This window comes from Pseudorca crassidens, chromosome 1 (genome assembly GCF_039906515.1).
Source record: "Pseudorca crassidens isolate mPseCra1 chromosome 1, mPseCra1.hap1, whole genome shotgun sequence".
Lineage (NCBI taxonomy): Eukaryota > Metazoa > Chordata > Mammalia > Artiodactyla > Delphinidae > Pseudorca > Pseudorca crassidens.
The window spans coordinates 48017132-48138643 of NC_090296.1; the positions used below are offsets into that span (position 1 = coordinate 48017132).

At 37.5% G+C, this 121512-nt stretch overlaps 1 protein-coding gene and 1 long non-coding RNA gene across 14 annotated transcripts; both read left to right on the plus strand.

Annotated features, from left to right (window-relative positions):
• Nucleotides 1–882: 882 nt before the first annotated feature.
• Nucleotides 883–92559, plus strand: DDHD1 (DDHD domain containing 1). 13 transcript variants are annotated; one of them, XM_067735391.1, is made up of 16 exons: nucleotides 887–1950; nucleotides 40132–40305; nucleotides 40944–40964; nucleotides 47893–47994; nucleotides 49861–49989; nucleotides 51070–51217; nucleotides 59870–59976; nucleotides 65679–65785; nucleotides 72744–73006; nucleotides 74844–74919; nucleotides 78125–78274; nucleotides 80656–80908; nucleotides 81910–82101; nucleotides 84713–84796; nucleotides 88220–88264; nucleotides 89711–92559. In XM_067735391.1, the coding sequence occupies exons 1-16, from the start codon at nucleotides 1098–1100 to the stop codon at nucleotides 89890–89892; spliced, it is 2886 nt and encodes a 961-aa protein (XP_067591492.1). In that variant the 5' UTR covers nucleotides 887–1097; the 3' UTR covers nucleotides 89893–92559. The 13 variants fall into 13 exon arrangements, 12 of the variants coding, with proteins under 12 accessions (XP_067591596.1, XP_067591586.1, XP_067591492.1 ...); XR_010942912.1 differs by lacking the exon at nucleotides 80656–80908 and having other exon boundaries at nucleotides 883–1950; nucleotides 89711–89785; XM_067735409.1 differs by lacking the exon at nucleotides 88220–88264 and having other exon boundaries at nucleotides 888–1950.
• A 2005-nt stretch (nucleotides 92560–94564) lies between these two features.
• LOC137223549 (uncharacterized) lies at nucleotides 94565–106621 on the plus strand. The gene is made up of 3 exons (XR_010942913.1): nucleotides 94565–100078; nucleotides 102557–102647; nucleotides 106484–106621. It is a non-coding gene; the product is annotated as an uncharacterized lncRNA (long non-coding RNA).
• Nucleotides 106622–121512: the final 14891 nt, after the last annotated feature.

Consider the following 121512-nt stretch of genomic DNA (forward strand, 5'->3'; position numbering starts at 1 on the left):
CATGTGCTGCAACTAAGACCTGGCGCAGCCAAATAAATAAATATTAATTTTTTACAAAAAGGTTACAGAATTCCATTGCTATGAGACTTTAAGAGAGCATCTAGTCCAATAATCATTTAATTTTACAGATGAGGAAACCAAACAGATGGAGATTAAGTGACCAGCCTGTGGTTAGTTATCAAAACTAAGTCTAGAACCTGGTTTTCTGGTTTTCAATCCAGTAATCTATCACAACTGGCTGTGCTTGACACCATTATAATCAACATTGACGGTGCATCCACTGTGTGGGAGAGATTGAGACATATAGACTTGGTCTCCAACAGGGGCATTACAATGAGGTTGAGAAAACAGGAAATAAGTATTGCAAGACTAGCAGTAATATGAGATGGCATATGAAGGGAGATTTAGACTTGGGTTTGAGTGGGAGTGGTGGCACAACGTAAGCAATCAGTTGGCAAGTGGTGGAGTGCCCTCGCGTAGGCCGACAATTCTGGAGGGACCAGAACCAGGTGATTGATAAGGTCCAGCTGGGGCTGCAGGCAGGCCTAAGGTCACAAATCCAGTGTCAGGAGAATCCAATTTCCCAGGGCCCTCTCGACGGGTAGCTTAAGCCTTTGGGCTCGAGACCCGCATTGCAAGGATGAGTCGGCTAAAGCTTCTCCACACCTGGACTCTGACCCTCAGAAGGGCGGGGTCCGAAGCAGCAGCACGGCAGGGAGAAGGGAGAGGAGGTGAAGGGAATTAAGGAATCATGAGCTGACCCCTCTCCCGCGGCGGGAAGAGCAAGAGGCGCGGATCCCGCACTGCTTGGGCTGAGTAGGGACTTCCGGGACTGCACACGCTGCCGGCGGGGCGGGGCTCCGGGCCAAGCGCCACCTACGTCGAGCTGCGTGACAATGGGGCGGGCGGCGGAACACGACTGCGGCGGCCGGGGGCCTCGGTGGGGGCGGAGCCGCCGCCGCTGCCGCCGCAGCCCCGGTCAGGATTTGAAAGATTAAAAACTCCTGGTGGAGAGGGCGGCGGCGTTGAATGTGTGGCGGAAGCGCTGTGGGCCACGGCTCGGCGCCGGGCCGGGCAGCCGGCTGCATCTCCACAGCATGAATTACCCGGGCCACGGGCCTCCCCGAAACCCCGAGCATAACGGCCGGGGCGGCGGCGGCGGTGCCACTGCTTGGGAGCTGGGCGCGGATGCGCAGCCGGCGTTCGGCGGCAGCGTCTGCTGCTTCGACCACCTGCCCGCCGGGGACCCGGGCGACGACGAGGTGCCCCTGGCCCTGCTGCGCGGGGAGCCCGGACTGCATTTGGCGTCGGGAGCGGAGGACCACAACCACCACCTGACGCTGGACCCCTGCCTCAGTGACGAGAACTATGACTTCAGCTCGGCCGAGTCGGGCTCCTCGCTGCGCTACTACAGCGAGGGCGAGAGTGGTGGCGGCGGCAGCTCCTCGTCGTTGCACCCGCCGCAGCAGTCGCCGCTGGTCCCGACGAACTCGGGGGGCGGCGGGACGGCCGGAGGGGGGCCCGGGGAGAGGAAGCGTACCCGGCTTGGTGGCGCGGCCGCCCGGCACCGCTACGAGGTCGTGACGGAGCTGGGCCCGGAGGAGGTGCGCTGGTTCTACAAGGAGGACAAGAAGACCTGGAAGCCCTTCATCGGCTACGACTCGTTCCGCATCGAGCTCGCCTTCCGAACCCTGCCGCAGGCCACCGGGGCCCGGGCCCGGGCGCAGGACCCGGACGGCGACCATGTGGGCGGCCCGGCCTCCCCCGCGGGGCCGGCGTCCAGCTCCGCGGAGGACGACGCCGAGGACCGCGTCTGCGGCTTCTGTCCGCGCATTGCCGGGCACGGGCGCGAGATGGAGGAGCTGGTGAACATCGAGCGGGTGTGTGTGCGGGGCGGCCTCTACGAGGTGGATGTGACCCAAGGAGAATGCTACCCGGTGTATTGGAACCGTGAGTAGCCGGCCGGGGGAGGGAGCGGGACGGGCTGCCTCTACGGGGGCCGACACGCACCCGGGTGGCTTTGGAACTTGACCGCGGGGAGAGCGAGGCGCGTGAGGCCTGGCGTTTGGTTCGAGTAGGGTGGAGACCGTGCAGGCAGCACCGGCAGGTGAAGGGTAAAGCGAGCAGATGGCAAAACCCCAGCCGCCTGGGGGATACTGCCGGGGTAGCGCCTCCTGGGTCAGCTGGGTGCTGCTGCCATCCCCTGGAGGTGATCCAGGAACGGATGGCCAGCGCCAAAGCTTTAATTTCGTGATCCTACCTGAGCTTCGTCCACCCCGGGATCTGATTCGGTCTCATTTACCCTGAACTGCCTATGATTTAAATACCAGTCTGCCCTCTGGGTTGGGAACGTTTGAGAGAATCTGAATCAGTTATGGACTTGGGAAAAGAATCTGAATCAGTTATGGACTTGGGAAAAGAAAATTAATCCCTGGCGGGAAGGGAAGGGAGATAGGTTGTTCCCAGTGGTGCGTTTGGGAGAGGTGGAAAGCTCTGGTCGAAGCATTTGTGGCAGGTGGAGTCCGCTCACTCTCTCTATGTGGAATACTCGTTTTTCTCTCTCAGGTCCTTGTTTACATCTTTTCATTTTTGCCTCTTAACCTTGAAAAGGTACAAGGTTTATGCCTTGGTTTTCTCCTCTGTAAAATAGGGATTACTGTATCTACTTCGTAGGGTTGTTGTGGAGATTAAATGAGGCAATATACCTAAGGGCCTTGGAACTGTGCTTGGTACGCACGTGTGATGTAGGTGTTAACAGTAAGTCCTTATTCATTACACAACAACACAGTTAGGTTTGTAATTAGGTTAAGGAGGAAGGCCGTCAGAAATATCCACCATTGCATGTAGCAAATGCTTTATATATATACATGTATATAATATTCTATAATAGCAGAAGCTATTGGCCCCCAGTAATTTGTGATATATAGCTATAATTTTTATGGTCCCAGTGGCCTAGCTCAGATGTCTTCCGTACATCTTACAACATTCTGCCTTGTATTAATTATATGTATTGATGACTTAGCTTCCTTTCTGTATGTTTAGCATCTTCTGGGCAAAGTCCATCACCTTTGTCTTCATATTCTCATAGGGCCTAGTGCAGAAAATATTTTTTAAAATAGGTATTGAATTGCATAAGCGATTCTATAATGTTAAAACATTCACGTTAAGCATGAGTCACTAAGATAGCAATTACAAGATGTATCAAATCACCAAACAAAATAAGCATAGCAGGAAATTCAGTTTCTTACTACACTTTAAGATGACATTGAAGGCATTTGTTACCACTTTCACAAGGCCAGATTCGTATGGGACTTGTCACATCATTCACTCCTTTTGATTATAAGCTCACTAAGGACAGGATATGCTTGTATTCACTCACTCATTCATCTTTTTCCTTTTTACCAGTATTTGTACATCACACAGTACTCTTGTGAAGGCAATAGGAAAGGTGAAAAAAAAAAAGGACAATCCTTACCCTTGAGGAGCTTCCCACTAAGTCTTTTCTTCAGATGACCTAGACATCATGATAGATTTTTTTTTTCCTTTGAAGATAGAAGCACAAGGACTTAATTGGAGTCATAAAGTTGGATAAAATGCAGGGCATCCTTGGAGAGGCCTGGAAACCAAGAGATGAATCTTACCTTTAGATCAACTGAAGTATATTCACCTAGAATACTGTGTGTTCTTTTGGTTTATGATAAGATTGTTAATGCTTACACCGTGCTTGACTGTCTACAAAGTGATTTTTTCACATTCATTATTTCATAGTGATAGCAGCAAATGAATGCTAATGTTCTTTATATGAAGAAGCGGACTCAGTGAAATTAATGAACTTGTCCAAGGTCACTCACCTAGAAAGTGGTAAAACAGTTCATAGTCTAGTGGGGGAATACAGCCCAGTGTCCAAAGAGCATCTGACCCACCTAGGGATGAGGATGTCAGAAAAACTTCTCAGATTATGTGAGACTGAGTCTTCAGGGATGAATTTAATCAGACAGAAGAACCAGGGAGATGGAGAGAAAGGCATACCAGCCAGATGGAGTAACATATGCAAGGATACAGAAGCATTAAACCTCATAGCACTTTGAGGAAATTAGGGCTATACCTGCAGGGGTCAAACCACACAGCTTAGGTTTGAGATTTGACCACCACAGAGACAGACATGTTTGATTAGGGACATGAGGTGATTGTGAAGGAAGCATCTGCCTGTGAATGGTGCATTTGGGAGAGTAGCTAGAAAAGGAAGAGGGTAGCATGCAGTGCTAAGGAGTTTGGACTTTACCCTGTATCAGGGAACCAAACACTTGAAGGTTCTCTATTACTTAGATGATTAGTGACAACACAAAGGTTGAATTGGACAGTTGGAGAATATCATTAGAATGCTAGTGTCATAAATCGAGGAACAGTTAGGACCTACAAAAATTAACCGGAAAGGAAAAGCTTAGTCTTCTCAAATCTTCTTTCCTAAATCAGATCACCAATAGACCAACTATAGCTTATAAATTAATTTTTGTTTACTGGCATAACAGCAACACCTATTTTTGACTCCATTTTAGCATTTTCTAGATAGTTTTCTGCAAGATACAATCCTGTGGGTGTCCCAGGCCTCCATATGAGTTGAAAGGAAAATAGTGCTTTTTGTCCATAATTTACTACTTCTCAAAAAATCCCATGTAACTTTGTTCTAGTTGGCTCTTCAGGTCTTTGTGTATTATGTAAGTTTTCACACCGTCTCAGGAGGGTTCAGTCCCAGTATGGACTCTTCAGCCTTTCTTCAAATTGAAGGACTCTTATGAACTTTGCAGCTTTTCACCTTCCTCCTTTTTACTTTTCTTTTTAAACCTTTCTGGAAAATTTCCAGATAGTGGTAATGAAAGGTTAAAAAAGAGTCCAATATGTTCCTACATATAATGGTGGTAGGATTCTAGTGACTTTTGTGACCTAAGTACACTTTATCTGGGTATTGAAGCCAATACGTTAGCTATCTATGCCTAGTCTAAAAGAAAGGTGTTAATTTAATTTATATTTACTTTTCCTTTTGAATTCTTACTGACAGATAAAATTTGAACCAATTTGGGGTACATGAATTGGAAGGGGAACAAAAGTTTTGTCTACCATAGCTAGGAAGCCAATATTATTACATGTGAAAACTTTAATTATAGGAAACTTATTTTTGTTTATTGACTGTTCAGATATTTTTCTCAATGCATGTGGACATTTTAGATAAAAACTGATCATTGCTGATAATGGCTAAGTGAACTCCCTGCTCCCTGTGTTTTAACGAAGCTGCTTGTAGCCACCTTATAGGCTTGTTTTGAGAATTATTATTATAACATGCTTAGAACAATAGTAGACACAAAGTACTAGGTGTTAACTATATCTGTGTGGATCTCAGAAAACTTTATACCTTACTTGTAGAAACTCACATGAAGGTTAATAAGACTGGGTATTCAAACTGTTGAGTACCCAGGGTTTGGTGTCACTGGCCTTTACCTGATCACAGGTGAAATGTTTGTCAAGAATAATAACAAGAAATGGCCGAAGCATTTAGTAGTAGGCTATGGGAAGGCATTTGGAACATTATAGAGATATTTGATGAGTTAAGAATAGTTTTAGGACTTCCCTGGTGGCGCAGTGGTTAAGAATCCGCCTGCCAATGCAGGGGACACGGGTTCAAACCCTGGTCCGGGAAGGTCCCACATGCCATGGAGCACGAAGACCCAATGAAGCCAAAAATTAAAAAAAAAACAAAAACAAACAAAACAAAAAAAGAATAGTTTTAAAGCAATTCTGATAGCAGTGATGTGTGCAGTGTGCACTAGGCAATATGTAATATCCATTCATTGACTAAATTAGTTATTTTTTTAACTTTATTTTATTTTTATTTTGGCTGTGATGGGTCTTCATTGCTGCATGCAAGCTTTCCCTAGTTGCGGTGAGTGGGGACTGCCCTTCGTTGCGGTGCGCAGGCTTCTCATTGCAGTGGCTTCTCTTGTTGCAGAGCACGGGCTGTAGTCACACGGGCTTCAGTAGCCATGGCACGTGGCATCAGTAGTTGTGGCACACGGGCTTAGTTGCTTTGCGGCATGTGGGATCTTCCCAGACCAGGGATCGAAGCCGTGTCCCCTGCATTGGCAGGCAGATTCTTAACCACTGCGCCACCAGAGAAGTCCTGAATTAGTTATTTAATTGACCAAATAGTTATATGAATGTGTAGTTTCCAGAAGCAGTCATTAACTATAAGCCACAGCTTCCCTCACCCCTGCCCTTCCCCCATTTTGTGTACTATCAGGCCTATGTACATTATTATAATTCTAAGCCATTTGCAGTTTCAAACACTTCAGAAATTAATCAGTCTTCATGATATGTTGAAGAGAAAATATTATTATCCCAATAAAATATTGGAAAGTATTATCCCAATAAAAAGGCAGAAAAATTAGGGCTTTTTCTGCAAGTACCCAAATTATATGATTTTTATTAACTTGGCGTAGCTGTAACCATCTCTTAGGTCTTTTTCATTCAAGGGTTAATAACCTTAATAAGTAATAATCCTTTATGAAGCACAAGGCATCAGGGGAAAGTAATAGAGTCCAAGCTGGTAGAAGGTACTCTTTCTTGATCAGTTTCTGCCTTCAGTAAAGCAGAGCTATAGGGACTAGAGATGCCTGACTCTAAAAAATTTGGGAGACTTTTATCTTTTACTCTTTTTAACTGCATTATCTCCCACTAGCTCAGCCTGGAAAGCAGCCTTGGGCTGCACTGGAATTCTGACTGTTCAGGTTTTAGAACCCTGGCGGAAATCTTCTGAGAGCTCCGTTCCAGATCAAGCCTGCTTTAGACTTTGTTTCAGAGACCTACTGAAATAGCACAAAGATATGAATGACTAATGGGTGACTTGTATGGAGGGTAGGACTTGGCACTACCTGACCAAAGCATTCAGGACTTTTCTTTCCCTTTGCATTGTACCATTAGTTTAAAAACTGATTTAATATCAGTTATTGATCCACCTTGTTTGTGTATGGCTCAAATGTGATAATGCATGTTGTGCAAGTTACTTTATATAAATGTTCAGACTAATTAGTATGCTTTTCTTTCCTCCATCTGTCATCAGGCTCTTGTTTCCTCCTTTACTATTTTGCCGTAAAAAAAGACTTTTTCTACTCTTCCCTCTTCCAAATTTTATTTCCTGGGTCTTTTATCTTCACATTACACCCTGTAATTTCTGCTTTGCTAAGATCTTTGCTGTCTGAAACCCTACGGCTGATTCTTTTCTGTAGAGAGCAAGGAAAAGCTGGCTATGCTGTGCTGGTCATGGAATCCTCTGAGAATTATCCTCACTGGGTGAGGAGAGTAGGGGGGTAAAAAGGAGAGAGGGAAGTATGGCATGTGTTCACAGGAAGCCTAAGATGAAGATTCCTGGCAGAAGAGATGGGGAGGTAGGCAGTCCTAGAATCCCTGATTGTTGGGCAGTCTGATTCAAGACCTTTATCTTTTCATGAGTCTGATGAAATTTAACCTGTGCACTTTATCAAGAAGAACTTCAACACTGATGAAGGTTATAGATATAGTCTCTTCTTTTTTTTTGCCACAGTACATTCCTAGAAGCTCAGTTAAAAAGTAAAACAAGGAAAAACATTTTTATAGCCACTATATTTAACCTACAATTCTACTGTTTTGAGCTTGCCTTGGTGAAGGGAAATTGTGCCTATAAAAGATGTTGAGGGCTTCCCTGGTGGTGCAGTGGTTGAGAGCCCGCCTGCCGATGCAGGGGACACGGGTTCGTGCCCCGGTCCGGGAAGATCCCACATGCCGCAGCGTGGCTGGGCCCGTGAGCCATGGCCGCTGAGCCTGCGCGTCCGAAGTGCTTCGCAACGGGAGAGGCCACAATAGTGAGAGACTCGCGTACCGCCAAAAAAAAAAAAAAAAAAGAGAGATGTTGAACCACTGACACAAGAGTGGATTAATGGGATGAAAAGCGTAATACAGATACTTTTTTGATATCCCTGGATTAGGGGACACGTGGAATTCAAAGTGGTGAAAAATAGAAATCGCCTGTGCTAGAGAACTAAGGGAAAATGGTAGAAATATTGATATGATCATATAAAAGTAATTCTATGTTATTCTAATTTTGCCAGATTACCATACAATAAGAATAAACTATACAATCATTAATATTTGTTCTAATATCTTGTTACATTTAACTATATCTACATAATCTTTATAATCATTACACTTGTGTGTTCAAATAAACTCTCTTCACTGACTGTTGGGGGCAAGGCCAGTCTTTGGAAATTACAATGTTATTAATATTTCTGTACCCAAGGACCTCAGATATCTGGAATCTTTGAGAAATATAAATTCCATCTGAATGAATGGTTTTTCCAAATAGTTGAGAGTTAAGCTTTTATTTGCTATTGTAGAATTTTAACCATATGAATGGAAAACTCTCTAATATTACTATTCTCCCTTTGGCTACTTCTCAGTGAACCATCATTCTGAACATCGATGCAGGTAGTTCTTGGGACACATGATATAGGACAAAGAACTGGATGAACTATGCTAAAACATAAGACTCTAAATCACATGCTGTGGAAGGAGCTGCAAAAATAACTGTAGGTGAAGCACAAGGAGCAGAGTTGGAATTACTTCTGAGCCTTGATATACGTAGTTAAATGCAATCCCACCTTGTATGTTACTACTTACTACAGATAATCAACTTTCAGTTAATATTTTATCGACTGAATACATTATTTGCTTCTCATTCTATAGAATCGCTTATAAGTAGGCCCAGGGTATCCCGTTTCTGCCTGATTCACCCACGTAGATCTTCAGGAAAACTTGTATTTTAACAGCTGATATAAATGTTAATGTTAAGTACCACCCACGTTTGTTTATGGTTTGGAAAATGAAATCTTTGCTGTGAATCCAAAGATACTGCAAGGAGAGTCTACTTCAAAGAGACTGTCGAGGACCACTCAGCCTGAGGAAAGCACAGTACACTGCTCAAGCACTTTCAATGGCATTCCCTCTTCCATGCTGGCTCTCCACTACTGAAATGAACCCGTATATATGTCTGGCACTAAATGAGACAGGTGTACGTGTCTGTAATGTTTGTGAATAGATTCTTGCCTTTGCTCGACATTTTCATCGTGTAGCCACTGTGCTTGCTCTTCTTGTTTAAGACTAGCACCCTACCCATGGTTCTGCTCTTTGCCTTTCACTAGAAAAAAATTGGGACCTTTATATTTTAGAATATCTTTGAATATAGTTGCAGTTTATTCTTTAACCTGCTTACTATTTAGCCTCATATTATTTTGTGTAAACTACATTATTTGTTACACATTTTTGGTGGGGGAGAAGGGTGTAACTGTTTCTCATACATAGTGAATGTCCCTAATCCTAGAATACTGTATTGAATTTTTTAGAATTATGCTAGCCTGCCAGGATTCTGTCTTTTATGGACAGACCTAGAACCCATCAAAGTGTATGGTAGATCACAACATAAAGGGTGGACCTGATTCACAGCATTTGTTTTCAGATCAACTCTTATCCTACCTCAGCTCATCAGTTTCATCTCTGCCACCTCTGTTTCAGTTCATACCAGTTTTTCTAGAGAGGCAGTGTTGTATAGTGATTATGAATGTAAATAACCACGGAGGCAAACTAGGTCCAAATCGCAGCTTTTCTATGTACTGTCTGTGTCACTTTGGGCAACTTAAATGCTCCATGTTTCTTCTTCTGTAAAATGTAGATAAGAGTACCTACCTTTTTTGGGCTTCCGTGGTGGCGCAGTGGTTGAGAGTCCGCCTGCCGATGCAGGGGACATGGGTTTGTGCCCTGGTCCGGGAAGATCCCACATGCCGCGGAGCGGCTAGGCCCGTGAGCCATGGCCGCTGAGCCTGCGCGTCCGGAGCCTGTGCTCCGCAACGGGAGGGCCACAACAGTGAGAGGCCCGTGTACTGCAAAAAAAAAAAAAAAAAGAGTACCTACCTTTCAGAATTGTTGTAATAAGTTAAAATATTTGAAGATCTTGAAACATCCGTGACAAATAGTAAGTCATATATAACAGCTGTTTTTATTTCATTTTCCTGCCTCTTCTATCCTTTCAAATTTACAACTCACTTGACATTCTTGGCTTTCAACTCTCCTGTTCCAGTTTGTAGTCTCTTTCCTGACGTAGCAATTTCTTGGCCTCCTATCTTGATAATCAACTCTGAGGTACAGCCCTAGAACTTCTATAACTGTTGCCTTCTTTTGTGAGAAACTGTGACTGATATTTGCCTAGTCTTTCAGACCCCTGAAAGAGCTGTACTATCTTAAGTCTTCCTGGCTTGGACCCCAGAGAAGTGCACCAGTCATTCTCTTAGAAAGCTACTGACTGTGGAAAAGGAAGAATTCTTTCGCATAAAAGCATTCTAAATTCTTAAGCATCTACTATTTTTTTTTTTTTTTTTTTTGCGGTACGCGGGCCTATCACTGTTGTGGCCTCTCCCGTTGCGGAGCACAGGCTCCGGACGCACAGGCTCCGGACGCGCAGGCTCAGCGGCCATGGCTCACGGGCCCAGCCGCTCCGCGGCATGTGGGATCTTCCCAGACCGGGGCACGAGCCCGTGTCCCCTGCATCGGCAGGCGGACTCTCAACCACTGCGCCACCAGGGAAGCCCCGCATCTACTATTTTTTAGTATGCAGATCTTATCACCAGATGTAGGGAGTGCTGAGTCCACCCCAAAAGCTCATTTAAAGCATCTACCAGCTATCAGGATTTTTGATACACTAGAGAACTTTACAGCTTTCTTAAAGACGGCTCAGTTTTCAGTCAAGGCAGAGCTAGTAGTGTTCTGGATTTTCTGCCACATTGACATAAAAGAAGTGGCCCATAATTCGTTACAGTGCAGACCTCAGCTTGAAAACTTTGAGGAATTTCTCTTAATTGACCTGCAGTTGAACCAGGAGTGGTAGGGATGGCAGCTAGATTCTGGCACCTCGTACAAGGTCTAGCTTCAAATATGAATCTGCCCTTACTCCAGGGGTCTGAAGTGGCCATTCCTTATCCAGCATTAACAGTAAAAGCCAAGTGGGCTCAGAGAAAAGATCTTGTTGTCAAATTCCCTTAGTATGAATCTTTGATTTACCATAACTGTATGACTTTGGGCAAGTTATAATTGCTGTGTGGCCCAGCTTCTTTGTAAATGGGGATAATAATTCCTGCTTCACAGGGATATTTGAAGATTCTGTTGAAATACACATGTAGAGCACCTAGCACAGAACCTGGTTCTAATACGTGTTAACTGTTGTATTTAAGTCAGGCTGGTATACTGGCTCTTGAACTAGAAGCCAAGCCTAGCTTCTGGAAATTAAAAAGTGTGTGGTTGACCTGTTGTATTTTTGAAAAACAAGAGTAGGAGGCTATGGTTCTACCAAAATTACTTTAGCCTAAATTCGATGACCATATACGCACATGACACGTACATACACACATATTCCTCCCCCTCCCACTCCCCCCAGCCCCCCACCCCCCTCTGTGTATACATCTATGTGCTCATCTTAAACCAGCTTTATCACCCCTGAGAGTTCAGGGAATCACAATGAAGTATCACACTGCAGAAACCTTAATTCCTTCTGTAGACTCTGAGGTTGAACAATATGAATACCTTTCCAGGTGATCGAAGGACAGAGGAATACTCTTCAGCCTCTGAATCACCTCTGCTGGATTCCCTTGCCGGTGGAATGGCATCCTGTCTTAGACTAGTAGTTTGCAGATTTCATTGAGCCTAACAGTCACTGGGAGAATTGTTAAAAATGTAGATTCTCAGATCTCATCCTTGGAAATTAGAGTTGTCTTCACATACACTCAGAAAATTACCAGTTCAGCCACTCCAAAGTTGCATTTGAAAGGGTTCTAGAGGAAGTAGCCTTCAACCCACATTTTATTTTTATTTCATCTGTTTTTCTTTTACCTACTTATTTTTGCTGTCCTTCCAATTTAAAACTTCTGTGTCCTCACTGATTTTTCTATCTACTCATTCTATAAATTATTGAGACAGAGGATGAAGTCCCCACCTGGAATTGTCGATTTATTTATTCATTTTAGTTATATTGGGTTTTGTTTCATGTCTTCTGTGGGTTTAAAAAAATTTATTTTTATTGAGGTGTAGTTGATTTACAATATTATGTTAGTTTCAGGTGTACAACATAGTGATTCAACATTTCTCTAGATTATACTCCATTTAAAGGTACTATAAAATAATGGCTATATTCCTTGCACTGTACAATATATCCCTGTACCTTATTTATTTTATAAGTAGTAGTTTGTACATCTTAATCCCCTACCCCTATCTTGCCCCTTCCCACTGCCCTCTCCCCACTGGTAACCACTAGTTTGCTCTCTATATCTGGGAATCTGTTTCTGTTTCGTTATATATGTTTGATTTTTAGATTCCACATGTAAGTGATAACAGTATTTACCTTTCTCTGTCTGACTTACTTCAATAAACATAATACTCTCAAGGTCCATCGATGTTGTTGCAAATGGCAACACTTCATTGTTTTTTATGGCTGAGTAGTATTCCATCATGTATATGTGTGTGCATGTTATTACTACATCTTCTTTATCCATTCATCTGTTGATGGACATTTAGGTTGCTTCTGTGTATGTCTTGGCTACTGTAAATAATGCTGCTGTGAACATTGGGGTGCATGTACTTTTCAAATTAGTGTTTTTATTTCCTTTGGCTATATACCCAGGAGGGGAGTTGCTGGATCATATGGTAGTTCTATTTTTAGTTTTTTAGGAACCTCCATACTGTTTTCCACAATGGCTGCAACAATTTACATTCCCACAAAATGGCTTCCTTTTCTCACATTTGCAGTAAAGTTTGTTATTTATGATCTTTTTGTTTTGTTTTGTTTTTTGCGGTACGCGGGCCTCTCACTGTTGTGGCCTCTCCCGTTGCGGAGCACAGGCTCCAGACGCGCAGGCTTAGCGGCCATGGCTCATGGCCCCAGCTGCTCCGCGGCATGTGGGATCTTCCCGGACCGGGGCATGAACCCGTGTCCCCTGCATCGGCAGGCGGACTCTCAACCACTGCGCCACCAGGGAAGCCCCTATTTATGATCTTTTTGATGATTGCCACTCTGACAGGCATGAGGTGCTATCTCATTGGTTTTGATTTGCATTTCCCTGTTGATTAGCAGTGTTGAGCATCTTTTCATGTGCCTGTTGGCCATCTCTGTGTCTTGTGCAGAAAAATGCCTGTTGAGGTCTTATGCCCATTTTTTAATTGGGTCTTTTTTTTTTTTGACATTGAGTTGTATGAGCTGTTTATATATTTTGGATATTAACCCTTTATTGAGCATATCGTTTACAAATATTTTCTCCTGTTCAGTAGGCCATTTTTCATTTGTTGATGGCTTTCTTTCCTGTGCAAAAGCGTTTAAATTTGATTAGCTCTCATTTGTTTATTTTTGTCTTAGGAGACAGATCTAAAAAAATATTGCTACAGTTTATGTCAGAGTGTTTTCCCTATGTTCTCTTCTAGGAGTTTTATGGTTTCAGGTCTTACACTTAGGTCTTTAATCCATTTTGAGTTTATTTGTACATGATGTGAGAAAACATCCTGATTTCATTCTTTTACACGTAGCTTTCCATTTTTCCCAGCACCACTTATTGGAGAGACTCTCTTTTCCCCATTGGATAGTCTTGCCTCCTTTGTTGTAGATTAATAGACCATGTGTGCATGGGCTTACATCTGGGCATTCTTTTCTGTTCCATTGATATATGTGTTGGTTTTTGTGCCAGTAACATACTGTTTTGATGACCATAGCTTTGTACTATAGCCTGAAGTCAGGGAGCATGATTCCTCCAGCTCTGTTCTTCTTTCAGCTATTTGGGGTCTGTTGTGTTTCCATACAAATTTTTTTTTTTTTTTTTTTGCAGTACGCGGGCCTCTCACTGTTGTGGCCTCTCCCGTTGCGGAGCATAGGCTCCAGATGTGCAGGCTCAATGGCCATGGCTCACGGGCCCAGCCACTCCACGGCATGTGGGATCTTCCCGGACCAGGGCACGAACCTGTGTCCCCTGCATCGGCAGGTGGACTCTCAACCACTGCGCCACCAGGGAAGCCCGCATACACATTTTTAAATTATTTGTTCTAGTTCTGTGAAAAATGCCTTTGGTATTTGGATAGGTGATTGCATTGAATCTGTAGATTGCCTTGGATAGTATAGTCATTTTGACAATATTGACTCTTCCAATCTAAGAACATGGTATATCTTTCCATCTGTTTGTGTCATCATCTTTTTCTTTCATCACCGTCTTATGGTTTTTGGAGTACAGGTCTTTTACCTCCTTAGATAGGTTTATTCCTAGGTATTTTTTTCTTGTTGATACAATGGTAAATGGAATTGTCTCTTTAACTTCTCTTCTGATCTTTCATTGTTAGTATATAGAAATGCAGCAGATTTCTGTGTATTAATTTTGTATCTTGCAACTTTACCAAATTCATTGATGAGCTCTAGTAGTTTTCTGATGGCATCTCTAGGATTTTCTGTGTGTAGTATGTCATATGCAAACAGTGACAGTTTTACTTCTTCCTTTCCAATGTGGATTCCTTTTATTTCTTTTTCTTGTCTAATTGCTGTGGCTAGGATTTCCAATACTATGTTGAATAAAAGTGATGAGAGTGGACATCTTGTCTTCTTCCTGATCTTAGAGGAAATGCTTTCAGTTTTTCACCATTGAGTATGACATTAGCTAGGGACTTGTCATATATGGCCTTCACTATGTTTAGGTATGTTACCTCTGTACCCACTTTCTGGAGCATTTTTATCGTAAATAAGTGTTGAATTTTGTCAGAAACGTTTTCTGCATCTATTGAGATGATCATATGGTTTTTATTCTTCAGTTTGTTAATGTGGTGTATCATATTGATTGATTTGCCAGTGTTGAACCATCCTTGCATTCCTGGGGAAATTCCACTTAGTCATGTATTGTTCAATTCAGTTTGTTAATATTTTGTTAAGAATTTTTCTATGTTCATCAGTGATGCTGGCCTGTTATTTTCTTTTTTTGTGTGATATCGTTGTCTGGTTTTGGTATCAGAGTGATGGTGACCTAATGGAAGGCGTTTGGAAGTGTCCATTGCTCTGCAATTTTTTGTTTGTTTCTGTTTTATGGAGACCTTTATAAGTCTCAATTCACCTGATCTAATTTTCAAGGCTTTTTTTTGGTGATTATTTTTTAAATTTTTATTTTATATTAGAGTATAGTTTCTTGGTTTTCTTTCTTTTTTTTGTCTATTTGTTTGGCTGCACTGTGTGGCATGTGGGATCTTAGTTCCCCGACCAGGGGTCGAACCCGTTCCCTCTGCAGTGAAAGTGTGGAGTCTTAACCACGGACCACCAGGGCAGTCCCTGTATTGGAGTATAGGTGATTTACAATGTTGTGTTAGTTTCAGGTGTACAGCAAAGTGATTTAGTTATACATATAGATTCTTTTCCCATATAGGTTATTACAGAGCATTGAGTAGAGTTGCCTATGCTATACAGCAGGTCCTTGCTAATTATCTGTTTTATGTATAGTAGTGTGTATATGTTAATTCCAACTTCCTAATTTATCCCTCCCCCTCAACCTTTCCCCACTGGTAACCATAAGTTTGTTTTCTAAGTCTGTTTCTGTTTTGTAAATATGTTCATTTGTACCATTCTTTTAGATTCCACATATAAAGTGATACCATATGATATTTGTCTTTCTCCGTGACTTCACTCAGTATGACACTCTCTAGGTCCATCCATTTCAATGCAAATGGCATTATTTTGTTCTTTTTTATGGCTGAGTAATATTCTGTTGTATATATGTACCACATCTTCTTTATCCATTCTTCCATTGATGGACATTTAGGTTACTTCCATGTCCTGGCTATTGTAAATAGTGCTGCAGTAAACATTGGGGTGCGTGTATCCTTTCAAATTATGGTTTTCCATAGGCAGAACACTCTATGACATAAATCACAGCAAGATCCTTTTTGACCCACCTCCTAGAGTAATGGAAATAAAAACAAAAATAAACAAATGGGACCTAATGAAATTTAAAAGTTTTTGCACAGCAAAGGAAACCAAAAACAAGATGAAAAGACAGCCCTCAGAATGGGAGAAAATATTTGCAAACAAAGCATCGGACAAAGGATTAATCTCCAAACTATACAAGCAGCTCATGCAGCTCAATATCAAAAAAACAAACAACCCAATCCAAAAATGGGCAGAAGACCTAAACAGACATTTCTCCAAAGAAGATATACAGATTGCCAACAAACATGTGAAAAGATGTTCAACATCACTAATCATTCGAGAAATGCAAATCAAAACTACAATGAGGTATCACCTTACACTGGTCAGAATGGCCATCATCAAAAAATCTACAAACAATAAATGCTGAAGAGGGTGTGGAGAAAAGGGAACCCTCTTGCACTGTTGGTAGGAATGTAAATTGATACAACCACTATGGAGAACAGTATGGAGGTTCCTTAAAAAACTAAAAATAGAACTAACAAATGACCCAGCAATCCCACTACTAGGCATATACACTAAGAAAACCATAATTCAAAAAGAGTCATGTATCACAATGTTCATTACAGCACCACTTACAATAGCCAGGACATGGAAGCAACCTAAGTGTCCATCGACAGATGAATGGATAAAGAAGATGTGGCACATATATACAATGGAATATTATTCAGCCATAAAAAGAAACGAAATTGAGTTTTTTGTAGTGAGGTGGATAGACCTAGAGTCTGTCACACTGAGTGAAGTAAGTCAGAAAGAGAAAAACAAAGACCGTATGCGAACACATATATATGGAATCTAAAAAAAAAAGAAAGAAAAATGGTTCTGGCGAACCTAGGGGCAGGACAGAAATAAAGACACAGGTGTAGAGAATGGACTTGAGGACACGGGGAGGGGGAAGGGTAAGCTGGGACGAAGTGAGAGAGTAGCACTGACATATATACACTGCCAAATGTAAAATAGATAGCTAGTGGGAAACAGCTGCATAGCACAGGGAGATCAGCTGGGTGCTTTGTGACCACCTAGAGGGGTGGGATAGGGAGACGCAAGAGGGAGGGGATATGGGGATATATGTATCCATATAGCTGATTCATTTGTTATACATCAGAAACTAACACAACATTGTAAAGCAATTATACTGTAATAAAGATGTTAAAAAAATATTATGGTTCTCTCCAGATATATGCCCAGGAGTGGGATTGCTGGATCATATGGTAGCTCTTTTTTTTTTTTTAGGTAATCTCCATAATGTTCTCCATAGTGGCTGTACCAATTTATATTCTCACCAACAGTGTAGGAGGGTTCCCTCTAATCCACACCATCTCCAGCATTTATTGTTTGAAGATTGTTTTGATGATGGCCATTCTGACCAGTGTGAGGTGATACCTCATTGTAGTTTTGTTTGCATTTCTCTAATCATTAGTGATGTTGAGCATCTGTTCATGTGCCTCTTGGTCATCTGTATGTCTTCTTTTGAAAAATGTCTATTTGGATCTTCTGCCCATTTTTGGATTGGGTTTTTTGTTTTTTTGATACAGAGCTGCATGAGCTGTTTGTATATTTTGGAGATTGTTTGTCAGTCGCTTCATTTGCAAACATTTTCTCCCATTCTGTGTGTTGTCTTTTTGTTTATTGTTTCCTTTGCTGTGCAGAAACTTTAATTAGGTTCCATTTGTTTATTTTTGTTTTTATTTTCATTACTCTAGCAGGTGGATCAGAGAAGATATTGCTGCCATTTATGTCAGAGAGTGTTCTGCCTATGTTTTCCTCTAAGAGCTTTAGAGGAATCCAGTCTTACATTTAGGTCTTTAATCCATTTTGAGTTTATTTTTGTGTATGGTGTTAGAGAATGTTCTAATTTAATCTTTTACGTATAGCTGTCCAGTTTTCCCAGCACCACTTATTGAAGAGACTATCTTTTCTACATTGTATATTCTTGCCGCCTTTGTCATAGATTGGGAGACCATGGGTGCATGGGTTTATCTCTGGGCTTTCTATCCTGTTCCGTTGATCTGTATTTCTGTTTTTGTGCCAGTACCATACTGTTTTGATTGGATGCATATATATTTACAATTGCTAAATCTTCTTGTTGGCTTGATCCTTTGACCATTATGTAATGTCCTTTGTCTCTTGTAAAAGTCTTTGTTTTAAAGTCTGTTTTTTCTGGTGTAAGTATTGCTATCCCAGCTTTCTTTTGATTTCTATTTGCATAGAATACCTTTTTTCATCCCCTCACTTTCAGTCTGTGTGTGTCTTTAGATCTGAAGCAAGTCACTTATAGGTAACATATATATGGAATCCATTCAGCCACTTTATGTCTTTTGTTTGGAACATTTAGTTCATTTAGATTTAAAATAATTATTAAAGGTGTGTACTTACTGCTGTTTTGTTAATTGTTTTGGGGCTGTTTTTGTAGTTCTTTTTTTTTGTTGTTCCTTCTTTTGTTCTCTTGTGATTCAATGACTATCTTTATCGTTATGTTTGTATTTCTTTCCCTTTTTTGTATGTGTATGTATTATAGATTTTTGGTTTGTGATTACCATGAGGTTTATATATAGCTATATATATATAGAGAGAGAGTGTGTGTGTGTGTGTGTGTGTGTGTGTGTGTGTGACTATTTTAAGTTGCTGATCTCTCGATTTCAAATGCATTTTAACAACCCTCCATTTTTACTCCCCTCCCCTCACAGTTACTGTTTTTGACATATTTTCATCTATTTGTTTTGTGTACCCCTTAACTGCTAATTGTGAGTATAGGTGTTTTACTACCTTTGTCTTGTAATCTTCCTGCTAACTTTGAATTTGATTGGTTTACTAACTTTATATTTGCCTTTATAGATGAACTTTTTCCATTCATAATTTTCATGTTTCTATTTGTGGCCTTCTTTTTCAGCTAGAGAAGTCCCTTTAACATTTTTTGCAAAGCTGGTTTGGTCGTGTTGAACTCTTTTAGCTTTTGCTTGTCTATTATATTTTTGATATCTCCAAATTTGAATGAAAGTCTTCCTGGGTAGAGTATTCTTTGTTGTAGGCTTTTGCTTTTCATAACTCTATGTACTCCCTTATGGCCTGCAGAATTTCTTCTGGGAAATCAGTTGATGGCCTTATGAGAGTTCCCTTGTACATAACTTATTGCTTTTCTCTTGCTGCTTTTAATATTCTCTCTTTATCTTTAATTTTTGGCATTTTAATTACAACGTATTTTGGTGTGGTCATCTTTGGTTTGATCCTGTTTGGGACTTTCTGTGTCTCCTAGTCTTGGATCTGTTTGCTTTCCAGGTTAGGAAGGTTTTCAACTATTATGTCTTCAAATATGTTCTCTGCCCCTTTCTCTGTCTCTTCTCCTTCTGGGACTTCTATAATGCAAATGTCAGTACACTTGATGTTGTCCCACATGTCTCTTAAACTGTGTTTATTTCTTCTTATTTTTTCTGTTTAGCATCAGTGATTTCCACTACTCTGTCTTCCAGCTCGCTAATCCTTTCTCCTGTATCATTTAATCTACTGCTGATTCCGTCTGGTGTATTTTTCTTTTCAGTTGTTGTATTTTTCATCTCTGTTTGGCTCTTCTTTGTATTTTTTAAATCTTTGTTAAAAATTTTTAACTTCTTCCTCTGTTCATCCATTCTTCTTCTGAGTTCTTTGATCATTTTTACAATCATTACATACATCCCAGTTACATACATCCCAGTTACATACAATCCCATTACATACATCCCAGTTTTGGGAACTACTTTGTTTCATGTATTTTGAAGCTCTGTTATTAGGTGCATACACATTTAGGATTGTTACATCCTTTTGATGGAATAATGCCTTTATCATTTTGAAGCATGTCCTTTTATCTCTGGTTTATTTTTTGTAGTGTAGTCTACTTTGATACTTACTTTGTCTCTCCTGACTTTCTTTTGATTAGTACTTGCATGTTATATCTATTCCTGTTCTTTTACTTTTAAATTTGCAAGTGTCTTAATATACCTATTGGATGTTGCTTTTTAAAATCCATTCTGACAATCCCTGCCTTTTATTTGGTGTCTTAGGCCTTTTGTATTGAATGTGATTAATGCCACATTTGAGTGTAAATTTACCATCTTCCTAGTTTTCTGTTTGTCCCATTTATCTTTGTTCCTTTTTCTCCTCTTTTGCTGCCTTCTTTTGGATTGAGTTATGATTCTTTTTTATCTTCATTATTAACTTCTGGGGATACCTTTTTCATAGTTATCCTGGTTTGTGTTTTCTGAGCTATTTGTGTCCTAATTTCACATGTATTAGATCTTATGATACTGCTCCCCAGCTCCTGGATGCTCTATCCTGTTTTTTAATTTTTCCACCACTCTGTGTGTGTGTGTGTGTGTGTGTGTGTGTGTGTGTGTTTCAGTTTGGGTAACTTCTTTTGATTTACTTTAAGTTAACTGATTCTTTTCCTGTGCTGTGTTGAGTCTACTGATGAACCCATCAAAAGTATTCTTTATCTCTCACTGTGTTTTTTAATTTCTAACATTTTTTATTTTTGTAGTTTCCATCTCTGCTGAAATTATCCACTTGATCATGCATGTTGCCCACCTTTTCCACTAGAGCCTTTAGCATATTAATCATAGTTATTTTAAATTCTCTAATATTTCCAACATCTGGGACATCTCTGGTCTAGTTCTGTTGATTGTTTTGTCTGTTGATGGTCTGCTTTTTTTCTTTTTTCTTCCTCTTCTTTGTATGTCTCAATTATTTGCTGAAAGCTGGACATTTCATGTTGGACAGTAGAGTATTTATGCCTAGAATTAGGCACACCTGGTCTTTTGTTAGGCCTTTAGCTGGGGAGGTTGATCAATCTAATTGGGGATTGAACTGGGTTTGGATCTTATTACTACAATAGTTAAAATCAATGCACTACAGGCATAAAATTGCCTTCTTTACCTTGTGTTTAGATTGGTGGCTGGTTTACCAAAGGGTTTTTTTCCATGCGCTTACCCTTCCCCAGGAGTAGATTGAATGTTTGCTGTATTGGTGATAATGGTGGGAGTGGAGAAAGGGCCATTCTCTGTTGTTCTGATGCATTTTCATTCTTAGGGGCAATATGTTTGAGTCTTAAGAGTGAGGTCTTCTCAGTGGTTTTACCCCTGCCCCAGCTGTAGGGTCTAGACCCAGGACAGCATCCTGCCCCTACACCAGGGGTAGTTTGTTTTTTGTTTTGTTTTTGTTTTGTTTGTTCGTTTCTGTTGCCTTTTCCCAACTGATATGAGTCTTCATCTGTACCCTAAACACAACAGAATTTGCTGCCCTTCTAGCAGCAGCTTAACATCTTTGCTCTATAGGTGAGAGAGGAAGGCTCCAGGCAAGGCTTCATATCTTTCCCACAGCTACTGGTATCCCTCTCCCCTAGGCTTGCACCATGAAAGGATACTTCTTCAGGTTTCTCACCCCTCCCCCAGTCTTTCTTAATGAGCTCCTCATGAAATTTTTGGAGAAGGGGGTGGGTGCAAAGGGTGCAGTTTCCCTTTGTGTCCCTTCAGATACAGTTTCCTTTTGTGTCTTCCAGGGGTTCTGTTTTCCTGATGTAACCCACACTTGAACTTTTGCAATTTGTTAAAAATTTTAGCTGAAATTTTTTTACTGGCTTGTATGGCATCTGGTGTAAGTAAGTAAGTGCTCACATTTTGTTTCTCCCTATTTTCCCTTGCATATTGTATTAGTTAGTTGCCCTGTGTCCTTAGGTCTCTGAAGGGTGTAAGAAGACATAATTTTACAAATTAAATATGGGTTTTTTTTGTTTTCAGGGTAGGAGCAACAGTCTTTCAGCTTTCTACATCCCAAACAAAGGCTGAAATTCAGTTGTACTTCTTTGTATATGTGGTTGCTCTAGGATTTACACTGAACATCTTTAATTTGTCACAGTCTAACTTCAAAAGTTATATTTCATTTCATGTAGAGTACAAGAAAAACCATATTATTGTTCTTCCATTTATTCCCTCATAGCCTTTTTGCTATTGTTTTATACATTTTACTATTACATATGTTATAAAATATTTTTGCTTTAAGCAATTTTTAAAAGAGATTTCTTTAAACGAAAGGAAAAGTCTTATATTTACCAAAATTATCATTTCTATTATTTTTCATTCCTTTATGTAGCTTCAAATTTTCATCTAGTTCTTCTGCTTAAAGAACTTTTTTTTGGGTTTCTCATACTGTGAATCTGCTGGTGATAAATTCTTTTAGCTTTTATCTAAAAAGTCTTTATTTCTCCCTCATTTTTGAAAGATAATTTTGCTGGATATAGAATCCTAGGTTGACATTTTTCCTTCAGAACTTTAAACATGTCACTCCACTACCTTTCACTTGTGTGGTATTTGAGAAGTATGCTGCTACTTTTATCTTTCTTCTAGATGTCATTTTCTTTTTCTGGCAGCTTCCCCCACTCCACCTTTTCCCACTTTATTGACGATTTTCTGCAGTTTGATTATGATGTGTCTTGGTGTGTTTTTTTTTTTTTTTTTCCTGCATTGGGTCTTTGTTGCTGTGCATAGGCTTTCTCTAGGTGCAGCGAGCAGGGGCTACTCTTCATTGTGGTGCATGGGCTTCTCATTGTGGTGGCTTCTCTTGTGGAGCATGGGCTCTAGGCGCATGGGCTTCAGTAGTTGTGGCACGCAGCCTCAGTAGTTGTGGCTTGCAGGCTCTAGAGCGCAGGCTCAGTTGTTGTGGTGCACAGGCTTAGTTGCTCTGCGGCATGTGGGATCTTCCTGGATCACGGCTCAAACCTGTGTCCCCTGCATTGGCAGGTGGATTCTTAACCACTGCATGGGAAGTCTGGTATATTTTTCATTTCTGATGTATTTTCCATGTCTAGAAGTTCAGTTTTAGGTATTTTTTTGTCTTCCACTTTATTCCTCATTAGGTTTGTTTTCCTCTGCCTCCTGGAATCTAGGGAGTGTGTGACTGTTTTAACATCTTTGTCTGATAACTTTACCATCTGTGCTGTTTCTGAATCTGTTGCTGTTGATTGACTTTTCTCCCTGCCTAAGGGTTGAATTTTCCTGCTGCTTTGAATACCTGTTCTTTCTTTCCTTCTCCTCCCCTCCCCTCCCCTCCCCCCTCCTCTCCTCCCCTCCTCTCCCCTTCCCTCCCCTTCTCTTCTCTTCCCACCTCTTCCCTTCCCTTCTCTTTTCTTTCTTCCTTCCTTTCTTTCTTTCTCTCTCTCTCTTTCTTTCTTTCATGCCAGATGTTATAAATTTTATATTGTGTGCTGGATTTTGTAGGATTCCTTTAACATTGTTGGACTTTGTTTTAGTACACATTTGTCACTTCAGATTAGTTTGATCCTATCGAGGCTTTCTTTTGAGCTTTATTAGGGTGGTGAGAGCAGCCTTTAGTTTGGGGATAGTTTATTCCTGCTACTGAAGCAGTACCTTTCTGAGAACGTTACTCATTTCCCCATGGAATAGGTCTTTTTTGCTCTGATTGATTAGAACTTGAACTGTTCCTAGCTCTATCTGAGCTCTGGAGATTGTTCCACCTACCCTTTCCAGTGGTCCTTTTCCCTGACCTCAGGTAGTTTCCTCCCATGCGTGCATAGGGGAGTATTTGACCAAAGACTCAAGGGAACTCCTCTAGAGAATTCCAGCACTTTCTTTCTGGAAAGCCCTCCACTTTCCAATATTTTGCCTCACACATTCTAGCTATCTTGACCTCCCTGAACTGTGAGCCATTTCACTACTGAGCAAGACCACTGGACTCTGTGTGGGTTACCTCTTCCTGTGCTGTAGGCTGGAAACTCCAGGCACAAAGCTTGGGCAGTTGTAGGAGTTCTCTCATGATCACTGTCCTCCCCTGCCTATTGTGCAATATCTGAAAGCTCACTGTTCCGTGTGTTCTGTCTGATTTTCTAGTTAAGGTAGGATAGTAAATCCAGTATGTGTTGCTGGAAGTAGTAGTCTACTTTTGGCTAGAAGTCTGTCCTTCCAGTTTAGCAAACTGATTTAGTCTCTCACTTCTTGATCTTTCTTTATTTCTCCCTTTATTAGGCACAACCTACTACTCTCATATCCTGCATGCCTTCCTTCCCAGGAATGTTGGAATAGACAAAGATAATACCTTTAGTAAGCTAATATGGATCAAGTGGCTGTTTGCCACACAGACTAGAATTGAGACGTCTTCTGCAGCTGTTTTTATATAGGGCTGTAGAATAGAAGTGATTTGTACATCAGAACTCTTTGCTTTTGCCTCTTTTTGCTGGCATACCACCTGTAGCCTAACAGACCAGTTGCTGCATTTAATTTCTCATGCTTCCTAGTCTCCACCTTTCTTTTACCATCTTATTTCTTCTAACTCAATGTAAAAACAGACTCTTGAGGATCTGTTTTCACATTCAAAGGACGCACCTTTTATTGATATCACCAGGAAGTAAATTGGAGCACTGGATTAAGCTGCCAGTCACGTGTGTCTGTGATCCCATCTGCAAGTCTTAGCTTATACTTAGTTTTTGGTTTTCTTTTTTATGTGTATATATATATATATATATATATATGTATATATATATAAATTTATTTATTTTTTGGCTGTGTTGGGTCTTCATTGCTGCGGGCTTTCTCTAGTTGTGGCGAGCAGGGGCTACTCTTCGTTGCAGTATGCGGGCTTCTCACTGTGGTGGCTTCTCTTGTTGTGGAGCATGGCTCTAGGTGCACGGGCTTCAGTAGTTGTGGCACGCGGGCTCAGTAGTTGTGGCCCACGGGCTTAGTTGCTCTGCGGCATGTGAGATCTTCCCAGACCAGGGCTCGAACCCGTGTCCCCTGCATTGGCAGGCGGATTCTTAACCACTGTGCCACCAGGGAAGTCCCTAGTTTTTGGTTTTCTGAGCCTGCTTTTCTGGTTGTCATAGTGTGAGGTTTTCATTTTGGAAGAGATGATGGGGGAAAAGGAGGCTAGGTAAATCAAATGGCTGAGGATTCTAGAAAGCTAGTCTTGATATAGTCAGATTTAACTGCTGCATGTGGTTTTAGATATAGTGTGTATACAATAATGCCATAATTTGGAATGGGATTTTATGGTTTACAGAATGCTTTCATATAAGTTATTTTATTAATCACTATTATAACTCTGCAGTGAGATAGAATATCCTTATGTTACAGATAATAAACCGAGGCTCAGAGAAGTTAAGGATGGAACTGGAATTAGAGCCCAGGCCTTCTGAGTCCTTAACCAGTTCCTTTCTGCTGTATCACAGCATCCATGATGTCATAGCTTATGCCATGTGAAGTCAGATGTGAAGATTATATGCCAACAATACCTAATATCCTGGAGTATTTTGTAACCTATGTAAGAGTAACTTGCCCGTTTTTACTGCTACTTATTCCTTCTATTTGATGATTTTCTGAATATGTTCCTCATATAAGTTCCTTGTGACTTTAGTCTTAGGAACTTCTCAAATGTTTTCCTCAGCTTTAGTTTTTCTTTTGATTTTGACCCAACATAGAGCTTAAATTCTGATGATCACATTTCACTTATGGCTAGTTAACCTGCCTGAAGAGAAACTGTTTTGACAGTCTGACATTTGTTTGCCAGCTTCCTAAATTTTGTGCTACTCTTTTATAATATGAATTGTTTTCTTTCAGTACTTTTTTTTTTTTAAATCAGCAGGTCACATTTTATTTCATTCCACAATACTCATCTAATGTCTACTAGATAAAAGAAGGGAGTGATCACCTCTACCTCAAGTTTATAAAAAGCTTTCCAGAGAAATGTATGCTTGATTTGGATCTTAAAGAAGGGTGTTATTGGCAGAGGAAATAGCATGTTTAAAGGCCTGGAGTTATGAAGGAAGATAATGCATGCAGAGGACACAGGCTCTCTTTGGGAGGAGCATTGGAAATAAGGTAGAAAAGAGTGGAAGAGGGAAACTGGGTAGATAGATAGAGACTAGATCAGGACAGGCCATTTCATACTGAAACTTATCCTATGAAAATGAAACATTGGAAGGTATAAAATGGAGTAATTACTTGACCAGTTTTGCATTTTAAAATTATCATTCTGACAGCCATGTGGAAGATAAGTGGAGAGCCAGGTGGGGGGAAGGGATAAATTAGGAATTTGGGAGTAACATAGACACATTACTACATATAAAAGAGATAAACAAGGACCTACTGTGTATAGCACAGGGAACTATACTCAGTATTATGTAATAACCTATATGGTAAAAGAATCTGAAAATGAATATATGTATGTGTAAATCACTTTGCTGTACACCTGAAACTAACACATTTTAAGTCAACTATACTTCAATAAAAGGTAATTAATTTAAAAATGTAAAAAAAAAAAATAAGTGGAGAGCCAGAAAAGTGATATATCATAATCAGGGAGACTAGTTAAGGAGTTACTGCAGTACTGCAAGTGAGAAACCGTGAGGGTCTAGGGCAACCATCCCCAACCTTTTTGGCACCAGGGACCGATTTCGTGGAAGGGTGGGGAGGGAATGGTTCAGGCGGTAATGAGATCAGTGGTTCAGATGGTAATGTGAGCGATGCAGGGGGGATGGTTCAGGCGGTGAGGTGAGTGATGGGGAGCGGCAGATGAAGCTGCGCTCACTTGCCTGCCACTCACCTCCTGCTGTGCGGCCCGGTTCCTAACAGACTGGTGCTCGGCCCAGGGGTTGGGGACCCCTGGTCTTAGGGCATCACTCTTTGAATGGTTATTGAAGGGGTAGAGGAAAATATTAAGAAAGTAGAATGTACGCTATCAGTGCAATATGAGTAAAAGGAAGGGTGGTCCAGGTTATCGCTAATGTTTTTAACTTGGGTGGGTTGTGGAAGAACAGGTTTCCCACCCAGGTCCATCTTGGGGTGCCAGAGGGAAGTTAAATAACAGTTTATTTTGACATTGCATTTAAGGTGCCTATTGTACACCCAGGTAGAAACATTCACTAGGCATTTGGATAAATAGGCCTGGAGCTCAGAAGAAAACAGTGCTGCAATTAAAAATGCAAAAATCCTCATAATTTAAACTGGTGGTTTCTAAAATGGGGTATGCAAACTCTATATTGTGTGTTAGAACAAAAATGTTTGAATACATACTTACTTTCTGTTTCATCTTTTAAGTTTTCTCTTTTTGTATGTTTTGTAATGTATAAAACATTTTAGAACAGTAATGCATATGCATGATTTATAAACAAGTACATATGTATGAGAATATGCTTAAAATATTTTTGGAGATACTAATCTAAACTGGTTGGAACTAGTGATCAGTCTGAACATTTTGCTTTACAATAATAACCTCGAGGACTTTTTAAAAAATACATATTTCTAGACCTTATCTCCAGAGACTGATTTATTAAGTGTGTAGCAGGAAATATGAAAACTTCATCTTTTAATTTAATTCCACAGGTAATTCTGATAATTGGCCAAGTTTGAGAATCACACATTAAAACTGGAAAATATGTAGAGTATAGAAAGAGAAGATAAGGAAAAGATAGGTTTAAATGACACTTTGCTGATTCTAAAAGCTCCAACTATGTTAATTCTTATTCTTTTGATTTTAATAATCTGATAGAATGGCCATAGTCAGTATTGAATTGATTATCTCCAATAAGCTAAAATTAACATTAAAAATTCAAAAGTCTTTTAATGTTATATATTCCATTTTTGGCACAGGTTTCTCTCCCATATCTATGCAAATTATATCAAACATTCAAGTACCTAGAGAGAATATGTACCTTAAGCATGTAAAATTCTGCATTACTTAGATCTTCGATCCTTCAGAATATTAACCTTGGGAGGCTAAGGGCAAAAAGGTATATGAGTTAAAGCCTATTCTCCATTTTGAAATGGAGAGATTGCTAACAACATCTAAAGACTGCCTTCTGTGAATGAAAGTATGAGAAAAGGATGAAAATGTAATGTGAATTCCTGGAAGGATCATGTAGTAAAAACTTTTGAGGACTGTTATGGGCTGAATTGTGTCCCCCCACAAACTTATATGTTAAAGTCCTCACTGCCATCACCGCAGAATGTGATCGTATTTCTAGGTAGGACCTTTAAAGAGATGATTAAGTTAAATGCCATTAGGGTTGGCCCCAATCTAATCTGACTGCTGTCCACATAAGAGGAGGAAATTTGGACACACAAAAAGACAACAGGGATACACATGCACAGAGTAAAGACCATGTGAGGCCATAGTAAGAAGGTGACCATCTGCAAGCCAAGGAGAGAGGCCTCAGAAGAAACAAAACCTGCTGACATTTTGATCTTGGACTTCTACCCTCCAGAACTGCAAGAAAATAAGTTTCTTTTATTTTAACTACCAAGAATGTGGCATTTTGTGGGACTTCCCTGGTGGCGCAGTGGTTAAGAATCCGCCTGCCAATGCAGGGGGCACAGGTTCTATCACTGGTCCGGGAAGATCCCACATGCTGTGGAGCAACTAAGCCCATGCGCCACAACTACTGAGCCTGCGCTCTAGGGCCCGTGAGCCACAGATGCTGAGCCCACATGCCACAACTACTGAAGCCTGCATGCCTAGAGCCCTGCTCTGCAGCAAGAGAAGCCACCACAACGAGAAGCCCGTGCACCACAACGAAGAGTAGCTCCCACTCAGTGCAACTAGAGAAAGCCCACGTGCAGCAATAAAGACCCAGTGTGGCCAAAAATAAATAAATAAACAAACAAATAAATAAAATAACATTTAAAAAAAGCCAATGTATTTCCCAAAGGCAGTAATAAGTACTATCTTTAAAAAATAATAATAATAATGTGGTATTTTGTTATGGTAGCTCTAGCAGACTAATAGAAGGACAGTAAACCACTTATTCAGCTTTACAGTTACACTAGTGAAGAAATAAATATATGCACGTTTTAAAACTCTTATGGTCTTGTTTCTTGAGTCAAAAGAAACAAAAATTATTTAAGGTATAATTATATTACCCAGAGTTTCTTACCCCTATGAAATTGATTTAAATTGGTGAGTCATAAATATTAACAGTAGCTTTTGCCTAAATATAATTTAGTATTTTTAGTGTAATTGTTACTTTCAGATGGGATCCCTGGTATGTTTTGAGGTATAGGTATTTCTTTCATAAGATAGAATTTTTTATGATTGCTAGGAACTAATGAAATTTTGCAATTATAACATTTGTAGCTAAGCTAAATGATGATTAGGATAATGACTGTTTAGTTACCTTTGTCCTACAGTATTCCTCCAGATTATAGTTCCTGTCTAGTGAATGAGCAAGTCGTCAGGTATTAGAATGGAAGGTAGCATTTTGTTATCTAGTTCCTAATTTACTACCTTTCATTCCATTTACCAATTAAACATTATTATTTTCATGCATAATGTTTTTCTTATCACCCACATTTTGAGAAAGTCAGTTTGTTACTTTTAATCTTGATTTTTATTATGAATTATCTCAAGTATATACAAAAGTCTAGATTATATAACCACCAGTCAGTACTCCCCCTTGTTTAGCTTTTTAAGCATTACAGATATAATCAAAATCTCCTCTGCAACTTCTCCCGTTCCCTTTTCTTCAGTCCAAAAGTAATCACTCTCTTAGATTTGCTGTTTATTCCCATATGTTTCTTAGATTATTAGATTAGTATTCACATCGACAGTTTTTGGTCTGTTTTAGTAACTTTATAGTGCCATTCTGTTGCCATTCTGTGCCTCTGCAGTTTGCTTTCTGGTTCAGCTTAGGATTTTGAGATTTATCCATGCTGACACATGTAACTCCAGCTACTTGTTTTCTCTGTATATAATAATATTCCACTGCATGAATTTACCACAGTTTGTTTTCCTCTTTGGACACTTAGGATGTTTGCAGTTTTTTGCTATTATAAACAGTGCTGTAATAAAAAATTTTCTATACATCTCCTTGTACAAATGTGCCAGAATTTCTGTAGAGTATATACCTAGGAATGGAACTGTTTCTCTGATTACCAGTGAATCTGAGCATATTTCATATTATAGTTTTATTGACTGTTTGGATTTCCTGTTCTGTGAAAATCTTGTTATATCAGAGTCCAGTCGGGAGACAGAAACCACACAGTAATTTCAACAGAGAAAGTGTAACATGAAGAATTATTAACAGAGGAATGAAGTCACAGGACAAGGAGAACTCTATGAAACATACAGAAATAGCAGATGCAGGTAGCAGCCACCATCCCTAGGACTGAGAAAGAGCACTCAAGGAAGAGGCTATTTCCTCTCAGTGTTGAGATTCTGACCCAGAGAGTGTGACAGTAGTCACTGAGGTGCTATCCCTCTGGGACTGCTGGAAATCTGCCCTCTGGAGTGCTGAGGGGAATACTTCCACAGGAACTCGCCACAGGCTGCCTGAGCGGGTGTGGAAAAAGTATTTCAAGGGGAGGTGCCTAGCAGGTGACATTCCACAGTGAAACTGCCTGCAGGGCTGTGGTCCTGGGCAAAGCTGCCCATGGGAGGGTGCCACTGCTGTTAGCACCTGGGCACTAAAAAATAAAATTCACTCCCTGCAAGAATTCAATAAGGTGAGCACACTGGAACCAGAGAGAGAAACCCCTTCCTCATCCATTATAAAGGACAATTTGGTAGAAGTGATTCAGCAAAATGTTAGCCACATAATGGTTTAAGTGGGCCTCTGTGGGGCTGCTCTAGAACCCTAGCCACCATTTATAGCGTTAATCCTATGAGAAGTATGTTCAGAGTACTAGACAGTAAATACTAGGTATTAAGTATTTTTCTTAATCTTCCACCTGTTTTCTATCCTCCTTGTCTCTCATATCTCCTTCCCCTTATGTCTTCTAATTTTCTTATATCTCATCCTTTCTTATTTCTTCTTCCTCTGAATAGCAATACTCCACCATTCCTATTTTCCGTTACTCTGTGACTTCCTTCATCTTTAAGTCCTCTGTGGTCAGATGTGCTCTGTAAGTTTCTAGAGCAGCGAATTATAGGCATGCTTTGTACCCAGGTGTGTAAAGCTGTAAGGGCATAGTGAAGCTGGAGGGAAAGTGTCAAGACTTTCTCTCTATACATATCATACATTGCAAAGTACAATATGGGTTAAAATAGTTCTTGAAAGCAGTCCTTTAGAAATCTTATAATTGTTCCCTCTGCCTTCTGGTATAAGTCTAGCTTTTTAATACCTAAAATTCTTTTTTTTTTTTTTTTGCAATGTATGTATGTATTTATTTATTTTTGGCTGTGCCAAGTCTTAGTTGCAGCATGCGGGATCTTTGTCGCGGCATGCAGGATCTGTTTTAGTTGTGGCATGCGAGATCTTTAGTGTGGCATGCGAACTCTTAGTTGCAGCATGTGGGATCTGGTTCCCCAACCAGGGATCGAACCTGGGCCCCCAGCATTGGGAGCGTGGAGTCTTAGCCACTGGACCACCAGGAAAGTCCCAATACATAAAATCCTTTTTCCCAGAATTCCCCTACCCACACATAAGAGATCCACTCAGGCTTTTGCTTAAATGAAGGAAGTGTTCATAGTGGAAAATGGACCTTGTAATTGTTTTCTAGTCAAGGAGAACCCACATTTTTCTTTTGATTCCAGTAAAGGCCCATCTTTTATTATGATTTGCCTAAGAGTTATAATTAGGATAATAACTTGGTTATTTTCTTCCAGGCAGGTGGTAATGATAAGTACTAGTCTTTATTAAGTTTAAATTGACTTTCAATGAGTGTTTTATAAATGAAACATAATTCTTTGTTAATCTAGTTCCAGCATATTAATTTAATCCATTAGCCCTTTGAAAAATTTGTCTCTGGTCCCTGTCTACATACTCTGTTGTATAACAGATGTATCCAGATCTTTCCATTCCATAACTACAAAGTGAGGTGACATTTTAAATATATATCTGTGCAAGCCCCTATCAGCATGAGATTCTGTTGCATATGATTTTTAAAAGCCAGAATAACAGTGGCTTTAAACACAAAAGGGTCTATTTCTCTGTACTTAGAGGAAATATGGATGTCTAGAGTTCAGGGCTATGTGACAGCTCCACTGTAATCAGGGACAGAGGCTCCTTCTGTTATTCAGCTTTCCATTCGTTGTAAGTGACTTGATCTAAGAGAGTTTCAGGAGCTCAAGACATAGATAGCAGAAAAGAAAGAGGAGAAGGTCAAAGAGCTGTACCACCAGTAATTTCTGCTGTATCCTATTACCCAGATTCAATCACATGACCAAACCTAGCTGCCCAAGGAGACCAGAAATAGTCTTTTTACTGAACATATTACTGCCCTGAATAAATTGGTATTCTTCTATAAGGAATAGGAGGAGGATAGATACAGGACGGGCATCTAGCAGTTTCTTCCAAAATATGTGATCTTTATTTTTGCTGAATGTATTAGGATTCTCCTGAGAATAACAGAGATGATAAGGAATTGGCTCGTGCAGGTTTGGAGGTTGGCGAGTCCGAAATTTACAGAGATGTCCCAGTTCAAATCCAGAGGCCAGCTGGCTACTGTTAGAGCCAGGAAGCACCAGTGTTCCTGTTCAAATCACCAAGCAAGAAGAGCTTAATATTCCAGTTTGAAGGCTGTTGACAGAATTCCTTCTTATTTGAGGGAGGGTTAGCCTTTTCTTCTATTCAGGCCTTCAACTGATTGGATGAGGCCCACCTACATTATGGAGGGCAGTCTCCTTTCCTCAGTCTATGGATTTAAATGTTAATCTCATCCAAAAACACCTACACATTGACATGTACACACTGCTATATTTAAAATAAATAACAAGGACCTACTGTATAGCACAGGGAACTGTGCTGAATATTCTGTAATAACCTAAATGGGAAAAGAATTTGAAAGAATAGATACATGTATATGTATAACTGAATCACTTTGCTCTACACCTGAAACTAACACAACACTGCTAATCAAATGTACTCCAATATAAAATAAAAATAGACAAATAAATAAAAACAGAAAAACAAAAACACCCTCACAGAAACACCCAGAATGTTTGACCAAATATCTTGGTACCCTGTGGCTCAGTCAAGTTGATACATAAGAGTAACCACTCTGCATATAAAACTAAAACATGTATATTACCGACATGCCAAACATTATAGATATTTATAATATGGAAACAGAAAGATCCTTATAGTCCCACGTCCCCAAGATATCTGTTAATAATAGTTTAGTGTATTTTTCTCCACTTATTTTCAGTACATATGTATACTTTTATAAAACAGGATTATACTATTTATACATATATATGCACATGCACAAATATATATACATGTAGTATGATTTAATTTTTTCATTTCTATTTTAGACATTATTCCATGTCTTCTGAGCATTATCTCACTATGGGTTATTATCTGTTCATTCATATTTTGATTTATTTAATGAATATTTTTAACACCTGCTGTGTGCCAAGCATCATTTACATAGTCAATCATCTATTGGTAGAAATATAGGTCATTTCGTTTGTTTGTTTTTATTTGTTTTCTATTGTAAAATGAGATAAACATCTTTGTACTGTATCTTTAGGCATTTTTGCAAGAGTTCTTATAAAGTGTATTTCTAGAATTGATCTGTAAAAGATAGAAGTGTTTTTAGGTTTTAAAAGGTACTGCTAGGCCAGAGTTTCTCAGCCTCCGCACAGTTGACATTTTGGGCCAGACAATTCATTGTTGCTGGGAGGGGTGATGTGGGGTGCGGGGACCTGTCTTGTGCACTGTAGGATGTTTAGCAACATCCCTGGCCTAGATGCCAGCACCACCACCACCCCAAACCTTGATGAGTGAGGGATGAATCTGAGGGTGACTTAGGCGATAAAATGTATAGTCCTCAGTGTGTGTCCAGCTATAGTTGTAAGACACATGTAAGGAGGAGACATCTTGGATGACTTCCAGATTTCTGTCTTGGGTGACCAGCTAAATACTGTCAGCACACCACTTGCCATGATAGGGAATACAGGTGGAGTAACAGGTTTGTGTTCTGTTTTGTTTCTTCCAGGAAACTAATGTGTTCCATGGCTATTTGTGATTCTGGTAACTATTGATCTTTCTACTAGGAGATGTTCAGTTGGCAGTTGAATGTTTGGATGTAGAATTCAAGACAGAGGCCTGAACCAAAATGATGTAGTACTTGACCGCATACTGCTGGAATTCAAAGCTTAGGTGTAAAGCTCCCAAGACATCTATCCAGAGGATACATGCTTAGATTTATTTGGTTGGCCAAAAAGTGCCTTCGGTTTTTAAGTTAAAATAAAAGACATATTTTTAATTTTCACCAAGAAATTTATTGAAGAACATACTCACCCTTTTCTTCCACTGCCTTCTGCCATTTTTCAGGCAACCACATAAATCCATCTTCCCAAAATTTTTATCTTTTTGAGAAAAAAACGATTCCAGGGTGCCTTTTATAGTCTTCCAGGGAATTGAATTTTTTTCCATTAAGAGAATTTTTTCTTTTTGTTTTTTTGTTTGTTTGTTTTTTGCAGTACGCGGGCCTCTCACTGTTGTGACCTCTCCCGTTGCGGAGCACAGGCTCTGGACGCGCAGGCTCAGCAGCCATGGCTCACGGGCCCAGCCACTCTGCGGCACGTGGGATCTTCCCGGACCGGGGCACGAACCCGTGTCCCCTGCATCAGCAGGCGGACTCTCAACCACTGCGCCACCAGGGAAGCCCGAGAATTTTTTCTTTTTAATTTATTTATTTTTGGTTGCATTGGGTCCTCCTTGCTGTGCCCGGGCTCCCTCTAGTTGCAGCAAGCAGGGGGCCACTCTTTGTTGCGGTGCACGGGGCTCTCACTGCGGTGGCGTCTCCCGTTGCGGAGCACGGGCTCCAGGCGCACAGGCTTCAGCAGTTGTGGCGCACGGGCTGAGCCGCTCCACAGCATGTGGGATCCTCCCAGACCAGGTCTCGAACCCGTTTCTCCCACATTGGCAGGCGGATTCCTAACTACTGCACCACTAAGGAGGCCCAAGAGAATTTTGTAAAGACCTAAATAAATGGAAATCCGGAGGTGCAATATCTGGTGAATACAGCAGATGAATCGGAACTTCCCAACCAAGCTGTAACAGTTTTTGCCTGGTCATCAAAGAAACATGCGGTCTTGCATTATCTTGATGGAAGATTATGCATTTTCTGTTGACTAATTCTGGATGCTTTTCGTCAAGTGCTGCTTTCAGTTGGTCTAATTGGGACAGTACTTGTTGGAATTAATCGTTTGGTTTTCCAGAAGGAGCTCATAATAGAGGACTCCCTTGCAATCCCACCATATACACAACATCACCTTCTTTGGATGCAGACTGGCCTTTGGTGTGGTGGGTGGTGGTTCATTTCGCTTGCCCCATGGTCTCTTCCATGCCACATTATTGTATAGTATCCACTTTTCATCGCCTGTCACAATTTGTTTATAAAATGGAACGTTTTCATTATGTTTACATAGAGAATTGCATGCAGAAATATAGTCAAGAAGGTTTTTTTTTTTTTTTTTGCTTAACTTACGTGGAGCCCAAACATCAAAGTGATGAACATAACCAAGCTGGTGCAAATGATTTTCAGCGCTTGATTTGGGTATTTTGAGTATGTCGGCTATCTCCCGCGTGCTATAACGTTGATTGTTCTCAATTAATGTCTCGATTTGATCACTGTCAACTTAAACTGAACTACCTGACCGTGAAGCATCGTCCTTAGAGAAATCTCCAGGAAAAAACTTCTCAAACCACTTTTGACACATTCGATCAGTCACAGCACCTTCTCCATAGGTTGCACAAATCTTTTTTTGCATTTCAGTTGCATTTTTACCTTTCTTGAAATAATAAAGCATAATTTGCTGAAAATGTTGCTTTGGTCTTCAATATTAAAATAGCTACACAAAAATTCACCAGTTTTGGTAAGTTTTTTTAAATGCACGCTGATATGACAGCTGTCACATACAATCTAACAAAATTGTTTTGAATGAAGTGAAAGACTAAGTGCTACTAGAGCCATCTTATGAAAAAAACCGAATGAACTTTTTGGCCAATCCAATATTAGGCTCAAGAGAGGAAAGGATTTGAGAGTGTAGATGTGTGCTAAAACTTGTTTTACTCTTTTTAACTCTACTTTTTACTTCCATGGTTTTTATGGGGAGGCATGCTTGCCTCTGGTTTGTAAGTCTCATAATAGCCTGGCAATGTAAAATTTCCCAAATTATTTATTTAAAAATTACGAATACAACTAACTAGCCTGTATTTCTTGGGGAGAGAGATAAAAAGGGACCTTTTCCTGTTTGAGAATGTAGGTTGCATTGTGTGGTAGAAAGAGTTTGAGTGAACTTTGGAGTCAACATTGGTTAGAATCTTGGTTCTCATAATACTTGTTTGCCTCTAGGCAAATTATTTAGGTTCACTAAGAGTCATTTTACTCATTTGTAAAACTGGGGAAGTCATAGCTATCTTTAAGGTTACTGTTAAGATTAAATGAGATGAGCTTTTGGATGTGGAGGATAATGGCAGCTGTCCAAATCTAAATCTCTCCACACATTCTCCCCAAAAGCCACATACACATAAACCGTACATAGCTGACACCTTTTACTACGAGAGAGACAATACCACAAATTTTAAATTACTTGTAAGTAAAGAAACAGCAAATTACAGTAGTTCTTGTTACTGCTATAAACCTCTGAATCTGGAGACTGGGGCAGGCAGAGGCTTAAGAGACAGTGAAAATAGAGAGGAGATTAGAGGTTAAAATGAAGCACAAAGGCACCCTCAGAAAGAAAATGTCCTCCACACAACTGGCAAAATACGAACACAGGCTTGGGACTTGGTAATTCATAGCACTAACTGTAGGGAGGGTGTGTGAAAGTGAGAGGGACCAGAAGTAGTAACATCAGAGAAACATTGCTGGTGGGAGAGAAGAAAGAAAAGATACTGCCCCTTGGAGCCATGGCAATAAGAGGAAAGAAGAAGTAAGGAAAAAGTGAAGGGTCCTGGAGAAATGAAAGAAGAACAAGGCACACCAATCCAGTCTTCACTCACCACTACCACCACTGCCACCACCATAACATCCATCCATTAAAGGAGCTGCTCTTAATAATCTGCAGCAGCAGACACTCTGGAACTAAGAAGTCCATCCATAAAATGCTCATGAACAGAAATAAATTAAATGCCATACAAAGCTACTCTAAGAGGAATACAGAAAATGTGAGATCAGTACATTTCCACTGATTATAGTTCTTCCCCCAGAAGCAAACACAAAACAGAGAAACTGTATTGTAACACTCCAACCAAATATTCTCCAACAAACTTAGGGACATACTAATAGGGGCACTGATGAAAGGAATGTTGATGTAAGGGGCACTGATGAAAGGAAGGAAAACAACCAAAAGAATGAAAATGAGATGCAGAAAGAAGTAAAAAGCTTCAGAGAGGAAGTGGTTGAAATGCAATACAGGCAAAGGAAGACCCAACATACTTATAATTGGAGTCTCTGAAGAAGAAATCAGTGGAACAGAACTAATCCAAGGAAACTTTTCAGAAATAAGAGGAAAACTGAAATCTACAAATTAAAAGGACCCACCTTGGCAAATTGATTCAGAGCAATGAACTCTGAGTCATAAACTGTTAGAATTTAAAGACTAGTAAAACTGTTAGTAATTTTAAAGGCAAATTTTTTTCTGGGCCTCCTGGTGGGGGGAAAAATCACATTACTAATAAAATTAGGCTTACATCAGACTTCTCTAGAATGCTATACAAAGGAAGGCTACAGTAGAGCATTTTTTAAAACTCAAGGAAACAAAGTTCAAGGTAGCCAACCTGTCCTTCAAGTATCAAGGCTATAGATAAGCAGCTTTGAACATGAAAGATTTTAAGAAATCTTTAGTGAGAATTTAATATATTGTAGATCCAAGACTAAAACAGTGGTGGGGACATGGGTGTAATTGTTATATGTAAGTGGGTAGAGAGAGAAAGGGGAAAATAGAGTAAGATCATTCTCTATTATATAAGTAATAAGTGGGAATTTTGGATACCACTTAAAATGGACAGACCAGGTAATAAAAGTTTAAATAAACAAAAAAGAGACTTAGGACACTGTAAAATACATTCATACTCACACATGCATGTGTGAAGGTAACCCCTAGAACCAAAAATGCAAATATTCCTAAATACCAAAAGAATTTTTTTGAAAAGCAAAATCGTCAACTAGAGAGAGTAATAAGTAAAATCATCAACTAGAGAGAGTAAGAATAATAAAAAATAGTAATTATAGAAAAAGAGAGTTCAAACATATCAGTTATATCAGTAAGCATAAATGAGCTTAACTCACCTATTAAAAGATTTTAAATGGCTTCATAAAGCAAAACCCAATTCTGTGCTGTATACAAGAGACACATCTAAAACAGAGAAAAGGGTTAAAAATAAAGGGATGTACAAAAACATCACAGGCAAATGGAAGCAATAAGAAAGCAGGGGTTTTTGCGGTATGCGGGCCTCTCACTGTTGTGGCCTCTCCCGTTGCGGAGCACAGGCTCCGGATGCGCAGGCTCAGCGGCCATGGCTCACGGGCGCAGCCGCTCTGCGGCATGTGGGATCTTCCCGGACCGGGGCACGAACCCACGTCCCCTGCATTGGCAGGCAGACTCTCAACCACTGCGCCACCAGGGAAGCTCAGGGGGTTTGTAATCTTGATAGACAAAGTAGAATCTAGCACACACGCAAAAAATCATCAAACACAACAGAGTGTACTTTATAATGTTAAAACCCAAAATTTTCAACGAATTTATATTTTTGAGTATCTATCCACCAAATAACACAGCAAACATCTGACTATAGCAGAATTGCTATAGCAGAATAAAGGATAACGCAAGAAGAATTAGAAACACATAATAGGAGATTTTGAATACATCACAGTATAAGTCTGGTACAAGATGTTTCAGGATCATCTAGTAAATTTTGTTTCAAACCAGGAATTGGCCGTTTCTTTAAGGAAATGATATTTAGAGATCATGATCTTTATATCAGGAGTGCTCGCTTATACGGGGTTGGTCTTTATTTCTAGGCCTTTTTGGCACACAGAGCTTAGGATAATTTTTTTTTAATAGAAAATATACATCTTTATTTCATGCTGACATTTCTAATTGAAATTTAAAATACAGATTTATTTCTTTGATTTTTATATTTGTATCTCTTTTTACCTGTGCTAAAAATCTTGGTTTCTTATGATATTAATGTATTCTAATGATGAATAAAATTAATATATTCATCTTAATCTACAGTTTCAAATTAACAATACCAATATTATTACAATTATAACAGCGTAGCTACTGCAAAAGGTTTAAGATATGTTTGCTGTTCTTTTTGTACATGGGGTATATCCTAATATGTATATACAAATTACTGGGTTTTGAATCCTCTTGAAATAACTTCTCTATATGTGGTTAAACCACCAACTCTGTATAGTAAGGTTCATTTTTTTTTTAATTTTGCTTTTTAGTTTTAGGGTTTTGTTGTTTCAATTTTATTCTTGCTTTATGGGTTTTTAAAAAAGTTATTTTAAAGGATTCAAGATAACTTAGCTAACAGTTGTGGTTTATAAATAGCAACTAAAAGTCTTAGGTTTATGGGACACTGTTTAATCAAAGAAATGTTCAGTTTTTCAAAGAAATTTTTTCTCAGTTTTTTTCTGAAATGGTTGAGGAATTTACTGTAATTAAAAGTGTCACTTATTCCCGTATACTCGCTGGGAGCCCTTGACCTCCAAGGCAGCCCTAAAAAATGTACCACACTATGACAATACACATTATTTCTAAACTACTTGTGGAAATTTATCTCAGTATTTTCTAAGACATTGGAACTATCACTGGAGTCTTGCATGAAGTTTGTCAACCCCTTAGCCTACTAATTTTGGTTACTTGGGGCCTCAGTTACATAGGTAACGCTCCTCTCCCTTTCTAATGCCAAAGTACCTTTTACGTGTACTATTTAATACAAGTAAAATTATATGTTGTAAGCAAAATTATATACTGTGGCTTGATGTCTGATATTTAAAACTTTAAATGATTCTATTGGATCACGAAAGTCTTTTTGCCACAGCAGTAGTAAGATATAAAATTGTAGTTACTATTTCACTTCCTGAGAGGTTGGATCCTAAAACGTATAATTCTGTGATTTCCCTTTTCAGAGTCCGATAAAATACCAGTAATGCGTGGACAGTGGTTTATTGATGGTACTTGGCAGCCGCTAGAAGAAGAAGAAAGTAATTTAATTGAGCAAGAACATCTTAGCTGTTTTAGAGGTCAGCAGATGCAGGAAAGTTTTGATATTGAAGTGTCAAAACCCATAGATGGAAAAGATGGTAAGACCAGTTAATATATTTAATATGTTTTGTAAACCAAGTAAGTTGTTGATAAAGTTTAGAGTGGTTCCTAAGTTTAAAATAGTAATTCAGAAGTGTTAGAATTTATACAATTTGATTATTTCAAACATTTGATTATTATTTTAGAATTTAAAACTGCTATAAATTTCTGAACTATTTCCATTTTTATTTTACTTAATATGTGTTTTCATGGACATGACACATGATTTACTATAAATGTACAAATTGTTATAATGTGCTCTCTGAATTAGTTCTTTTGAGTAGCTTTTTAGTCATCAAAGAAAATTGAACTTATAAAAAATCCCTTGTCATTATATCAAAAGAGCAGTTTTGCTAATATTTTAATGTTGGTTCTTTTCCTGAAGTTTAAAAAACTTTAATTTCTTTTGTATAAGTCCCTTTTAGGTGTCTCCATATTGATAACCGTATCAACTTTTAGTTTGAAACAGTCTACTCCTTATATTTCCTTATTTGGCATTTGGATAGTTTTTCTTTCAATAGTTTAAAATACTTATATACTAGCCAAGATTGCCATGTTTCATTATGTGTCTGATCTTGAGTAAAATTCAAAATGTGTGGTAAAGTTAAAAATACTTCTGTTGTTCCATTTACTGCAGGCAGTGGGATCAGCTATTCCGGTGAGTATAACAGTACAGGTAGATTAGAATTTGTGGATTTCTCTAATTTTTTTTTTTTTCCTAAAAGTGTTTCTTCATCCATGCTTGCCTTTATTTGGGAAGTTTCTTGGCAAGCCCTACTTAATCTAGTGAATTAAACTATGAATTAAGTGATTTTTTTCCTTCTCCTTGTAAAACATCTATAAAGCAGAAAAACTCAATATTGATCAAGTAATTCACAGAATGCAGCTTGGAAAAAATGAATTATGTAGTTGGGAGCAATTGATTACATAACATAATTAATTACAAAACAATAAGCTTTAAATTGGCTTTTTTCCCCCTTATTGTTAATAACGTTCCAAGTCTTTTCTCTCTCCTATTCCTTACTCTTTTATCTCTCTCTGAACACACACACACACACACACACACACACACACACACACACACACACACACACACACAACACACACATGCAGGGAAACTGTATACTTTAGCTTATACCAAGTAAAAATATCTTTGTACCTTTAAAAGTCTGCATAATTGAGGAAAATGGTGGCTTCTAAATAAATTGGTAATTAGATCTAAGAAATGTCTATTATGTGCCAGATACCATATTCTAGGAATTTTAAATATTTCATTTTGCTAATCCCTGGAGTCAACTATGTTCTTATTTCACTGTGAAATTCAAGCTCAAGGTTCTTACAAATCAATATATAAAGAACAGTTCAGTATCTATAAAGCAGAACTGTATCTATATTCCTGCAGATTGCCATAAAGACAATACTCTGGTTAAAGCACAGATAGCAAATTTTGTATATCTCTGATCTTTTATTAGTGACTGAAATATTTTGGAACCTCTCATCACCACTATCAAAATAACCACAAAAGCCTACTTCATAGTATTTGAAAGACTGAACTCTTTTCAAAATTTCATTCCTATTGGGAAAGGCTGAGTTCTGGATTTTTTCCTTTCTATTAATTCTCCTTAAGTCTTGCCTCAAAAATGGCAGTTCACCTTGACAAACCCAGTTTATCCACCCAAATTCTTTACTATTAATGCATGGAAAAAACCCAGGAGCTTGGAGGAGGAAAAGGATGAGTATGAAAAATAAAAATAAAAGTATATTGTCTCCTTTCTCATACTGTGTTCAAAGCATTTCTTTTCCACTTGCTAATTCTCCCTGTGGAGGTTAGTCATCAGCTCTGTTTCATCTCTAGATCCCATCTACTTGGAATCTGAAATGTTAAATGGAGCAGCATACTTCAGATTTCTTCAAAGTGCCCTAATTTTATGATCCAGTCACTTAAATAAGTCTGATAAAAGAACATAGTTTGTATGAGTATATCTTTGAGTCTGTGTCAATTCTCGAGTATCAGTCTAGGATATTATATATAGTAGTATTTTTTGCTAGCTTTAAAGAGTGGTAAAATTCTAATTAGTAATAACAGAAAATTGTTAAACTGTTAGAACACTTTTGTATTGTAATCTTCCAAAATGATGATCTTTTGAGGTTCATTGGAAGAAAAATTGACTTTTTAAATATACTGTGACATAAAACATCAGCATGTTTTGTTATCAACAAAGGTTATAAATTCAATTCAGTATATATACTGTTGTCATGAATTTCCAGCCATTTTATTTATTATTTAGTATTATGTAAAGCATACATTCATGTGTTAAAATGTGACTTTTGACTTTGAAGATTATGGGAAATTCTGTAGTACATTTGAAAATTATCACTGGTCTTAATGAAAGAACATCTGCTGCCCAAAAAGCTACTGTTGTTGGAAAAATAACTCAAATTTATAATACAAAGATAAAAAGTATTACAATTTTTTGATTATTTCACTTCTTACCTCCAAGCTTTTGAAATGTCATATTTTATCAATCTGAGGGGGGAAAATAGCTTTTCCACCTAAGTCTTCTCATGTAGATAGGATAAAGCCTTGACTCTTCATATTGTTAGAAGATTTTGAATATTCCTTGTGCAGATAGTACTGTGCCAGTTACTTTTGTGAAAGAAACAGACAGGGTTTTGGCTCTCAGGGAGTTTTAAACCTTTGGGGATGACAAAGCCTGCAGATGAGAAGTTACAAAGAGTAAGTACAAGGTAACAAAGTAGACAGTGCATGTTAAACATTCTGAAAAAGGATGTACAATAGAGTATTTATTGTACAATAAATTGTACAATATTTTTGTACAATTGTACAAAATTGTACAATTGTACAAAATTGTACAATTGTACAATACAATTATTGTATTGTAGAGTATACAATAGAGTACAATCCCGTATTTAATAATTTAAAATAATTTTAAAGTACTATATTCAAGAACTCTTTTTAAGTGCTCTGGGGAATTCCTAAGAAACTTAACAGAGTTATTGCCTTGAAGGACATAAAATACTAATGAAATAAAATAAAATACTAATGAAATAAAATACTAATTCCTTTTTCTTCTGCCCTTATCTATGTCTTGGTTAGGGTAGTTATTGCCACAAATACACTGAATATATTTATTATTCTCTCCTTATTAATTATCGTACTAATCTCAAAGTAAGCATTGAATTAAAAAGATCTGTTGGGGCTTCCTTGGTGACACAGTGGTTGGGAATCCGCCTGCCAATGCAGGGGACATGGGTTCGAGCCCTGGTCCGGGATGATCTCACATGCCGCGGAGCAACTAAGCCCATGTGCCACAACTACTGAGCCTGCACTCTAGAGCCCGTGAGCCACAACTACTGAAGCCTGCACACCTAGAGCCCGTGCTCCACAGCAAGAAAAGCCACCGCAATGAGAAGCCCGCACGCTGCAAAGAAGAGTAGCCCCCGCTCACCGGGACTAGAGAAAGCCGCGCGCAGCAACGAAGACCCAACATAGCCATAAATGAATGAAGGAATGAATGATCGATTGAAGTTTAGCATAACTTTTTTATCATTCAAAGAAAGATAAACCCCCAAAGTATAATTATGTGATTTAGATTTCATTTTCTCTGAGAGTTAAAATTAAAAATGATTCTCTTCCCACCCCACCTCTTAGGCTAGGAAATGTTTATCTAGCATCCTAACAAATGAAAGCTAGAAGTTCACTGGGGATGAATCATACAAATAAAACCAGGCCTTCAAATAAGTAAATTTGTAAATACTTAAAAGTACTAGAGTAGTATTTCCCTCATTTTATAATTTATCTATGCAAGCAGTAATCAGTAAAAAAAAAAAAAAATGGTTGAACTAAATGGGTAGTTCTGCACCTGCTCTAGTCAAAAAATGCATAACTTCAATCCAGTTATGAGAAAACATCAGACAAACTCAAATTGAGGGACATTCTACAAAGTAACTTACCAGTATTCTTCAGAAGTGTCAAGGTCATATTTAACTAGATGGGGGGAATCCTTTCACAATGTATGTCAAATCAACACAGTATACACTTTCAATGTCTTATAATATTGTCAATTGTACCTCAGTAAAGCTGAAAAAAATTTTTTAAGTGTCAAGATCATGAAAGACAAGGAAAGACTGAGGAATTTGTCGTAGTTTAGGGGAAACTAAGGAAACATAACAAAATACAACATGGTACCCTGGATTGTATCCTAGGACAGAAAAGGACATTAATAGAAAAACTGGAGAAATCGGAATAAAGTCAATATTTTAGTTGATAGTATTATACCAATGTTAATTTCTTAGTTTTGATAATTGTACTATAGTTATGCTAACATTAGGAGAAGCTGGGTGAAAGATATTATGGTAACTGTACTATTTTGCAACTTTTCTGTAGGTTGAAAATTATTCCACAATAAAAAGGTGTTTTGTTTTTTCTTAAGGCCAGTAGAGAAATTGAAATAGTAAAAAATATTTAGTTAATCCAAAAGAAACAACAAAAGGAGAAACAAGAAACACAGACAGAACAAAGAAAATATATGGGAAATGGTAGACCTAAATTCACCCATATCAAAACTATAGTAAATATAAGTGAACTAACACTTAAATTAAAAAACAGAGATCGACAGATTTGCTAGGAATGCAAGATCCAACTGTATGCTGTATAGTAGAGTCACATTCAATATAAAATCACAGGTAGGCTGAAAGTAAAAGAAAAAAAAATGGACTTTTTACTGTTCAGGCTAATTTGGTGTGCTATGACAGCACAAGTATTAATGGATCTCTAGGGATTTACAGCATTTAACAATTTGGCATGTAGTGTATATGCCTGTCCTATTGCTGGATAAGGATATCCCAAACTGTGAATATATCATTTCAAAAGTCTGAAAGGGGGAGGGCCGGGGTGGGGAGAGGGAAGGAGTATTAACCCTTTCTAATCGGCTTTTCTTTTCCTTTCTCTTTGGTGACTAAGAGGACTCCCACCTTCTAGCTTTTAGTTATCAATTTTTATAAATGTATTTAATTTAATTTCTCTGAGATCCAAGAAGATTGACAGAAGTTTTCTCATTATAGTTGGTAGGTTTGAGATGTGCAAACCTACTTCCCTTGCGGTTGAGATTATCTAGGTTGCCAGCTTTTATAGAGGGAAAAGTTATAGAGTTATTCTATTCTAGGAAGTAGTATATCATCAGCAACCCCCCCCTTTTTTTTTTTTCTTTTTTTTGCGGTACGCAGGCCTCTCACCGTTGTGGCCTCTCCCGTTGCGGAGCACAGGCTCCGGACGCGCAGGCTCAGCGGCCATGGCTCACGGGCCCAGCCGCTCCGCGGCATGTGGGATCCTCCCGGCCCGGGGCACGAACCCGTGTCCCCTGCATCGGCAGGCGGGCTTTCAACCACTGCGCCACCAGGGAAGCCCAGCAACCCCCTTTTTTTGATACTCTGCTTTCAGAATTATATAATGAAGAACATTTCTTTAAGAGATGAATTATAGTACAGAAATTTATTGAAAACACTGTATTTTAGTACTTAAAATCTTTTTCATTGCTTTGTAAGACTTTAATACATAAATGAAAAGTTTTATTAAATGTTAGCATTTAATTAGCATTTTAGTTGCATTTTGTGTTTATGCATACTTTTGCTAACACTATATAAGAATTCTTAACTAAAACTTTATTTTAGTGATCCTTGTTGGAATGATAGTAAACCTTTTTGTCTCTAGTGTACTTATGGTGGTACTTATCCTTTGCTTTGGGTTGAAAAAAAGTTAAGCTCTCTGTGCTAGAGGATGTTGTAACAAAGCAAATGATTTTCAAGTGAAAATAAGAATTAAATATGAGAAGAAGGTAAAGAAGCATGTCTATCCAATTTTGTGAAAATTTTTAAAATATGTTTGTGATTTTAGTATATTGGGGTGTTTGGCTTTATGTTAATCCTTAAATTAGTATTCCTTTAGGGGAAAAAAAGCCTTTCATTTTTGTATCTTGACTAACTTTTAGAAAGTGTTTATGTAATTTTAAGTGTGATCAGGTGGTCCATGTGTTTCCCACTAGTTCTTTTTTAGTAAATGTGGAATTGTTTCATGTTAGTTTTACTAGTAGAACTATAAAATCTAGGTTTTGTTTGAGCAGTACAGTCTCAAGTTTATGCCAAGTTTGATCTACTTTGTTATGTTAGCTTTTTCCTAAGGATTTTTTTTGTGTGAAAATGTTTCTTGCAAGTGATACATCTACTCCTCAGTAACTGACCAGAAGGCACATGAAAGAAGAAACATGTTCAGTGAAGAAAATTACTTTGGTTGTCATTTTTCACCCCTCTGTGACAATGAGATGTTTTCATAATCCTGATTTTACAACCCAGTTTTTAATTCTTGTCTATACTTTTTTATAGTCATCTAATTACATACAGTTAAAGTTAGTAAGTGCCTCATAAGCATTTCTCAATTACCTTTGTCACATATATCTTTAAATATACCTTATCTGTATGTAACAGCAGGTTTCTTTTTTAACTTCTAGTACTATACAACGGGAATTAAGTATTTTTGTATTTGAGCAGTGTTTAACCTTTGAATGTCACATTAATGTAGAAGGGAGTGAGGATGAAAATCAAATGTATTAGAACATAAATTTAAGCTAAATCATAAAGATTCTGTGATTAACTGAACGGTAAAGAAAATGATTTTAAGATTCAATTCTAAGTGGATTTTAAAATAAATGCTTATTTAAAATGTAAAGAAATTTATTGATATATAACTAGCAATATTTGACAGGGAAAGAGTTGACTTTAAGGTTATCTACTGATTTACCAAATACCAAGTCTATGTCTGGCTTTACTCTGTTGTCTGCTTTACTCTGTTGTCTGTTTTACACTTACAAGATGTCACAGCATACATTTTTACTAATGACTTTTTTTTGTCATTCTATTGCTAACAAATCTTTCATTATTTTGTCACTAATAAGTCAGTTCAAAGTAGAGCTTTCAACTTAATTTTTTGGGGGAAAAGTTTCATTTTTAAAAGTATTTTAACAACTTGAACAGAGTTGTGAAAAGAATATTTTGTTCTGTGGGAAGGCTCTATTTACACTTCAGTAAGGGAAAGCATCTAGTGGAATGTATACTGTGGTATCTTCTTAGGAAAGCTTCATTAGATGGTTATTTATTGCATTTTCAGTTTGCACATCAGATGTTGGCTGTGTCATAGTCACAAATTTGGTGAGAGTAAATAACCTTAGTATTGTAAAGATGTGGTTTATAAATCTCTTATGCGTACAAAAATGCTGTGTTCTATTTTTTTATTCCATCTATACAAAGACATTAAAAATGGTGATCACATAGTTGTCTTTAATTGATAAATTTAGATATCATTTGCCTTTTTTACTTTCAGTAAAAGTAGAGCATATATTTGATAAACATTATTAAACTAACATTTTGCTGCACTGATTTTTAATTAGGAATTATATAAATAAAGCATTTAGAATAATGTTTGTCAAATACAACTCACTTTTTAAAGTTAATACAACAAAAAGGCAAACCTCATTTAAAATTTACTTTGAAGCTCAGTGTTTTTGCTTTCTTAGTTGTCTACCACCTCCCTCCCTTCTCCCTCCCTTCTCTGTTCAAATGGAGAGGATATAAGGAGAGTACAGATGCGGCAGGTCTTAAACGAAAGCGTTCCCAAGGTACAGTAATTGTAGTTTTACTTCTCCATGTAGTTATATTCCTGGCTTGTAGCTTTCAGTTGTGATTATAGCATTCGGTTGTATTTAGAGCATAGAAATTACTAGTATTTTAGAAATGTATCCATTGTATTATTTTGCTTAGTGTTAATTATAAGTGGTGTAAACATTTGCAAACAATGTGTATAGTTCAATAATGGGATATTCGCCAATATTAAGATGCTTTAAGACAACACAAAGGTTTAGAGAGAAACAAAATTTTGTTGGCTTAACTTGGTGTTATAGTTTTAATGTTTTAAGCATATGTTGCTCAAAACTATTTTAACAAAATGCAGTTTTGAAACATTGGATTAAAAGGCTTAAAGTACTGACTTGGATCAGACATAGAAGTAGAAAAAGAAATAATTATTAAACTCTTGCAAAAGATTTTTTTTAATTTATGAAAAGTTCTTTTATTTAAAACCTGAGTTTGTACACTGGTTTTATGTTTTATTTGCAACTGAAGATGTTATTCATGTTTGTTATGTTAATTGCATCTTGGTCTTGTGTTCAATATTAGTAATGTGTCCTGGCAGGTAAGTAAGATATAAATAGATTTTTCGTAAGTTTTTGAAGTGGCATTTGTACCATAACTCAGAAGTACATTTCCCTGGCAATGATTTGCTTTTCTATGTATTCTAGTAAGGAATAGCTTTTCACAAAAATGTCTTATGATCTTAGATCTTGACCAGGACTCCATCCTTTCATAGTTAGCATCTTCAAATCAGGAGAGTTGGACTCTGTCACTAACTAGCTTTGTGGCAAGTCACTTAATCCCTTTGTACCTGTATGTCTTTATATATAATGGGAGATATTTTTGCCTAAAGAGGATTTTAAGAAAATAAATTAGGCATAGTGATTTGAAGGTGGCTCGTTTTCTGAAGGTATGTGAATTTTTCTTACCTCTATACAAGAGATAAAGAGGAAAAGTTGAAGTCCTTCAGACAATAAGACATCAAACTGTGAATTGGTGGACAAGTTTTGACAATTTTCTTAACTGTTGCTTCCACAAACGTTACTACATTTGTGACATGTGGCAAGTATTGTGCTATGACTGTGTTTGGTGCTAGTGATACAAAATGACCAAGGTATGTCCCTGCCTCACAGAGTTTGCGTATTCCTGAAGGATATAGGTTTGCATTTTTTTTTTTTTAAAGAGCTCATTTTCACCAAGCATACCTCGGTTACAGAAATGAAATAACCATACTAATTTGAACATCATAGTAGGAAAAAATTTATTTCTTGTTAAAAGATCTTTCAACCTTGGAGCTCTGTTATGGTGGGCAATATCCAGTGATAACTGGCTTTAGTATCTGTTCCAAAAATACCTTATATTCTAATAAATTAGATGATTCTCTTCCCAGTTTAAAGATAATTTTTTTTTCATCTGAGTCATGTTTTTATCTTGTGCTGAGTGAAATTTTCACAGATCAAAAAATAAAATCAACAGAAGAAATGAAACTTAAGTTTCTATGTCAACTGTACTGAGAACTTTCATGAAGGTGTATATCCCTTAGTCCTAAGGAATGGCCACATCACCTGGGAAAGCAGTTCTTTAATAATCAGAGGATATTTCCTATAGAGGTTAAAATTATGGTAGTTAAGCCAGTTTATTCCATGTTGTTCCAACAAGTTGCCTTTTCCTGTAGCATGCTTAATAACTTATAAAGTCCCTATCCATTACTTGTTTCACATCAATATATGTTTCAATGAAATAGTTTTTTATTGAACTGAGTTAAAATATTGATTCAAAAAATCTGTGTATTATAATTTTCACACAAATGAAGTTTGTCTTGGAGACCTTCAAATTAGTTTTTCCTTTTGCAACAGCTATTCATAGTTTCAAGCTGAGTCGAAACCACGTGGACTGGCACAGTGTGGATGAAGTGTATCTTTATAGTGATGCAACAACATCTAAAATTGCAAGAACAGTTACTCAAAAACTGGGATTTTCTAAAGGTATTTGTTAAATATTACTAGAGTTTGTCAAAATGTTGGGAATCTAACTTTTTCTCTTATGTTCAAAATAGATGATCCAGGTTTTATTTTTAGTATTTTTTAAGTATGTATTAAATTTAGTACCAGTTACTACCCTGTTAAACTCTTTTTAAGGTGACTGAGTTAACATGTGTTCATTAATGAATAATTATATATTTAGAATGGTCTGGCAAGATTAATAAATACACTTTTTACTTATAAAAGCACAAAAGCAGTCAAACCTGAGGCAGTGCTGTGAAATAAAACATGGCAGTTGAAATATAGTGTCAGTAAAGATGAAGACTGGACATTTTTCAGTGGATCTAGTGAGATGTAGGTCATCGGTGACTTAGATGGATTGCTGGGACAGAACCAGATTGGCATGGGTTGAAGTTTAAGTAGAAGTTGAAGAAATGGAGGCAGTGAGAATAGATAGCTCTTTAAACAAGTTCGACTAAAAGAAAGAGAAGAGGGACTGGTACTTGGGGAAGAGGTGAATGCATTATGAAAAAATCTTTCAAAAATTTTTTCTAAGTCTGATAATTTTTTTACTGTCTTATTTTTAATTCTTTGATAATAGATGTGCTTGAATATTTACATGTTCATTAGTCAGTTGTATTTGTTTTGTGAGTTACTTTATCAACATCTTTAGCCCATTTTGCTATTTGGTTGATTCATTTCACTTTTTGATGAATAAGTTCTTTTTGTATGCTTACGTAATTAACTTATTACTGTGTGTCATATTTTGCAAAAACTTTCGCAGTTTGTCATTTGTCTTTTATCTTTGCTTCATGATACATTCATTATAGAGAAGTTTTTAATTTTTATGTGTTCAGTTCATCCTTTTTTCTTTCCTTTTGCCTTATGGTTTCTGGCTTCGCTGTCATGTCCAGTTCAGCAGTTTATATTAGAACTGATCAATACTTATCTTACAAATTTTATCCCCCCCAACCTAGTGAAATTTTTTCATAGTATTCCTTTTATTTCTTTATTTTTTCAATATATTGTGAAAATGCTATTTCTGTAATAAACAATAAACATAGAATCATAATTTTCCTACAGCGTCAAGTAGTGGGACCAGACTTCATAGAGGTTATGTAGAAGAAGCCACATTAGAAGACAAGCCATCACAGACTGCCCATATTGTATTTGTTGTGCATGGCATTGGGCAGAAAATGGACCAAGGAAGAATTATCAAAAATACAGCCATGTGAGTTCTTTGATGAATACATTCTCCATCTAGTCAGAGTCCAAACTTCTGTCCAGGCTATAATAGAGTTTAATTGTTATGCCACGTGCTTCTTCAGTACCAACTATTCTATCTGTTTAAGTTGTAGAGTAAGTTTCTGGACCAGATTTTGAGAGTGATTATATCTAGATGATGATGATGATATTTATTTGATTCTTTTTCCTCCATAACATGGAGAAGAGGTTTAAGAAAGCCTTTTTAACTTAATATATTGTTAGTTTACATTAAACTGAGGTTGAAAGCAAGAAAAAAGTCTGGTTTGAAGTTTGTATGTTACTCTCTGAATTGCAGAAACTGAGAATACTGTATAATTATGAAAAAGCTAAGAATTGTTTAAGTTGCCAGTCAGCAGCTTAACTTGTCCAAGTAATTACAACCAGAGGAAATTGAACTCTAAATTTTACATGGAGAAGAAACAGTGGGTGCTTTGCCAACACACCAGGCCTGTTATTTACCGCGTTTATTTATATTCAGCTTTATTCTAAAAAATTTTTAAGATGTTGTTGGGGGGAGGGATGTTTGTATTTGTGCTTCAAAAATGTTGAGGACTGTGTAAAAAGGAAATTTTAGAGTTAAGGGTACCACCACAAACTTGGCTCTGAGCTAGCACCCAGTATAAAGAAAAATCTTATCAGATTTATAATATGATGAGAACAAATCAGTTGTTGAGAACACAGTTTATCAGGTTCTGAAGCTTCAAGTAAGTGTATTTCTTGAGTCCTTATAAAGCAAATACTGTGTGATACCAGGAACTGTGTCCTCAGCAGTATCTCTATAATAATACAGTGTTCTGTTTCACTTTTTATTGTAATACCTCTTAATGCCAGCTCATGGATTAAAATAAAAATACAGTTCAATTTGGAAAAAAAACTCTTTGTCAGATACTTCTAGGCCATCCTGATCCTTGTCAATCTCCATAGCTTGTATTACAGAGATCTCTTCCCTCTGATTCTGATTTTATTTTCTGACGATTTGCACATTACTTCCCACAACATTTATATTATGTTCTGTGTCAAGATGCTAATTTTCTGCTTGGTTATCTAAGGAACCTGAGAAGTAGTTTTAACAACATGTTCTCTCTGGAGCTATTGATAATTGGAAAGGTACCAGCTTCATTTCTTTGGGTGCAAGTGAGGGAAAACTTAACTCAAAAGGAGGATTCAGTAGCCCATAAAACTGACAAGTCTAAGATTTGCCAAACAAGTCATCAGAATCCAGTTGCTATCTGTTCTACTTGCCTTCATTTTTGAGCTATTTTCAGACGTCTCCTGTGGTTCCAGATGTGGTTTATATCATCTTGTGTTCGAGTTCAAGAAGAAAAGTCTTTTTTTCCAGAAGTCCCTGCTAGTCTATGCATTTCAGTGACTGATGGTGTCACCTCCAACTGCCTGAGTCTATGCATGGCCATGGTCTGATCTGCAAAACTTGTCATCACCCTAGAATAAGATGGAAGTTGGCTTCATCATAACCATAGGGAGAGGTAGAGCCACAGATAAAAATCAAGAGCTACCACTGGAAGTAGGATGAGTAGATATAAGGTGGCTCAAAAAAAAGTGTTCAGGGCTTCCCAGGTGGCGCAGTGGTTGAGAGTCCGCCTGCCGATGCAGGGGACACGGGTTCGTGACCCGGTCGGGGAAGATCCCACATGCCGCAGAGCGTCTGGGCCCGTGAGCCATGGCCGCTGAGCCTGCGCGTCGGGAGCCTGTGCTCCACAACGGGAGAGGCCACAACAGTGAGAGGCCCGCGTACCGCAAAAAAAAAAAAAAAAAAAGTGTTCACTACAGAGAAGATGGCCATCATTTCTGCAGAGACAGGTTAATTTGATGGGAAACTCCTCACATAAATTAGTAATTGATGGAAAATATTCAAATAGAAAGGAATTCTGCTCAATACTAGATGGGAAAGTTCAAAGGATTTCTTACCCTTCCCCGGCTTTCTACCATTCCTAAGTTAGTTGTTCAGGACTTTAAAGAAAGTAAAATTAACTTCATCCTTGTCATTGCTACTCTGAAGCTTGCTTGTACTTACGATTTGATTTGTGAGACTACTGTTGAAATGAGCAACATAGAATAAGGGGTTACCACACTCCACTTCTTTGGCAACCTGCTGTTCTCTGAGGATCTCTTGAAATCATGTCCCAGAGGCCTGGAAATAGAGATTTTCGCCTCTTACCTTATTTTAGTGAATGTGCAAATGAATTCAAACTGGATTTAATCAATTTTGTTCCAGCAAAATATGTTTATTATTTAAATGAGTTGAGAAGAAAGTTTATAGACAACTTCTAGGAATATCAGAATTGGTTTACTAAAAGAGATGAATGTATTTTAAATACAATTGGATTTACTTTTTGTGGCATTTTAGTACAAGGGAAATCTTTACTGAACTTATATATCTAATAGAATAAATTAGTAATTTTATTTTTTAATATCTTTATTGGATTATAATTGCTTTACAAATTAGTAATTTTAAAGCTACAATTTTAGAAGAGTAAAAAGAGACTTTTAGTTCAGCCTGGCAGATTTAACACATAGCTTATCTTATTACCTCCTAAAACCTCACTGAAAATGATAGCAAAATAATTTTTTAATAAATTGGTGTAGACCCATAGGTACAGAAAAAACTGGGAGGACACAACAAACAAGAATGTCAACAAGATTTATTTTTTGAATAGGAAATACATTCACATGGTTCACAAATCAAAATAGGAAAATGTATAGAGTGAAAAACGTCTGACTCCTTTCCTGTCTCCATCTTCCCCCAGTGTCACTCATCCTTGTGTCTCAAAGCAATGTTTTTTATCTTATATTCTTCTGGAGTTTCTTTAGACAAAATACAGATTATTTTCACTCATAAGGCAGCATACTATATACACTCTAGACATTGCTTTCTTATGTAAAAAAATGTATCTTGGATATTATTTGCATGATTTTCTATTGCCCTCCTTTCATATATATGTGTAATATATATATTATATATAATATATATATTATATATATTATATATATTACACATATATATAATATATATTCTTAAAACCAGTTAGTTTATCAATTGATTGTTTTCCTAATTGAGAGTTATAAAGACTTTTTTTTTCAGAGCTATTTAATGATCCTTAATTAAACGGTAATTCTCAGGTGCTATTAATCTCTTCCTTCCTTTTTCAAAATATGAACTAAACATTCACTGCCTAGTGGGAGAACATGGAAGTTTAATAAGCTTAGAACTGAAATCATGAGTTTTGTGCATGGCATTACAGCTGCACAGTAATGGGTTAAGTCTGAGCTGTAGGATAATATTTTTAAATCATTCCTTTTTCTTGTTTCCTCCATCCCTCCTTGGTCTCAGTGTTTCTCATGTAGTCAAGACCTATATATTTAGGAAACAGATATTATTATTTTTAGTAAGGCAATAGTAGGGACATAGCGTGTGCGTTCTCTCTCTCCCGCTCTCTCTGTCTCTCTCGCTACCTATCTATTTGTCTATCTCTATCTCTGTCCCTCCCTTTTTTCCTCCATCCCTGATTATCTTCTTTCATCTTTCTTTCCTTTCCTTTCCCTTGCCCCTCTTTTGTGTGTGTGTGTGTGTGTGTGTGTGTGTGTGTGTGTGTGTCACTCCAGTTAATTACAACCAAGTGATTTAGTAGACATACCTGCTTGCCTAAAGTATCTACATATGTGGCCATTTGAGAACTATGATAGTGATCCTATGGAGTAGAGGATTGTCTCAGTTTACTGTAGAAGAGGACAGTATTTTAAACAAATGTAGTGTTTGAGTTTATAAGTCAAAATCAGGGTTCTTCAGCCTCATCACTATTAACATTTTCGACCAGGTAATTCTTTGCTACGGGTGGCTAACCTATACATTGTAAGATATTTAGCAGTATCCCTGACCTCTACCCACTAGATGCAAATAGAACCCCTAGTTGTGACAACCAAAAATGTCTCCAAAAAAAAAAAAAAAGTCTCCAGACATTGTCATTGTCCCCTGGAGGGGGGAAAAAATAAGTATATGCATGTTTGAGAACCACTAGCCTAAATGAACTTCTTTATTATTTTGTACATTCAGACAGCAACGTACATACCACTTCCTGATTATTATATCATAATGAAATATATATGAGCTATATAGCCATCAAAAATGAATAAGTGCATAGAATAATATTAGAAATCTTAAAATATATTCCTTCTTGTATATGTTCAAATTTGTTAAAGCTGAATACTTGAAAGATGGCAAAAAAAAAACTTTTTAGAATGTGGTAATAAAAGAGTCTGAAGTTTTGGCTATCATCTTTATTTTCAGTGATGTTAATGGAAGCAGATTTTCTTTTTCACAACCTAGAATCTATATAGACTTTTTAAATGGCAACTTTGGTGGTAGATAATCAATAAAATATAATCATATTGTAAATAATGCTTTAAAAACATACGAGAAGGACTTCCTCGGAGGCGCAGTGGTTAGGAATCCACCTGCCAATGCAGGGGACACGGGTTCAATCCCTGGTCCGGGGGGATCCCACATGCCACAGAGCAACTAAGCCTGTGCGCTCCACACACCACAACGAAGAGTAACCCCCGCTCGCTGCAACTAGAGAAAGCCTGTATAGCAATGAAGACCCAACATAGCCATAAATAAATAAATAAATAAACAAATAATTTTAAAAATAAAAATATACTAGAAATGGAGAAAGATAGACTTTTAACAAATAGTGTGTTGGGATAGCTAGGCAGCCATATGGAAACATTTAAATTGGGCCCATTTTTCACACTAAGATAAATTTCAGTGGGATCACATTTGAACCTAAGAAATGAAACCATACAAATACTATGGATTTAAAAGGTAGGATTGAGGGGAGTTTGAATTCTTATGTACCTTAGTAATAGAGAAAACTGTCCTAACTATAACTTGATCCAGAGACCTTAAGGGAAAATATTGATAAATATATAATCCCAAAAAAACCATATGGCAAAAAAAAAGAAATAAGACAAACTGAGAAAATCCATTTGCATCTTTTATCACAGATGAACAGTTAATATCTCTAAATATAAAGAACTTCTAAAAATAGAGGAGGGCTTCCCTGCTGGTACAGTGGTTAAGAATCCGCCTGCCAATGCAGGGTACACAGGTTCGAGCCCTGGTCTGGGAAGATCCCACATGCCACAGAGGAACTAAGCCCATGTGCCACAACTACTGAGCCTGTGCTCTAGAACCCATGAGCCACAGCTACTGAAGCCTGTGCACCTAGAGCCTGTGCTCCACAACAAGAGAAGCCACTGCAATGAGAAGCCCATGCACCACAACGAAGAGTAGCCCCCGCTTGCTGCAACTAGGGAAAGCCTGTGTGCAGCAACAAAGACCCAATGCAGCCAAAAATAAATAAAATTAAAAAAAAAAGATCCCACAAGCCGTGCAGTGTGGCCAAAAAAATCAATTGTATTTCTACACTAGCAATGAAAATTAAAGCATTTCCACTCCCTATAGCATCAAAAAGGATAAAATACCTAGGAATAAGTTTAACAAAAGAAGTGTAAGATTTCTACATTGAAAACTATAATACACCATTGAAAGAAATTAAAGAAGACTTAAATGAATGGAAAAGGCAACCCACATTTGAGGATTAGAAGATTTAATGTTGTTAAGATGCCAGTACTTCCTAAATGGATCTACAAATTTCACCACAATCCCTATTAAAATTTCACCTATCATTTTTTCAGAAATTGACAGGCTGATCCTAAAATTCACATGTAAATGCAGGGGACCCAGAATAGCCAAAACAATCTTGAAAAAGAATAAAGATGGATGACTTACCCTTCCCAATTTCATAATTTGCTACAAAGCTATAGTAATCAAGACATTGTGGTACTGGCTGGCCTGTAGATAGACCTAGATCAATGGAATAGAATTGAGAGTTCAGTTGATTTTCAACACGAATACCAAAATAATGCAATCAGGAAAGAATAGCCTTTTAACAAATGGTGCTAGGACACCGGGATATCCCCATGCAAAAGAATGAAGTGAAACCCCTACCTTATACCACATACAAAAATTAATTCAGAGTGGATCAAAGACCTAAATATAAAAGCTAAAACTATAAAACTCTTAGAAAATATAGGAGTAAATCTTTGTGATTTACAACCATTGCCTTGGGTTAGGCAATGGTTTCTGATATATAACACTAAAAGTAAAAGCCACTAAGGAAAAAAAAAGATAAATTGGGCTTTGTCAAAATTTAAAACTTTAGTTCTTCAAAGAACACTATCAAGTAAGTAAAGACAACACACAAAATGGTAGAAAATATTTGCAAATCATAAATCTGATATGGGTCTAGCATCTAACATATATAAAGAACACCTACAAATTCAATAATAAAATAAATAACCCAATTTTTTAAATGAGTGAAGGATTTGAATAAACAGTTATCCAAATAAAATATACAGATGGCCCATAAGCACATAAAAAGATGCTCAGTATTATTCGTCATTAAGGAAATGCAATTCAAAACCAGAGACATACCACTTCATGCTGACGACTAGGATGACTCATCAAAAAGATGGGAAATAGCAAGTATTAGCAAGGATGTGGAAAAATTAGGACCCTCATGTTGCTGATGGGATTGTAAAATAGAACAGCTGCTTTAGAAAACAGTTTGGCACTTCCTCAGAAAAATTAAATGTGAAGTTAGCATAAGAGCCAACAATTCCACTTCCAGGTATATACCCAAGAGAATTGAAAACATACATCTATGCAAAAACTTGTTAATATTCATAGCAGCATTATTTATAATAGCCAAAAAAAAAAAAGGAAACAGTTCAAATGTCCATCAGCTGGTGAATGGATAAGCAGAAACGGTGTATTCATACAGTAGAATATTATTCAACCATAAAAAGCAAAGAAGTAGTGACTCATGATACAACATGGACAAACTTTGAAACATTGTGCTAAGTGAAAGAAGCCAGACACAAAAGGCCATGTATTATAGTTCCATTTATCTGAAAAAATCCAGTATAGTCAAATTCAGAGAGACACACAGTAGATTTATGGTGCCAGGGCCTGGAGGTAGGAATTATCAGAAGTGAGTACTCTGGGTATGGTGTTTCTTCTGGGAGTGATGAAAGTGTTCTGAACTTAGATAATGGTGATGGCTGTACAATTCAGTGATATACTAAAAGCCACTGAATTGTTGAAAAAAAAAAACCAAACTATTGAGGTCGTGTCAAAGAGACACATGTCAACTTGAAGAAACTCACTGACCAAAAACGGAAACAATTTGAGCATCCGTAAGGATAATAACTACAGTGGGTTGGAATACTTCAAATATGTTTAAATCTATGAGTTAGTAATGAATGATGTCAAAAAACCTTATAGCAACTCAGTATTTAATTGTTAATAAAAGAGAAGAATTAACCATTTATCCTGCCTTTTCTCAGTTCACACAGAAACTATTTGATTGTATCACAAGGCAGCCGGTACTTGATGTGAGGAAATTTCTCTTTCCAGAAGTATAAGGAGTGATGGGATTTAAAAAACACTTTTTTGCAATCATAGTAAATTAACGGATATAAGCAGTGATCGTAACAACTGCTAGTGTCACCAAAAAGAGAGAAAACCAGGTATATATACCTGTGGAGTAGTAGTCTTGCCAAAACAATAGAACTTGAATCTTATCAGGCCGCTATATCTCACTACCAAATAGGGAGCAATGAACATGTTAAATAACACTTGGGGATGCAGTCATTAAAAAATCAGACTCTCAGAAACTCTACAGAACATAAACAGATTTACAAAGCCAAAGAAGAGAGAGAGCGATCTATAGATTAAAAGACACTTGAGAGACATATCTTCCAATTGCAATGCATAGGCTGTATTCGGAGCTCAATTCAAAAGTGTAAAAAAATATTTTTTATGTTATTATAAAATAACATCTATAGTCTAACTGGGAAAATGGGACCGCTAAACATAATTGTTGAAATGAGGATTGGTATGATAATAATTCTGAATAAGTTATGTTTTCCTTACATTTTAGAAATATATACTGAACTATTTATAGATGCACTGCTGTGATATCTGGGATTTCCTTTAAAATATTATGGGGGAAGGGTGCTAACATAAAGGGATAGCCTGAGGGAGTTTTTTTTCATAATAGAACTATTCTGTATCTTGACTGTAGTGGTGCTAATCACGAATCTATAAAGTTGACACCAAAAGGAAAAAAGTCAATTTTGCTGTACCTTAACTTTCAAAATAAAATTTAAAAATCTATGTTGTGGGGAGAGCAAGTGGAGGAATAGATGAAATAACAGGTCACGATGTGCTAATATTTGGAGCTGGGGTATTTTATTATACTATTCTCTCTTCTAAAGATTTATACATATAATTATTTAGAATATAATATTGAAGCTTGTAATATTTGAAATCATAGATGGCAAATTTAGGAAAATAGTTTTGAAATGAAGGTATCCTAGTATTACAAACTGTTGCACAGTGTAGCAGTAATTGAAACATAATTGGACAAAGTTATAAGCAAGTGGAAGTGTTATGATTAAAGACATTTTATACCATGTAAATACATATGGGAAGTTACTCTGATAAAGTTTTGTTTTGGTTTGGTTTTTTTAGGATGAGAGAGGCTGCAAGAAAAATAGAAGAAAGGCATTTTTCCAACCATGCAACACATGTTGAATTTCTGCCTGTTGAGTGGCGGTCAAAACTTACTCTGGATGGAGGTACATTTTGTTTAAAAATTAAATGATTTAGTCAGGCAACAAAGTGTTGCTCATTGGGAATGAAGTGTCTTTAATTCATTTGTCTTGAGTTATACTCACTCTTTGTTCTAGATTATTTAAGAAAATAAAATCCATTGATTTAAAAAAAATAATTACATCAACTTATGTCGTTTTGGACCACTGTATAGATTTCACAGATAACACAGTTTTTATGCATGCCCTCTGTGGATGGTGGGAAGGAGAGAGACAAGTGAAGGGAACAAAATGTTTTCTAAAGTTTTTGACAGAGAAGTGACCCGTCAATGCTTTTAAAACATATGTTGTCCACAGTTTTATATAAGCTTACATTTTCTTCCTAACAATTTTCTTCCCTTATATTTGGAAAATAAAAATCTCAGGGCTTTTTTTTTTTGCGGTATGCGGGCCTCTCACTGCTGTGGCCTCTCCCGTTGCGGAGCACAGGCTCCAGACGCGCAGGCTCAGCGGCCATGGCTCACAGGCCCAGCCGCTCTATGGCATGTGGGATCCTCCGGGACCGGGGCACGAACCCGTGTCCCCTGCATTGGCAGGCGGACTCTCAACCACTGCGCCACCAGGGAAGCCTTCAGGCCTTTTGTCTTATTGTTGTTCCTGTATTCCTTGGGCTGGTGAATTATAATCTAACATAGAGAAATTATATAATATATGCATCTTTCTTTACACAAAGTTTTGTCCTTTGAATATTAAGACCATTAAAATAGAATGTTTAGGTTGATTATTTACATAATCTGAAAGATGAGAGAGTTGTACTGAACATTGTAGCAACTGCTGTTTTTTGAGCTTTTACTGTGTGCCTGGCACTCTGTGGTTCATTTTACTTGGAGTATCTCATTTAATTTTCTCACAAATCTATGAAATACCTACTTTTATTTTCTCTTTTAAAAATAGGGAGGGCTTCCCTGGTGGCTCAGTGGTTGAGAGTCTGCCTGCCGATGCAGGGGACACGGGTTCGTGCCCCGGTCCGGGAAGATCCCACATGCCGCGGAGCGGCTGGGCCCGTGAGCCATGGCTTCTGAGCCTGCGTGTCCGGAGCCTGTGCTCCGCAACAGGAGAGGCCACGACAGTGAGAGGCCCGCATACCACACACACACAAAAAAAATAGGGAAACTGAAACTCAGTAAAATGTGAATTTAATGAAGAATGGCAGGCAAAAATCTAGGTCTGCACGATACCAGAGCCCTTGTTCATCTGAACTGCCTCCCTGGATGATTTCCAAAGTTTCTTCCTAGTCTGTGATTCTGCCTCATAGTCAGTTAGGAATGTCAGTTATAGCTTATAAACCAAAGTGACATCAAAGTTGTAATGCGTTTAACAACAACAGCAAAAAAAGATTGTGACCAAAGAAGACTTCTCAGCAGCAACAGCTCATATGTAAAGTTCTGGTGTAGTAACATTATCTTTTGAGCTTTTTCCATTCACCCAGATAAATATTTTAGGCTGCTCAGGAATGTATCAATAGATAACTTGGATGAATTAACATTTAATAAAACCCCTACGTCTGTAATTTTCTGTTAGGTTTAAACTACTGCAATGGAATCTTGAAGGCATTATGCTGAGTGAAAGAAGCTAAAGGAAGAACACCACTGTTTCTCTCTCTTCTCAACACTTCTGACACCAAATATGTTGGGGATTTTCCCACACCAGCCAATTCTTTAGTTCTTGGTGGACATCAGTGGGGTGTCCTACAATTTAATTCATTTCTGACACTAACTGCTCAGAGATAGTATAGACAGATTAAGGTCTCAGTCTCACGAGGCTTTTGCCCACTTCAGATGCCAATCACAAGTTCCAGATTGTCCCCTGTAGTTGTGACTGACTATAAATTGAGGGTGGGGGGGGGTCCCACGACCCCCTCCTGAGCTTCAGTAATTTACTAGAACAACTCACAAAATTCAGGGAAACATTTACAGTTGACCTTTGAACAGACATTAAGGGCACCGACATCCCCCTCAGCCCCAGTCAAAAATCCAAGTATAAACTTATATTCCAACCCTGTATTCACAGTTCCCCATCTGCAGATGCAGCCAACCACAGATGGTCTAGTACTGTAGTATGTATTTATTGAAAAAAATCTGCATATAAGAGGATCCACAGAATTCAAACCCATGTTGTTCAAGGATCAACTGTACTTACATTTACTGGTTTAAATTACATTTATTCATTTAAAGACTATTACAGAGGATACAGACGAACAACCAGATGAAGAGCTACATAGGGCAATGTATGGGGAAGGGGTGCAGAGATTTCATGTCCTCTTCAAGTGCACAATGCTTCTAGTACTTCCATTTGTTCAACAACCTAGAAGCCCTTCAACCCCTGTTGTTTAGGGTTTTTATGGAGGTTCCATCATGTAGGCATAATTGATTAAATCATTGGCTATTGGCAATTGAACTTAACCTCCAGCCCCTCTCCCCTTCCCAGAGGTTGGTGAATGGGACAGGAAGTTCAAAATTGGTTCCTCTGGCAACCAGCCCCCATTCTCTAAGAGTCAGCTCATTAGCATATACTTAGTTAGGATTGGCAGAGGCTCATTATGAATTGTAAAGACATTCCTTTCACCCTATCACTCAGGAACTTAAAAGGGTTTTTGGAACCCTGTGTCAGAACCAGGGACAAGGACGAAATATGTATTTCTTATATCACAACATCACAGAAGTGAAACCCAAAGGTTATATAATTTATGCTTCCATTTATATGACATACTGCAAAAGACAAAACTAAAGGGATAGAGAACAGATCAGTGGCTGCCAGGGTTTGGAGGTGGGGAGTTGAGTTCTAAAGGGCAGCATGTGGGAGTTTTTTTAGGGTGATGGAACAGTTTTGTGTCCTGATCATGGTGGTAGTTATGCAAAACTATACATGCATTAAAACTGAGAGTTCTAGGGCTTCCCTGGTGGCGCAGTGGTTGAGAGTCCGCCTGCCGAGGCAGGGGATACGGGTTTGTGCCCCGGTCCGGGAAGATCCCACATGCCACAGAGCGGCTGCGCCCGTGAGCCATGGCCGCTGAGCCTGCACGTCCGGAGCCTGTGCTCTGCAACGGGAGAGGCCACAACAGTGAAAGGCCTGTGTACCAAAAAACAAAACAAAACAAAACAAAACTTGAGAGTTCTAGTAATTTTTCTGTAGATTCTTTTGTATATTCTGTGTAGACAATCACATGACCTGCAAATGAAAACAGATCTTTTCCATTTCTTAAAACTATTATTTCTTTTTCTTATCGTATTGCACTGGCTAAGACTTCGGGTAGAACATTTGTTCAAATAGTAAACATTCTATGATAAAAACTCACCAGGAAATAGGCATAGAAGGAACATACTTCAACATATATGGCCATATATGACAAGCCCACAGCTAACATCATGCTCAGTGGTGAAAAACTTAAAGCATTTCCTCTAAGATCAGGAACAAGACAGGAATGCTCACTTTCACCACTTTTATTCAGCAGAGTATTGGAAGTCCTAGCCACAGCAATCAGATAAGAAAGAGAAATAAAAGGAATCCACATTGGAAAGGAAGAAGTAAAACTGTCAGTGTTTGCAGATGTTGTGATACTATACCTAGACAATCCTAAGGACACCACCATAAAACTGCTAGAGCTCATCAATGAATTCAGTAAAGTTGCAAGGTACAAAATAATATTCAGAAAACTGTTGCACTTCTATACACTAACAACAAACTGTCAAAAAAGATAAATTAAGGAAACAATCCCATTTACCATTACATCAAAAAGAGTAAAATACCTAGGAATAAACCTACCTAAGGAGGTAAAAGACCTGTTCTCAGAAAACTATAAGACACCAATGAAAGAAATTGAAGACGACACCAACAGATGGAAAGATATACTATGTTCATGGATTGGAAGAATTAATATTGTTAAAATGACCATACTACCCAAGGCAATCTACAGATTCGGTGCAATCCCTATCAAAATACCAAGGGCATTTTTCACAGAACTAGAACAAATAATTTTAAAATGTGTATGGAAACACAGAAGACCCTGCATAGCCAAAACAATCTTGAGAAAGAAGAACAGAGCTAGAGGAATCACACTCCCTGACTTCAGACTATACTATGAAGCTACAGTCATCAAAACAGTAGGGTACTGGCACAAAAACCAACACATAGATCAATGGAACAGAAATAAACCCATGCACTATCGTCAATCTACAACAAAGGAGACAAGAATGTACAATGGGGAAAAGACAGTTTCTTCAATGAGTGGTGCCGGGAAAACCGGAGAGTTACATGTAAAAGAGTGAAATTAGAATTTTCTCTAACACAAGATACAAAAATAAACTCAAAATGGATTAAAGACCTAAGTGTAAACCCACAAAACTAGAAGAAAACATAGGTGGAACACTCTGGAATGGAAGAAAATATTTGCAAATGATATGACCAATAAGGGGTTAATATCCAATACCTCATATAGCTCGACATCAAGAAAAATAAACAACCCAATTAAAATGGGCAGAAGACCTGAATAGACGTTTTTCCAAAGAAGATGCACAAATGGCCAACAGGCAAATAAGATGCTCAACATTATTAATCACTAAAGAAATGCAGATTAAAACTACAGTGAGCTATTACCTCACTCCTGTCAGAATGGTTATCATCAAAAAGGACACAAATAACAAATGTTGGAGAGGATGTGGAGAAAAGGGAACCTTCATACGCTGATGGTGGGAATGTAAATTGGTGCAGCCCTAGAAAACAGTACAGAGGTTCCTCAAAAAACTAAAAATAGAGTTACCATATGACCCAGCAATTCCATTCCTGAGTATATATCCGAAAAAAACGAAAACAGTAATTTGAAAAGTTACACACACCCCAATGTTGATAGCAGCATTACGTATTTATAATAGTGAAGATGTGGAAGTAACCTAAGTGTCCATCAACAGATGAATGGATAAAGAAGATGTCATATATATACATACACAATGGAATACTACTCAGCCATAAAAGAATAATGAAATTTTGCCATTTGCAATGACATGGATGGACTTGGAGGGTATTATGCTAAGTGAAATAAGTCATACAAAGACAAACTCTGTATGTTATCACTTATATGTGGAATCTAAAAAACAAAGCAAACTAGCGAATATAACAGAAAAGAAACAGACTCACAGAGAACAAACTAGTGGTTACCGGGGGGGAGGGAGAAGATAGGGGAAGGGGGGGATTGAGAAGTACAAACTACTGCATATAAAATAAATAAGCTACAAGGATATATTGTTCAACACTAGGACTATAGCCAATATTTTATAACTGAAAATGGAATATAACCTTTAAAAATTGTGAATTACTGTTTGTACACCTGGAACTTATATAATATTGTATATCAACTGAACCTCAATAAAAATTTTTTTAATTATATAAAAAAAGTAGATATCCTTAGCTTGTTCCTGATTTAGAGGAAATGTTTTTTAACCTTTCAGCACTAATGAGTGCAGTGATGTTTGCGGTAGGTAAATACCCTTCATCATTATTTTTAAATTTACATATAGTAAAATTTCAAGCAGGTAAGGTTCATTAGATTCAAAGCTAGTCTTGAATATATAAATGTTAATTTAAAGCAGTTATTTCAAGGAATGTAACTTTTTTCACAGTTTATTCTTTCCCTAAAATGAATCTTCTCTAAGTTTAATTTTTTTTTTAACTTGTAGACACTGTTGATTCCATAACTCCAGACAAAGTGCGAGGTTTAAGGGATATGTTAAATAGCAGTGCAATGGACATAATGTATTATACTAGCCCACTTTATAGAGATGAAGTAAGTATCATGATTATCTTATTGCTATTGGGTATTTTTTTGAGTGATAACATGTGTCCTGAATTTTAACATTTTATGTTCTTTTTTTTACAAGCAAGTGAGAAATTATAGGAATCCATTAATCTATAAATAGCCTGTATTTCATAGTGCATTTGAAGTCTTAAACTACACATTGGGACACTTAATAAAATGGGTAACCTTGGAAGTGAGAGGTTGGTTAGAAAATAGCTCTTTGAAAAGTAACAGTTTTCATAAGTCTGATTAGTAATATCTATGAGTATTATCCTCACAAAAGAGCTTTTTAAAAAATATTTATTTATTCATTTGGCTGTGTCAGGTCTTAGTTGCGGCATGCAGGATCTTTCATTGTGTCACATGGGCTCTTCGTTGTGGCGTGTGGGCTCTCTAGTTGTGGCACGCAGGCTCTAGAGCATGCAGGCTTAGTTGCCCAGACCAGGGGTCGAACCCATGTCCCCTGCATTGGAAGGCAGATTCTTGACCACTGGACCACCAGGGAAGTCCCACAAAAGAGTTTTAAACATTTAGAAATGTCCTTCAAGTGTTTTTGTATATAAAAGACTTGCTTTTATTGTGTCATTTCTATAGTGGAGTTTTGTAGTTTTCAAATGGTAATTTTGCTCATGCATCACAAAGATAACCCTAAAGGGGGGCAGATGGGGAGGGTAGGTGAAGGGAGATAGTTTATTCAGAGGGATGAGGGAATCTCTACCAATGCAATTTGTCACTTTATTGGTAACAGAAAAAGAATGTTGTTTCATGGGAATAACCACATTAATTACCTAACATGTATTAACTTGTTTAATCCTTACCCTATGAAGTAGATATGATTAGTATCTTCATTTGAAGGTAAAGAAACTAGTACAAGGAGTAATTACCAATAGAGCGGCTCTGCTGCTCTGTGCTACTCCAAGCCAATCCGTTGCTGATTTTGTTCATTCAGAGTCATTCCCTAACTTAATCCAGGATATCTTTTACATATCGACAGAAATATGTTTGGTTAGTTGCCACAGAAAATTCCTTCTCTTCCAACTACCATCCCCTTAGGATTTTTCTTCATTCCTCTTTCTATATCCCCTCATTGCCATATACCAGTATTGGGCAAGATCTGCCTTGATCTGATTGAGAACAAACAGTAAAAGAAGCTACAAGGAGAATTGCTATTCTGGGCTTAATTCTAACCAAAAAGGAAGGCCTAGTCGGTGAAGTAGAACACTTAATAATTTCCACGTTCATACTCCTTTATAGTGAACAATGGGCATCATTAGATATGCTCTGAAGGTTAGAACACTGAACTATAGTATTGCAAGTAAACCAGTGAGGCGGGGGGAAAAGGAAAGAGAAGGGCTGAGAGCATATTACTATACACACATACACACACACACACACACACACACACACACGCACATGCACACGCACACGTGGTTGGTAGTACTCCTAAAACGGTATCCTGAATCTTCAAGGCTAAAATGTGCTGAGTCATGTCCCCTAAAAGTAATAAGTGCTTTTTAAAAACTTTAAGTTGGCGTTAATATCCAGAAAAACTAAAAAGAGAAAAGCGCCAGACTCAGACCTCTGGCCATTGGTGAATGATGACTGAGAAAGTGATCACTTTTTAGTTTGCTCTTATAGTCAAAGATAATTTTCCTCAGAATGGAATTGAATAAACCAGATATTCAGTAGGAAAAGGGAACTGATCATTAAGATAAATGAAATGGAAGAACACCCAATGTTTTAAATTAGTTGGTTTTTTGATCCAGTTGAATTTCATGGAAAAGCCCTGAGAATTGTGTCTGAGATTCACCAGCAATCTTCAGCAATGTATCCCAAACATCCCTAATTAGAACAGTCACTTGTGGTGCTCATTAAAAATGCGGGCAAAAAAAGAACCCCATGAGGGGCATTGGAATTGAGGGTATTAATGTGAATTTATGATTTTGAAAATAAGCCAGTGTATGTAGATAACATCTATATATTTAAGCGTATATGCTTAAGCACAGAAGTATATATATATGCATGTATTTCCTACCTCTGTCCACTGAAAGGGCCAAGAAGCAGACACCCCAGTCCAATGAGCATACCTAGCACCCAGATCTTTGCCTCTAGCATTGTTATTCTCCACTAAGAAAAAGTAGAGTTCCTTGGAAAAATGGCTGATTCCAGGGCTGGGGCAGGATAGGTCCAAGTCAAAGCTGGAAGAATTTGTTTTGACACAAGATAGAAAAATGCTCCAAAGAATGATGAAGCAAGACACAAGGACATAATAGTCAAATTAAAGAAGCATATCCCACTGACCAAATCTGGAACAATTTGAGCACCAAAATAATTAAGTAATTATTACTTATTGTAAGGAATTACTAATAGTACTTTTGTAGAATTGTAATAAGGTTAATGTACTAAGGAGTTCTAAATCATTGAAAAATGTGTAAGTCCTTGTCAATGATAAATAAATAAACAAATTGGGAAGAAGGGAGGTCCTTTGCTTCAGTAGGATGCCAAGGGCCTACTAATAAATGTGGAAGGAATGTTGGAGTTGGAAAGTCTCATTTTGCAGCCGTCATGGTAGGATCAGGTAGGGGAGAGGATTGGGCAGGAATCATCAGTGGATGCTAAAATGAGGGCAGATTTTTTGATGAGGAACAGAATATTTGCATGGTCTTAAAGTGTATCCTCTCAGACTGCTTTTAGTTTAGAAAATAAAGGTATACAGTGGAGAAATCAAGCAACAACTTTATGGGGTGTTCCTGCGGGACACCCAGAGAAGGACACAGCATTATTTATGCAGTATTCCAATTATGAGGAAGCATCAGACAAACATAAAATGTGGAAGTTGTAATTAAAAAGTAGGAATGAGACTGTATTCTTTTAAAATGTTGGTATAATAAAAGAGAAAGAATGGCTGTGGAAAATGTTCCAGATAGAGAAGATTAAAGAGATGTGATAGCTAATTGTAATATCTCATCCTAGACTGTATCCTGTACTGGATTGGGGGAAATGCTACAAAGGATAATATTAGATCAGGTGGCAAAATTAAAATGTGAATGGTAGACTAGATTAGATGAAATATATCAAAGTGAATTATGAAGTTGATAATAGCACTATGATTGTGGAAGAGAATATTCCTAGTCTTAGGAAATATACACTGGAGTATTTGGGGGTAAAGGACCATGACATATGTAGTATATCCTTAAATGGTTCACAAAAAAGTTGTGTGTGTGTTACAGAAACAGAACAAATGATAAGGCAAATAGGAGGAAATGCTAACATTAGGTGAATTTTGGATAAAGCCTATGTGAGGATCTTTGTACTATTTTTATTTTGCAACATTTTATAAATTTGAAATTAGTCCCAAATAAAAAGTTAAGAAAAAGAAACTAAAAAATACTTTCCCAGGTCCCTCCTCTGGAGATCCTGATTCAGTGGGTCTGAGATAGAACCTGTGAATTTGTGTTTTTAACAGTTCCCCAGGTGATAACATCAGAGAAGTTTGGGAACATTGCTTAAGGCATTGTGAAGAACAAAAGAAAATAAAAGAAAAACTTAGTGAGAAGTGGGCAAAAATTGTTCTTATTCTTTAAAAAGAAAAGCTGATTTTGCGAATCAAAGTCCATTTAACACAAGGTTGGTGTTAGGCAATATTTAGACTAAATTATTTTTCAACAATATATGTTTCCTAAGGGAAGTAGTGATAAGTAACAGCCAGCAGGGCTTCTGTAGGATTGTCATGCCTGGTGAATTAACCTTGTTAGGTTTATTTGATAGGCATAAATAAGAGTCTTTTTTCTCTTCCTCTCAACCTTTGGAGTCAAATAGATGCAGATTCAAAACCTGCCACTTAACTAGCTTAGATCAAATTTCTCACTTTCTCAGCTTCCTCACTTATATAATGGATATAAAATACCTAGTTGATAAAGATTGTCATGAGGATCAAAGATATTATGATATATAAATTCCTTGTGCTTAGATTTTCAAGTTGTAATTAAGTATATATCTGTCTTTATATGTTTCAAGGGCTACAATTTAAAAAAAAAAAAAGGGATAGACTTACTCTGTTAATTCTAGAAAGTAAAATAAGGATCCGTGAATTGAAAATACGGAAAGGAACATGTTTGGTTACTAATGAAGAACTGTGTTATAAGCAAAACTGCCTTAAAAATACAGAAGTGTTACAATGAAAAAATTTGTAAATAATGTAAGGTGATGGGTTTTAACTAAACTTACTGTGATAATCATTTCACAATATATACCTATATCACATCATTACATTGTACACCTTAAAATTAAACAGTCTATCTCAATTATATCTCAGTAAAACAGGGGGGAAATTTTTTTTTAAATAGGAGTGACCACTTCTGGATGAAGACACTCACTGGGGTAGATGCTGAGCTCCTTATCCCTTAAGAGGCGTGTTACTGAAGGGACTTTTATCTTCACAGCAGTTTAAGTTAGATCATCTCTAAGGCCCCTTTTCACTCAAGTTTCTGAGATGCACATGGGAGGACCCTAATTAGTGATTGTGCACTAAAAAGGTGTGCTTAGGGAAAAAGTTTTGTGTATCGATCAGTACTTCTCAGGCCATACTTTCTGAGGACCAGTTTTTAAAAAAGAAACTAACTCCATTCTATCAAGACATCATCAGAGAGCCTTTGGCTCTTTCTTCAACCCTAAATAAAGTAACATGAAAAATCCAGAGAGAACTGTATATCTTTTGTACATCTGAACTCTCTTTTCAATGGCTTTTAAAAATGAAGAACTATAAAGAGAATTGTCATGGCCCTATCTTGCCATTGTTATTTGAAAATTGTTTAATTGATGTATATGACTAAAACTCTCTAAATTACTTTTTCTCATTAAAATTTCCTGTAACAACAACAAAAAAAAATTTCCTGTAACAGGGAGAAGGACAAATGACTAATTATATTCTTCAGCCCTATCTTGGGTGTTTGGATTCTCTCTTGAAGCTGCTGGGGTTTTTTCCTCTTCGGTTGACTTTCTTCATAAATTTTAATTTGGGGGCAGTGGTTATGAGAATTAGAAACTTTTAAACTTTTGAAGAGCCATCCAATGCCTGCGTATGTAAGAGGTTAGCTGAACTGATTAGATAATACTGTAGAATTAATAAAATCAAGATCACAGGGTATATCATTAATCTTGGTTCAGATATCCCAAATGAATGTAGTTGGTCACAAAGGGATCTAGTGTTTCTATTCTTACATGGTAGGAGTCTTAAAATCAAGGCCTTCAAAAGTAAAAACTATTAACAAATGTTGCTTTTAAAGGAATTTATTTTATTGAAACATTAGCTTTTTCTACACCTCCCTTCATGTAGATTATAAATTAGGAAAATAACAAAATTTTAAGGGTTGGTTCACATTCTTATCAAAGCCAAGTCCAAAGCATTACATTATAGCTCCCTTTGAAAAGAGCATGTAATTTGATATCACTGCCTATTTCTTAAATTCTGTTGACTAGAATTACCTACAACCCATGTCTTGGGAGATTTTTATATGCATTTGCCACTAGTGTGGTCCCCAGAACTGCTGAGTCTGAAACTCTGGGATGGAGCCCAGCAATCTGTATTTAACAAGCCCTCCAGACCCAATACATGGTTTCAATAGCTTTAACCAGACCTCAGTATTGCAGTATAGAGCTCTGTGATGTCAGCAATCAGAAAGAACATTGCACCTTCATTCATGTCACTGCTAACCCAACCAAGCATGAATGCTCAAATAATTTCCAGTTTGTATCTGCTAAAGAATGTTCAGTGAAACCTAGTGGAGGCTAAAGATTGAAAATGGAAGCAGTATATAATGTTTGTTTGTCTGAATAACAGCTGACATATTAAGAAGGACTGAAGTGAGAAATTGAATATCAGGCAGGAATTTTATAACTAAATAGTAGTAAGCAATGATAGGAAGAGGAGAGGACTGCCTTAAAAGTCAGGTCAGGGCCCCATATGAATGAATTTGAGTAACAAAAGAACCTTGTTCTTCTCACTTCATAGAATATTTCAGTAATATTTGTTAAAGCTAAATTTCAAGAAAGCAGTTTTACAAAGAAAAATGGCTATGATACTCTCCACATTATTAACCTCTAAACCTTAAAAAAGTCCTGCTTTTTAAAAACAACTTTTGCTGTTATCTATATTACCAACTTAGTGGGAATTTTGGAATATCAAGTAGACCAACATAAGCTTTTTCTTTTGTCACACAATGGGCTTTCGTTACATTACTCTTATCTAAATGCATAAAGTGGGACTTCCTGGCAGTGCAGTGGTTAAGACTTCACCTTCCAATGCGTGGGGTGCGGGTTCCATCCCTGGTCGGGGAGCTAAGATCCCACATGCCTCACAGCCAAAACACCAAAACATTAAAAAAAAAAAAAAAAGCAATATTGTAACAAATTCAGTAAAGACTTTAAAAATGGTCTACATCAAAAAAAAAATCTTTAAAAGAATGCATAAAGTAATGGTATATATATGTTGCATATACAATATGTTAGTAACCCTGTTACCATAAACTCAGATATTCTTTTCCTAAAACTTACTGTGGCTTAAAAACTACAAGGTACAAGACTTTAGAATTGCATATGAGTCCATTGCAATGAAGAAGAAATATCCAGGACTCTTTGGAAATCTACTAGAATGAATCTGCATGGAACTTTTTTTTAAATCTCTGGAACTGCTGGCTTTAGTAATTGGTTTAAGGACTATGAAAGGATCTGTGTGGGTAACATCTGCCTTTATTCTTTAGTGCTGATATGGATTAAAATATTACATATACCTTTACTTCATTTCCTGTAGGGTTCTGAGTTAATTTTAATAACCTAGATACATTTGGCCAGTAATATGTGTTTTTCTTCCTTAGTGTATTTGAGTTTAGAAATAAAGTTTATAGTAGTCAGTGATTACTCTAATTTGATGTTTTCTTATTTCAAACAGCTAGTTAAAGGCCTTCAGCAAGAGCTGAATCGATTATATTCCCTTTTCTGTTCTCGGAATCCAGACTTTGAAGAAAAAGGGGGTAAAGTCTCAATAGTGTCACATTCCTTGGGATGTGTAATCACTTATGATATAATGACTGGCTGGAATCCAGTTCGACTCTATGAACAGTTGTTGCAGAAGGAAGAAGAGTTGCCTGATGAACAATGGATGAGCTATGAAGAACGTCATCTTCTTGATGAGCTCTATATAACTAAACAACGGTAAAATACCCTAATCTCTTAAAAGAATTTAAAATGTCTTCATGGAATCACTGGACTTCTTAGGTGAAAACTTAAGATTTTCATAGTAAAGAAAAAAATACATTGTTTCGGGTACAAAGATTATTGAATAACATGCCTAATCAAGCTAGAGACTTAATTTTCTTACTAATTAGGTGTTTTCCTATAGTATGGAATGAATTATTCTTCCATCTTGCTCTTTTTCCTTCTGTCTTTTCTTCACAGTTTATTAGGAGTGAAATCTAAAACTTATTCCAAGCTGAGTCACTTTGTAGAATCCATACTGAAAATGTTTACTAGCTTGTAATCCTTCATAGTTTTACTGATCTTAGAGATGGGCCTTCACCTTTCTTATTATTCTGAAAATAATTTTAAAGCCCTTTTTTTGTTGACATACATATTTTTGACAGATTTTATAATTATCATTTGCAGCCTTCCTGATACTATCTTTTTTTTTTTTTTTAAAGAAGATGTTGGGGGTAGGAGTTTATTAATTAATCAATTTATTTTTTGCTGTGTTGGGTCTTCGTTTCTGTGCGAGGGCTTTCTCTAGTTGCGGCAAGGGGGGGCCACTCTTCATCGCGGTGCGCGGGCCTCTCACTATCGCGGCCTCTCTTGTTGCGGAGCACAGGCTCCAGACGCGCAGGCTCAGTAGCTGTGGCTCACGGGCCCAGTTGCAGTTGCTCCGCAGCATGTGGGATCCTCCCGGACCAGGGCTCGAACCCATGTCCCCAGCACTGGCAGGCGGATTCTCAACCACTGCGCCACCAGGGAAGCCCCTGATACTATCTTTTAATTCTTTGCTACATTCCTATCTTCATCTCTAGTTACGTGCTCTTTTGTTCTCTTAATGATCATCTGATTGATTCTAATAGAACAGTGAAAAGTCACTCATTTTGATAGTTAGAATTATATAAAAACAACAATTTAGCTGACTTAAATTTTCACTCAGGAAGCGTTGAATTTATTTTTGTCTCATAGAAGTTGTCTAAGGATTTCATTTAGAATTTTATTAAGTACCATAGGAAAAATATATAAATTTTTTAGTGTCAGAAATAATTGATAGTTTTGAAAGAAAATGTCATGTTGGCAAGCCTCAGAGCCATACTTTAGACATAAAATCCAGTAAAACAAATTTAACAGACTTAGATACAGAACATTGTAATAGGAAAAAGTTGATATAACCCAAATGTTCATCAGCAGAGGAAGGTTAAACTGTGGTTTATCTGTATGATGGACAATTACAGTTGTTGTAAAGACTGAAGTAGGTCAGGAGACAAGTGAAAAGATTGCTAAGATTCATTATTAACTGTAGAAGAAGGAAAGATATAGAATAGTGTATGTGGTATGAACACTTGCTGTGTTTTTTTTTAAAGATGTATATATGCTTGTATGTACCTCACATTTTACTAAAGGTTTCCCCAAAAAAGCTATTAACAGCATGTATTGGACGAATAGGGGTACTTTTACTAATTATTTCATAAACTTTTTGTTTTAGCCCTTTTTTTTTTTTTTTTTTTTTTCTGGCCGCTCCACACGGCTTATGGGATCTTAATTTCCCAACCAGAGATCAAACCCGCACCCCCTGCTTTGGAAGTGCGGAGTCTTAACCACTGGACTCCCAGGGAAGTCCCTTCATAAACTTTTAGACTTTCTGTACTACAGCAGGTACATTTATTAAATTCTGTCAATAAGGATTAATTTGAGGGATTGGATGATGGGTCATTATTTTATTCTTTATGCTTAGTGAACTGGTAAACATCTAATACTTATGAAATTATAAATATGAATGTGTACATAATCTCATACTCCTTTCTAGGCTGAGAGACATAGAAGAACGGCTACACGGATTGAAGGCATCATCTATGACACAAACACCTGCCTTAAAATTTAAGGTAAGGAAAGACAGGTGATATTTTCATTGTTGATCTCAGGGTTTTTTTCAAACATCATTTGAAGCATGATGTTAGGGTTCAAATGAAATCCTAATTATTCTTTCAAATGATTTTTTTTATTTAACAGTTACAGTGTGTTGGACACTGCTGGTTTCTGGGTTTCACTAAGAATGGACAAGATGGTTTCCTAGCCCTCAAAATATGTAACACAGTGTTACCGGGTCTATTGGCAGTATAAAGAATGATGTATGCATAAGAAGGAGGTTTAATTTTGCCTGTAAATGTTTACAAATGAATGACATTTTTACTTAATCTCAGTAAATTGGATATTGCCAAGTAGAGGAAAGGAGAAATGCTACTCTGTTCTTGAAAGAAACAGCATAAACAAAGGCGTGGAGGGATATACCTTCATAGTACGTCCAAGAAACACCAAATAATCTTAAATAGTGAGAAAAGAAAAACAGATCTGGTAAATATCTAATATTTAGAATTTAACAAATCTCTGTGACCAACTAGTGGTATATGGTAAGAAAAATAACTGGAATTATATCAGTGATGATTCCAGGGATGGAAAGCTGACATTTTAATCAATAAGAACTGTATGATAAAAGCACAAGATGAGGTGCACACAGTTAGTTTGGAGCAAAGTGAGCAAACCAGTTTGGCTAGACTATACAGGATAAAGGGCATGGAGACTGTAGGAAAGCAGGAAGAGCTAGAAAAAGAGACCTTATGTGAGCATTGGAATAGAGCTGTCGAAAGCAATGGTTTAGAAAAATAAAAAGTTGCAGAGAGACATTGACATTGACCTGACCATTGGAGAAGACACAGCCTATACCTGAATAACAATTTGTTTGCAGTGTTAAATGCAACATGACATAAGTTTCCTAATACTCATTTCCAGTTGAATATATGCCCACGTCTAGTGTACTATATTGTTTCTTCTTGATATCTTTTATCATGGGAACTTAACATACAGGTTAAGTGATGGAATGATGCAAAAATTCTTATTGAATCTATCTCTATGACTTATAAAGGTTTTTTTTTTTTTTAACTTATACATTTAAAAGCCATATGGTAAAGTTATAAGATACATTTAAAAGCCATAAGGTGGGAGGGAGACGCAAGAGGGAGGAGATATGCGTATATATGTATATGTATAGCTGATTCACTTTGTTATAAAGCAGAAACTAACACACCATTGTAAAGCAATTATACTCCAATAAAGATGTTAAAATATAATAATAAAAATAAAATAAAAGCCATAAGAGCATGGTCTTTGGAGTCACCCCCCACCTGGAATTTGAGTTCCATCTCTACCACCATTATTATGTATAATCAATGTTAAATATGTAGCATTGATCTGATAGTAAAAGTAAACTCTTCTATTTCATGTACTGGGTTTTGTACTAGAGAGTTGAGTACAATCCACTAAGTATATTATTATCTCAAAATTCAGTTATCACATTACGAGAATTGATGCCCTATAATTGTGTATCCTTCTAACACATAGTCATGTAGTCTAATAATATGAATTTTTAATTTAATTACTTACAGAGAAAAAAATATAGAAATCTGAAATTTAAAAAGGAATATATGATGAATTAGCAAATTAATATTTAGTACTCCTGAGTTCTAAAAGAAACAGAGGTCTTTCTATGCCTGTTAACTGGCAGATGGATTTACTTTCATAAATAAAAGTGTTAGATTTGTCACACATTACCATTGAACTTTCAAAAGAGGAAAAAAATGTCAACAAACATTGGTCTAGAGAGTGGGAAGCTTTGGTTGTGATCATGAGGCTTTGCCACTAACTAGTTGTGTAACATTAGCCAAATCAAAATCAGTTAACGTCTCTGAATTCATCTGTTTATTCATCTCTAGATGAGGCGGTTAGACTAAATGTCTAAAGCTCTTCTTCACCTTTAAAATTATTTGATGGATATAGATAACACTAAATCAATCGTTACTCTTATCTGAGAGAGAATAATTCCTTTGTGTGTTTGTCTACCAAACTGCAAACCAATCATAAACAAAGAAAGAAAAGTTGGCATATCCAATTCTTTATTTCTTGTCTTAAATTCTCAATTACCTGTTAGGTGTGTTACAGATACCTTAAACTAATTATGAACAAAAACATGATTTACTTAGAGTATCTGTTACAATTAATGGATTAATTAATATCTTCCCAGTCAGGCAGACCCAAATCTTGTGAATTGCCTCTGGCACCTTCCTTATCCCCATCTCCATTCATTCATGTTGATTCCATTCCATCCTAATCTCTCAAATTTCCATTTCTGAATGGAACAGCTTGTCCTCTTGGGTGCAGATTATCTTTTGCCTAAACTCTTTCAATAGTTTTCTAACTTGTCTCCAAGTCACTAGCCTCTTAATTTTCCAGTTCATTCACAAGCTGCTACCAGATTTACTAACCTACTAAAACATGGGTCAAATCCTATTGTCTTTCACTACCTGTAAAATAAATTAAGCCCAACTCTTTTAGTCAAACAGTCAATGTTCTGTACATTCTCATTCCAAGCTACGTTTTCCCCACACTCAATTTTCAACCATATCAGGTTACTTTTATTCTCTAAATTAAGCCAGTTTCTTTCCTCCCTCTGCTTTAGTTCATGTGGTTCTATCAGTATGGAATATCCTTCCAGCCCCAGTATATCCCAACCCCAACTTTGGAACTTTGGAAATCCTTTTCATCTTTTATGGCCAGTGCAAATGCTTCCTCCTTTGTAAAGCCCTCAAAGTTGGGATTAATTATTCCTTTGTCTACTCTCCTGTAGCACGCTTTCCCTCTATTATGCACTATTTTATTCCGCCTCTCCCGCAGGATTGTAAACTCTGAGTGCAGAAGCTCTGCCTTATTGGTCTTTATATGTTTTAGAATACCTAATATACTATTACTTTACACAAAATAGTAGCTTAATAAATCTTCCTTCTCCTTATTCTCATTCTTCATTTTCTATTAGATTTAAAGATAAGGAAGTTGCTCCTGGATAGACTGTTTAGAATAATTAATGGTTGTTATATAGTTAATAAGTAATGCAGATACCATCTAGACAAAACTCATTTAAAAAGATATATATTTGGAGATAAATTTATTATCTGTATTTTACCATATATTATGTTGTACCCAAATTCTTTGAAAAACACTTCACTACTTTTAAAATTTAGGATGACTTTATCATTGTAGGTTGAAAATTTCTTCTGTATGGGATCCCCACTGGCAGTTTTTTTGGCATTGCGTGGCATCCGCCCAGGAAACACTGGATGTCAAGACCATATTTTGCCCAGAGAGATTTGTAACCGATTACTAAACATTTTTCATCCAACAGATCCAGTGGTGAGTTGCAAATATGGACATTTATCTCTCAGTATTAAATTTTTCCTAAGAGACTCTGTAAGAAATCTTTCAAGGTACTGCTGAATTTATGAGAAAGCGTTCATTTACAGACATCTCTTGTAGATACTGTGTTTTTTTACAAACAAGGTTTGTGGCTACCCTGCGTTGAGTAAGTCTATTGGTGCCATTTTTCCAACAGCATTAGTTTTTAATTAAGGTATGTATGTTGTTATTTTAGACGTAATGCTGTGGCACATTTAACAGATATAGTGTAAACTTAACTTCCATATGTACTGGGAAACTAAAAACTTTGTGTGATTTACTTTATTGCAGTGATCTGGAACCAAACCTGCGGTATCTCCAAAATATGCCTTTATCTATTACATTTGCATGAGTTCATATTTTTAAAATATTGGTTCTTTGATTAGTTTAGGGATCAGGAAATAAAATACCTTAAAGATGTTCTGTTTATGTTGTATATATAGGATGAAAGCATAATGTAAAAATATTATCTTTAGACAATCCAAAAGACAGGAGTCATCTGGACTTTCAAACCTTAACCAGTTGTAATACCAATAATGTAGCAACCATAAATTTTAAAAATCTCACTTTAAATACTTTTTTCTCTAAAGTATGCTGCAACATTGAAATGTGATTGGTAGATCCTCTTAGAAATGAAAATATTTAAATATTATGTATTAAACATAGAAAAGTGGAAGAATTTATTTTAGCTTGGTGGAATTATGACATTTTGGATTTTTACATTCTCTGTATGTTTGTACTGTAAATAAATTTTTTAATGTAAATACTCCTAGGATCTGTCTGCATCCAGGTAACCAGTTTAACACCAAGTATGATTTTTGGATGAGAAAAATTCTTCCTTAAATCCTCTTGGGGACAAGGCTAGATATAACTAGATTTAAGACAAACTATTTTAAATAGCATTTATTCTCTGAAAAATAGCTTTATATAATTCTATAAAGTCTTTTAAAAGATCTTTAGCTAGTACCAAATAAATATAACATTGACCAAACACCAGAATTTTAGAAAATTTCTCATATGTTAAAGAATCAAAACGGTTATATCTAAGAAATTTCACTGAAATGGAATCTAGTATTAGATTCAAATACTGACTGCACGATCTTGGCCAACTCACTTCTGAGACTATTTCTTATCTATATGTTGCAGATGATAATATTTTACCTCATAGGGTTATTAGGATTAAGTAAAATGTGTGCAAAACACTCAGTTAGACCTTGAGTATTTTGTTAATATGCATTCATTTAACTCACTCTTCTATAACTTGAAGGTGAACTTGAGATCATAGGTGAACTCTAAACTTTCAGTATATACCCTGTACTTTGTACAGTCTTAAACTTTGTTATTCAGTTGGCCCTTGAACAACTCAGGGGTTGGGGTACACCCTGTGCTCAGTTAAGAATTGGGGTGTAATTTTACAGGAAGCCCTCTGTATCCACGGTTCCGCATCCACAGATTCAACCAACTGCAGATCATGTAGTGCTGTAACATGTAATTATGGGGGAAAAAAATCCACGAATAAGTGGGCCCACGCAGTTCAAACCTGTGTTGTTCAAGGGTCAGCTGTATTATAAAGGAGGGTTCCAAACTTATTATTACAAATTATTTTTATTATTCATTTTATAGTTCTTCTGTGAAAATTTATTTTAAATAGCTTATGTCAGAATTGTGCTAGGCAGTTTTTCCAAAGTTATCTATTCTTCCCAACATCCTTGTGAGGTAGTAGGAAGTGTTATCTCCTTTCTATAGCTCAGGAAACTGAGGCTCTGAGACCTTGTGACTTGGTGAGTGTCATATAGTTAATTAGTGACAGAGGCCAGAATATGAACTCAGGGAGTTCTGATGCCAAGTCCATTGGCTTTTCTGCTGTATCATTCCTACTTCACATTAGACAAATGGTCTTATACCATCATCTCGTGTTTGTTACTATATGAATCTACTTGAAAGTAGGGCTTACTGGGAGCTTAGATATTAAACATTGACCTTATTTGCTGTGTTCCAGGTTACTGCTTACTGCTTCAGTTTTGTGTGTGAGACTAATATAAATCTAATTGCTGGATGATATCAGAACACAATAAAAATGAATATTTCTCTGAAAAACAAATGAGTGGGCACTATTAGCCTAGACTAATTGTTTTTTTATAATCTCATCAAGGATCTATAATTAGACAAACTACATATTATTAACAGTGAAGAAATAAGAACGCATGTTAAGAATATCAGGTTTTTAAACATTTGCTAAGGTCTACTGAGCATGCAATAAAATGAGAATGAACAGTTTACTAAAATCCAAGCATTGTACCTTAATGTTTTGTTTCTTTGAATTTTTTTTTTAAATCAAGGCTTATAGATTAGAACCGTTAATACTGAAACACTACAGCAACATTTCACCAGTCCAGATCCACTGGTATAATACTTCCAATCCTCTACCTTATGAGTATATGAAGCCAAGCTTTCTTCACCCAGCAAAAGAACCTACCTCAATTTCAGACAGTGAAGGCATTTCAACAATACCAAGCCCTGTGACTTCACCAGTCTTGTCCCGCCGACACTATGGGGAATCTATAACAAATATAGGCAAAGCAAGCATATTAGGTAATTTCTTTTCAGTATTCCTTATCAATGAATTTAAGCACTTTTATATAGACATTAAATTTTAAGTACTTGGAAATACCCTATGTATTACAAAACATCCAACAGTTAATCCTTATGGTTAGTGTTAACCACCTTCTCACTGTTCATATTTGAGGGCAAAAGCCCTAGAGTTCTCTTAATTAGATCAGATCCTGTAGTTAAAGAATATGAGATAGCTGGATGCACAAAAAAAGATCGGGGAATCAAGTCCCTCATTTTAATCTTGGCCCCATCACTTACTGTGAGATCTTGGGAAGTCACGTAGTTTTTAATGCTCTGCTTCCTCATCCATGAAATGAGGGAGTGCTTGAGTACTAAGGGTGCCCCTGCCGACCAGTTCTCTGATCCCTGTCCTAAAAGTCTCTCGAAATATGTGTCCTTCCTGAGGGCAACAAGGGTATTTAATTTCTCTTTGAATGATCTCCAGTACCAGCCACAATGGTGTAGCGCCAGAGTTCAATTCTGTGCCACTTTAGTTTGTCCATTGCTTTTGGTTACAAGTTGCCTTAGTATAAAATGCCACAAGATGGCACTATAAAAAGGCTTTATCTGCTGGACTCATTGATATTTGACTTCGTCATAAAGATTGTTTATTCATAGCTTTTTATAACCTCAGGAGTAAGCATATCAATAGTGAATATATGCCCATGTGAATGGCATGGTTCTTTTTATTAACATTTGTAATCTTACGAAATACTTTAAAAAACAACGATCACGAATAAAATAGAATCTTTACGCCTTTGTAAGCTATATTCCTGGAGTTTGTACAACTCTTATTCTATTCAACACCATTTTTATTTAGAAACCTACAATATAAATTGTAATTTTCTTATGTACCCACCCTGGAAAAACGTGACTAGGGCTTAGTCCCTCTGCCAACTGGCTGTAAATATGGGTGGTGCTCTTTAGCCTGGTGTGTGGTGTAATTCAGCAGAATGACTGCCCTGTTTTGTGAAATGTAGGGGCTGCGAGCATTGGAAAGGGACTTGGAGGAATGTTGTTCTCAAGGTTCGGACGTTCATCTGCATCACAGCCATCTGAGGCATCAAGGGACTCTGTGGAAGACGAGAAGAAGCCGGTTGCCTCACCTCCCACGTCCACTGTGGCAACGCAGACCCTTGCACATAGCAGTTCTGGCTTTCTTGACTCTGCATGTTAGTTCATACTGTTCTTTACAGGTTTACACCGTTCCTTTTTAAAACGTGCGGAGCACAGAGGGTTAAGATATTAACACTAGCAGTCAACTCTTAATCTAATCTAATGCCTGCCTTAGCTTTTAAAGAAGCAATGCTTTTTCTTCTACTTACATTTTTAGGAATAATCCCTAGGTAAATGCATTTTTACTCTCTGCGTTGGTGAATTAAGTAAAGAGCATTAATAATCAGGGCCTTATGGCACAGAGGTGTTACACATCAAGCATAAAACAAATCTCTTTGTGGTAAGCACTCCCTGATTTTTCTAAAGTGGTTTTTTGTTTTTAATATGGTCTTCTCAGCCTTAAAAATTCATGTAATTGCTTCAAATCTATGCTGTATTTTCTCTTGATACTTTTTAAAACTGCTATGCCAAAGCTGTCCTGGTGCTAATCCCTCAGTTCCCTTCATCCAACCGAATTATAAAACCTTCAGAGCTTTAATTGTATTGGAACCACTGTATCGCTTCCAATCCTATCCCAGCTACCTTTTGTAAAATAGATACTCAAGAAATGAGTGAATGAAAGGATAATTATACTGGACTTATATTAGAATGGAGCTTTATTTAATTTTTTCCAGTGGATTTATAAGGTCTAAACTCCTGAATAGTTGTGAAACACTAATACACTTAGTATATATTTACTTCCAAGGATGTAAACTTGAACCTTATTTTTAAATGTCCAGTAAAATAAGACTAATAAGTCAAGTCCTAGTTTTCCATTGACTTACATAAGGAAATGTTGACTCTGAAACTAGCTACTTCCTTTCTGTAACTATAGCAAGAAAATTTTATTTTCTTCCTCTAAAAATCTTTAAACACTTCATTTCAGATACTTAGAGCCTTGTTTTCTTACTGTGTCTGCTACTCTGAATTTTAAAACAACCAGCATTCATTGCCGTGCGACAGTCCTAGGGGCTGGATCTTTCTCCAGAGCCACCTCCACTCCATGATGAATTATCCTAGCCATTTCTGAGTTGGACATTCCTATTTGGGCCAATTCCATTTTTTTAACTTAATCCTATCTATGTCAGACTCTGAGTACTAAAAATTTTATAGTTGCAAGCCTTTTGAACACTGCCTAGAAAATTCATTTCAGATTTTGATATTTGTACAAAATTCATAGTTTTCTTATAAGAGTTCCTGTACTATTGCTGACTTAAACTCTCACTTCTGCTTACTATCAGAAATGAGATTGTGAAAATACAAAATTCTGTTATAACATGCAGATGTCAAAAGCAAACTAAACTTCTGAGGAAAAATAACTTCAAAGAATTTTGTAAAATGGCAGGTAAAAAGTCACAATTCCTTGTAAAGTTAATGCACAGCAATGATGCTAGTAACCATTAGGGTGAACGAGGAGGGAACAAGAAGAGCAGGGTATTTTGAGCCCAAGAGACGGGGTAATGAAGACATACAGAGAGAAGTCTATAGGGTCTGAGAGAAGAAACCTATCTTTTAGTTTTTCTACTATTTAATGTAGAAATTTCAAAGTGATAATAAAGAAGAAACCTATTTTTTCTTCCAGTACAAGTGAGTAGAGATGCTTAGATGTATTGCATTATTATATATTAATATCTTAACAGAATATGTTTTCTGTCATTCTAGCATATAAATTCTTTGTTGGTCCTAACGGTAAATTACTTGCCAACTATAGACTCAACTAACTGTGAGCTAATCATGATTTCTTAGTTTCATGTATTCATCTTTAGATACAGATTTAAAAAGCCCAACTTTTAAAATTGGACCACTACTACAGGAGAATTTATGCCTTTTAAATCAAATCCCCAAGATTCACCTTACTAATTCTTGGACTTGCTTCAGTAATACACTCTTCTATGTAATCCTGATTTAGACAAATTTCTTAAGTCATAATTGCTCTTTTGGCTATATGTTGCAAATCATAAAACCTTTCTTCCTTAAATCTTCTTTCTGGAATTTGGTCACTGTGATTAGGTGATTCTGGCTTCCTTTCTTCCTTCCTTCCTTCCTTTCTGCTCACATTTGATTGACTCAGTTCTTCTCGATAACCTTCATTCTGAAGCTACCGGCTTTGATTCTCTTGCTTTTTGAGGGTAAGATGGACACAGACTGTGAATTCATGATCAGTCAGGTTTCCCTCTTTGAAGATTTAGTGTTGTCAGTTGAAACCATCTTATTGACATCAATTTGAAGCATCTTATATAGCTACTCTTCATTTCTTCTGAAAAGTATAGGCTTATTTCCAGTGGTTTTACTGTTTCATTTCTTGTACTCCCCTGTGTTTGTAACATATTATGAAAAGAATCTGTTTCTTTTAGCATTGTTTTGCCTCTAGGTTAGAACTTAAATGAACTATACATTTGGGAGATATTTGGGTGTTAACAGATTATGACATTATAGTTCAGAGTTAATTATGCTTACATTTTCCATGAAAGAGCTCTTCACAAAAACCAACGTGTGTACTTCTTTATGTATGCTAGGTTTAATCAGCTTATTTGGGAGTATTGTTCTAACTTTTGGCCACTGCATCACTGAAGGCCATTTGTAACCATCAACCAACACTTTACAGCATCTTGTGTTTTTTTTTCACAGATTTCAGACTTCAAGAATCGTTCTTTAATCTCCCACAACTTCTTTTTCCGGAAAATGTAATGCAGAATAAAGATAATACCCTCGGTATGGTATATGTCAGGAATAGCATTCAGAGCACTATGAAAATGATCTACTTAGATTTCTCCCGCTCATTGAAAAATTGGATCAGTTCTATGAGATCAGCTTGAATGTTACCATTAATAGACTATTTTATATGTATTCTCTTCCTGTATTTTCTAATCTTAAATATAGTGGTCCAGAAACCCCCGAGTATTGATTAGACCCTTAATGTGCTAAAATATATGATACTCCTATATGCTTCTACAAAGAAGGAACCTTTTAGAGAGGGGAGAAAAGCATGAGGCCATTCTCTTTCTCCTCTATTGCCCTACAGCCTTCAAAGAGATTCAGTATTCTTTTCATTTAATATACTTAAAAGGATTTCATAGTATAAAGGATTTTATCATTTCTAATTATTTCAGATATTAATAACACTTCCCCTAGGGCTGTTGGTATGCCATAACTGATACTGATTTCAACACAAATATTTAATGTTCTTCAGAGGTGTAGGTTTGCTTTGAAAAAATTATTATTGGATGTAAGAGATATTTTTAGTCTCTTAATTTTCAGCAGATTCAAAATGTATCAGTAAAGATTAATCTTAGCAGTTTAAAATTATTTTCATCATTAACTTCTCATTCCTTTTTTTATAGCTTCTTTCTCTTTCCTTTTTTTTAAATATCGAATTTTACCTTTAACAAAAAAATAAGTTACAGGTGTTTCCTTGGATTTTTTAACCATATCTAATTTTATAATTTCTGTATTTATAATTGCTAATTTTCATGCATTTTTTCTATTTAAAAAAAAAATCTTACTTGATATAGATTCCAAAACAGTGTTTCAGCATAACAAGCTGATTTGGGTTTTGGGCTCTATAATAGCAGTTTGTGTTGATCTAACTCAGTGAAATCCCCTCAAGAAATGATCTTATATAAGTGCTCTCTCTGGTCCCTGTTCATGTAATGGTCACTTCCATAGAGAAATAATTGATGTGTGCTTTTTGCATATTTAGTTGGAGAAAGGAAAATTAATCCACTTACACATTTGTCCTACATTCAAGTAGTCCTTTTTATTCACTACCTTAAAACCATCCCAGCTACCCAAGCAATTAGACCACTAATCATAATTGCACCACCCTGATCTGATTCAGATGGTATTATGTATATGGCTTCTGTTTTCTCTTTTCCTGTTTTTATTCATTCAACAATTTTACTATGAGCCAAGTAGGTAGTCACTAGAAAAGATACCAAGATGAAACAGATTTCAGTGCTGCCCATAAAGATTTTAAATGCTGGTGGGGAAGTTAAGTATTTTTTAGAGGGCATATATTCTAGTAGGGAAGGTAGATAACTACAGGAATAATTATAATATATGATAGAACGTGATGAGCCACATAACAGAGAAACAGGTAAAGGCCTCTGACAGTTCTAAGGAAAGAGAAAATGATTTAACCTGGAGAAATCAAAAAAAGCTTCGTGGAAGTAGGATTTGGACAAGCAGAGATGAAGAGACAGTGCAGAGAGAATAAACAGCATAAGCAGAAACACAGAAGTGGGAAACACAGAGTATGTAGAGAACCAGAAGTTAGTTTTGAGGAGAACTAAGGATGAGTGGAAGGGAGTAGTTCTGAATATGATCAGGAACATTTCTCCAACCAGATGGTAGAGGATCCAATAAATCTGGGCATCTCCAGGAGTTTCTTTATATTCAACCCATGAGCCTGTATTTACCCAAATAGCCCATCTGTTGTCAAATGTTAGGTATATGAATGTCTTTCAGGGTATATTAGTGTCGGGAAATTTGGGGGTTAGAAATGACAACTGGTTATAAAACTCATTATGGAGTTTTTGTTATTTTTTTCAAATAAAGGATGGTTAGAGAATATTCTTAAATATATTTGAAGCTATGATAAGTCACAAAATTTAAATATTCCTTGGATGTCAAACACCTAACCACATGAAATATATAGTCGCTCTGAGGCAGCACAAAAATAAGCAGACATAATTTATCAAGAACGCTGAGCACAGTCTTTCTTACTGCAAATGACTCTTTCACCAGTCATTTGGAAAGCCAGTTTCCTTTACCTAGTATTTTAAGTGGTTTTCTTGGTATCTACCTAAAGCAAAAAATCGTGCAATTATGACCATAATTGTTATTTACAAATAAGATAACTTTTAAGATTCATTACGTTTTTGAAAATTTCTCTCCAGGGAAGTTAAGACACTCCCATTAAATAGAAGAAGGCTGTCTAGTTAGTACACATTATAATACTAAGATGGTGACTTTCTATTCATATATTTTACTTTTCAACACCATATCCATGTTGACAGGCCTTGTGCACAAAAGAATTCTCTGCTGAAAGCACAGTGCTAATTGTTGATGGTTGTTAAAAGCCAACAACCTTTTTTTCATTTTTACCTCTCTTCAATTGTTCAGGAATCTCATTCTTTTATCTTTTTCTTTTTCTTTTTTTTTTTTTTTTTTTTTTGCAGATAGAGGAATTTTAGCACTTAGGCACTCGAGAGAGAGAAAGAAGGACAAAGTGATGATTTTATGTTCTCCTTTCTTTTTGACCTAACTCAGTGAGAGAAACTCGGAAAAAACTACTAACCTGTATGCTGCCACCCCTTCTTGATATGGTAACAATGAGAAAGTGGGTCCAAGGCAACTCCATGTAGATTTGGGCCAACTTTGGCCAAGAGCACATCTCATAGTACATATATTGATGGAATAGTGCTGCCATGTAGTAACCCCACTCCCTTGGGAATTCTGTGATCTACAGAAAGGGGGAAGATGAGACATAGGCCCTCTTACATACATACATCCACCTGTAAAACCAACACAAACGTGAGGTCAGCTGCAATGGCAGCCAGACTGCCTGGGGTAAACCTTTTAAGGAAGATGAGAGACTAAAATAGGTTCATCAGGTACAAGCTGGCTACCTAATTCCCATTTTGATGGGGACAACCTACAGATAAATAGAAAGGGATAGGGAGGGGCAATCTAGTTAGTGACACTTATTGAAGATCCTCTGGGTGATGAGAAGTACAAGGGCATATAATATAATGGAACAATAAATTTATCATTTGAGTTTATAGTATATGAAAGGCAGTGTTGCACAGTAATAGCATATTAAGAATAAATTTCAGGGACATAAAATCAAAGTGGAGCCAAATAACACTAGTTGAAAATCTCCCTTTCTTTGACTTTAAAACAACAGTTCAACCTAAGACTTGGACTAGGAAGACATTCTACAGTGGCATTTAAAAGTGAATTCTTAGAAATAACTTGGTGTGGGCTTCACCAATTTTACTGTGTATGTTTCCCATCTCTTCTGTTTTTCCTCTTATTTCTCCTTTTTTTCTTTATAACTAACTTCACCTTGACTCCTCTTCATGGTGCTCGAGAATTCATTTCCTCTTTTCATCTTCCTGTCTGTTGTGCCAGAATGTACCTACCAATTTAACACAAATGTCCCGTGGAATACAAAAGGTAAAAAATTAAGACATTACTATCCCACAGTTCCACATGTGGATTTCAACTATTTCTTATTATGGATTAGCTTATCATAATTTAAATGAAAAAAATACTTTGTATTTTGTTTTTAAAAAAACTTTGTGAAAAGCCTATGTTGATATATTTCATGGGGTTTTAGAACCTTAACTGGGTAGATATTTTCTGACATTCTTTGTCAGAAAAGCACAATTGAATAGAAAATAACAACTGTAAATGCATTTTTAAATCACCAAATGGTATTGTCACAAAATACCTGTTTAAAATAAGCATTAGCTAAACATTTATGTGAAATCATTCTCTAAAATGATGTGATTTCCTATATGCAATTACCGAATTTCCAGGGTAAAGCAAAACCCAACTTTTTCTCCCACCCCCTTAGTTTTTGCCAGTTTTTACTTTTCACATCTGCTGGTACTCTGAACAAAGAGCATACTTAGAGTGTCTGAATAGTAGTGATTTCGGTGCTTTTTATTTTTAAGACAGACCCTTCAAAATATTGTATGTCTCATTGACAGTTTTAAAGGAGTTCCTGAAGATCAAATTATCGTTTTCTAAGTGTTTTATCTCTAAGGATTTGTTAGATGAACCGATCACAATCTTAGCGCCTTGATTTGGTAAGGTGGTTTTTCTCTAACACGTATTGCAGGGACTTTCTGTGTGTTTAGAAAAGACTTGAGTGAATTCACTGAATTGTTTGAAGACAGCACTGTTATAAAATGAAATCCTGCCTCTCAAGAATTAGCATTGTTCCTCCCAGTTTAACTTTCCTGGCCACCTAGTGGATTCTTTTATTGAACAAACATTTAATGAGCGTGTATGTCCCAGGTGCATGTTAGGCTGTGCTGACAGGATAGAGACTAGGGTGTGTCGTGGCTGCCTTTGGGGAATTCAGCCAAGTGGAGAGGAAAACGTGGTAGGACTGTAATAGATGTTATCTTCCAACACGTCTCCCTGAGCCAGTTGATGTAGAGGGCCTCCCCAATGAAGGACCCTTTGAGTGCCCTGTTGCACTCCTGTAGGCATTGTTACGTGTAAGCCTGGCCCATCATTCTGCAAGAAGGCTGTTTGCCTTATTTTACGGATTAGGCACAAAGATTAAATGGGAAAGCCAGCATTTGAGCCCAGTTTCTTTATTCCAAATATACTATGTGATACCAAGCGAGATTTTTGTTTTCTTGCTTTATTATTCCATATTGACCTGAGCACACAAAGGAAAGGGTTCACCAAATAGAATCCTGAGCTGCTGAGGCTCTTGAGTATTTTTTCCTGTAAGATTAGAGTGGAAAGTCACTTTTTAAAAAATAGTAATAATAATTAGGAGAGTCACTTCTATTTGGTAAATTTTTATTCTCAACTCTAGTAAGTCTGTATAGAGCCAATCTTGTAATACTTATTCATTTGTTTGACTTCTTTTCTTTTTAGTGGAATTGGATCACAGAATTGATTTTGAACTCAGAGAAGGCCTTGTGGAGAGCCGCTATTGGTCAGCTGTCACATCGCACACTGCCTATTGGTCGTCCTTGGATGTTGCCCTCTTTCTTTTAACCTTCATGTACAAACATGAGCACGATAATAGTACAAAACCCAGCTTTGATCCAGTCTGAACTGTTGAAGGACATTAATGGCCCCAAACTGATTTTTTTCTGTTAAAATATATGTCAACATACGGAAGTTTCAGGTTTAAGTATGTTTCACTTTTGTTTAGGGTAAGAAATATTTGAATTTAGAAGCACTTTATTTTACTTTAAAAAACAAAGCAAATGTTCCGTCTGAAAGAAGTTATTTATAGTTTTCATCATTTTAAGTATGAGTCTGACAGAACCCCCTGCAGAGAATCAAGCAAGACCTGGAAGTAAGGAGGACTTGGGTGGACTGCAAGGTCATAGACCACAATCTAATTTCTCCCAAATATAAAGGCATATTAATGGGTTGAATCTAATGTATTAACCAAAATATGTTATAAATCTAAAATGATCAAGGTCCAGGGTATTCTACGTAAAGATCACAAGGTGGTATCATTGTTTTCGATTTCCATGAAAGCTTCCATTTCCACAATTTCTTTGAAACATGAGTGTAACAGATTTTAAATGTTTTGAATTTAACTTGTTTAGAAAAACTAATGCTAAAATAGAAACAACATTTTAACTATTTATAGTTTATTACCTCTGACTAATTGTTTTATGTCAATATATGAAACATTACATTTTTTTAAATGTTTCCTTTGAACAATTTAAGAACCACATTTATTTTCTATAGTGTTAAGACCCTTTTTTCTCAGAACTCCATCTTTTTACTCTTCAGATGAATATATAGACACTGTGGCATACTTTCAGCATTTTTTTCATTAAAAAGTTGTAGTTTTACACAAATAACACTAGTTCAATTATTTTGGAAAAAAAAATGAACTTTTTATTATGTCCCGTGTACCTCAGAGAAAGCTAAAGTTTTCTAAACTTGACATGGAATACTCCATAATGGGTACATTTAATAAACTTTACTGGAAAATTAGTAAACTTCTTTGGAGTAGGGAGTATGACAACTAAATTTTAAGTATATAAACGTCTGTGTGCCAAACAATTAACATATAAAAAGGGGATGGAGTGCCACTAACAAATTTTATTTTTAAAGTGTTTAAGTAATCGTAATTGAGACATAGACACAATAGTTCAGGATTCTGAGGCATTGAAAGAGTTTCCTCAGCTGTAATTGTTTCCACAGTGCTTTTCATCTGAGGAGCTCAAAGTGCTTTGCGATTTAATAACCTATGTAGTAGCTTCTTGAGGTAAGTAAATGAGCGTTATTCTCATGTTACATGTTAGTACACTAAGGCACCAAAACATTTAAAGTGCCTCGATTACAGAGCAAATCAGAGCTCAGACTGAAGACAGACCATATTCTTTTATGTGCTGTTCATTGATAATTCACATGTGACCTCTTGTTTTGCAAACAGTAATAATAACAGAAGTTGCAATTCATAATTTGGAGAAATGACTGTGAAGCCAGTACTTTACCCTACTCGTCATATACATTCTTGGGTTCTCACACTCAAAGGAGGAGTTACTTAGAGGGGATCAGTAGCCATCTCTGCCACAACTAACCCATACTTCTGAGAGGCTCCCACTGGGTTCCACTTAAGGTGCTGTCTCTGCTTATCTTAAGCTCCCCAGGAATCGTCAAACTGGGAGCAAAGTTGGTCGGTCGTACATCTCACCTTCTCCTTTCTTTTTAAGATGATAGAATCTTTGGATTACTTGTGGGTTTTACTCAGCACTGTCAGTCCTCCATCTGTTTTGGCCTTTCATTGAATTTGCACAACATAAAGCACTTCTTTTTAGTGCTTAAAAAGATCCCAAGGCTCCATGCCCAGATACGTGACTCACTAAGAAACTCTTGCTATAAAAGGCTTTTGATGCAATCTTAGCAAAGCTGAAGCAATGTCTTTCGAATTGAGAGATTCCTGTGAACTCAGGTCATTCTCATACCCTGTTTATTTCGTAGGTCTATTTAGTTCTCAGGAGAATTAAACTCATATCCCATATGACTTTATCATTAAAGGTATGTGAGCATTTGGGTGGTATGACACTCAAATGCCTAAGAGCTTTAAGGGATTCATTCTCTTTTTTTTTTTTTTGGCTGCTCTGGGTCTTCGTGCGGCTTGCAGCTTCTCTAGTTGCAGGCTTAGTTGCGGTATGTGGGATTTTAGTTCCCCAACCGTGGATTGGACCTGGACACCCTGCATTGGAAGCGTGGAGTCTCAACCACTGGACCACTAGGGAAGTCCCAAGGGATTCATTCTTAACCATTAGAATGTGAAGAGCCCCTTTTACCTGAGAGGAGTGAAAACCTAGCAAACCTTTTCATTTTGATATAGAGTAAAAAGAAAAGTATATTCCCATAGCTATAGGAATATATCTGCTTCCCTTTTTTCATATTGAGGAAAAAAATCCAATTTAACCACATGGAAGTTATTTGAGTTCTTGAAAACAACATTCAAAACCCCCTTTTCAAAATGAGATATTCTGGATTATTGGATAGGGGTTTTGTTTTCAATTCATTCTTTCATCAATAGAGATGGTGATTTTGATTTCACAGTACTCTTGTTTCCATGTCTCTGCATGTTGTCATGGAATGTATTTGTATGTACTCAAGTAATATACAGAGTATGTGTAATTCTAGCTTGACTTAGAAGCTGAGTCAGTTACTGAGTAATATTTTGCAACTTTATTCCAACAAGTACTAAATTTTTGATACCATTAAAATTTTATTCTCTATTTTGTGTACCTGCTATGATGATTCTTCTGAGTACTGGTCAGATTGTTCACACAATTTTAATCCAGTTAGGTCCCCAAGAATTATTTAAACTTAGAATAAGGAGAATGTTTTGTTAGTTCATAACTTTATTTTCAACAGTAATTATGCTTGTGTTATAATCCAGTGTTACAGTATATTAGAACATATTATAAAATGTACTCAGTTTCTCATAGCAAGCCTTAGGAATCTTATGTTTGACTGCTGTTAAATACCATCTGTCAGCCTTTGGAAATTCTCACATTGAACGTTCTGTAGAAGCCCTCAGACAGTGACATGTAAACATTCATCTCATTCTCATTTTCTCTCTGTTGTTTCCTCGTTGGGGGCTGAAGCATTCAGGTCATATCCTTCCCCCAAAGAGTAAACAGAGGAAAGGAAACCATCAGTGGAGTGTCACGGCCAACTCCACAACTCCTTCCAGTGATGACACTTGAGCCCTTTAAGGTGGAATCGGACCAAACCTAGAAAGTTCACTGTAAGGCCTACAGTAGAGGGAAAAAAACTGAATTGCTTTCTGATTAGGTTAGTTAATATTTCTGTCTTCTCAGCTGTAGTGAGTAAGGCATTTGGACAATTGAGAAAACTAATTTGAGTGTTATGTCTTAACAATTGTTTGAATAATCTTTTGTTAGCATGGAAATGGGGCTAAAAAAGATACGCGATATTAAAGAAGAGTCAAGGCAGAGGTAAAAAGAGGATGTAGCAGTCATTGACTGGAGAAAGAACTAGAACTTGACCAGACAGTCTTGAGTGTTCGGTAGGTAACTTCTGTGGTTACTCTCAATTGTCTTTTACCCAGATTCTGCTGTCATCCCTGCACCTCAGGCCTCTGCCAGGAGTCAGATGGTCCTCTGGCTGAATTTGAAACACACACATTAAATCCTTTTATGGTTAGGTATGGGCAATGCATATAGTTTCCTGACATTTTATAATAACTTAGCTACATAGAAAAACTTTTGCTGTATCTACAGCAGATTTGGCAGGAAGCGCCTCAACTGAACTCTGAACTCTGTTACTTCTAGGATAGTCTAGGAAGCCTGCAGACCACACTGTCTCCTTTTGCAGTAGTCAGAGGGAAAGGAAGTTGCCAAGGAAATATGTGTAGTATTGAGCTTGGAGCAGTGTACAGAATGGCAGGATATAAAATTTCATCTCAAAGGTCTCATTTAGTAAATGTTACTGCTGGCATGATAACAGCCTGGGTCATATGCGTCCTATTTTAGTCTTCATTGGATGTTTGCAATGATTCAAAGGATCCTAAAATTTCAGGGTTTGTTCAGATTTTAGAGGTCATCTAGTCCAACCCTGTTTTAGTTTCATGTAAGCATTTAAATAGCATAAAGGTCATGAAAAGTGAAGTGAGGGGTGGCATGTTAGGTTCAGCCCAAAGACATTGAGAGACTACTCAGCAGTAGAGGAGGCAATTTGATGGTGTCTCTAAGGAAAAATGTCGTTGACCACAGTAGAATTCTAAAGCTGGAAGGGCTGTAGATAGCCTCATTTTCCAAAGCATGTTCTGGGAACTTCAGTAGATGTCGGTTCAGAAAATAAGTTTGAGAAATACCAAATTTAGAAGATTCCTTTACAGCAGGACTTTCAGGAGCCTCTGATGCGTTAAATGCAGTGTGAATCTATCTGGTGCTGTGGGGTGGAGGAGGGGGTTTTTCCAAATGTATTTAACCATAACTTTATATGAATATACTTAGAGAAATGCCATCACATTTAATTCCTGTATTTTACAGAGATGTATCGTTCCATTTGACAAGTGACCACTCCCACCCTATAAGGTCACATGGCCAGCCAATGACAGAGTCAGAATTAGAACCTAGTCCCCTGATTCCCAGCTTCGTCTTACACCACAGTGCCTGTTTCCTTCCCATAATACATATGGAGCTCCTAAATGGCAGAAAGTACCTCGGAGCAGGGCGCGCGTGTGTGTGTGTGTGTGTGTGTGTGTGTGTGTGTGTGTGTGTAGCAGGGCGGGTGTGTGTGTGTGTGTGTGTGTGTGTCTTCCCCATCCCCTCCCCCAGCCCTCTAGCTGTAACCGGATGCTTTAGGAGCTGTGAGCTCTCAAAGAATGGCTCTAGGCTTGAGTTCCCCAGTTGGTCTCCTTTGTTCCCAGGCTCTCCTGAAAGAGTGCCCTACCGGGTCTGGATAGGCTTCCTTTCGTGTCTTAGATTCAAAATACCCCAAAAAAAAGAAAAGCAAAAGAGGAAATTTCCTGGCAGTCCAGTGGTTAGGACTCTATGCTTTCACTGCCGAGGGCTGGGTGGCACAATCAAAGAAAACGATAATAAGCAAAATAATGAAAAAAATAAGAGAAAGCCAAAATGCCCAGGATACATTGTATTAGTTTTCCATTCTAGTGACAAATACAAACTTGGTAGGGAAACAAGTTGCACAGTGTTAAATAATGTTTAATATTCCTTTTGTTTCCTTTCTATACTGTTTATATGTTGACCTTTTATCAATTCATGACAAGTAGAGCCCTTCTAAAACTGTTCCAACATAGGTTAACTAATAGAAATCTTAAAATTCAAGTACTATGTGGAGAATATGAGACGAGTTTCTGGTGTGTGTGCGTGTTTTCCCCAAAAACAGTCTCTTGGCAGGTAGTTACCATGAACTTTTCCTCGGCCTTTGTGTTTGAATAGGGGTGGGAGTGCACTTAGTATTGTCTGTTACCTTCTGGCTTTTCATTTATGTGTCACAGAGTGCATCTCGCTTCCTTCCCACTGTACAGTTGCCAGGCTGTGTTGGGAAGCTGTTCTTTAGGGAGGTTACATCTGGTCTTCTGTTGAAGAGTAAGATGAAAAACAAGTATGTTAGTACTTGACCTTTAGTACTTTCTCCTGGAAGACATCGAATATCTATGAGCTCCTTCATACCTTCCCTTGACGACACCCACACTCACTACCATCTCTGCTTGATCTCTCAAAATATTTGATTCCCCATGAGCTTTGTGATGGAAAAGTACAGCCATTTTGTGGGTCTAAGGCTGTCATAATAAATCCAAACTCCGCCAGTAAGAGTCTGGGAAGTTTTTTGTTTTTTGCTCTTAGGTACAATTCTCAGAGGCAGCTAACACTATGACTCTCTTGCGACCCTTACGTTGTTGCCTTTCTTTCAGCTTCTATGACCTCTTCTTGCGTTTACCCTCCCTAAGTGCTGTCAGTGACTGCAGTAACAATTCACAGAAGGTGGCCTTTTTCCTTCCCTTTCGTTTGTTGCCTTTCATTTCCAGTTAGCAAAGCAGGTTAGTTTTCTCAGAATGTTCAGTTTTACTGAAGCATTATTCCCGTTTGATCTGTGTAGTGATCAGTTCAGAGGGCAAAAAATATATAACTTTCACTTTAGAATTGTCCAGTTTTGATTTTTCTCATTTGGAACTAGTTCATGCACCTTTAATAATTTCAAGGAAGTGAGAGATAAATGTAGTTCTCTCCTGGATTACACTGTTTCTCTAGCTGAATGATCCATTCATTATCTCATTCACCAAGTGCAAGTAATTGTGCCCTCCAGTAAACAGCCTCAAAGAGTAGGCTGTTCTAAGCATTCTTGGGAACATAGTCCTCCTAATCTTTGATTAGATAATCCAGAAAGTTCATGAAGAGTGAAAATATTAAAATCTACCTCTTCACGAGCAATGGCCACCACACTGCCTCCTACTAGGAGGGTCGGTGGCCCCTGTGGCACACTGGCTCCCTCAAACGCGAGAGGAAAAGGTTGGCACATTCTGATCTTGAAGAATAAAACCCATTCACAGCTTCTCAATTGTGAATGGGTCAGAAGATGACCGTAGTCCTCAGGCTTTCAGGCTAATCTGAGTATGTGATCACTGATAGAAAATTAAGTCCAAGAACCCATGCAGATTGGGACCCATCACTACGACAGTTCCACTTAACTTCCCATTTCTCTCACCCTTTGGTTGGTGCCAGACTGACTGAAAAGTAGGGTTTTAGGTGTATTTTGTAAGAATCCAGGCATTTCAGTGCTAGCAAAAGCAGTTCCCTCAAGTGGTATTGACTTTAGATTGGGAAATAAATGGCCAGGATGTAGGGACTACATATAGAATTGAGACGGGACAGTGTATGAACTGGAGAAAGAAAAGGCAAACATGGGGAAGGAAGGAAGCTTGGCACCTGGTCATGATAGTCTGACAGCTTAGACATTTCATTTTCAGAGAAGGGGGGGTAATGGGGCGGCGTGGGTCTGATCACAACATCTCTTGAACTGAAGCCCTTGGATGGTTCCATTTATCGTTGGAGACCCTACACCCTAGCCCAACCTGCATCTCCTGCCTGAGTTCTCACTGCCTATCTTCAGCATTTCTGTCACAGGCTGCACACCATTCACCTAAGAATGCATGCATTTTAGTTATTGTAGTGGTTACCTGTTGTGTTTGTCTACCCAACATCCTGTTTCTCCTCCTTTAGGGTCCTCTCCACCCATCTCCTTATGAAGTACTGCCCTTGCCTTGCCCACTCTGTGTTGTTCTAAGTTGCTAATCCCATAAAAGTCGTCTTGCAACCTTTCCCACCCTTGGTTAAAACTATTTTGTTTCGCATGAGTCCCTATTATTAAAACAGCATGATCAAAGCACTGTCTGTACAGTGGCCAGGTGATGGGTACATGTCTCAGATCAGACCATATTTCCCATCTCATAAGCCACAGTGATTATCCCAGAGATGGGCACATGCCCCAAACCAGACCAAGAAGAGGACTTCCATAGGACTGAGTTGCTGGCCCGTATGTGCAGATAGCCTTCCGTGGCTATTCAATACACTCTGGTGGCACATGGTGTGATGTGAGCATGGAGCCACCTGTAGTCAAACTCCACCCCTTCCTCCTGCAACATGGGTTATGTCCCTCTGCTATGGGAGAGAGGGAAGCACACACACATGAACAGGGCCAAGAGTTCCTGGAGAACTGAAGCAAATGCCACCCCCAGCGTTCCCAATTCCACTTTCCTGTTATATTTGCTTAAGCTATTTTGAGATGGGTTTCTGTCCCTTGGGTCCAGAAGAATTCAAGTTAATAATCATTTGACCAAAACTAACCTCCACATCCCTAATGGAAATTCTGTGTTTAAGGACAATGTCTTTTGAAGACTTTCCTCAATCCTCTGGTTGAAATTAATAACAGCACGTGAGCTCTCATCATAGTCCATTTGGGCTGCTGGAGCAAAAATACCATCAACTGGGTGGCTTATAAACAGCAAACATTTCTCTCAGCTCTGGAGACTGGGAAGTCCAAGATTCATGGCAGCGGCAGATTCAGTGTCTGGTGAGAGAGCACTTTCTCAGTGACTGCATCTTCTACGGCAACCTCTTTATAAGAACACTAATCCCATTCATGAGGGCTCTACCCTCATGACCTAATCACCTCCCAAAGGCCCCACATCTAAACACTATCACATTGGGGACTAGGTCTCAACATACGACTTTAGGGGGGACATTCAGTCCTTAGCACCCCCCATTAACAATGTGTTTTTTGCACTGGTTTCATTTTGCCTTGATTTGGTGTTTGATTACCTGTCGCTTTTTCACTTACTGACAGGCTCTTTAAAGGTAGGGAGCATCGGGCTTCCCTGGTGGCGCAGTGGTTGAGAGTCCGCCTGCCGATGCAGGGGACACGGGTTCGTGCCCCGGTCTGGGAAGATCCCACATGCGGAGCGGCTGCGCCCGTGGGCCATGGCCATTGAGCCTGCGCGTCCGGAGCCTGTGCTCCGCAACGGGAGAGGCCACAGCAGTGAGAGGCCCGCGTACCGCCAAAAAAAAAAAAAAAAAAAAAAAAAAAAAAAAAGGTAGGGAGCATCATCAGACTCTCCATAGGTCACTACATCGTAGGGGCTCAAATTTATTGAATTATATCTAGACTGGTACTGCGTAAGTGCTAGGAATAACCATGAAAATTACGTGACCGAAATTCATGGGAATTGCTGAATTGGGAGAAGCCTTGAGAATAGGCAATCCCTACATGGAACCAAGAGGCTCAGACAGAAGGGATCTTGCTTTTTCCACAACCAAAGAAAGCAAAATTAATAGCTCCTAGGATGTGGCAGAAAAGAAGCAGGAAGTATTATATGCCAGGGTGAACTTGAAAATAGATCTTGGGTGTACTATTTAAAATACTGACTGTTGTATTTACCTGTGCAGAACAAAAATGCCTAATTAGGTATTCATAATTACTCCCCAACGTGTGCCCCATAGTAACTCAGTGGTGTTTCCTACAGTGACCAAGAAGTATTTCCTTCTTGCCATATGCTGTTCTCAAAACGTAGCGGTGCATGTTCACGTATCTCTGCCTTTGCGCTTGCTGTCCCCTCACCCTAGAATGTGTTCTGCTTATTTCCCATTTACGGAGCTTTTACTTATTTTGAAGTCAGTAATCACTGCATTCATGATTAGGAAAAGAAAATTCTCAGTGCTTTCCCAATTCCTTCCAGCTGCAGACTGTTTTCTCTCTATACCAGACAGTAATTTATGATTTACCCTCTCTGCAACTGAAACATAAAGGAAGAGAAAACAAGCAAAGGAGGAGAAGATGGAGTTCATGGGAAATGGTAGTTGGTCAATTAATTTGCTTCTCTGAGAGATGTTATAATGTTCTGTTGTGTTTTGTTTATAAAGAAGGGAATGTTTTCCAGGTTTCACATGAATAGCTGTCAGCTTTGGGAGCACAACTTTTGTGGAGGGTGAGGATCACCAGTTTGTACCTGTACATAAATGTACAAAGTTTTGTGTCAGTACTTACACAAAACTTTTGCCTCTGATGGTTGACTGATATCAGATGCCTCTAATAGTGCTGTACTGAAGAGGACCTGTGTGGGGAAAGGATACCGCAGCACTGCAGAGGGGAAGGACTGCTCCCGCAGGCGGTGACAGTGGAAAGTGACGTAGCAAGTGGGAACAACTGGGGCATCTTATTCGGGGCTGACTGGCTCCTCATAGTAACCAACTTGACACATTGAAGCCTGGGAATTTTTTCTCAACTAGATCTATGGTTGTAAAGATTTGCTGACATCACCTGTCTCAAGGATTCCCTGCTCATTTTTCCCTCTCTCTACTGTAAGAAGATTTAAGGATATGTCTATATGCATCGGGGGAGGGGAGAGAGCTTACTAGCTTGCCAAATTTATTAAACCCTCAATCATGTGGCTTCTGTTAAAATTATTGTTAACATTTTCCTGTTTGCTCTCTACCTGGCACTGTTCTAGATGCTTTAAATGAATTCCTTCATTTAATGTTTACAGTGCCCTCCTGAGGTAAACACTGTTGTCAGGCCTTATTTTTCAACAAGGAAACCAAGACATAGAAAGATTGAGGTAACCAGACCCTGGTCACACAGCTACAAGAAGATGGAGCTGCGGTGTATGATGCTCAAGCCTGTACTGTGCTGCCTCTCCCAGTGCAATGTGTGGGAAAACAGTCCAGATGGGCCTCAGGACCAGACTCTACCCTACCGCACTATCTCTAGGTAAAAGCCCGAGAATTGTAACTCAGTCAAAATTCTAGCTTACTCCCCTGCTTGTGGTCTCACATGCTGGTGAAAATAACCACAGTGCTTGCAAGCAGGATAGAAATGAGCATATTTCATGAGAGGAATAAACCAAGGTGATCACATCCTGCTTTTCCCCCTTCAGGGCTAGGAGCAGAAATGGCCGATGTCTTGACAAGTGAGTTGCCCGATGAGTATAATCTTACCTGTACTCCTTGAAGTACATACAGCACCTAAATATTATCACCCAGGAATAAAACAGTCCTGGGAATGGTTAACTCGCATTCCCTAGGTTTTGGAAGGCTGAAAAATATCCTGTATTGTAATCTGTCATAATCATCCTGGAACCACATTTTTAATGGTGTGAAGTCTATTGCAGAATTCAGACTCTGAAATCTTTCAGACAGTTCTCTACAATGACATATATATATATGAAGACACTCAGGTTCTGAGCTATATAGAGCTCCCTAAGGAGTCCATAAATGAAAAATTGTCATCAAAAGGAACTAGAATTCCCTTTAGGTTTTTTTTGTTTTTTCTTTTTCTTTTTATCTTTGGGCCACGCCACGCAGCATGTGGGATCTTAGCTCCCCGACCAGGGATCCAACCTGCATCCCCTGCATTAGAACCACAGAGTCTTAACCTCTGGACTGCCAGGGAAGTGCCCTCTTTAGTTTAAATCACGTTTTACATTTCTCTAAGAGGTTCGTCAGACTCTCATGTGACTTTTTTGACACAAATTCTATTAATATGAGGAGAATCATGAAATTTGTGTTTAGTAGAATCATGAAATTTGTGTTTAGTAGAATCATGAAATTTGTGTTTATGTCATTTTCTTAGACTTGAAAATGCTGTCCTAACTTTATGCACCCTTGACCTAATTTACTGTAACACTTTACTTTTGCTCCCCATTTTGCCTCACCTTTCGTTAATTTCTCATGTATAAATGGTTAATATTTATAATCTAAGGAGATGCCGTGATAGTGGAAATAAAAGGCAAGTGATATAAAACACCATCTCACCATCACCATTCTTTGTTCACAGTGGTCTAATTTCAGAATTTTGGCAACACTCTTAATGCTCAACAAACAAGTGAGATCATTGAATCAAACAACTATCCCATTCACAGCTCATCTTTATACTTTTATTAGCTAGATTTTACAACCTGGTCTCTGCCTTGATAATTAAACATTTCAGCATCCATATGCCTTTAACTTCACTGCTTAAAACTTGCCCCACATTTTTGCTTTTAGCCTTTGTCCTACTTTTTGGTATGTCACTAAACAGGCTGAGCATTCAGTAAACTGTACACTATTCAGATTCTTGCATAACATTCTAGTTTAGAACACAGTAGTCTTTTTGTTGCAGAGGGACGAGCTAAAGAAAGTTCTCATTTATGCGGTGCCAAAAAGCCTCAGATGTTACCTAGGTATGTGTGTCACACTGCTGTACATTTTTAAAATATTTTACCTAAGTCAGGTCTTAATTACACATGACATTGAGGAGAAAAGCGTTGACTAAAAATAAATGATGCACACAGTACTTGTTTTGGAAATGTAATCCAAAAATATACTCAGATATATGTCAACACATATTTGTGTCCTAAGTAATTCAGTAACTAATGTAGGCGCTTTCTCGGCTCTCTCCATGTTAATTGAACTAGGGTGATGGTAGGCAGTGGCCAGGTTACTGCAGATTAGCAACTGTTTATCAAGTCTTGACTGACCTTTAATGAGTGTCAAGGGTGGCATTAAAGATAGCTTTTAAATACATTAGATATTTACTTAAAAACTTGACGATCCTCCAGCTGGAACACCAGTGTGCCCAGGTATGCAACTCAGTACTATTCACAGTAGAACATACTCTCACAAGATCTTTGCCTTCCATTAACAATTCACAAACTGCCCTTCCTGTCTGCACCCTCGTGCCAGGGCTTCCTGAGAACTTATTTACAACAGAGGTTTATCTAAAAATTATAGTCCAAAACCCCTTGGGCAGACAAATGCCATTGATCCCAGCGTAACATTCAGGAAGTCACTGATCCAAGTACCATATTCAGCAAATTCCCAGGCATGACCAAACTTGCTAGAAAACCAAAAAGGGAAAATCTGGGAAGTAAGCCAAGATCCTGGGTGTCATTGTACAGCATTCAAGCCAACTCTGGTTTCAAAATTCTCTTGAGATTGTTACTCCATGATTGGAATGCATTCCACACTGCTTGGCCACAGATCACCACACAAAAAATACACTGCAGAATTGTGCTTCTATATTGCTCGCTTTTGCAATAGGAAAATTTAATTGTGGGTGGAAAAGTTTGTTTTGTTTTTGAATTTTCTTAAAATCTACTTACTGGTGAGGCATTACCAAATAGTAGATATAAAAGTGGCTTAAGATCTTCTATCAAATATAATCTGGGACTAATCCTGTATCTCCTATCTTCCCTACCTGTTTCCAAAGATGCTGTGAAGAATGAATAAGAAAACATTTTATTTAAGACAGTGTTATAAGCACAAGGAAGACATTATTCAAAAGATATGGACGAGAAATGGTAAACCTTAAATAACAAGTGAGTAGTGATATCCCTAAGTAATCTATTGATATGATGCAATCTCAATAAAAATGCAGCAGGATTTTATTTGAAGACAAACTATTTCTCAAATTTATATTGGAAAAATAAACAAGAATAGCAAGGAAATTTCTTAGGGGAAAGGAGAGTAATAAGGGTAATTAGACCTACTATCAAGTAAAACATAGTGTAAAGCTACTGTGATGAAAACACTATAGTGTATGAAGAGACAAGAGAGACCAATGGAATAAACTAGAAAGCCAAGAAAGGCATCAAATAGATAAATTAGTCTATGATAAAGTTGATATTTTAAATCACTCAGTGAGAAGAATCTAAATTAAAAGTATGAGATACCACTTTTCCCCTGTAAGGCTGACAAAGTTCAAAAAGCTTGATAATGTACTCTGTTGGTCAGGGTCTAGGAAACAGATACTCTCAATTGTTTGCCAGCGGAAACACGAATAGGTGTTTGCCCTTTGGTAGGCAATTTTGCGATAGCTGTCAAAATTGTAAATGCCCATACCCTTCAATTCAGCAATTCTTTTTCTACAAATGTATCCTTCAAATGTTCTCACATGTATAAAATGACCTACATATAAAGTAATTCATTGCAGAACTGTTAGTGACAGCAAAAGATTAGAACTAATGTAAATGTCCATTGATTGGGATTGGTTAAATAAATGATGGTACCTCCATAAAGTGGAATGATGTGCACTTTAAAGATTTAAGAAATTAAAGATAAGGCAGTTCTGGATGTACAGATATAAAACAATCCCCAAGCTATATGGTTAAGTGAAAACCAAAACGCAGAACAGCGTGTATAGAATGTAGAATGTATAGAATGTAATCTATTGTGAAGAGGGTTGGGGGGTATAAAATACCTTGGAAAGGTAAGAAACTAGTCCAGTGGTTTCCTCTGCAAAAGAGGATTAGATAGATGAGGGATAGGAGTGGGAGGGAAACTCACTTTTAGGTATATAGTCTTTTATGCCTTTTGAATTTTTAACTGTATGTGTGAGTTACCTATTGGAAAGTATGTGTTTAAAAAACAACAACAACAACAATACAACCACTGATAGCAGAAATAAAATAATATGAAGAATAATCTGGGATACATTTACGTACCACAGTCTAAATACTATGGAATGCAAATGTCTCTTCTTCTTTGAGAGTACTGAGCAATAGAAATATTATTATTATCCCAGAGGGAGATACTGGGAAATTGTAGAAAGTTGGAAACAGGAAAGAAATGTCTTACCCAAACATTTAAAGGAATAGAGGATCAGAATCTTTAAAAGTAGAGTGATCTGTCCCAGTATTCTGAAAGAACTAACTGAAGTGTTGGCAGGGACATGACTTCAAGTCAAACCTAATAACCTAAGTAACTTTTAAAATCATAACACTTGCCCATGAATACTAGCCTCTGGGTGGTCCAAACATTTTAGGAATAGTATTCAAATATGCATAACAGGATTTAGATCTAACACTTTCTCACAGGACCTAGGAGCTCCGTAATGAGTTTATTGTTCTGTTTTACCTTTATATTGTTTCATGTTTCTTTTATGTAGTGAATAATGTTAGGCAAGGAGGAAAATTCTTTCACAGAGGCTATGAAATCTGGTCCTTTGTATGATGGAGAAGAAGCAAATTATGTAAGACCAAAACTGACTGTAGCCACTTCTGCCTTCTAAGGACAGTGGAATAGTGATTCCTACCTGTGGCAAAATATCTGCTCCCCACTTCACAGAGGCCGAAAAGAAAAGTCTTTGCCAGTATTTCTCCTTGTGGCTCAAGGTTCACCTTCCCTTAGATGAGCCATTGTTTTTGCAAAACACACTGATGAGTTTGGAGATATGCAAAGGCAGGCCTGGAAAAGATCAAAATAGTTCTGCACATAAAGAGAATTGAGCTGATGAGTAGAGAACCCGAGAGCCCAGGTAAGTTTAAGGTAAGAAGGTGTGAAAAGGGTCTCAAAGGAAAAGGGAAACCAAGCAACCTTCTATAAAGTTCACTCCATACATAAATGCCTTGTGTGAATGATAATTTAAGGGGAGATGAGGGGGAAAGGGCTGATGCTCCTCATTGGGACAAAGCAATGCAGAACAATTGATAAATGAAATTAGTTCTTCAAATACTGAGGTGATTGGAAAATGCACAGACTACCCAGATCTCCCTGAGGAGGCACTCGAGAGCTCAAACTAATTCCCTTCGAATTTCAAAGCAGAAGGTAATTCACCTGACTTCTGTGTTATACCTCCCTCCACTAAAGACCTGCACAATGAGATTGTGAAAGAGGCCATACATTTATTTATCAACAGTTTAAACAGGCACAAAGGAAGTGCTTGGAATTCCCCGCTCCTATCTCTAAGAGGAAACTTTCAGAAGTTTAAACCAACCCATTCTTCAACTGATGGTCAGAAAATCAGACTTCTTAAAACTTCTAATTTCTCCTGAGATTTTTAAAATACTTGCTCCTCCAAAGAGCTTCCAAAATTCTTTCTCCAAAGAACTTCCTAAGAATTTAGAATCTCACAAAAATCTTTCCATGTTTTTTTCTATTAGTTTGTTTACTTTTAAATCTGTTGATCTATCTCAAATTTATCTTGGTCTTTAGGTGAAGTATTGCTTTTCACATCATCCCTCAGTTAACTAACTGTCCAACAGTTTTTAATTTAATAATCAATCCTTTCCCTATTTAATTAAAATACCACTTTTATCATGCTAAAATTCTTCATGTATAAGTGTATTTCTGTATTCTGGAATCTATTCCGTTGATTTCATTCACAAAGCACACACACTAGACTACTGCAGTTTTATAATGCTATGTTATCTTGTAAGGCTGGTCTTCCTTCAGTGTTCTCCTGTTTTTACATAAAGTTCTTGGCTATTACTTTTTTTTTTTTCCCAGTAAGAACTTTAAAATCAGTTTTTCTACTTAAAAAAAAATTCTTTTGGTGTTTTCATTGAGATTGTGTTATATTTCTAGATTAATTGGGATGAAGCAGGCATCTTCTTGACGTTGAAACGTCCTATCTCAGAAAAGGATGTGTTTTTCCACTCAAGTTTTATTTTGTGTCTCTTAGAGCTTTTTTTTTAGTTTTCTTTGTATGGATTGTGAACATTTCTTAGTTTTATCCTGTACTGAAGTATTGAATATTTTGTCTTTTTTGTGACTATTATAAATGGCCTCTTTTACCTGTTATGTTTTCTCAGTGGTTGTTATTTGTATACATTAGGTTAAGCTATATGGAACTGCCATTTCTGTGAGTCTAAAAAAGTTAAATATTGGCAATTTCATATAGCTTTCCTAAAAGAAAGGCTAATGATTTTTTACATTTACTTTGTTCCTAATTACCTTAGTGAATACTCATGTTGTTTATCATATTTTTTCATATGATTTTCTTTCTTGAGTTTTTCAAGTGTGTAATCATATTATCTATTAATAATGGTTCATCTTAATTCTATCTTTACAGTCCAATATTTGTACCTCTTATTTATTTCTGTTGTCTAATTAGGTACGCTATTATCTCCAGAAGGATGATGTTGGGTTATAATTGTGAGGGTAGACATCCTTCTGTTTCCCTATGGAGCATAAGAGTATATAGGCTTTCTGGTTGGGATATATATATATGAATGATATAACATGATTATATCATGTTTTAAGCATTTTAATCAAGAATTGTTGAAATTTTTAAAATGCTTTCTAAAAGGACGTATGAAGATGATCATATGATTTCTCTCTTTTTTTTTTTTTTTTTTTTTTTTTTTGCGGTACGCGGGCCTCTCACTGCTGTGGCCTCTCCCACTGCGGAGCACAGGCTCCGGACGCGCAGGCTCAGCGGCCATGGCTCACAGGCCTAGCCGCTCCGCGGCATGTGGGATCTTCGCGGAAGGGGGCACGAACCCGTGTCCCCTGCATCGGCAGACAGACTCTCAGCCACTGCGCCACCAAGGAAGCCCGGTATGCTCTTCTTTTTATGTGATGTTGAATCTGTTTGGAGTCTTTGCATTGACACTCATAAGTGCATTGGGTCTGTGATTTCTGTTTTGTGTTCGTCATGTTTTGCTGTCAGTTTTAGGTTGGCTTCGTCAGGAGGATCTGGAGGTTTTTTGTCTTTTCCACATACTCGACAACATTTGGTGTCATCTTTTAGTTAAAAGTTGGTAAAATTTACTAGTAAAATCATTTCTGACTAAGGTGTTATTTGTTTATTTTTGGTAGGAAATTTGACAACTTTTCACGTTTCTCTCATAGTAATTGCTATGTTTTGATTGTCTCTTCTGAGGACAACATTGGCAATTCATATTTTACTAGAAAATAATCTATTTTGTGCATTTAAAAAATTTATTTGCATAGAGCTGAGCAAAATCAGCTTTTATAAGCATTTTTATTTTTATTTTTTTTTGCGATACGCAGGCCTCTCACTGTTGTGGCCTCTCCCGTTGCGGAACACAGGCTCCGGACGCACAGGCTCAGTGGCCATGGCTCACAGGCCCAGCTGCTCTGCGGCATGTGGGATCTTTCCGGACCGGGGCACGGATCGGCAGGCAGACTCTCAACCACTGTGCCAGCAAGGAAGTCCTATAAGGCTTTTTCATTTCCATTATGTCTGTGGTTATTAATTTATTTCCATTTCCTATTTTTATTTGTGTGCATTCTCCATTTTAAAAATAGGGTTAATTATTGGGACTTCCCTGATGGCACAGTGGTTGAGAGTCCACCTGCCAATGCAGGGGACATGGGTTCAAGCCCTGGTCCAGGATGATCCTACATGCCGTGGAGCAAATAGGCCCGTGCACCACAACTACTGAGCCTGTGCTCTAGAGCCTGCAAGCCACAACTACTGAGTCGGCGTACCACAACTACTGAAGCCCGTGCGCCTAAAGCCCATGCTCCGCAACAAGAGATGCCACCACAATGAGAAGCCCGCACACTGCAACGGAGAGTAGCCCCCACTCACTGCAACTAGAGAAAGCCCACGTGCAGCAACAAAGACTCAATGCAACCAAAAATAAATAAATAAATGTATTTATTTATTTAATTTTTTAACGTCTTTATTGGAGTATAATTGCTTTACAATACCGTGTTAGTTTCTGCTTTATAACAAAGTGAACCAGTTATACATATACATATGTTCCCATATCTCTTCCCTCTTGCATCTCCCTCCCTCCCACCCTCCCTATCCCACCCCTTTAGGTGGTCACAAAGCACCGAGCTGATCTCCCTGTGCTATGCGGCTGCTTCCCACTAGCTATCTATTTTACGTTTGGTAGTGTATATATGTCCATGCCACTCTCTCACTTTGTCCCAGCTTACCTTTCCCCCTCCCCGTGTCCTCAAGTCCATTCTCTATGTCTGCATCTTTATTCCTGTCCTGCCCCTCGGTTCTTCATAACCTTTTTTTTTTTTTTTAGATTCCATATATATGTGTTAGCATACAGTATTTGTTTTTCTCTTTCTGACTCACTTCACTCTATATGACAGACTCTAGGTCCATCTACCTCACTACAAATAACTCAATTTCGTTTCTTTTTATGGCTGAGTAATATTCCATTGTATATATGTGCCACATCTTATTTATCCATTCATCTGATGATGGACACTTAGGTTGTTTCCATCTCTGAGTTATTGTAAATAGAGCCGCAATGAACATTTTGGTACATGACTCTTTTTGAATTATGGTTTTCTCAGGGTATATGCCCAGTAGTGAGATTGCTGGGTCATATGGTAGTTCTATTTGTAGTTTTTTAAGGAACCTCCATACTGTTCTCCATAGTGGCTGTTCCAATTCACATTCCCACCAGCAGTGCAAGAGGGTTCCCTTTTCTCCACACCCTCTCCAGCATTTATTGTTTCTAGATTTTTTGATGTTGGCCATTCTGACTGGTGTGAGATGATATCTCATTGTAGTTTTGATTTGCATTTCTCTACTGATTAATGATGTTGAGCATTCTTTCATATGTTTGTTGGCAGTCTGTATATCTTCTTTGGAGAAATGTCTATTTAGGTCTTCTGCCCATTTTTGGATTGGGTTGTGTGTTTTTTTGATATTGAGCTGCATGAATGAGCTGCTTGTAAATTTTGGAGATTAATCCTTTGTCAGTTGCTTCATTGGCAACTATTTTCTCCCATTCAGAGGGTTGTCTTTTGGTCTTGTTTATGGTTTCCTTTGCTGTGCAAAAACTTTTACGTTTCATTAGGTCCCATTTGTTTATTTTTATTTCCATTTCTGTAGGAGGTGGGTCAAAAGGGATCTTGCTGTGATTTATGTCATAGAGTGTTCTGTCTGTGTTTTCCTCTAAGAGTTTGATAGTGTCTGGCCTTACATTTAGGTCTTTAATCCATTTTGAGTTTATTTTTGTGTATGGTATGGTGTTAGGAAGTGTTCTAATTTCATACTTTTACATGTAGCTGTCCAGTTTTCCCAGCACCACTTATTGAAGAGGCTGTCTTTTCTCCACTGTATATTCTTGCCTCCTTTATCAAAGATAAAGTGACCACATGTGTGTGGGTTTATCTCTGGGCTTTCTATACTGTTCCATTGATCTATCTTTCTGTTTTTGTGCCAGTACCACACTGTCTTGATTACTGTAGCTTTGTAGTATAGTCTGAAGTCAGGGAGCCTGATTCCTACAGCTCCGTTTTTCATTCTCAAGATTGCTTTGGCTATTCGGGGTCTTTTATGTTTCCATACAAATTGTGAAATTTTTTGTTCTAGTTCTGTGAAAAATGCCAGTGGTAGTTTGATAGGTATTGCATTGAATCTGTAGATTGCTTTGGGTAGTAGAGTCATTTTCACAATGTTGATTCTTCCAATCCAAGAACATGGTATATCTCTCCATCTCTTTGTATCATCTTTAATTTCTTTCATCACTGTCTTATATTTTTCTGCATACAGGTCTTTTGTCTCCTTAGGTAGGTTTATTCCTAGATATTTTATTCTTTTTGTTGCAATGGTAAATGGGAGGGTTTTCTTGATTTCACTTTCAGATTTTTCATCATTAGTGTATAGGAATGCCAGAAATTTCTGTGCATTAATTTTGTATCCTGCTACTTTACCAAATTCATTGATTAGCTCTAGTAGTTTTCTGGTAGCGTCTTTATGGTTCTCTATGTATAGTATCATGTCATCTGCACACAGTGACAGCTTTACTTCTTCTTTTCCAGTTTGGATTCTTTTTATTTCTTTTTCTTCTCTGATTGCTGTGGCTAAAACTTCCAAAGCTATGTTGAATAATACTGGTGAGAGTGGGCAACCTTGTCTTGTTCCTGATCTTAGTGGAAATACTTTCAGTTTTTCACCATTGAGGACGATGTTGGCTGAGCGTTTGTCATATATGACCTTTATTATGTTGAGGAACATTCCCTCTATGCCTACTTTCTGCAGGGTTTTTATCATAAATGGGCATTGAAGTTTGTCAGAAGCTTTCTCTGCATCTATTGAGATGATCATATGATTTTTCTCCTTCAATTTGTTAATATGGTGTATCGCATTGAATGATTTGCGTATATTGAAGAATCCTTGCATTCCTGGAATAAACCCCACTTGATCATGGTGTATGATCCTTTTAATGTGCTGTTGGATTCTGTTTGCTAGTATTTTGTTGAGGATTTTTGCATCTATGTTCATCAGTGATATTGGCCTGTAGTTTTCTTTCTTTGTGACATTTTTGTCTGGCTTTGGTATCAGGGTGATGGTGGCCTCGTAGAATGAGTTTGGGAGTGTTCCTTCCTCTGCTATATTTTGGAAGAGTTTGAGGATAGGTGTTAGCTCTTCTCTAAATGTTTGATAGAATTCGCCTGTGAAGCCATCTAGTCCTGGACTTTTGTTTGTTGGAAGATTTTTAATCACAGTTTCAATTTCAGTGCTTGTGATTGGTGTGTTCATATTTTCTATTTCTTCCTGGTTCAGTCTCGGCAGGTTGTGCATTTCTAAGAATTTGTCCATTTCTTCCAGGTTGTCCATTTTATTGGCATAGAGTTGCTTGTAGTAATCTCTCATGATCCTTTGTATTTCTGCAGTGTCAGTTGTTACTTCTCCTTTTTCATTTCTAATTTTATTGATTTGAGTCTTCTCCCTTTTTTTCTTGATGAGTCTGGCTAATGGTTTATCAATTTTATCTTATCAGAGAACCAGCTTTTAGTTTTATTGATCTTTGCTATCATTTCCTTCATTTCTTTTTCATTTATTTCTGATCTGATCTTTATGATTTCGTTCCTTCTGCTAACTTTGGGGGTTTTTTGTTCTTCTTTCTCTAATCGCTTTAGGTGCAAGGTTAGGTTGTTTATTTGAGATGTTTCCTGTTTCTTAAGGTAGGATTGTATTGCTATAAACTTCCTTCTTAGAACTGCTTTTGCTGCATCCCGTAGGTTTTGGATTGTCGTGTCTCCATTGTCATTTGTTTCTAGGTATTTTTTGATTTCCTCTTTGATTTCTTCAGTGATCACTTTGTTATTAAGCAGTGTATTATTTAGCCTTCATGTGTTTGTATTTTTTACAGATTTTTTCCTGTAATTGTTATCTAGTCTCATAGCGTTGTGGTCGGAAAAGATACTTGATATGGTTTCAATTTTCTTAATTTTACCAAGGCTTGATTTGTGACCCAACATATGATCTATCCTGGAGAATGTTCCATGAGCACTTGAGAAGAATGTATATTCTGTTGTTTTTGGATGGAATGTCCTATAAATATCAATTAAGTCCATCTCATTTAATGTATCATTTAAAGCTTGTGTTTCCTTATTTATTTTCATTTTGGATGATCTGTCCATTGGTGAAAGTAGGGTTAATTATTAATTTTGTTGGGTTTTGGATTTATTTATTAGTATTACTATTTTTCTGTTTTTTAATTCTTTAAAATCTACTTTTATCTTTATGCATTCCTTCCTTTTGCTGTACTAGGTACAATAATGCCAGTTCATGCCTAATGTAGCATTTTGGAAATTGTTTAAATAAATAAGAATTAGTATGTCATTTCTATTGCCCTCCATGTGAAGAATTTTTTAAAGAGAGAGAATTAAATTTTAGTGAAGAGAAATGGAATAAAGTCTTTAATTTTTTCCTTTGTTTTAGGTAAATATAATTATAATTTTTTTCCTTTGTTTTAGGTAAATATAATTATAAATTTAACTGTCTTGTAATTTTTTAATTTTGGAATTGTTGACAATTTCTCCTAAGTAACAAATCTAATATGACAATAGGAGTAAAAAAAAAAAAAATGCTATGCTTATTGACTTTCTTTAAAATGGCCTTCCTCTCTTTTCTTATTTCTTAATAAATTATTCTACAATGGGTCAAGCTATAATATGAAGATCAAGGAAAAATACTTCCCCAGCTTCTCTCCCTGCCAAAACGTTGCTTTATCTATTAATTTAATTGTTTAGCTACCTAGCAAATATTCCTTGTTTGTGTATGGTTTTGATATTATGGGCCAGTTAGTTCCACTCCTTTTAGTTCAATTCAATCCAGCAGTCCTTTACTACCTGCTTGTAAGTGTTCTTAAGTGCAAGAGAGAGAAAACTCAGTAAGCCAAGCCTCCCTCTCTCCACACCTTCTCAACCCCCTAAGGAGCTTACAGCCTGTTCTGTTGGTACAGATTGTTCTTTAAGCCTCAATCAGACTTTGCTGAAATATGTGTCACAAGACAGGACAGGGAGAAGAAGAGATGGCTTAACCCAGATCATTTGCCATAACTGTAAAAACACAGAACAAAAGTTAGGCTGGTTAATATGCATGCTCAGTAGTCAGAAGGATCCTCACAGCAATATTGCTTTTAGCAGCCCTCATGAGCCTGAATGAAGCTCTTATTTGACTCTCTAAATCCTGCTGGTATTGAATCGCCAGATTGTATTTCCCCTGGAGAAGCCTTGGTCCTCCGTGCTCTGCCAAGGAGAGTTGAAGGTGGGGGAGGCCTTCGTTTCCCCACAGCTTTTCTCAATTCCTGATGCCAGTGGATCCTGAGAGTGGTAGAACCAGTTTACATACAAGCTAGCAAAAGAGTTTAATGACCTTCAGAAATGTTTATTTCTTGCAAATGCAAAATAACCTTAATTATTTCAATTCTTACATTCCACATAGAAGTTAGAAGAGATATGCAAGTAATAAATGCACTTCCGAGATATATTTATCATTTCTTACTTGAAATAGTTAATTCAAAATAATCACCATTATCCTCAGGGACACACTGATGATGGAAGTGGCCTTAGATTTATTATGAAGTTGCAAGGAAATAACAGGATTTGGGGCTTATCACTCACTTTCATACATTAGAAACCAGAAAGCAAAGTGAGAATATGAGAGTATACAATAGTATATACCTTTGGAATATTTCAGTAAATTTAGATCTTGTATTTCTTCTATGATGGAAAAGGTGAATCATCTGGAGCCTCTGGACTCCAGTTATTTAGTTATTTTATGAACATTTTATGGGAGGAAGATATCTGCATCCCCTGAGTAAGGACCTCCAAGAGGAAAGTCGGTGGAACCAGGAAATGGTCCCTCCAGGCTCATTCTACTAGTGATGGAAGTTAGTTGTTCAAACAACACTCGTTCCTCATCCTAGTCCCATCTGGAAAGTTTCATCTCTCATTTTCTCTCACTTTTCGTGATATCTACCCAGATCCGATATTTGGTGCAGACAGTGGGTGCTGTTTTTTAAGGCCATTTTTCATCTGCCTTTGTACCATTACATTTTTATAAAATTATCTCAGTGGTAACATAATTTAAAAGAATCATAGAATGTCCTCCGTATGGCTTTTCTAAGTTAAATTTCTCCGGTTCTTCATATAAAGACTCATCACCTTCCTAATCACTCTCCCACTGGACAAATTTTAATTTGTCCCTGTCTGCATTAAAATAAAATGCTTTAAACAGGAAAATACACTCTAGTTGTAGTTAACAAGAGCAGAAGGATGAGGAAGCAGGCCTCTGACCTTCTTTGTCCTACCCACTGTAGCCTCTGGCAGCCACACCACTTTATTGACCCATTATATCATGGTGCACAAAAATTCCGAAGTCTGTTTCAATGAATTGCCAAGTATCCAGGTCTTCTCAGTTGATTTTTGAATCCTGAACCCAGATACATTATACTTGTCAGGGTTCTTGATTGTAAATAACAGAAACCAACTACAGTTCCTTAAGTAGAAGTGGAATGTATTGGATGGGTATCTGGTGGCTCCTAGAAGCAAAGAAAAGTAGAAATGGATCGGATACTCGCCACAGTGGCAGGCTGCTCAGGACGTGCCACTCACCGACAGGGCACTCAGTACCCCAAGACTGGTATCTGCACCACTGGACACCTACCATCCTTGTGCTGGGTTCTACTGTCATTGGACATGCACTTTGCCCTTACAGACACTCCTCTCTGCACAGCCACCAGGAAGCATCCCTAATTGGCCTGAACTCTGTTGTCACCCCCTCAGGATATAAAGTCCAGGTGGCAGCATTTGATTGGCTGTGCTTAGGTCTTGTCCTTGCTCATACTCCCAGGGGGATAACAGCCCTTTTGGCCTCCATAGTGGAGGGGGGCTGCTTCTCTATTATTATCTTAGGGGTCCTCCCAGATAGGTAAAGCTTTTGGACACTGGGCAACCAATATTATAGATATCTACTATATATACATTATCTTTTTTTCTTTAATTTTTATTTCATATTGGAGTATAGTTGATTTACAATGTTTTGTTAGTTTCAGGTGCATAGCAAAGTGATTCAGTTATATATATACATGTAACTATTCTTTTTCAAATTCTTTTCCCATTTAGGTTATTACAGAATATTAAGTAGAGTTTCCTGTGCTATGCAGTAGATCCTTGTTGGTTATCTATCTTAAATATGGCAGTGTGGGGAATCCCTGGTGGTCCAGTGGTTAGGACATGGGCTTTCACTGCCGTGGGCCCAGGTTCAATCCCTTGTTGGGGAACTAAAAAAAGCCACGACACAACCAAAAAAAAATACGAAAAAAATACCAAACCAAAAAAATAATAATAATAAATAAACAAACAAATAAATATAGTAGTATGTATATGTCAGTCCCAAACTCCCAATTTATCCCTTTCCCCCACCTTTCCCCTTTGATAACTATAAGTTTATTTTCTAAGTCTGTGAATCTGTTTCTGTTTTGGAAATAAGTTCATTTGTATCATTTTTGTTAGATTCCACATATAAGCAATATCATATGATATTTGTCTTTGTCTGACTTACTTCACTTAGTATGATAATCTCCAGGTCAGCCATGTTGCTGCAAATGGCGTTATTTCATTCTTTTTAATGGCTGAGTAATATTCCATTGTATATATGTACCACATCTTCTTTATCCATTCATCTGTTGATGGACATTTAGGTTGCTTCCATGTCTTGGCTATTGTAAACAGCACTGCAATGAACATTGGGGTGCAGGTATCCTTTTGAACCATGGTTTTCTCTGGATGTATGCCCAGGAGTGGGATTGCTGGATCATATTTAGTTTTTTAAGGAACTTCCATACTGTTCTCCATAGTGCCTGTACCAATTTACATTCCCACCAGCAGTGTAGGAGGGTTCCCTTACTCCACACCATCTCCAGCATTTATTGTTTGTAGACTTTTTGATGATGGCCATTCTGACCGGTGCGAGGTGATATCTCATTGTAGTTTTGATTTACATTTCTCTAGTAATTAGAGATGTTGAGCATCTTGGCATCAATATGTCTTCTTTGGAGAAATGTCTATTTAGATCTTCTGCCCATTTTTGGATTGAGTTGTTTGTTTTTTGATATTGAGCTACATGAGCTGTTTGTAAATTTTGGAGATTAATCCCTTGTTGGTCACATCATTTCCAAATATTTTCTCCCATTCTGTGGGTTGTCTTTTCGTTCTGTTTATGGTTTCCTTTGAAGTGCAAGAGCTTTTGAGTTTAATTAGGTCCCATTTGTTTATTTTTGTTTTATTTCCATTACCCTATGGATTGAAAAAGATACTGATACAATTTATGTCAAAGAGTGTTTTGCTTATGTTTTCCTCTAAGAGTTTTTGTTATCCATTCAGCCAGTCTATGTCTTTTGGTTGAAACATTTAATTTTGTTTATATTTAATGTAATTATTGATATGTATGTTCGTATTGCCATTTTGTTAATCATTTTCGATTTGTTTTTGTAGGTGTTTTTTCTCCCCTTCCTGTTTTGTTCTCTTCTCTTGTGATTTGATAACTCACTTTAGCGTTGTGTTTGGATTCCTTTTTCTTTTGTGTGTGTGTATCTATTGTAGATTTTTGGTTTGTAGTTACCATGAGGTTTTGATATAGCAGTCTATATATAAACAAGATTGTTTTAAGTGCTGGCCTTTTAATTTCAAATGCATTTCCAATATCCTGCATTTGTACTCTCCTCTTCGCACGACTGCTGGTTTTGATACCATATTTGTGTGTGGATGATTTCCTACCTTTACTCTATGTTTGCCTTTACCAGTGAGCTTTTCCATTAGTAATTTTCTTGTTTCTAGTTGTGGCCTTTTCTTATCCACCTAGAGAAGTTCCTTTAGCATTTGTTGCAATGCTGGTCTTGTGGTGCTGAATTCTTTGAGCTTTTGCTTCTCTGTAAAGCTTTTGATTTCCCCAAATCTGAATGAGAGCCTTGCTGGGTATAAATTTTCATTTTGTTAATTTGGGTTCAAACTTAAAGTTAATATCTTTCAAGTAATGGTGCTATCATGCAGTTAATTAGTTTTCATTACCAGGTTTCTGCTGCTACACATTTTCTAAGCTAATCCTTTGTGTTTCTCCAGACTCAGTCAAAGGATTGCACAGGATAGGGTCAAAAGTAAGCATTGTGACCAGGCTTCCCTCTGGTCTGAGGACCACATGTATATCTTCAGGAAATAGTTGTCCAAACCTAAACTCAAAAGTATTCCTCCCCACACCCCCAAGAAGAGAATGCAACCTCCAGCTGGATGAAAGAAAGCTGGTGCAGGATACTTAACAACATTTCAGAAAAGCAGAGCTCAAATATTCTAAGACTGAGAATTGCCTCAGTTGATGTCTATCTCCTCTATCCACTACCATCACCTCAAGTCACAGACAGCACAGTGTGAAGACACAAAATTTCCAGCCCTCAAACCATATAGAGAGGTATAGAGAGGGAAACAAAGTGCAGCAAACTGGTTTCAGAAGTTTACAGAGGGAAAAGAATCCTGATTCAAAGCAAATAGAAAGTATAAAATCTAGACAGAATGTGAGCAAAATGAAAACAAAAATTGCAAAGCAATTTTATAAACATACTTGCTTTTCCAACAATTCACAGAAAGAAAAGAACATAAACATGGTAGCTAAAGGACACAATTTAGAAGAGCCGTAGGAACAAGGGAATTGCCTACAAATGCTTTCCACCACAAAACATTTTAAGAACATGCATTAAATAAAAGAAGAGCTCACATACCCTGTGATGAAAAAAGAAAAAAGCAGGATGAGGTGAAAGAAAATAAGGACAAAACAACATAATTATAAAACTAATAAAAGTAAAACAACAAGGAACAGAGTAGAAATAGCTAAAACTTGATTTACTAACATAGAGCAAAAGTTCGAAGTAATCACAGTAAATACAGATTTAAAAAACCCAAGACTAAAGTAAGTAGAAAGAAGGAAGGTAATGGAGACTAAAGATTATCTAATATAATCACAAATGATGGCCCTCATATAGTAAACCCATCAAATTAAACAAAAATATTCAAGAGAATACCCCTGAAACAAAGGAAAGTGAATCTGCAGAATTAAAAAATACATTGTGTTTCAGAAAACTTCAACATGGAACTTTCAATACTGAGACATATCATGACTTACCTACTGAAACTCAAAAGTAAGAAAGAATTCTTTGGGCATTCAGACAAACCATATCAAATTATCTGCAGGGGACGAACTGACCTCAGAATTTAATGTCAGAAAACAGGAACAATGACTAAAGTAACGTTAGCCAAGAGTGTCTTATCCAAATAAATTGTCATTCCAGTACATAGGCAAAATGGACTTTCCTAAACATGCAAAAAATCAGGAAACACAGCACCCATGAGCCTCTCAAAAAAACTACTTGGTGATATCCTAGGATTTAAGAGACAAATTTAAGAAAAAAAGGAACAGAGAAACCATATAAAGGGCTTTCGGTGAACACCAAATCTATTTAAATATAGACCAGTACAAACTGTTGCACTGCCACTGAAGAGAACATTACTGTTGCAAACATATAAAGATAGTACTATAAAAGTTGGGGAGAGAGGCTGTGAAGATGGGGGACCATGTGAGCGTGTTATCCCCACCTTTCATAGAAGGGGTCAACTAATGTATGAATTTGAAACACGTGACTCAAACACGCTTAGTGACTTCCAAAATCTCTTCTTAATCTTTTTTTTTTTTTTAAGTTTTTTTGGCTGCACCCCATGGCATGTGGGATCTTAGTTTCCCGACCAGGGATTGAACCCACGCCTCCTGCATTGGAAGGTGGAGTCTCAACCACTGGACTGCCGGGGAAGTCCCTCTCTTCTTAATCTTAAAGAGATCTTTTAGGAGCTAATATTTCTCATAAAGAAGAAAAAGTTATTGGAAATTCAGCAATTCTTTGCACTTAAATTTTGTTTTCTAAGAAATCCAAGTTGTTTTCATCTATGAAATACAAGTGAAACTAAATCAAATACTATTATTTGTTTGATAGTAAAGGAAACTTAACATAAGATGATGTTACACCCATGGGGTTAGGACGATACAGGTGAATATTAAATACAGTTTATCTCCCCTTTAAAAAATGTACATTTATTTCATTGTGTTCATATCTACTAAGCCAATGGTTTCAAATTATACCTTACACGGGTATATACAATTTGCCAAAACTTATCAAACAGTACACTTAAAATGGGTGTATTTTATTGTATGCAAATTTACCTTGATGAAGTTTATTTAAAAGATTTGTTTAAATTATGCCCTATTGGAGCCTGCATAGAGGAGCAGGGAAGAAATGAAGGTAAAGGTCACTGGGGAAGGCTTTCCCCTCCCACAGCTCCCACCCATGTCTTTTTTTTTTTGCGGTACGCGGGCCTCTTACTGTTGTGTCCTCTCCCGTTGCGGAGCACAGGCTCCGGACGTGCAGGCTCAGCAGCCATGGCTCACGGGCCCAGCCACTCCACGGCATGTGGGATCTTCCCGGACCGGGGCACGAAGCCGTGTCCCCTGCATCGGCAGGCGGACTCTCAACCACTGGGCCACCAGAGAAGCCCCCACCCATGTCTTTTTAATTAATCTGGGCAGTTTAGAATTTCTTTCTTTTACACAAAGACTTCAACACAGGGTTCCAAAGCTTTAAGGAAGAAAAAAAAAGAACACAACTGTTTTAAAAGTAGACATCAGTTGACCTGAATATAAACATAAATTGTGTACAGTTGTAGGTGGTGGGTAGGAGAAGTAAGCTAACATAGTAACTCCAGTGAATTAAAGGTAAACATATTTGAAGCAAACATTTCTGGATGAGACACACACTTCCGCTTTCCAGAGGGGCTTCAACCCAGGTCCTTCCTGGGCAGATGGAGGTGGTCTCCAGATGGCCTGTGGTGCTTTTGCATGTGTGATTGGGCCTCACCGGGTCTTGGACAACCACTCCCTACAACTCGACCTCTATGGCTTCCCCCAGCCCTGATCAAATTACCAGCAGGCCCACGCCAGGGAGCGGCTGGCCAGGGTCCTGCTCTCACAAAACGTTTGCAGTTTCCCTAACAATTTTTCCCCTCATCCTTGCAATGTTTTGGCAGCTGGGGGACCTCTTTTGCTCCTCCCTTTCAACTTGCCTAATGCTTTGAGCAGCAGGGGAGACCCCAAATCCCGCAGAACCTCCCGGAATGCAAAGCATTTGCAATGAGTCACAGCTGCAGAGGTGCCAGCAAGGGTTGTTCCAGACTAAGAGAGGGAACGAGGGAGGAGGAGTCGGTGGCAGCAACTGCAGAGCTTGTGTCAAAGGCCAGACCGGGAAAGAGGAGCGGCAGCACTGGCTGAAATGAAAGAAAACAACCAGGGGAAAGCTGTGTAGGGACCACTCCTCTGAAGCATCCCCGCCTGCTCTGCATGGAGCTGTGGGCTCTTAACAGACACATCCTCTAAGCCCCAAACATTTTCACAGGAAAAACAACCTGGAATATAGAGGATTGCAAGGTAGCTGGAGGAGAATGATCCTGACAGTTCTCTAACCAGCAACCAGAAAGGGCTGAGCCCACTGAGCTTTGCAGTACACTATTTTAAGAAGCTCTTTAAAAATGCAGTAGGCGTTCTCTCCTTTAATGCCAACAGAGGGGGCATTCACTGGCTCTTTCTTCCTGCCTGAAAGCACTCCTCCCTTTTAAGTCCTGGAGAGAGCCTTTGGTGTCAAAACACTACCCTCTTTTAAGTGTTTTTATTGATGATTATGAATAGAGAATACATTCGTAATATCCATGCAAAATATTTGAAAAACTGTAAAATAAGAAGTAAGTGCCCCTCTCACTTGTGTTCACCCCAGTCACCTAGTTCTCCATCCTGGAAGCAAGCACTGTTATTTGTCTTTTGCATATTTTTCGAGAAGTGTTTTTTACATGTACCAGCATGTCTGGTATATGTACATTTTTGTACAAAGAGTATATGTTACACAACGTTCCATTCTTTGTTTTTAATAAACTTAGAAAACTGTTTCATATCAGTACAAATAGAACTCCCCTGTTCATTTGTTGATTTTTAACTAGATATTTAAACAATAGCCTGTTAATACGCATGTTGGTTATTTTCAATCTTTCCCTATTCCAAACTGTGCTTCATTGAATATCTTTGAACATATATCATGTGCAGGTATACATGTAGGTCAGATTTCTAGAGGTGGGGTGTCGCATTTTGACATTTTGATAGATATTTTGTCAAATTTCCCTCCATAGAGATTATACAAATGTATATGCACATCCCTGAGAGTTTCCCCTATTCAACGTTTTTACGTTTGCCAATTGCTAAGTTAAAAAATGGTATCTCGTTGTAATTCTCATTTAGTTTCTTCTTTAACAAATGAGGCTGAGCATCTTTACCTATGTTTGAGAGCTGCTGGCATTTTCTGTTCTGTGAACTATGTTCTCTGCCCATTCTCTATGGCATCGTTTGTTCTGATTCACTGGACTCTGTATGTTAAGGAAGATAGTCCTTTGTCAATGTATATACAGGACAATTTTTTTCCACTTGATTTTTCTCTTCCCTTTGTACTTACATTGTTTATTTCATACTGAACTCTCTTTAGTTTTATGTTGTTGAAGTTATGTTTTTATTCTTGGCATCCAGAAAGTTTAGCATTTAGATTGTGTGTCCTCTGAAATGACAAAATTTCCCCCCATATCATTTCCTTGAAGATTTGTTATTCTATGTTTAGCATTTTAATCTGATCCAGCCGGGATTTATTGTAGTGGCAGGATAAGTAGGGCTCCATCTCTATCTTCCTCAGGTGCCTCTCCAGTTGTTCCAGCACCATTTACTGAATAATCCAATCCTCACCCATGCTACCTCTATCAGAAACTAAGTTTCCATATAAATTTGTGCAGTCGTTTTTTATTGCTACATAAAAAATCACGAGAAATTTAGGAACAAAATAACACACATTTATTACCACACAGTTTCTGTGGGTCAGAAATCCAGGCACACGTTTACCTGGGTCTTCTGCTTCAGGGTCTCTCACAAAGCTGTAAAGTGTCAGCCAGGGCTAGGGTCTCATCTGAGGCTGGCCTGAGGAAGGATTTGCTTCCAAGCTCACGTGGCTGTTGGCAGGATTCAGTTCATTGAGCGGATGTCACATTGAGGGCCTCAGCTTCTTGCTGGCTGGCTGGAGGAGGCCACTCTAA

What these genes read in the sequence shown, in the direction of transcription:
- DDHD1 (XM_067735391.1), top strand. Translation starts at nt 1,098, where the DNA reads ATGAATTACCCGGGCCACGGGCCTCCCCGAAACCCCGAGCATAACGGC. An exon ending in CTACCCGGTGTATTGGAACC is followed by an intron (nt 1,951 to 40,131) that starts GTGAGTAGCCGG and finishes TTCCCTTTTCAG; the next exon opens with AGTCCGATAAAATACCAGTA. An exon ending in AAAACTGGGATTTTCTAAAG is followed by an intron (nt 49,990 to 51,069) that starts GTATTTGTTAAA and finishes ATTTTCCTACAG; the next exon opens with CGTCAAGTAGTGGGACCAGA.